The sequence below is a fragment of the Papio anubis genome, chromosome 12, assembly GCF_008728515.1.
Source record: "Papio anubis isolate 15944 chromosome 12, Panubis1.0, whole genome shotgun sequence".
In the NCBI taxonomy this organism is placed as follows: domain Eukaryota; kingdom Metazoa; phylum Chordata; class Mammalia; order Primates; family Cercopithecidae; genus Papio; species Papio anubis.
Window position 1 is genome coordinate 9,156,724 of NC_044987.1, and position 144,179 is coordinate 9,300,902.

The window sequence follows — 144,179 nt, forward strand, 5'->3', positions numbered from 1 at the left end:
AAGGGAGGCTTTCTCAGTGTGGAGGAGCCTGGAAGATGATTAAGATTAAAGAAAAGAAAAAGTGTTTGAGTGGGAGTCAGACTTCACTGGAGAATAAAGATGGATTAGATTATGCCAGATGTGATAAGAGACGCACCCCAGAGCTAAAGCAGTAGTTCCCTTACGATTTGTAACCTTTGTTAATTGAAACCATGGCACAAAAATTCAAGCTTGCTACTTCTTCCCAGGGCTATCTAGAATTAGAATTCTTGTCCTGCTCTCAGCCACTCTCAGATCTTCTGTGGGTCCTGGGGACTTGTCTTTATTCTGATCCTTTCTTATCTTCCCAGGAAAGTGAAGACTGAGTGAATGCCAGTGTGCACCAGGGTACAGATAAGAGACTTTACACATCATTGCTGCTCTAGTGTCCCCGGGACCACTGTTAGCTCCGTTTTCTTTATATACCTCTGTTACTGGCTCAGTCAAACCCTGAAGTCATTTATCTCCAATGCCATCTCTGATCACTCATCGGAGAGGAACTACATATGCTGAACAGATACCCATCACCTGAAGCCCTCAGAGCATTTCCTTTTGCAATCTTGATTAAACTCCCCTGGAAGATTAGCTCTCTCTTGAGCCCTAGATACTCTCTGTAGCTTCAGAGGTCAATGTTTATCTGAGTTCATGAAAGAAACAGGACTATGAGTAGGTAGGTTTCATATTATTGCTTCTGAGGGCAGCCAAACCCCAGCGTGGAAAAGAAATCTATCCATGAGGTGCCCATGGCCAAGTATACATCTGTTAGGGAACCTGGGATACAGCTCAGCCATTTGTCAAGACTTTCTTGCCTCGAAAGTAATGAAGTAAAAGACATTCAAGTATCCAAAGCATCTACTGTGTTCAATAGATGCTTTGGATGCTTGAATGTCTTTTACTTCATTACTTTTGCAGGCATTAAAACTTGCAATGACAAACTAGTCATGTGTGGAGCACATCAATTCACACAGCATGGAAGAGGCCAATGAATCTGATATTCAAAGTAATAAGGACCTAGGCTTCAATCCTTGCCTGTTTGTCATCGGAGAGTTCATCCAAAGCTCATCTTTGTTTTCAGACATTTTTAGTTGAAACTAACGTTCATTACACAAATAACTATATGTACATTTAAAAAATACAGAATACTAAGAATAGTCTAAAATACCACGATCTTACCACTCAGAGAATACTATTGCAACATTCTTCTTAAATAAATGGGGATATAGATATAAAGATATAAGTAAAGATTAAGTAAATGAGATCCTTTTAAGATGCCGTTGGATTCAGTTAGTCATGAAGTCTTCGTCCATGCCTGTGCCCTGAATGGTATTGCCTATATTTTCTTCTAGAGTTTTTATGGTTTTGGGGTTTTCATTTAAGTCTTTAATCCATCTTGAGTTAATTTTTGTATAAGATGCAAGGAAAGGGTCCAGTTTCTGTTTTCTGGATGTGGCTAGCCAATTTTCCCAGCACCATTTATTAAACACAGAATCCTTTCCCTACTGCTTGCTTTTGTCAGGTTTGCTGAAGATCAGATGGTTGTAGATGTGTGGTGTTATTTCTGAAGTCTCTGTTCTGTTCCATTGGTCTGTATATCTGTTTTGGTACCAGTACCATGCTGTTTTGTTTACTGTAGCCTTGTAGTATAGTTTGAAGTCAGGTAGTGTGATGCCTCTAGCTTTATTCTTTTCACTTAGGATTGTCTTGGCTATATGGGATCTTTTTTGGTTTCATATGAAATGTAAAGTAGTTTTTTCTAATTCTGCCAAGAAAGTCAATGGAAGCTTGATGGGAATAGCATTGAATCTATAAATTACTTAGGACAGTATGGCCATTTTCACAATATTGGTTCTTCCTATTCATGAGCATGGAATATTTTTCCATTTGTTTGTGTCCTCTCTTATTCTCTTGAGCATTGGTTTGTAGTTCTCCTTGAAGAGGTTCTTAAAGTCCCTTGTAAGTTGTATTCCTAGGTATTTTATTCTCTTTGTGGCATTTGTGAATGGGAGTTCACTCATTATTTGGCTCTCTGCTTGTCTATTTTTGATGTATAGGAATGTTTGTGACTTTCACACACTGATTTTGTATCCTGAGACTTTGCTGAGGTTGCTTATCAGCTTAAGGAGCTTTTGGGCTGAGATGATGGGGTTTTTAATATATACAATCATGTCGTCAACATGACAATTTGATCTCCTATCTTCCTATTTGAATATGCTTTATTTCTTTCTCTTGCCTGATTGCCATGGCCAGAACTTCCAATACTATGTTAAATAGGAGTGGTGAAAGAGGGCATCCTTGCTTGTCCTGGTTTTCACAGGGAATGCCTCCAGTTTTTGCCCATTCAGTATGATATTGGCTATGGGTTTGTCATAAATAGCTCTTACTATTTTGAGATATGTTCCATAAATACCTAGTTTATTGACAGTTTTTAGCATGAAGCAATGATGAATTTTATCAAAGGCCTTTTATGCAACTACTGAGATAATCATGTGGTTTCTGTCATTGGTTCTGCTTATGTGATGGATGACATTTATTTCTGTATGTTGAACCCAACCTTGCATCCTAGGGATGATGCCAACTTGATCATGGTGGATAAGCTTTCTGATGTGCTGCTGGATTTGTTTTCTCACTATTTTATTGAGGATTTTCACATCGATATTCATCAGAAATATTGGTCTCAAATTTTCTTTGTTTGTTGTGTCTCTGCCAGGTTTTGGTATCAGGAAGATGCTGGCCTCATAAAATGAGTTAGGGTGGAGTCCCTCCTTTTCGATTGTTTGGAATCGTTTCAGAAGGAATGGTATCAGCTCCTCTTTGTACCTCTGGTAGAATTCGACTGTGAATCCATCTGTTCCTGTGCTTTTTTTTTTTTTTTTTTTTTGGCAGGCTATTAATTACTGCCTCAATTTCAGAACTTATTATTCGTCTATTCAGGGATTTGACTTCTTCCTGTTTTGGTCTTGGGAGGGTTTATGTGTCCAGGAATTTATCCATTTCTTCTAGATTTTCTAGTTTATTTACATAGAGGTGTTTATAGTATTCTCTGGTGGTAGTTTGTATTTCTGTGGGATCAGTGGTGATATACCCTTTATCATTTTTTATTGTCTATTTGATTCTTCTCTCTATTCTTCTTTATCAGTCTAGCTAGCAGTCTATCTATTTTGTTAATCTTTTAAAAAACCCAGCTCCTGGTTTCATTGATGTTTTGAAGGGTTTTTCATGTCTTTACCTTTTTCAGTTCTGCTCTGATCTTAGTTATTTCTTATCTTCTGCTAGCTTTTGAATTTGTTTGCTCTTGCTTCTCTAGGTCTTTTAATTGTGATGTTAAGGCATCAATTTTAGATATTTCCCGCTTTCTGATGTGGCATTTAGTGCTACAAATTTTCCTCTTAACACTACTTTAGCTGTGTCTCAGGGATTCTGGTACATTGTCTCTTTGTTCTCATTGGTTTCAATAACTTCTTTATTTCTGCCTTAATTTTTTATTTACGCAGTAGTCATTCAGGAGCAAGTTGCTCAATTTGCATGTAGTTGTGCGGTTTTGAGTGAATTTCTTAATCCTGAGTTCTAATTTGATTGCCCTGTGGTCTGAGAGATTGTTATGATTTTCTTTCTTTTGCATTTGCTGAGGAGTGTTTTACTTCCAATTATGTGGGCAATTTTAGAATAAATGCTATGTGGTCCTGAGAACAATGTATATTCTGTTGATTTGGGGTGGAGAGTTCTGTAGATGTCTATTAGGTCCACTTGGTCCAGAGCTGAGTTCAAGTCCTGAATATCCTTGTTTATTTTCTGTCTTGTTGATCTGTCTAATATTGACAGTGGGGTGTTAACATCTCCCACAATTATTGTGTGGGAGTGTAAGTCTCTTTGTAGGTCTCTAGGAACTTGTTTTATGAATCTGGGTGCTCCTGTATTGGGTGCATATATATTTACATAGTTAGCTCTTGTTGCATGGATCCCTTTACCATTATATAATGCCCTTCTTTGTCTTTTTTGATTTTGTTGGTTTAAAATCTGTTTTATCAGAGACTAGGATTACAACCCCTGCTTTTTTTTTCTTTCCATTTGCTTGGTAGATCTTCGTCCATCCCTTTATTTTGAGCCTATGTATGTCTCTGCATGTGAGATGGGTCTCCTGAATACAGCACACCAATGGGTCTTGACTCTTTATCCAATTTGTCAGTCTGTGTCTTTTAATTGGGGCATTTAGTTCATTTACATGTAAGGTTAATATTGTTTTGTGTGAGTTTGATCCTGTCATCATGATGCTGGCTGGTTATTTTGCACATTAGTTGATGCAGTTTCTTCATAGTGTCATTGGTCTTTATATTTTGGTGTGTTTTTGCAGTGGCTGATACAGTTTTTCCTTTCTCTATTTAATGCTTCCTTCAGTAGCTCTTGTAAGGCAGGCCTGGTGGTGACAAAATCTCTCAGCATTTGCTTGTCTGTAAAAAATCTTGTTTCTTCTTCACTTATGAAGCTTAGTTTGGCTGGATATGAAATTCTGGGTTGAAAATTCTTTTAAGAATGTTGAATATTGGACCTCACTCTCTTCTGGCTTGTAGAGTTTCTGCAGAAAGATCCACTGTTAGTCTGATGGGCTTCCCTTTGTAGGTAATATGACCTTTCTCTGGCTGCTCTTAACATTTTTTCCTTCATTTCAACCTTGGTGAATCTGATAATTATGTGTTTGGGGGTTGCTCTTCTCCAGGAGTATCTTAATGGTGTTCTTTGCATTTCCTGAATTTGAATGTTGGCCTGTCTTGCTAGGTTGGGGATGTTCTCCTGGATAATATCCTGAAGTATGTTTTCCATCTTGGTTCCATTCTCCCCGTCACTTTCACGTACACCAATCAATCATAGGTTGGGTCTTTTCACGTAGTCCTGTATTTCTTAGAGGCTTTGTTTGTACTTTTCCTTTTTCTTTAAAAATGTTGAATATTAGCCCCTACTCTCTTCTGGCTTGTAGGGTTTCTGCAGAGAGATCTGCTGTTAGTCTGATGGGTTTCCCTTAGTAGGTAACCTGACCTTTCTCTCAGACTGCCCTTAATATTTTTCCTTTGTTTCAACTTTGGAGAATCTGATGATTGTGTATCTTGGGGTTGCTCTTCTCAAGGAGTACCTTAGGGGTGTTTTCTGTACTTCTTGAATTTGAATATTGACCCATCTTGCTATGTTAGGGAAGTTCTCCTGGATAATATCCTGAAGTGTGTTTTCCAACTTGGTTCCATTCTCCCTGTCACTTTCAGGTATACCAATTAATCATAGATTTGGTCTTTTTACATAGTCCCATATTTTTTGGAGGCTTTGTTCCTTTTTTTTTCTTTTTTTTCTAATCTTGTCTTCATGCCTTATTTCAGTAAATTGATCTTCAATCTCTGATATCCTTTTTTCTCCTTGATCAATTCAGCTATTGATATTTGTATATGCTTCACAAAATTCTTGTGCTGTGTTTTTCAGCTCCATCAGGTCATTTATGTTCCTCTATAAACTGTTTATTCTAGTTAGCAGTTCCTGTAACCTTTTATCAAGGTTCTTAACTTCCTTGCATTGGGTTAGAACATGCCCCTTTAGCTCAGTTCGTTATTACCCACTTTCTGAAGCGTACTTCTGTCAATTTCAATCTCATTTTCCATCCAGTTTTGTGCCCTTGCTGGAGAGGAGTTGCAATCATTTGGAGGAGAAGAGGCATTCTGGATTTTTGAATTTTCAGCGTTTTTTCAGTAGTTTTTCCTCATCTTTGTGGATTTATCTATGTTTGATCTTTGCACTGATGACCTTTGGATGGGGTTTTTGTGTGGGGGTCCTTTATGCTGATGTTGATGTTGTTTCCTTCTGTTTGTTAGTTTTTCTTCTAACAGTCAGGCCCCTCTTCTGCTGGTCTGCTGGAGTTTGCTGGAGGTCCACTCCAGACCCTGTTCACCTGAGTATCACCAGTGGAGGCTGTAGAACAGCAAAAATTGCTGCCTGCTCCTTCCTCTGGAAGCTTTGCTCCAGATGGGCACCAGGCTGATGCCAGCTGGAGCTCTCCTGTATGAGGTGTCTGTTGACCCCTGTTGGAAGGTCTCTCCCAGTCAGGAGGCATGGGGGTCAGGGACCCACCTGAGGAGGCAGTCTGTCCCTTAGCAGAGCTGGTGTGCTGTGCTGGAAGAATCCCCCTTGTCAGGATCAGCTGCTCTCTTCAGAGCCAGCAGGCAGGAATGACTAAACCTGCTTTAGCTGCACCCATAGCCACCCCTTCCCCTACGTGCTCTGTCCCAGGAAAATGGGGGTTTTGTCTGTACACCCCTGACTGGGGTTGTTACCTTTCCTTCAGAGATGCCCCACCCAGTGAGAAGGAATCTAGAGAAGCAGTCCAGCCACAGCCACTTTGCAGGGCTGTGGTAAATTCCTCCCAGTCCAAACTTCCCAGCCTCCTTAGCACTGTCAGGGGAAAACCACCTACTCAAGCCTCAGTAATGGTAGACTCTCCTCCCCTCCACCAAGCTCAATCATCTCAGGTTGACTTCAGACTGCTGAATGGCAGCCAGAATTTCAAACCAGTGGTTCTTAGCCTACTGGGCTCCATGGGAGTGGGACCCACTGAGTGAGACCACCTGGCCCCCTGGCTTCAGCCCTCTTTCCAGGGGAGTGAATGGTTCTATCTTAAGAGCTAGGGTTCCAGGCGTCACTGGGATATGAAAAAAAACTCCTGCAGATAGCGCGGTGTCTGCCTGAACAGACGCCAGGTTTTGTGCTTGAAACCCAGGACCTTGGTGGTGTAGGCACACGGAAGAATCCCCTGATCTGCAGATTGTAAAAACTGTGGGAAAAGCATAGTAACCCAGCTGGGTAGCACGTCCCTCATGGCTTCCCTTGGCTGGGGGAGGGAGGTCCCCCAGCTCCTTGCACTTCCTGGGTGAAGTGAAGCCCCACCCTGCTTCTGCTTGCGCTCCATGTGTTGGACCCACTGGCTAACCAATTCCAGTGAGATGAACCGGGCACCTCAGTTGGAAATGCAGAAATCATCTGCCTTCTGCGTTGGTCTCACTGGGAGCTGCAGATCAGAGCTGTTCCTATTTGGCCATCTTGGGCCCTCCTCCATAATATTTCTCTTTAATGATTGTTTTGAATATTTTTTTAAGCAACTTTTAATTTTACAGTAATTCTAAGTTTACAGAAAAATTTCAGACATAGCTCAGTTTCCTCATACTCCCCATTAGTGCCCCCTATTGTTAACAGCTTACATTAGAATGGTCTCTTTGTCCACAAAAAATGAACCAATTTTGATTTGTCTATTATTGGTAACTACACTCCACACCATATTCAAATTTCATTAGTGTCTTATTTAACATTGTCTGGAGGAGAACTTCCAGGGCAACACATTGTTTTTACTCATCATATCTCCTTACCCTCTTCTGGGCTGTGGCAGTTTCTCAGACTTTCTTGATGTGGTACTGTCCCCTTTCCCCTAGGGATGTAGCTTCCTGAGAGCCAAGTTGCAGTGTTTCTTATTTCCCTTCTGGATCTAGCCACCCAGCAGAGCTACCAGGCACCAGGCTGGTACTGGGGAGTGTCTGCAAAGAGTCATATGATGTGATCCATCTTCAGGTCTCTCAGCCATGGAGAAACCTCCTCCAGTGGAGGTAGCTGGGCAGTGAAGTGGACTCTGTGAGGGTCGTTGGTTGTATTTTTGATAAGTGCACTGGTTTTATGTTGGTTGGTCTCCAGCCAGAAGGTGGCACTTTCAAGAATGCATCAGCTGCATTTCATAGGGAGGATACCAGTTTGCCCTAGGGTTGCCTTTGGAAAAGTATTCAGGTTTCTCAGATGGTGGATAGGACCATAGAGCTCCCATAGAGCTATCTTTTGTCTTCAGCTACCAGGGTCGGTAGAGAAAGACCATCAGGTGGGGGCAGAGTTAGGCATGTCTGAGCTCAGACTCTTCTGGGATGGGGCTTGCTATGGCTGCTGTGGGGTTTGGGGGTGACCAATGGAGTTATGTTTCCAGGGCAATTATAGCTGCCTCTGCTGTGCCACACAGGTCACCAGGAAAGTGGGGGAAAGCCTCCAGCCACAGGCCTCACTCAGCTTCCCTGCAGGCTGCAGCCTGAAAGGCCAGTCTCACTTCCACGGTGCCCCACCAACAGCACTAAGTTTATTTCCAGGCAGCCTCTGGGCAGGTCTGAGAACTTGCCCCAGGCTACAAGCCTCTCAACTGAGAAAGCAAGCTGTCCCAGTTCCTCAGCTGTCCCACGGAGCCTGCAGCAGCAATCTACCTTTTTCAAAGGGCCTGTGGATTCTCTCAGCTTTCCTGGTGCGTTCCTATGGTGGTTCATGGAGCAAAAGTGCACAATGTGGGTCTCCACCTACTATTGTGTCCAACCAAGTGGTTAGTCCTGCCTCTTATCTGCCGTTTTCCCTGAGTATCTAAAATGTTTAATTGTAGTAAAAAACACATAAAATTTACCATTGTAACCATTTTTAAATAAACAGTTCAGTAGTGTTTATTCATATTGTTGTACAGCTAATCTCCAGAACTTTTTGATCATCCAAAATTGAAACTCTATACCTAGTAAACAACAACACTCCTTTTGCCCTTTCCTAGCCCCAGCAACCATCATTTTATTAACACTTTCTGTTTTTGTGAGTTTGACTACTTTAGATATCTCATATAAGTAGAATCACAAAGTATTTGTCTTTTTGTGGCTGGTTTATTCCACTAGCATAATGCTACAGCTTGTGATAGGATTTCATTCCTTTTTAAGGCTGAATAAAATTATACAGGATATATAAACCCCATTTTGTTTATCCATCCATCTGTCGGTGGACACTCGGGTTGCTGCCTTCTTTTGGCTATTGTGAATATGCAGCTATGAATATGCATGTGCAAATATCTCTTCAAGACCCTGCTTCCAATTCTTTGGGATATACACCTAGAAATGGAATTGTTGGATCATATGGTCATTCTATTTTTAATTTTTGAGGAAACGTTGCACTGATTTCCACAGCTGCTGCACCATTTCACATTTCCACCAACAGGGCACAAGAGTTCCCATCTCTCCACCTCCTCCCCCACGCTTGCTGTTTTCTGCCTTCTTGATAGTAACCATCCTAATGGCTGGGAGGTGATAAAAGGCAACTTAAAAAACAACAAAAAGCCCTCTCGGCCCTGCCTTCATCACCATGATCCATCTGTGGTTTCTTCTGGTGAGACCAGGCATAGGTAGACCCAGATAAATTGAGGCTGGCATATTTGCATTAGGATTATTATCATGGACACTGTCATGGTTATTACTGATATTTTAACATTTACTAACAAAGTTATGACTTAGGGCCTACCTCACAATGCCTCATCTAACCTGCTTTTCCTTTCATCTCCTATCTCATCTCAAATTTCCAGAAAAAAATCTATGGAAAATATTTAAATTTGACATTCTTAAAGAAAAGTACAGTTTTAGAACATTTTTCTAGTGAGTTAGGAAAAAATTTTAAACATAAGCCACAGAAAATGAATTAAATTCATTTTTGTTAGTTTTTTCAACAGAAATATAACATACTCCATTTACTTTGTTTTAAATATTAAATGGGAAACATAATAATTTTAAAATGCAAATAATAATTTCCATTTTTGCAAAATGAACTGCAGAACAAACAGAACAAAATGAACTGCAGAACTGACAGACAAAGAAAAAAAATGGCTAATGGCAGAGACATGAAAAGAAAAAGAAACAGAAAGAAAGAGATAGACGAGGGCCGGGCGCGGTGGCTCACGCCTGTAATCCTAGCACTTTGGGAGGCCGAGGCGGGTGGATCACAAGGTCAGGAGATCGAGACCACAGTGAAACCCCGTCTCTACTAAAAATACAAAAAATTAGCCAGGCATGGTGGTGGGCGCCTGTAGTCCCAGTTACTCGGGAGGCTGAGGCAGGAGAATGGCGTGAACCCGGGAGGCGGAGCTTGCAGTGAGCCGAGATCGCGCCACTGCACTCCAGCCTGGGCGGCAGAGCGAGACTCCGTCTCAAAAAAAAAAAAAAAAGAAAGAGATAGACAAAATTGCAGGATATATTAATTATAGAATGGGAGAAAAAGGTTATGCATTGAGAGAGATAACCAGATGACGACAAAGACTCCTATAGCCAAAACAAGAGAAATTTTACATTAAAGGAATGTGAAAAAATGAGAAGACACACCTTCTTTTGCTTAAAAACATATTAAACTCATTCTTTCTTAAAAACTTGACTCCACTCTCTCCATTCTTCCTACACTTCTTGGAAGAGCTGCGCTTACTCACCATTTCCTCCTGTCTCAGACTCTTCTTTCCTCATCCACTGAAATGCGGCTTCTGTCCCACTTCCCCAGTAAGGCTGCTCTACCCTGGACTCCACGTTGTCCGAGCAGAAAGTGATGCAGCTGAAGGCTGGCTCTCCTCCTACTTCTCTGACCACCACTCAACAATCTTTTGGAGAGAGATCTTCACTGCCTTTGTATTTGGGTGGTCGCTAGTGTTTATGATTCATCCACCCCTGTTCTCACTCAACTCATTGGAGACTTCTTTCCATCTCATAACAGGCTGTCGTAGGTTCTGGGTGTGTAGGTGGTATCTAAAGCTAATGATCCCACTGGTCTGCCCCAGGCCTTGATACCTTCCTGGACGTTAAGCTCTCTCTGTCCCTCTGCAAAGTGGACATGTTTTCCTGTGTTTTCCCCTGACCCTTCTGCCTCCTGGTGTATGAAATGGAGCCTATCACCTTTCCGTGCCCTCTATAGTCACTTCTAAGTTGTTGGTACTGGAAACTGGGTAGTTAGTCAGTCAGATTAATGCAGGAATGGTGAGGGCTGAGGAGATGCAAGCGACACAGGGCTGCTGGAGATGAGCAGACGTGAATGAAGACGAGAATGAAGCGAGGGTTAATCCGCTTTGCATTGTTATAAAGGAATACCTGAGACGGGGTAATTTATAAGGAAAAAAGGTTTATTTTGGCTCATGGCTATACTGGCTGCACTAACATGGCACCAGCATCTGCTTGGCTTCTGGTGAGGCCTCAGAAAGCTTTTATTCACGGCAGAAGGCAAAGGAGGAGCAGGAGGGGCCACATGGTAAGAAACAGAGTAAGAAAGGAGAGGAGGTGCCAGTTTCTTTTAAACCACAGCTCTCATGTCAACTAATACAGTGAGAACTCAGTCATTCCCATGAGGAGGATATCAAGCCATTCATGAGAAATCTGCTCCCATGACCCAAACATCAGGCCTCATCTCCAATATTGGGGATCACATTTCAACATGAGATTTGGAGGCGACAAACATTGAAACAACATCAGAGGGTGAACTGAGAGTGTTTAGCACAAGAAGGATGGAGCCAGTAGCCCAGAGAGAAGTGAGGAGGGATACTTGGAGGGCACTCCAGGATCCTGCAGGCTCAGCAGGAGCACGTGGGGAGGGGGAGCGCACCAGAGATACTGGCACAGAAAGAGGTGAAGGGCATACCACCACTGCCAAGGAAGTGTTGGTCAGTCAGTCCTCATGGTCGTTAATTGTCCTTTATTTCTATTACAGAAGTGTTGATCTTTACAGCAAAAGGTTGAAACCTTCAGGTCCGTAAGATACATACGTGAAGGCACACACGTGTTTAAGCAGTCCAATTCCGTGTGATTATAGAACCACCCGCCTGGAAGACAGGCATTCACATTTAGTGCCAGATTTAGTGCCAGAAACAATACTTGTACCTCAAAGTGGGGAGACCTTCCCCATCCATGCCACGTCTGGTCCCCGAACGCATTCACCACCCAGCAAGGCTCTCTCAGACTGGCTCACAGCATTACCTCTCTCAGCAAAAACGAAGAAATCCCTGGTTCTGCATCCAGAGCCACGGTTCACAGTGCAGTTGCCCTTGCCTATTAGACAATGGCCCCTCTTAAAAAGCTTGCACACCATGCACATTGTGGCATCACCTGTGGAAAATAAACGTGAAGGCTGTGCCCAGGGCTGAATGGGCTGAGACCAAGGTGGGGTAGGCCACTATTAGGGCCCAGGAGTTCAAGGGCATTAATAACCCTAAGAACATCTCCCAGCATAATCTTAGAAGGTGGAAATGTTCCCATCAGATTTAGTCCATTAGTTCCTTAAGGAGCTGGAGATTTGGTACAGTGACATAATTTTATTGAAAATAAAAGAAAAGGGCCGGGCGCGGTGGCTCAAGCCTGTAATCCCAGCACTTTGGGAGGCCGAGGCGGGTGGATCACGAGGTCAGGAGATCGAGACTATCCTGGCTAACATGGTGAAACCCCGTCTCTACTAAAAATACAAAAAACTAGCCGGGCGTGGTGGCGGGCACCTGTAGTTCCAGCTACTTGGGAGGCTGAGGCGGGAGAATGGCGTGAACCCGGGAGGCGGAGCTTGCAGTGAGCCGAGATCACGCCACTGCACTCCAGCCTGGGAGACACAGCGAGACTCCGTCTCAAAAAAAAAACAAAAAACAAAAAGAAAATAAAAGAAAAGGTATCCATTTTACAGTAGTGCCATTGTGCAGAGCACAATCAGAGCTTCTACATACAACTTCTCTGAGGTTGATGATCTCTTGGAAAATGAAAGAGGCATAAAGACTGTGCTGGCTTCAAGGAAGGGAGGCATTCTCCCAAAATTTCCCACCACACCCTGCTAAAGAGGTATCTGACATCCAAACATATCTAAGTGAAACTTGCCATGGAAAGATTGTACAGGATATCTGCTATGGAAACTTTGGTTTAGGATGAGCCCTCCAGTGACTTCTACCTACCAGACCACTGTCCCTAGGTTGCTTCTATATAGAAAGCCTTGAGCAATCATTGGCTCTGCCACATAATCCCAGCCAGACAGCCTCAAAGCCCCGTGTTCAGAAGCACAGGCCAGCCTTGACTTTCCCAAGTGAGTGAGACCTCGGGAAGAGGCCTGACCTCTTGCCCTGGTAGGAGTTGAGGTGGGGACAGCAGAGAGACGCCTCCAGTTCTTGTTGGTCAGCTCATCCCAGAATCTTGGTGTTGGCCTCCTCCCCTGCTGGCCAGACCATCATCTTCAGCCTGCTCCCCAGCTCTCCTCGCCCCTGTCCTCACCTCCTGCCCCCGCCAGCCCAGAGCTCACTCCCACCTTGGAAGAACACAACAGGAGAAACCCCCAGCAGCAGGAGCATGAGCAGGAACTTGTCCATCTCAGTCTAGGAGGCCAGAAAGACACAGCAGGTGGCTGGAACCAGGCAGCTAAGTGCTCAGGAAAGGCTAAGACAGGTTGCTTCAGTGCGCAGATGACAGCAGACTGGAGAGTCTGGACTGAGCTGCTCCCAGGCTGTGGGCAGAAGCTTCCTTTTACACACTTGCCAGTGGGTGTCTCACCACTGCCCAGGCTCGGGAAAGATTTCCACAGAGCCAGCCCCTTTGGAGCTGCCAAGAATAAAGGACATCCCTGAAGCCCCTCCTGTTCCTCATAGGTGAAGTCCAGGTCTGTCACTTTTCTTTCGACCCTCTCTGTGTTTGAGCTTATGGTCAGGACCACAGCCCTCCCATTACTGAACTGGTTTTGGCAATGCTGGGAGTAGTCACAATAGCAAATACTTATTCAGTATTATCTATATAGCAGGATCTGCATCTGCTATTACCATTCAATATCTCACTTAAGATATGTCTTGAGTCTATCATAAACACATCAAGTACACAGCAAATGCTATGTAAACAACAAAAGTAACAGAGGCCTTACAGGTGATAGATTATTTTGCAAAGTAAGAAACAATTCCTGCTACTTTTGATACCCTTATTTTTCAGTCGCTGAAACACAGAGGTATTGGAAGCAAGCTGGGTTTATGTAGATAGAGGCTCTCACTTACTGCTCTAGCACTAGGCTGGAAGGCTCAGAATTTCCACACACAATACCTGTAGGGCCTGGACTAGGGTGTGACAGGTAAGACACTTAGAGTACAAAATACTTTTCACTTTTTTTAATTACAACTTTCTACTGATATTCTCTAAAGTGTCTTTAGCTGATTCATCATGCCTGATAAAAACAGTCACGCCTCTAGATACTCAGCACTCCTGAGATCTAGCCAAGGAGAGGAAGAGCATGGAACAAGACCAGGGTTATTCAGCTTCGGTGCTGGAGAAAATAATCCAGGTGGGAGTGGCAGGCTCTCTGCTCCATTAGACAACCCTTCATGGGTTGACCTTAACAGTCAGATCTTCAGTGAGCCAGAGCGCTCTGCACAGCATGTGCTGAGTGGGCAGAGCAGGCACTCAGAGGATACGTACTGGTAGGTAAAGGATGATACCACCTGTGAATTAATGCAGGATGGTCTGCTGGAGCAGAAAGCAGTGCTGGAGAGGAAGGGCCAAGAACCCCCACGCACCTATAGACAGAGAGCCTGCCTGCTGTCTACACCTTGGGTGCACAGCTGGGATGCACGAGCGCTCCCCTTCCCCATCCATGGAAGACAGGCTTGCACTGCAGCACTGGAGGAGTGGGGTGCATGAACAAGTGGTTCCATGTTGTACCCAGACCCCAAATTGACTCACTTTGCTGTGTTCCCCTGTTACCAGGATGCTCAGCACGCCTCGCACACAGTGGCTGAGGAATGCCAGGGGCGCTCATGATTCCCAGTCGTACGTCACCCTGTCATAATTGTGCCAGAAAAGGAGCTGTGGATGGTGTAGAAAACAATGGAGATGGGATACAAACAAATTATTGCAGATTCCAAAGAATAAATTTCTTGGACGCATCAACTTACTAACACCTCTCTGTGATTTTTGCAGACTTAAAGAATGTGTTATTAACAAATATAACACAAAATGTGATTTTGGAAAAAAAAAATATTATCAGCTGGAGAATACAGGAAGAGAGGTTGAGAAAAAGAAAATAAGGATCTGGTCAAATTTTCCACTGGAAATTTATGCTTATTGAACATCCTAATGGTGTTTCTTCTGGAAAACATAGTGGTGGTTCCTTTCCAATGGAACAATTTAACCTGGTATATCTGCTCTGTCCTGGCTGTTCGTTGTAAAATAAAATCCTGGGTTTATGCATTTCTGGGAGTTGGTTCCACTAGGAAACGTTTATGACAGCTATTGCATAAGAACATACATGGAGATGTTCAAAGACCAAAATTAGTTCCACTTATATATTAAATTTACCCTGAGAATCATGTGGGGCTGCGTCCCAGATTCACAAAGTTGGCAGAGACTTAGCTGTTCATCCTAATTCTTGCCTCTGTCCATGCTTCATGATTAAGCCCCTTTACCACCCCAAAGTGTCCCAGTCCCCAGGGTTTATCACAGGACCAACCTACTCAGAGGTCGCCAGGCACAATCTCTCTCCCACTGCAGGAACCCCCTCCTCTGACCACACCAGACAGGGAATGTCCAGACCCACCACAAGCTTCCAGGCCCACGCCAACCCCCACCGTATCTTCCGGTGATGTGTCTACAGTGAGACTCACAAGAGGAGTGCCCTGGCCAGAACACAAACTCCAGAATCTGACACGTCTGGATTTGAAGACTGGTGCCAGCTTTTTAAAATTTTGAGGCCCTGCCAGGTTACCTTATCAAGGAAAGAAGATAATAACAGTTCTTAAGTCCTAGAATGGATGTAAGGAAAAAATATACAAATATCTACACTGAAAATTAGGTTCTTAGCACAATATCTAACACAGTATAGTAATATAAGTCTTGGCTCCATTATTTGCATATGTTTCTTCCATTTCATTGCTGACAATATGAATTCCACTTAAGGAAAGTTGGATTTAATGTTGGAACTGGGAGGCACCACAGCTGACATGCAGTGACACCTGTTCTCTCTGCCTGTCTAGTTAGGCCCAGTCCGCAGTCCTAACTTCACCCCAACACATACACACACACACACACACACACACGTGCGCGCGCGACAAATGCCTCCTTCCCCAGAGACATTTGTCCCCCACCCCAATGTTACACAAGGAGCATCGCTGGCTTTGCCCAAAGGCAAGTCAGGCCCCAGAGCTGCCATCTCCCACCACAGATTCCCTTCTCTCACTCCAGCCCAAGGACAAATCATAGCAGCCACAAAAAAGGGGTGGGGGATGCTACTTCGCAAGGGAATGAATGGGCTGCCCTCACCACTGGCCTTCCATCCACTTCCAAATTGCCGCCCTGGCTGTGCATCCCTTACGATATGTTCTCATGGGGACTTGGTGTCATCCTCCTCCTCAGTTATGCACACAGTATATTTGGATGGAAGAGCTGCTGATTCTGGAACCATCAGTATAAATCACCTGCATGCAGGTTATGACATCTGTCTGGCTTGTTCCACCCACTCCATGAGCACAATCCACCACTTTCACTCCCCCTACCGCTGCCTGGACCTCCACCATGCACACCACCACTAACCACTCTACCATGTTTCCCTGTGTCCTCTTGTCTGCACTGCTCAGAAGCCAGGATAGTGGGAGGTGGGTTCAGCGCATGGATGAGTGATGTAGACAGCAGGGAAGGATATGAATCTAGGGCAGAAAGCACTGGAAAAATCCAGACTCCAAGTCTTTGTGTCAGTTTCTCAGGTGACATCAGTGTACGGTTTCAAGGCCAAGCAGCCAGATCCCCCCACAGTGTCCCTCCCTCTATCCCTTTTGGCATCACCCCATGCTCCATGACCACCCCACACGTAGAGGCCCTGCACTGGGGAACACTCCCAGGAGCCCAGCTGATAGAGGGAGTTGCCAGGCAGCCCTGTTCACCCCCAGGAGCAGGGAGCAGTGCCGGAGCATTCCTGTCTATCACAGCACTGAGAATTGAGCTGCTCTGCCCATGCGTGGTCCCGTCACCTATCAGTGTTGGGTGAGGCTAAAGCTGGGCCATGGAGCTGGTCTCCTGCTGGGAAGACCTCATTTCCTGAGGGTGATAAACACGATGCTGGCGCTGGTGGCTCTGCTCTGGGTGGATAAGGAGATCTCTTACTGTCCAACCCACTCCATCCCAGAGCTCTTGTGATCTACAAGAGTTTGATGACAGTCAAGAAGATGGGCTGGTGTTATTGCTTTGACTCCTCAGGAATTTGGGACCAATCCAGGACCCACATTTCCACACAAATCCTAACTTTTGACTACCCAAGAAAGAGTTGTTATTTAAAATAAACCCACTGCATGTTATTATATTGTATAAAATACATGCTGAAAAATGCATAGATAGATAGACAGGGAGAGAAAGGGAGAGAGAGGACTAGGCCATGGTTGCCTAAAACGAAAGCAGAAGCATAAGCCATGCACCAAAGAAATAGATAAATTGGACATGATCAAAATTTAAGATGTTTTGCTTCAAAGGCATCATCAAGAAAGTAAAAAGACAATCTAAGAATGGAAGAAAATGTCTTCAAAATCATATATCTGATACAGGACTTGTATCTAGAATACATTATGAAAAATTTTCATTATTCAACAATTTAAAGCACAATTAAAATGGGCAAAGAGTTTGAACAGACATTTATCCAAAGAATATACAAGAATGGCCAAAAAGCACGTGAAATAATGCTCAATATCATTAGCCACCAGAGATTTGCATATATATATATACACACACATATATATGTGTGTGTGTGTGTGTGTGTGTGTGTATATATATATATATATTTTTTTTTTTTTCTGAGATGGAGTCTCGCTGTGTTGCCCAGGCTGGAATGCAGTGGCATGATCTTGACTCACTGCAACACCCGCCTCCAGGGTTCAAGCGATTCTCCTGCCTCAGCCTCCCAGAGAAATGCATATTAAAACCCCAATGAGATACCACTTCACACCCACTAGGATGGCTATTACAAAAAATACAGGTAATAACAATGGTTAGCCAGGATGCGGAAACATTGAAACCCTCAGGCACTGCTGGTGAGAATGTAAAATGTTGCAGCCAATTTGAAAAACAGTCTGGACATTCCTCAGGAAATGTTAAAGAGTTACCAAATGACTTCGCAATTACACTCCTAGGTATACATGCAAGATACAGGAAAACTTTTGTCCAAGATCTTGCTTTCTTCAACTGACCAAGAACCTTAATTCAGATTCTTTTCTATAGATTCTCTTACATGATTCTCTATAAATTCTCCTCTATGAGGCAGAGAGAGGCCCCAAAAGGCAATTCATTCATTCCTTCATTCAGGAAAAGCTTAGCAGGCATGCTGCTAGGTACTAGGACTACAACAATAATCAAGACAGGGTCTCTGCCTTTAAGCTTAGAGTCCAATGCGGGGTACAAACATGAAACAAATAATTATAACAGTGATAAAGTGTTAATCCAAACTGCATCACTTTGTAACTCCCCGCCCCACCACCATTTTGCAGACCTTGGCTAAAGTGAAGCATTCCACGGGGGTTTGGGCCCTTAGAAACAGCCTGTCCAACTGCCTGCCTGACTTTATCACCTTCTGCTGGGAAAAAGTCCAAGGAACATCAGCCTCATATTCTGTGGGAACAAGGGTCAAACTGCCTCATTATGGGAACATCTTACCAACATCTTCCCGGGCAGCAAGCCATATTGCCCAGACCCGTCCTGCTTATACCTACAAGTACCCCAGCCTGTAAGAAGCGGTGGGCACTGGCATTAAGCTAGTCCCCCACCTCTGTAGGTCTTATGCTAGACAGAAAGCCTGGATTTGATGTAGAGCTGCCACTCTCTCTTTCTTTAACTCTCACCTTCCTTTCAAAATGTAACAATAAGTACATCTATTCTAGATTTAGCATTCAGTGGTATATAAAACAAAGTTGTCCAAGAGAGCTGGGCAGAGAAGTGGCAAGAAATGGAAGCTACCAGATCTTTGAAACTCGATCCCCCATGAGTTCTAGTTTTACACCAAGTGGATGCCTCACTGCATCCATCTTCTCAGCTTGGTCACCCGTTTGGTAGAAGTTGCAGCTTGAAACACAGCTTTCTACTGTCTCTTGACTTCTTTACTCTGCCTGTATCTGTGTAAACTCTCCTCAGTTACCCATTTGAGATTGCTACCTGTTTCCTGCTAAAACCATGGCTGATAAAGGTCTGTATGAAAAGACTATTTACAGAAGTGGGCAAGGTTAAGGAAACAAAAAAAAAAAAGAGGGAAGTTTGGGCATCCAGGTCTTAGCAACAGCAGGAAACCATTATCATCCCTAGGCCTAAGAGGGCAGGGGGAGAAAAACATATTACTATAGCATGGATGAGAGCTGGAGCCATGGAAGAGAGGACACCCAACAGAAGCTGTCATGTAGTCTCAGCCAGTGTCAACTGTGGCAGGAAGGGAATAGGAAGAACAAATATTCCAATCTCTCTCTCTTTCTCCCCATTCCTCCCTTCCCTCTTCCTCTCCCTCTCTCTTCTCCCCTCCAGTCCTGTATAAACCCAATCTGAAGCCGAATTCAGCTAGCATTCAGGTGATAAAGTCAACAGAGGTCAGCCTTCCAGGGTACAGATCAGAGCCAAGAAAGGCTGATTTAGAAAGCCAAACAGAAAATAATCAACAATCACACTTCATCATCAAAATCACTTTTAAAGAGAGTAGATATCTTTTAAACTTTATTACAAAAAAAATATGCTTTTTGGTAATACTTTTTTTTTTTTTTTTTTTAAAGATAGGGCACATAGCCCCAACACACCACCCTGCACACAGAAAATACTCATTGGTCTTCACTAGTGAAATAACCAATGGATTGCTAAGGGCCAACTTGCCTGAACAGGCTACACAAGAATCTCAGAGCCCAACCCATTGTGAAGAAACATGGGCTACTTCTGAGGTTCTAGAATTCCCAGAAGCTCTGCTTCTGCACTGGGAGCTTTTGCTCGCAGTTTGCTTCATAGCTCTGTGAAGAAGCTGTGGCCCACACTAGGATCCCCTCTTTTCCTAAACCGAGATGAACATGTTTCTCTTACTAATGAGTCTTTATCTCCTTGGATCTGCCAGAGGTGAGTGTTCGATCTAGGCTTCAGGTAAATACAAAAGGGGTCTCCCTTAAGACATTTCAGGCCTTGAAGAAGGAAGACCAGTCTCTCAGTCATCCAAACCAATTTGAGTCAGAATCAAGAGCAGCTAAACAAGTCCAACTCTGAGAGCTCCTGAACCATTTGATTTCTCTAGTCACAGCTTTACAGTCAGAGGGTCCCACTGGCCTGGCACAGTCTTGTTTCTACTTATTTTAGCCACTCAACATTTATACCTGATGCTGCATGAGATGAAAGAATAGGCTTAGGGGTTCTGAAGAAGCCCAATGAAGGTCTGTCCCACCAATTAAATGTGAGGGATCCTTGTGTGGTTAATGTGCCAAGGAAAGACAGAGATGGGAAGATGTGATGTGTTCAGAAAACAATCTCAGAACACGACAGAGCTATAGGCCAGAGACTTCATAAGTCTCTTCTTCATGGCTGTGTTCCATCAATCCAGTTTTCTGTATCACCTCTTCTTTCGGGATCCCCCATTCATGGTGTGCTATGTTCCCTCCTGCCTCCTACAGAAGAAAGAGGCCATGAGCTCTGGGCTTTTAGTGAAATAACAATGTATTTTCTATAATGATGAGTGTCAGAGGTTTTGCTTTTTGCTTTGTTAGACCTTCAAAAATTGACTCAAAAACGTAGATACACAGCTACCAGGTGATAGTATGTGCCAGTCACATGGTGACACAAGACATAAACTATAAGATCAAGAAATTAGCATGATTTTTCATGCTCCTTCCTATATCAGAAACGCTTTATCAAAACTTTTGTTAATTATTGAAAAATCAGTCGAGTAGACAGCATTTATGTGATAAGTTTAAAAAATAAAAACCTCCTAAAAGCTTTACTAAATCTTACCTTTCCTTTATCAACATATTCTCACCCTAGTCATTTAGAATGTCATTGATTATAAGTACTGCACTGTGCCAAGAAAAATGTATCTATCACAAGATTCTTAGAGTTTGAGTACTCTGGGGTTTTAGACTACCTCAGCCTCAAAGATCCAGTAATTCCTCTCAGCTTTTGGCTAGAATTAAATAACTTGGTTGTTGTAGTCTACTTGTCTACTCTAGGTGGCTCAGTTTAATTAAAGAATGATAATCAAATTACCTGTTTGCTGCTTCTGTTCACTTAAAATACACTTAAGGAATATTTGTCTGACAGTCAATGATGAGAGACACGGTGGTTCATGCCTTGATCCCAGCACTTTGGGAGGCTGAGGCGGGTGGATCACTTGAGGTCAGAAGTTCCAGACCAGCCTGGCCAACATGGCGAGACCCTGTCTCTACTAAAAATACAAAAATTAGCCAGGCGTGGTGGCGTGCACCTGTAATCCCAGCTACTTGGGAGGCTGAGGCAGGAGAATCACTTGAACCTGGGAGGCAGAGGTTGCAGTGAGCTGAGATCGTGGCACTGTATTCCAGCCTGGGCAACAGAGCAAGACTCTTATCTTTGAAACGAAAACAAAAACAAAAACAAAAAAAAGACACGGATTAAAGGTAGAAGAAACTGGCCAGAAAAAAATAACCATCTAAGAGTTCTGTAATTCTCAGTGTGTGGTGGGAAGAAAAGAAAAATAAAATTCATCGAGTATTAGGCAATGGTGCACTTCACAATTAATTTATCTTATTAAGTACTCAGGACAACTCCATGAAGTGAATGTAAATGGTATGTCACAAGGATACAATTCATACATATGTGTGTCTATATATATATATATAAATAAAATATGCCTAGATTTTTTTTATCTTAATAGCTTATAGCAACTTTGCTCTCTGAATCCCCAACCTACATGGCTTGGGGAGTGAGTGTGAGAAAAAACTTGACATTACCAAATACAGGTGACTTAATCCCATCTGATAATTTTTGTGGGCTCATACTTGTCATCTTCTAAAGTTTACCCTGTCCAAAGGTTAACTCCTCCACCCTTAATTTAGGTTACAGATACTCAGGTATTGAAAACTACTTGCTTTCTCTCTCCCTCTTCTATCTCCACTCTTGTCTTTCACCCGTAGAGGAATGAGAGGGAGGGTTGGTGGTGAACTTCTGATTCCATCAGTGATGTTACCTTGACTTCCTGATGCTGACTTTGTCAGGGAGCCACATTCATTTTCCTTCAGGTGCTTTTGGTACAGGGATGAGTGGATTCTCCTACGTAGTTCTTAATATTGGGGAACTTAAGATTCTTCCCTTCAATCCCAGAGGTGGCCTCTTTGTGTTTCACTAAACACTTCTGTCCTCCATGGCCTTTTGGGGTACTTAGTTGATTTCTCTCAACATCTGCAGTCTTCAGGTGCCTGATCTAGGCCCATAGGAAACCTAGGAGTCTCATAACATTAGCCTAACTTCATAGGAAGATAGTCTTTATCCCAGTGTCTCTCTCAGCTTCACCATCTCTCTTCTGTTCCTTCTCCATCCCAGGAACATCAGGTCAGTCTGATGAGTCTTCTGGCTCCATAGATCATCAAACTTCAGTTCAGCAGCTTTCAGGTGAGTTCTTTTCACTTGAAAACCCTTCTGATGCTGAGGCTTTATATGAGACTGCTTCAGGCCTGAACACTTTAAGTGAGCATGGTTCCAGTGAGCATGGTTCAAGAGAGCACACTGTGGCTGAGCACACTCCTGGAGAACATGCCGAGAGCGAGCATGCTTCGGGTGAGCCTGCTGCGACTGGACATGCAGAAGGTGAGCACACTGTAGGTGAGCAGCCTTCAGGAGAACAGCCTTCCGGTGAACACCTCTCCGGTGAACAGTCTTTGGGTGAGCATGCATCAGGTGAACAGCCTTCAGATGAACAGCTTTCAGGTGAACATGCCTCCGGTGAACAGCCTTCTGGTGAGCACGCCTCAGGTGAACAGCCTTCGGGTGAACAGCCTTCAGGTGAGCACGCTTCAGGTGAACAGTCTTTGGGTGAGCATGCTTTGAGTGAAAAGCCTTCAGGGGAACAGCCTTCAGGTGCACCAATTTCAAGCATATCTACAGGTGAGCCACGTTGGGATGGGTGCCAGTCATTGACTTAAGGTGGGAAATGGGGAACACATCAAGAAAACCCAATTTTAGGGAAGGAGTGCAGAAGAAAGAATTGTTAACACTTCACAAATAGCTCTCTCGAAGACTCTCTAGGTTTCTTCACAATCATACCAAGAGGCAGGATCTAAGTTTTGTGGGAGCCTGAAAGCTAAACGATATGGAGGGCCCTCTATAAGAAAAATAAAACAAATACAAAATGCCAGTACCCCTCCAACTTCACTCTCCATAAGAAATTATGAATACACAGCCCTTCCAACTTCCCTGGAAGGGGCTCATGAAAGCGCAGAGTTCTGAAGACTAACCTTCATTAGCTTTATGCTAACCCTGCCTCTTAAACCATGTTAGAATGCTGTAACTTTACAAATTTGGTAAAGAGATGTGTGCAGCTGGTGGTTCTTTTTGTTTGAACTTGGAATGTAAAGCTATTTTCTGTTAGATCCCGAAATGAGTTCCTAGGACAACTGCTAGTCTGTTCCTCTTAATTAAAAGGGTTTGTTCTGGGAAAGAAAACAAGACCTAAAGTTTGATGCCTCAAGTTATTACCAGACATAGTTCACATTTCACTCTATTGTATACATATCATTATTCTAAATTTTCAGATGAAAGAGGCGAATGTAATATGTCCAATGTCACATGGCTAGAAAGTGGCACACCTTGGATTCAAACTTAAGACTGTGCAAAGCCCATCATCTTTCCCCTTCTTTATGCTTCCCAAACTGGGGGATTAGCAGTAGAGATAGTAAAAGAGACAACATGGGACGTATTTCAAAGAGTGTGCCGTTAGTGACCTTCAGTAAGGGCAATTTGAAAATGGAGAAGGACGCAGACTCTTCACGGGGTTTGCAATGTTAGAGCATTCTAACATAGCTTATTAATCGGTCAACTATGACTCCAAGTGTTTGTGCCTTGTGGGTGAGAGTATAGTGGGGAGTACAAAAGGGAGATGAAAATCACACATAGGTTTTACTCCTACGGTGTCACATGACAGAGGGCATCTAACGATAAATGCCCAGGAAGTCAATGTGGATATGGACTGAGGTAAAAATATTAGAGAGAGACATTTGGGATTCATCAGCAATGAGGGTCAGAGATGAAGAAGTAAGAATGACGGAATTTTCTCTGGCACAGGTCTATCAGACACAGGGCCCTCAGATCCCCAACAAGAACTAAGAAATAAATGTGTAGTATCCATGCCACCTATTGCCCATTACCCCTCCCAGATGTGAATCACGGCTACACATCTGGTCCACAAAGAAATGTCACCAGGCTTATCTTAAATTTTCAGGCACAATATTAAATTGCTACACATGTGCTTATATGAATGATCAAGGAAGATGTCTTCGTGGAGAGGGAACCTGCATCACTCAGAATTCCCAGCAATGCATGTTAAAGAAGATCTTCGAAGGTATATGGGGACTTCATGAGGCAATCTCTGCCTAAGAACACATCAACTTACTTCTGACAGGGGGCAGTTGGAGTGACAGGGGCCCAGGAAAGAATCAAGGAACCTGAAGATTCAGAACTTTATTTTTTCAAGGACTAAGAACAGAATCCCTTGCTGGGCGAGGTAGCTCATGCCTATAATCCCAGCACTTTGGGGGGTCAAGGTGGGAGGATCACTTGAGGTCAGAAGTTCCAGACCAGCCTGGCCAACATGGTAAAACCCCATCTCTACTAAAAATACAAAAACTAGCCAGGCATGGTGGTGGGCACCTGTAATCCCAGCTACTTGGGAGGCTGAGGCAGGAGAATTGCTTGAACCCAGGAGGCGGAGGTTGCAGTGAGCCGAGATCATGCCATTGCACTGCAGCCTGGGAGACAAGAGTGAAACTCCAACTAAAAAAAACTAAAGAAAGAAAATAAAGAATAGAATCCCAGGTTGAGAGGAAGAGATACATGCCCTTCCCATTAGGCCTAAGAGAAGGCAGGGAGACTAGCTGTCTCTTCCTATTAAAGCAATGTGTCGATTGCCCCATGAGCCATTGAGACACTGACTGTAAGCTACAGCTATATATTCCTGGGACCGAGCACAATGTAAAGTGTATGGTAGGGATTTAGTAAATACTGAATGGATAAACAAATAAACAACTGTCTACAAGTCTGTGTTCACAGGTTACCAGACCTGTCCGAGTATATTCCCACACCTCTCCACCCATATTCTCAGTTCCTCATCCCTAAAATAAGGGGTCCTGGTTATTTCCATCCCAGGAACCACACTGCCTGACTCCTCTTGTAGTTTTTCTTCTCCCTCACTAGAAATGTCATTTTCCCATTTCTACACGCATGCATTCATCCACCATCACTCGGAAAACATTAATGACACGTACCATGAGCCCCTACAGAAAGATGACTCAAATATAGACTGTGTACAAAGAGATTATTATGTTATAATGTAAGAAATAAGAAATAATATCACAAGGGAGAAAATGGTGTCTTAAGAAAGGCACGTATAAAGTGCAGAGAGTTCAGGGAAAGAGAAGATTAGAGGTGTAGAGAAGTATGGGGAGAAGGTGGTATTCAGAAAAGGCTTTGGGGGAACATTTACGATTTGGGCCAGTAGTCCTCAATCTTGTTTGCACATTACAATCACCTGAGCAGCTTTTAAAAAATCCTAATATTCAGGCTACACCAAAGCAATTAAACCGGAATCTCTGGGGATAGAATCCAGGCATCAGTATTTTTTAAAAGGCTCCTAGACAATTCCGATGTGCAGTCAAGATTAAAGAGATACTGATTTAGTCATACAGCAATGGTTGATGGGTATTCCAGAGACAGGGAATTATGAAAGCTAAAGTCAGAAAAGTGCAGGATGTAAATAGGAAAAAGAACAAAGAATTTTTCGAGGATGGTGAGCAGAGACATAGAAGATAAACTTGGAAAGGTTGACTGGAGCCAGTTGATACAAGAGCTTCAGTGTCAGTTAAAGAGTTTGAATTTAATAGTTCTCCTTTATTTATTGCTCCCAGACAGTATGATATACATTTTAAAATACACTTTCTCATTTAATCCTCACAAAGTAGGAATTTTTTATTTCTGTTAACAGAAAGGGAACAAATTTAGAAAAGAGAAACAGCTTGCCTAGACATGTTACTAGGACTAGGCAGAGCCAATAGCCCATCCAGGTTGGTCAAAGCGCTTCTTCAGGAAGATTACCTTAGAAGCAAGTTACAGTGGACACAAGAGAACCTGTTAAAGGGCTATTGTAATGTTTCAGTAAAAGGTAATAGGAGTGACTGATGGAAAGACGTATTAACATCTCTCCCATGTCTTTTCACTCATTCTGCATCCCTGTTTACACTCTACACTTACTCTAGCTACGCAAGTCACCATTTCCTTAACAGTTTCATGTTTTCATGTTTTTTCTCCAATTATGCTTCAGCCTGAAATTATCCTCTTTCCCTTCTATACTAATTAAAATGCTACCAGTTCTTCATAGCTTAGTTCAATATCACTTCCTTCCTAAGAATTTCCTTGATAATATGCCCCCCTTAATCAAAATACCAAAATTAATCACTTATTTGCCAGCATAGCATATAACATGGTTTTTCCATTTCATGTCATAATTGGCTATTTTTTTTTAAATCTCTCTCAGCTCTTGACATCAATGATGTTATTAATCTTTGCATTCTCCAGAGTCTAGCATAGTTCCTTACTAGGTCCCTTAATTTTTTTTTTTTTTTTTTTTGGGATGGAGTCTTGCTGTTTGCTCAGCCTGGAGTGCAGTGGCATGATCTCAGCTCGCTGCAACCTCTGCCCCCAAGGCTCAAGCGATTCTCCTGCCTCACCCTCCTGAGTAGCTGGGATCACAGGCGCCTGCCACTAAGGCCGGCGAATTTCTGCAGTTTTAGTAGAGACAGTGTTTCACCATGTTGGCCAGGCTGGTCTCGAACTCCTGGCCTCAAGTGATCCACCCACCATGGCCTCCCAAAGTGCTGAGATTACAGGTATAAGCCACCACTCCCGGCCAAATGTTTGATAAATGGAAACTGAGTGACAGAAACAACCTAGATTACAAGTAGAACTGACAGAACTTCACAACAAATTGGATGGAAAAAGCAAAGGGAAGAATCAGAGATGACAGAGGTTTTGAAGGAGTGGTATAGGAAGTATATAAAGGAAACTCACAAGAACAAGCAGGTTTGGGGAGGAAGGTAATGAGTTTCATTTTGCGCACAGTAAGTTTTAGATGCCCTTAACATATTGGCATGGAGGTGATCATCAGTTAGCTGGTAATGTGAGAATTCAACTTGGGAGAGCAGAAATAATTGGATCCAGAGGAGTAGATGAGCAGTGGGGAAGACCTCGTCAGGAGCAGAGAGTATCAAGAAGGGGTATAGTTTCAGGCCAGGTGCAGTGGCTCACGCCTGTAATCCCAGCAGTTTGGGAGGCCAAGGCAGGTGGATCACAAGGTCAGCAGTTCGAGATCAGCCTGACTAACATGGTGAAACCCTGTCTCTACTAAAAATACAAAAATTAGCCAGGTGTGGTGGTGCGCCTGTAGTCCCAGCTACTCAGGAGGCTGAGGCAGGAGAATCGCTTGAACCCTGGAGGCGGAGGTTGCAGTGAGCCGAGATTGCATGACTGCACTCCAGCCTGGGCGACAGAACGAGACTGTCTAAAAAAAAAAAAACGAAACACGGTGTAGTCTACACTATGATATGCAAGCAAAGAGGTTAAAAAAAGTCCTGAGAAAAGGCTGCAGAATTTGATGAATAGATCTCTATGACCTTTGAGAGAGAAGTTTCAGCATAGTAGGGTCATGATTCCGTGTGTGAGGGGCCAAGGTGAAGGGATAGGCAGACTCTGGGAAGGCTGTAGTGAAAGGAAGGATAGTGCTAGGAGAGTAGCACAATTAAGAGAAAGTATTTTAAATTTGTATCCTTGTAAACCAAAAGGAGTCCATTGAAAGAGACTGATAAGAAAGGAGTGGGCAACTGACGGGGGGCAAGGTCCCAGAGGAAGCAAAGAGAAGAGGAGAAGGGATAATGTACAAGTGGAGGTCTTGGCCATCCTGCATGGAGACACTGAGCATCACAGATAAAGGCTAAGGTTGGAAGACAAAGAGGACAGTTTTCTGCTCACTAGTCTGTCTCTGTTCCTTTCAGGTGGAAAACTCCAATTCATGGTTCAAGGGTGTGAGAACATGTGCCCATCTATGAACCTCTTCTCCCATGGAACCAGGATGCAAATTATATGCTGTCGGAATCAATCTTTCTGTAATAAGATCTAAAAGCCTGGGCCTTTGCTTGTTTTGACTCAGGCAGTAAAAAGTCTCTATCATTCTATTTGGCTCATTTTATATTTAGTTCCTTCCCCAGTCAACAACTGACCACGTCTGCCTCTGCCTGAGCATTAGGATGCTCAAACATCCTATCTTTCTTCTTCTATTCATGCTTTTATCCATTCTTCTCTGTCCTATCTTCCCTGCTCCAACTCTATCTCTCAATATTCCTGATTTTTTTTTCCAATAAACTTCACATCGTTAAAGCACACAGGCTCAAGACAGACTTTTTTTTCTCCATTAATCTAGTAGTAGGGTCAACATGCAGCTTCCTTCCACGCTGACACTAAAGTGGGTGCATTTTGTAAGCATTCTATATTTATGAAAGTAAAGGAGTCTCCAAGGACAGAGACAACAAAGAGGAATGCAAAGTAGGTATTAATCTTTTACAGGGTGTAAACAACGTTGCAGGTACTTCTGACACCCCTACTTTTCTATCCCTACACACTCTTCCATTTATTATGGCATACAAAAACTCAACACTTCTTTGGCTCTTGAGAGTTTCCAGTCTTCAGTAGTCCACTACTAACGTAGTAATAGTACAATGATTCCTTATTTGCTATATATTATAGCAGTTTATAATGCTTAAATAATTTTTTTCACACACAATGTTACTGAATCATCTATTCAGGACAGGAAGGCAAATGGAAATACTAAACCGTCCCTCACTCATATAAGTGTTATGTTCTTCAAGGTGTTTTCATATACATGGTCTCATCTGATCCTCAGGAAAGAGCCCAAAGGGGTAGACAGCAAAGATGGCATCATCCTTTTTTACAAATAAGGGAATGTGACACAGAGATGTTTCCTTTATTCATACTCCCTGTTGTTCCAAATTTACCAAGGTTACAGAGCTAGAGAGAGTTATAGGCAGATTCCACAACCAAATCTGCATGACCTAAATCTAAGCCGTCTCCACCACAATGAAAGTAGCCAGAATGGTTCTAAGAACCCTTAGAACAGTACAAGAAGTCAAGTCAATTTTACCATACATAAAATTTAAAATTTTAACATATATACACATCATGACCCCTTCCCAAAAATATACTGGTAACAAGCTCTTCACTGGCAATAATGGTAAACTGGAAGAAAATGGAACATCTTCAAACTTCCGAATGAAAATTATTTTGAACTTATACCCATATCCCTAGATAAAATAGTATAGAAAAATAAAATCCCCAAACCAGGAACTAAAATCCCAAATGAATTTTCAACTTGGCCAGAAGGGAAATGAAAGCTTGCCAACATCGTCAACACTAATTTCTCTTCCTTTGAAGGGAGAAGATAATAGTCTATTAGGTATAGGTGATGAGAGAAAAATGTAAGTTCAAACATGTTGTTAAAATTTAAGGAGCCAGGCATGATGGCTCACATCTGTAATCCCAGTGCTTTGGGAGGGTGAGGCAGAAAATCATTTGAGATCAGCTTGGGCAACACAGCAAGACCCCATCTCTATAAAAAGTTTAAAAATTAGCTGAGTATGATGGTTCATGTCTATAGGCCTACCTACTTGGGAGGCTGAGGTGGGATAATCACTTGAGCCCAGGAGTTCAAATACAGCCTGGGCAACACAGTGAGACTCATCTTAAAAAAAAATTTAAGGGGCCGGGCGCGGTGGCTCAAGCCTGTAATCCCAGCACTTTGGGAGGCCGAGGCGGGTGGATCACGAGGTCAGGAGATCGAGACCATCCTGGCTAACATGGTGAAACCCCGTCTCTACTCAAAATACAAAAAACTAGCCGGGCGTGGTGGTGGGCGCCTGTAGTCCCAGCTACTCGGAGGCTGAGGCAGGAGAATGGCGTGAACCTGGGAGGCGGAGCTTGCAGTGAGCCGAGATCGCGCCACTGCACTCCAGCCTGGGTGACACAGCGCGAGACTCCGTCTCAAAAAAAAAAAAAAAAAAAAAAATTTAAGGGTAGGAAAATTCTGGCTTCCATTTATAGTGGAATAATTTGAAGTAACCCTCTCACAGATAACAATTATATGTTCTGGACAAAACATAAAAAAATGATTTGAAAGCTCCTCCAAACCACTAAAAAGAGAAGATGTGTGAGCTTATGCTTGAGGTTACTTCTCAATCCATGCATCACAGGCTGGCAAAAAGCCACTGGTTTGAGGTTTCAGAGAACATAGGTTGGGGCTAGCAGAGCAGCTGCAAAATTAGGGGGTACTCCCGAAAAGAAGACAGCCACAGAGAAGCCTCTAAATGTGAGGATAACCTCTGACCAAATTCTTGTCTGGTCACTGACTCCAAGAGGCTCAAAAACAATAACATCACGGCCGGGCGCGGTGGCTCACGCCTGTAATCCCAGCACTTTGGGAGGCTGAGGCAGGCAGATCATGAAGTCAGGAGATCAAGACCATCCCGGCTAACATGGTGAAACCCTGTCTGTACTAAAAATACATTAAAAAAAAAAAAATTAGCTGGGCGAGGTGGCGGACACCTGTAGTCCCAGCTACTTGGGAGGTTGAGGCAGGAGAATGGCATGAACCCGGGAGGTGGAGCTTGCAGTGAGCCAAGATCATGCCACTGCACTGCAGCCTGGGTGACAGAGCGAGACTCCATCTCAAAAAAAAAAAAAAAAATCTGAAAGCTGAAAAAACAGGGCAGAGATTTTAGCTTCTGTCCACATTAAAGGAGACAGACCTAATGGAACAAAAGTCAGTACTCTTCAGAGGAACATAAAGAGCCCAGAATCTCTACAATTCCTCATTTACTATGTCTACTATGTAATAAAAAATTGTTATACATAGAAAAAGCAGGGAATTGTGACCCATAGCCAAGAAAAAAAGCAGTCTATAGACCTTAACCCCCAAATGAATCACAGGTATTGGAATAAAGTGAACAAAGGCAATAAACAGCTATTACATTCAAGAATGTAAAGGAAAATAGTGTCATATGAATAAACAGGCAATGAATCTTAACATAGGTACTGAAACTATAAAAATGAACCAATGGAAATTATTGTATTTATTGTACTAAGAAGTGCAGTAATTGAGAAAAATCCCCACATGGTTTAATAGCATATCGGAGACCATGTTTAGTCACCAGATTTGAAGACAGATCAATAGTAACTATCGAATCTGAAGAACACAGGAAAAGAATTAAAGAAAATAAAGCTTCAATGAATTGTGGAACATAAATAATAAGACATTGTAGTCAATAAGAAAGAGATGAGACAGAAAGAGGCATTTAAATAAATAATAACTAAATTTTGCCAAATTGGGTGAAAAACATAAACTTATAAAGCTAAGAAGCTCAATAAACCCAAGCCAGGATAAATACAAAGAAATATACCTACGCACCACTGGGCGCAGTGGCTCATGCCTGTAATCCCAGCACTTTGGGAGGCTGAGGCGGGTGGATCACGAGGTAAGCAGTTCGAGACTAGCCTGGTCAACATGGTGAAATTCCGTCTCTACCAAAAAAATACAAAAATTAGCCAGGCGTAGTGGTGGGCACCTGTAATCCCAGCTACTCGGGAGGCTGAGGCAGGAGAATCACTTAAACCCAGGAAGTGGAGGTTGCAGTGAGCCGAGACCGTGCCATTGCACTCCAGCCTGGGCGACAGAGCAAGACTCCATCTCAAAAAAAAAAAAAAAAAAAAGACATTATTAGAACTGATAAAATTCGAATATGGACCTTGAACTAGACAATAGTGTTATATCAATGTTAAATACCCTCATTTCTGTTAACTAAACTAGGTTGTCTATGAGGTCTTTTTATTCTAAGGAAATACATATTGAATTAATTAGATATTAGCAACTGAGACTTAATGATGAGACTTAACTGAGACTTAATGATGGGATACATTATTTGGACTAATCCTTACAATGAAAATAGTAACTTAAAAATCAGCCGGGTGTGGTGGCTCATGCCTGTAATCCCAGCACTTTTTGGGAGGCTGATGTGGGTGGATCACTTGAGGTCAGGAGATCGAGACCAGCCTGGCCGACACAGTAAAACCCTGTCTCATCCAAAAATACAAAAATTAGCGGGGCATGGTGGCACGCACCTGTAATTCCAGCTACTTGGGAGGCTGAGACACAAGAATTGCTTGAATCTGGGAGGCAGATGTTGCAGTGAACTGAGATCATGCCACTGCCCTCCAGTCTGTGTGACAGAGTGAGACTCTGTCTCAAAAACAAAAAACTTAGTACTGGAAGTCCTAGCCAGAGCAATGAGGCAAGAAAAAGAAATGAAAGTCACTCAACGCCGGGCGCGGTGGCTCAAGCCTGTAATCCCAGCACTTTGGGAGGCCGAGACGGGTGGATCACGAGGTCAGGAGATCGAGACCATCCTGGCTAACACGGTGAAACCCCGTCTCTACTAAAAAATACAAAAAACTAGCCGGGCGAAGTGGCGGGCGCCTGTGGTCCCAGCTACTCGGGAGGCTGAGGCAGGAGAATGGCGTAAACCCGGGAGGCGGAGCTTGCAGTGAGCTGAGATCCGGCCACTGCACTCTAGCCTGGGCGACAGAGCCAGACTCAGTCTCAAAAAAAAAAAAAAAAAAAAAAAAAAAGAAAGTCACTCAAATAGGGAAAGAAGTCAAACTATCTCTCTTTACTGACAATATGACTCCATACATAAAAAACCCTGAGAATCTGACACAAGGCTCCTGGAATTGACTAAATAAATGTACAACAATCACTAGCATTTTTATAAAACAATAGTGTTCCAGCTGAGAACCAAGTCAAGAGCACAATCTCATTTACAATAGTCATAAAAAATATGAAATACCTAAGAATTCATCTAACCAAGAAGGTAAACGATACAAGTTCTCCTACTGAAAGAAATCAGAAACAACACAAATAAATGGAAAAATATTCCATGCTCATGGATTGGAAAAATCAATACAGTTAAAATGGCCATAATACCAAAGTGATTTACGAAGACAACACTATCCCTACCAAAATACTCATATCATTTTCCACAGAATTAGAAAAATTTATTCTGAATTCATTTGGAACCAAAAAAGAGCCTGAATAACCAAAGCAATACTAAGCAAAAAGAACAAAGCCAGAGGCATCACACTGCCTGACTTCAAGCCATACTCTAAGGCTACAGTAATCAAAACAGCATGGTCAAAAACAACAGAGGTCGGCGAGGCTGCAGAGAAAAGGGAACACTGTAGCTGGGAATGCAAACTAGTTCAGCCACTATGGAAAGCAGTTTGGTGATTTTGCAAAAAACTTAAAATAGAATTATTCAACTCAGAAATCCCACTACTGGGTATATACCCAAAATAAAATATTCTGCCAAAAGGACACATGCACCCATATGCTCAATGCAGCACTATTCACAATAGCAAAGACATGGACTCAACTTAAGTGCCCATCAATGGTGGACTGGATAAAGAAAATATGGTATACATTCACAAAGGAATAATATGCAGTCATGAAAAAGAATGAAATAATGACCTTTTCAGCAACATGGATGGAGCAGGAGGCCTTTATCCTAAGTGACCTAATGCAAGAAGAGAAAACCAAATACAACATGCTCTCATCTGTAAGTGGAAGCTAAATATGGAGTATACATGAATGTAAAGATAAGAACAATAGACAGTGGGGATCAATAGCTAGGAGAGAGAGAGAGAGAGGGGAAAGGGCTGAAGATCTGTTGGGTACTATGCTTACTGGCTTGGTGAGAGGATCACTGGGACCCTAAGTCTCAGCATCGTGAAATTATCCCATGTAATAAACTGGCATGTGTACCCTTTAATCTATAACAAAGATAAATTTTTCTTAAAAAAAAAAAAAACAAAACAAAACCAAAACAACAACAAAGAAGTTGGCTGGATGGATTGAAAAAAGAAATCAAGATTCAACTACATCCTGCCCCCAAGAAACTCACTTTAACTACGAAGATACATATAAACTGAAAGCGAAGAGTTGCAGAAATATATGCCAAGTAAACAGAAAGCAAAAAACAGCAGGAGTACCTGTATTTATATCAAATAGACTTTAAGTGAAAACTGTAAAAGGAAATAAATAACATCGTTACAGATTGTTAAAGAGGTCAATATAGCAAGAGAAATAAAAATAGTAAATATACATGTACCCAGCACCATAGCACTTAAATATATAAAGCAAATATTACTAGATCTAAAGGAAGAGACCGACTGCAGTACAGTAATATTAGGGGCCGTCAAAGACCCACTTCGGCAGTGAACAGATCATCCAGATCATCAAAGAAACATCAGAGGTAAATTACACTTTAGACCAAACAGATCTAACAGACATTGATAGAACATTTCCTCCAACTACTGCAGAATACATATTCTTGTCATCACATATGGAACACATTTCAAGTCAGACCATATGAGAGGCCACAAAACAAGTCTCAACAAATTCAAAAAAGTCAAAATCATATCAAGTATACTGCCCAACCACACTGGAATAAAACTAGAAATCAATAATAAAAGGAACTTTGGAAGTTGTACAAATACATGAAAATTAAACAATGTGCTTCTGAAAGACCAATAAGTTAAAAAAAAAATTAGAAGTAAAACTAAAAATTTCTTAAAACAAATGAAAATGGAAACACTACATCAAAACCTATGGGATCCAGCAAAAGTCGCGCTAAAACGGAAATTTGTAGCAATAAATGCTTACATAAAATAGGAAAAAAACCCTAAAAATGCACCTCAAGGAACTAAAACAAAGAAACAAATTCTTTAAAAAAAAATCAAATCCAAAGTTAAGAGAAGCAAAGAAATAAAGATCAAGGTAGAAATAAATAAATAAATAAATTTAGACAAAAGTGCATAAGATAAAACAAAAAGTTGTTTTTTGGAAAAGATCAACAAGATGCAAGAAATAAAAAAAAGAAAAGAAAAGAAAAAAAAAACAGAAGTGAAGACCCAAATAAATAAAATCAGAGATGAAAAAGGAAAAATGACAACTAGTACCACAGAAACACAAAAGATCATTAGTCATCATGATAGTCATCATGAACAACTATATGCCAAAAAATTGGAAAAGCTAGAAGACATGGATAAATTCCTGGATACAAATAACCTATCAAGATTGAACCATGAAGAAATGGAAAACCTGAACATATCAATGATGAGTAGCAAGATCAAAGCAGTAATAAAAAGTCTTCCATCAAAGAAAAGCTCAGTTTTCTGTCCTTGCGATAGTTTGCTGAGAATGGTGGTTTCCAGCTTCATCCATGTCCCTGCAAAGGACATGAACTCATCTTTTTTTATGGCTGCATAGTATTCCATGGTATATATGTGCCACGTTTTCTTAATCCAGTCTGTCATTGATAGACATTTGGGTTGGCTCCAAGTCTTTGCTATTGTGAATAGTGCTGCAATAAACATACGTGTGCATGTGTCTTTATAGCAGCATGACTTATAATCCTTTGGGTATATTCCCAGTAATGGGATGGCTAGGTCAAATGGTAATTCTAGTTCTAGATCCTTGAGGAATCGCCACACCGTCTTCCACAATGGTTGAACTAGTTTACAGTCCCACCAACAGTGTAAAAGTGTTCCTATTTCTCTACATCCTCTCCAGCACCTGTTGTTTCCTGACTTTTTAATGATCGCCGTTCTAACTGGTGTGAGATGGTATCTCACTGTGGTTTTGATTTGCATTTCTCTGATGGCCAGTGATGATGAGCATTTTTTCATGTGTCTGTTGGCTGCATAAATGTCTTCTTTTGAGAAGTGTCTGTTCATATCCTTTGCCCACTTTTTGATGGGGTTGTTTGATTTTTTTCTTGTAAATTTGTTTAAGTTATTTGTAGATTCTGGATGTTAGCCCTTTGTCAGATGGGCAGATTGCAAAAATTTTCACCCATTCTGTAGGTTGCCTGTTCACTCTGATGGTAGTTTCTTTTGCTGTGCAGGAGCTCTTTAGTTTAATTAGATCCCATTTGTCAATTTTGGCTTTTGTTGCCATTGCTTTTGGTGTTTTAGACATAAAGTCCTTGCCCATGCCTATGTCCTGAATAGTATTGCCTAAGTTTTATTCTAGGGTTTTTATGGTTTTAGGTCTGACACTTAAGCATGTTCTCACTCATAGGTGGGAACTGAATAAGTGGAACACTTGGACACAGGGTGGGGAACATCACACACCAGGTCCTATTGTGGGGAGCAGGGGAGGGATAGCATTAGGAGATATACCTAATGTAAATGACGAGTTAGTGGGTGCAGCACACCAACATGGCACATGTATACATATGTAACAAACCTGCACGTTGTGCACATGACCCTAGAACTTAAAGTATAATAATAAAGAAACAAAACAACCAACCAACAACAACAACAAAAAAAAACAAAGAAAAGCTCAGGACCTGATGGATTCACTGCTGAATTCTATCAAACATTTGAAGAACAACTAATATCAATTCTACTCTAACTACTCAAAAAAGCCAAGAGGAGGGAATACTTTCAAACTGAATTTACCAGGCCAGCACTACCATAATACCAAAATCAGGCAAAGACGTAACATAAAAAGAAAATTACAGGCCAATATCCCTGATAAATATAGAAGCAAAAATCGTCAACAAAATACTGTAAAACAGAATAAAAAAAATGCATTAAAAAGATCTTCCCCATGATCAAGTAGAATTCATCCCAGGGATGTAAGGGTAGTTCAACATATGCAAATCAATAAACATGACATATCAACATCAAGGACAGAAATCAACACAACAACAACAAAGAACAAAGCTGGAGATATCATACCACCTGACTTCAAATTATACTACAAAGCTATAGTAACCAACAGACCGATACCAGAATACAGATACATGTGTAGACCAATGAAACAGAGAACCCAGAAATAAATCCACATTTTTACAGCTAACTCATTTTCAACAAAGATGCCAAGAACCTACGCTGGGGACAGTCTCTTCAATAAATGATTCTAGAAAAACTGGATATCCATAGGCAAAAGAACGAAACTAGATCCGTATCTTTCACCATACACACACACAAAAACAACTGAAAATGGATTAAAGGTCTAAATGTAGGACCTGCAGCTATAAAACTACTAGAAGAAAACATTTGGAAAACACTAAGAGGACACGGGTCTGGGTTTCAAAGGTTTTTCTGTGGAAGACATCACAAGTACAGGCAACAAAAGCAAAAATAAACAGAATTATATCAAGCTAAAACATTTCTGCACAGTAAAAAAAAAAAAAAAAAAAAAAATCAGAATGAAGAGACAACCAACAGAATGGGAGAAAATATTTGCAAAGTATCCATCTGACAAGGGACTAATAACCAGAATTCATATGGAACTCAGACAACTCAGTAGCAAATAAAACAAATCTGATTTTAAAATGGGCTAAAGAACTGAACAGACGTTTCTCAAAGGACATACAAATGGCCAATAGGTATATGAAAAAATGTTCGGCCAGGCGTGGTGGCTCACACCTGTAATCCCAGCACTTTAGGAGGCTGAGATGGGTGGATCACTTGAGGAGTTCCAGACCAGCCTGTCCAACATGGTAAAACCCCGTCTCTACTAAAAATACAAAAAATTAGCCAGGCATAGTGGCAGGCGCCTGTAATCCCAGCTACTTGGGAGGCTGAGGTAGGAGAATTGCTTGAACCCAGGTGGAGGTTGCAGTGAGCTGAGATCGCTCTACTGCACTCTAGTCTGGGCAGCAGAGTGAGACTCTGTCTCAAAAAAAAAAAAAAAAAAAAAGTTCCACATGACTAATCAGCAGGGAAATGCATGTCAATACCACACTGAGATATCTCTCCTGTTAAAATGGCTATTATTCTGGAGGCATCATACTACCTCACTTCAAACTATACTGCAAGGCTACAGTAACCAAAACAGCATAGCACTAAGTACAAAAGCAGACACACAGACTTGTGGAACAGAATAGAGAGCACAGAAGTAATGCTGCACACCTACAACCATCTGATCTTTGACCAAGTTGACAAAAACAAGCAAGGGTAAAAGGACTCAAACGGAAAGTGGATTCAAACAAGCAATGGAAAAAGGACTCAATAAATGATGCTGCGATAACTGACTACCCATATGCAGAAGACTGAAGCTGGACTCCTTTCTTGTACCACAAACAAAAATCAAGTCAAGATGAATTAAAGACTTAAATATAAAACTAAAACCATAAAAACCCTGGAAGATAACCCAGGAAATACCATTTTGACATAGGCCCTGGCAAAGATTTTATGATGAAGACATGAAAAGCAATTGCAACAAAAACAAAAATTGACAAATGAGACCTAATTAAACTAAAGAGCTTCTGCATGGCAAAAGAAACTATCAACAGAGTAAAGAGACAATCTATGGAAAGGAAGAAAATATTTGCAAACCATGCATTCAACAAAGGTCTAATACCCAGAATCTACAAGGAACTTAAATTAACAAGAAACATAAATATACAAAAATAAATACAAATTAAAACTGCTCTCTAATATTAAATTTTAAAAAAGCAATTCAGTGAAGGAAAGATAGCCTTTCAACAAGTGGTGGAGCAACTTAAGATTCAGAGGCAAAAAAATGGAATTCAATCTAAGGTTCATACCTATATGAAAATTAATTTGAAACGCTTTAGTCTTAAACTGTAAAAATTTAACAAAAAACGCTGGAAAAAATCTTCAGAATCTAGGCCTATTCTAGGATAGACACCAGAAACATGATCCATATAAGAAAAAGTTGGTAAATAGGATTTCATTGAAATTAAAAACTTCTGCCCCATAAAGCACCCTGCTAATAGGATAAAAAGATAAGCAACAGAATGGGAAACTGTATTTACAAACGACATATTTGACAAAGGACTAGTATCTAGACTACATAAGTAACTTTAAATACTCAGTGTAAACAAATCTAATCAGAACACTGAAGAGATAGTTCACCAAAGATACATAGATGGCAAACGAGTATATGAAAAGCTGTTCAACATCATTACCCACTAGGGAAATGCAAATTCAAATCACAATGAGATACTACTACATGCCTATCAGAATGGCTAAAATAAAAAATAGTGACAACACTGGTGAGGATGTGAAAAAACTGCATTACTCATATATTGGTGCTGAGAATATAAAATGGTACAGCCATTCTGGAAATGAGTGGCAGTTTTTTCAAAAACTAAACACATGACTACCATATAATTGAGTAGTGCCACTCCAGTACGTTTATCCCAGAGAAATAAAGACTATATTCACACAAAAGTCTGTAGGTATCTGTAGCAGCTTTAGTCACAATAGCAAAAAAGTAGATATAACAAAGATGTCCTTCAACAAGTGAATAGTTAAATAATACCATTGATACCACATAGCAATAAAAAGGAATGAATTTGATACAGGCTAACAACCTGGATGAATTTCCAGAGAATTATGTTGAGTGAAAAAAGCCAGTTCCAAAAGGTACAATACTGTGTGACTTTATTTATGTAACTGCTGTGGTCTGAATGCTCATATTCCCTTCCCCACAAATTAATATACTGAAACCTAATTCCCAATGTGATAGTATTGCGAGGTGGGGACTTTGGGAAGTGATTATGTTACGGGGCAGGACTTTCCTGAATGGAATTAGTGCCCTTAAAAAAAAAGGCCCTAGTTGCCGGGCAGGGTGGCTCAAGCCTGTAATCCCAGCATTTTGGGAGGCCAAGACGGGCGGATCACGAGGTCAGGAGAGCGAGACCATCCTGGCTAACCCGGTGAAACCCCGTCTCTACTAAAAAATACAAAAAAACTAGCCGGGTGAGGTGGCAGGCACCTGTAGTCCCAGCTACTCGGGAGGCTGAGGCAGGAGAATGGCGTAAACCCGGAAGGCGGAGCTTGCAGTGAGCTGAGATCCGGCCACTGCACTCCAGCCTGGGCGAGAGCGAGACTCCGTCTCAAAAAGAAAAAAAAAAAGGCCCTAAAAAGCTGCCTTGCCCCTTCCACTATGTGGGGACACGGTAAAAAGGTGACATCTATGAGGAAGAGGCCCTCACCAGACATGGAATCTGCTGGCACCTTGAACTTGGACTTCCCAGACTCCAGAATTGTTAGAAATAGATGTTCGTTGTTTATAAGCCACACAGTTTACAATGTTTTTGTTCTAGAAGCCTAAACAGGCTAAGATACCATTTTTATAATGACAAAATTATAGAAACAGAGAAAAGATTAGTAGTTGCCAGGAAGTGGGAGGAAAGTGACTGTGGCTATAAAAGGTATCATGAGGAATTCTGGTGGTTATGGAAATGTCCTATCTTGACCTTATCAATGCCAATATCCTGGTTATATTATTTTATTGGATATCAGTGGGGAAAACTGAGTAAAAGGTGCATAGGATGTCTCAGTATTAACTCTTATACTCTTATAACTATACACAAATCTACTATCTCTTCAAAGATATGTATGTACATATATTTACACAGAAACACATATATATTATCAAAATAGACAACAATCGTATATAAATTATAAAAGTGTAAAGATCTTTGTCAGAAAGGACAAGAGACTGACCTCAGACTATAATTAGTATGCGTATTGTAATATCTAGAGTAACCCTCCAAAATAAAAAAACAAAAGTATATAGATTCCAAGCTAGTAGAGGAGGATAAATAAAATGATTTTTAAAAAATACTAAGCAAGGTTGGGCACAGTGGCTCACGCCTGTAATCCCGGCACTTTAGGAGGTCAAGGTGGGCAGATAACTTGAGGCCAAGAGTTTGAGACCAGCCTGGACAACATGGTGAAACCCTGTCTCTACTAAAAATACAAAAATTAGCCAGACATAATGGCACACACCTATAATCCCACCTACTGGGGAGGCTGAGGCACAAGAATCACTTGCACCTGGGAGGCAGAGGTGGCAGTGAGCTGAGATGGCACCACTGCACTCTAGCCTGGGTGACAGAGTGAGGCCCTGTCTCAAAAATAAAATACTAAGCAAGACAAAAAATTTTTTAAGAAGGCAAGAAAATAGTAGAAAAGAATGCAAATCCAGTGGAACCAAAGTAAGATGATAGAAATAAATCCAAATATATCAGTAATTACAGTGAAAGCAAATGGAATAAATGGTCCATTGAAAACCAAATACTGTCAGATTGGATTTTAAAAATAATTAAGAGGGACATTTTACACATGACTTAGAAAGGTATAAGTAAAAAGACAAAAAGTTATGCCAGGCCAGGTGCGGTGGCTCATGGCTGTAATACCAGCACTTTGGAGGCCGAGGTGGGTGGATCACCTGAGGTCAGGAGTTTGGGACCAGCCTGACCAACATGGAGAAACCTCATCTCTACTAAAAATACAAAAAGTAGCCGGGCGTAGTGGCGCATGCCTGTAATCCCAGTTACTCGGGAGGCTGAAGCAGGAGAATCGCTTGAACCCAGGAGGCAGAGGTTGCAGTGAGTCAAGATCACGCCATTGCACTCCAGTCTGGTCAACAAGAGTGAAACTCCATCTCAAAAAAGTTATGCCACACAAACTTTTTCTTTTTTTGGTTAATAAATCCTTCATGGAAATCATATAAATATTAGCCAAAAGAAATCAAGTGGGGCTAGATTAATACCAGATAAAGAATAAGGCAAAAGTATTATTATATCTATAAAGAAGTTACTTCTAAATAAATAAATGGTTTAATTCACTAAGAAGATATGACAAGTATGCATCAGTATATAACCTAAGGAAATAGTCCCAAAATGTATAAAGCAAAATTAACAGAACCTAGCCAGGCATGGTAACGTATACCTGTAGTCCCAGCTAGTTGGGAGACTGAGGCAGGACAATCGCTTGAGCCTAGGAGTTTGAGTCTAGCCTAGGCAATATAGCGAGACCCTGTCTCTTAAAAAAAGAGGACCACAAGTAAAAATACACAAATCCGAATTATAGTAAATTTGAACATGCTTCTCTAGTAATTCATTGAATAAGCAGTAAGGATATATAAGATCTGAATATGATTAACTCAGTTGATTACATGGAGATATATAGAAGCCTGTACCGAACAATTGTAGAAACTATCACCATCAAGCAATTCTACTCCTAGGTACATACCCAAGAAAACTGAAAATGTGTGGACACACACCAAGTTGTAAAAGAATGTGCACAGCAGCCTTATTCATAATAACCAAGAAGTAAAAAGAACTCAAATGTCCAAATAATGAACAGAATGTACAGTACACACACACACGAAAATTATTCAGCCATAAGGAGTCCTGATACATGCTACAACATGGAGAATCTTGAAACCATCAAGTGAAAGAAGGCACACATGTATTATACAATTCTATTTATATGAAATGTCTGGAATAAGCAAATCCATAGAGACAAAAAGTAGGTTAGTATTTTCCAGAGACTGGAGGAAGAAAAAGTGGGGAGTGACTGCTAATGAGTAGCAGAGGTTCTTTCTGAAGTGATGAAATTGTTTTAGAATTTGAGAGTGGTGATGGCTGCATAACTTTGTGAACATACTAAAAACCAGAGAAGTGCACATTAAAGGGGGTACAACACTTTAAAAAGTGAATTTTAAGGTATGTGAATATCTCAATAAAAACAATTTTTAAATAAAAACAGGCCTGGAAAATCAGAAACATAATTCTAAATAATTTCTGGATCAAAAAATAAATCATATAAAGATCTGAGAACTACAATGTAAAAATACAGAAAAAAGTCATAAAAATATCAGAAAAAGATTGAGCTGGATAACAAAAATAGTACACATAAAAATTTGTGGCATGAAGAAAAATGGTACTTAGGAAATTTATAAAATGCCTATATACAAGATATAATTAACACAGGACTAGTATCTCGAATGTATTTATAGGATATGTAGAAGATAGAAGAAAGACCTGAAACTATCATAGCAATCAAACCCACAAATCTAGATTTAGGAAAATCAGAGTAAACCAGCTGGATTCTTCAACCAATAAACTGCAAGAGAAAAAAAAGAAGGGAATAAAGAAGGAACTTATAGACTAAAAGCAACTTAAAAGACATCAATCGATTATTATTATTAAACTTTATTTGGATCTGATTCAATACAAAGTATAAAAAATAATTAAAACATTTGAACACTTGATTGGATACCAATGAAGAACAGTGAAAAAATAATGATCTTTTCAATAACCAGTGCTAAACTGGATAGCCATATGAAGGAAAAAAAATGAAACCTCATCTCTACCTCACATTCTACACAAAAGCCAATTTCAGTTGAATTATAGACCTAAATGAGCCAAACAATAGGCCAAGCAGGCATGGTGGCTCACAACTGTAATCCCAGCACTCTGGGAGGCCAAGGCAGGAGGATCGCTTGAGCCCAGGCATTCGAAACTAGCCTGGGCAACAGTGGAATCTGGTCTCTTCAAAAAATAAAAAATCTGCTGGGCATGGTGGTGCATGGCTATAGTCCCAGCTCAGAAGGCTGAGGTGGAAGGATCACTTGGCCCAGGGAGGCCAAGACTGCAGTGAGCTGTGATTGTGCCACTGCACTCCAGCTTTGGAGACACAACAAGACTCTGTCTTAAAAATACAAACAAAAAAAGCAAAAGCCATAAAGCTTTTAAGAAGATTCATGACTACATGCAAGAAAATCTTCATGAGTTGGAGTAGTGAATGACTCCTTTAATACAAAATATAGAACACTAGACAGAGGAAAAGTCTAAATAGTACATTAAAATTACAAATGTCCATGAAGAATGGAACAATAAGCCACAGAATAGAAGAGTATATATATTCAACACATGTAAATTAACAAAGGACTAGTATGCTGAACATATGAAGAACTGAAATTAAGAAAAAGTAAAGGCAATTAGAACAATAAGCAAAAGACTAGAACAGGCATGTCATAAAATGCTCAACCTCATTTAAACTTAGGAATAAGCAAATTAACACCACACATATATCATTACACAGCAACAACTTGTTAAAACTAGACCAGACTGGGCAACATGGTGAGACCCTGTCTCTACAAAAAATACAAAAATTAGCCAGGTGTGGTGGCACGTGCCTGTAGTCCCAGGTACTTGGGAGGCTGAGGCAGGAGGACTGCTTGAGCCTGGGAGGCTAAGGCTGCAGTGAGTCATGTTTGTACCACTGCTCTCCAGCCTGGACAACAAAGTGAGGCCCTGTCCCAAAGGAAAAAAAAAAACACAATAAAAACAAAAACAAAAACTTATACTGACCACACCAACTGTAGGTGAACATCTGGAATACTAGAAACACATTCTGTTGCTATGAACATTCTTATACTTTAGATCATTCCAAACTGTTTTTCCAGTAACTGTACACTTTTCTCCTATGGAAACACTAATTGGTACAATCACTTTAGAAAAAGTTTGCCATTATTCTATCCTAATACCCAGCTATTCCTCTTCTGGATATATACCTTAGACTCTAGGACCTAGCGAAACAAAATGAACATGTACAAGAATGTTCTTAGAAGAATTTTATAATAGCATCAAACTGTACACAATCCAAATATCAATCAGCGGCAGAATAGTGGGATGTTCATAAATACCATCCCATATAAAAATTAAAATTAATGAATTCAATATGCACAAAAGCATGGCTATAAAGAAAAATCAACACATGAAAAATACAGCAAAAATCATATAAAGTTCATTAATAAAAACTATATCTGTTTAAAATACATAAACTAAATGATATTATTTGCATAAATAGCTGAGAAAACTTTTAAAAATACCAAGGAAAGGATTATCACCAAAGTCTATTTTGTGATTATTTCTGGGAGAAGGAAGTGAGTTGTGGCTGGGAGACTGCATACATAAGTTTTTAAGGGTCTATAAATGATCTTTCTACAATTGAGTTGTGGTTAAGTGAATGTTAACTTTACAACTGCACATTAAACTGTTCATATTTTATGTACTTTTATATAATTATGCTTAACAACCACACACACTGTACACACTATACACACACACACAAACAAGCATAGGTTGATTTTTCTATCAAAATTTGAACTGTTATCTTCAGGTAGTAAATTCTACCCATTTTTATTTTTAATAATAGGAGTAAATACCTTCCGACAACAATATAATGAACATTACAGGAAAATTAAGGCAACTTATATTTACAGAATGCCTTTCTGTGTAAAACAGGACACTATACTCTTCCTACACATTAAAGCATTAAAGATTAACTCTAAAAGGTACTTGTTATCAGTCTCTTTACTAAGGCAATTGCCAGTGTTCAGATAAATGTCAGAGCTAATCCAAATCCGAAACTTGAAATTTTCCCACCATTCTATACAAATTCCCAATGCAAACAGTTTACTATCCATCTATTCATCTTCCCTTTACAATATGCTGTGGCATCTTCCTCATGGGATGCTCAATTAATTTATTCATTTATTCAACATTCAGTCATTCAGTCAACAAATACTTCTTTAGTACCTATTATATTCCAGGTTCTGTTTTTGTATAAGTTATACAAGGATGAAAAGGAATGGCAAAATCTAAGCTTACATTTTGGTTGGGGAGGCAGGCAATTAATAATTTCAGACAGTGATCAATTCTATAAAGGAAATAGAATAAAGTGACAATGACTCAGTGGTAGAAACACTGGGGCTGAGATGTGAATACTCAGTCAGCCGTGCAAACTACTGAAATGGGTTCCACACACAGGGACCACTAAGCATCAAGGCCCTGGAGGGAAATGTGCCTTAGCAGACAGAAGGCAGGCAACTCTGCCTAGAATCCTACGTGCAAAAAGGACAGAGGGTGAATTATGGAGGGCCAGGTTAAGTCATAGCAGAAAGTTTAGATTCTAGCCTAGATGCAATAAGAAGCTATTTTAAGTTTTTAAGAAAAAGAGGGCCACAGGAAAATTTATATTAAAAAAAATTTTTAAGGGTTATAAAAAGAAAAGATTCCTTCAGAAGAAGGGAGTTGGCAATGGCAAAAGTGAAAGGGTAAAGACTAGTTTTTATCACAGAAATCCAGGGAGGAGATTAAGGAGATTAAACAGGAGTGGCCAACAATGAAAACAGACATAGACAGCTTCCAGATATATGCTGAGGATAGATCAGATCAACTGAGTGCTGATTTCTTTGTTGAACAGCTATTTATTCTATACTGTAATATTATCAGGCACATTTCTAGGTGCTGGGTATACGGAACTGAATAGGAAGGAAAGGGTCCCTGATCTCAAGGAGTTTATATATTAGGAGCTTATATATTACATATTCCAATGGGAGAAGCAGAAATTTAATAAACAAAAATATCCTATGTCAGGTAAGAAGTATTATGATGAAAAACTAAAGGAAAAGGAGAGACAGAGGCGGTTATTATTTTAGATAAGTCAGGGAAAGACTTTGCAGAGGAAGTGACATTTAAGCAGATACCTAAAGTGAAGCACAAGCCACGCAAATATTTGGAAGTAAAGTACTACAGGTACAGGGAACTGCAAGTGAAAAGACCCTAAGGAGGGAATGTGCTTATCTTCTTGTGAGAAGAGCAAAGCCAATGTGGCTAGAGCAGAATGAACAAGGAGTGGAGTGGCACATGAAGCCAAAATAGTGGCCAGGAGACAGATCACATAAAGCTGTATAGCTTATACACCGCAACAGATCACATAAAGCCATATAGCTTATACACTGAGACAGATCACACAAAGCCGTATAGCTTATACACCGAGTTTTGAATTTTATTTTAAGTGTGATAAAAAGCCATGTGAATTGAGAACAGGACAAGGGATATCTGATTGACATTTTAAAAGGATCATTCTGCTTTTCTGGAATATAAACTGCTGAGGGATAAGTAATATAAACAGAGAGATGACAGTGCCTTCAACTGGAGTGGTACTAGCAGAGGTGTGAAGTGGGACATATTTTGAATGTATTTGTTACATTGAATAGATTCTGCTGGACTGAATGTAGAAAATGGGGGGAAAAATGAAGGATGACCTAGGGTTTTGGTTTAAGGAACTGAGGAGCTGAAGTAACATTTCTGAGAAGGAGAAAACTAGGAGAGGAACAGGTTGGAGAACAGGAATCAAAAACTGTTTTTGGTCACGAGATGCCTACTAGACATTCAAGTGGAAATGTAAAGTAAGTAAAAGGCTAGAGCTCACAGAAGAGGTTCAAGTCAGTGACTTGAACTGTTTTTGAAAGATACTGACTCAGATAATTCTCAAGAACAAAATTTCTCCCATATTTGAGAATTTATACTGACTCAATTCTTAGGCATACCCTAAATAGTTCAAATAAATAAAACAGGTTCAAATTTATTCTTCCTAAGGGTATACTCCAGTAACACAATTTGCCAGTATAGATTAATATGTGATAAACTCTAATCATAACATTCTACATGTTCTTGGCTTCAGATTAAAATAACTGATTAAGTTTATAATGTTTTACAATTTTAAAAATGTTTACTCATCCAAGCTGGAGTGCAGTGGTGCAATCATAGCTCACTACAGCCTCAAATTTCTAGGCTCATGTGATCCTCCTTTCTCAGCCTCCTAAGTAGCTGGGACTGCAGGCAGGGTCCAAGGCTTCAACCTAATTATACCCCAAAGTTAATACAGATTTTATTAGAAAAACAAAGTTTTTATAACTCTAATAGGTAAAGGAACAAAGAATCAGATCTATTTTTCTTACAGCTTCCTTACTCTTCCCTTCCCTCTTTTATTCTTTATCACCTAAAAGCTTGGTCACTAGTAAGTTCAAAAGGTTAGCTAAAATATGGCTATGAAAGTAGAAAATACAGAAAAATATTTAAGATGTTCAACAGTAATTTTTAGAGTAAGGTTAGTTAAACACTAGAGTTTATGCTCAACTTCTCCTTGAAAGGCCGAGTATTTATTTTACTAACTACACTGGAAATAATGCCTACTTGCAACTTTAATTAATCATTATAATTCAAAAACAGGTTTATATAACTGGCCAGGCCCTTTTGAAAATATAAGTACAAATCTTGGGGATATGTTTTGAAGCTGGCTTCGCTTCACAGACTGATAAATCTGTCCAAAAGTCACAAGAATTATGTCTTTATTGGTTCATCTTACAATTAAATCAACATGGAAGAAATATGTACTTTTTGGATTAAACAAAATGTTTTGATAAAAATGGGATATGTGTGTACAAAAGCTGGAAAACTCATGTCCCCTGAAACTTGGTTTCCACAAGATGAGTTTCAAATTCAGATACTAAACACACATGAATAATCAAATGAATTCTACTCATCCTTTTCCCAAAGTTGCGCTTACAATTAAGATATAGGTATTATTTGTATACAGAACAAACAAAATAAATTGGAAGATGTTTGGCTAAAGAGGGAAGTGAACACTCAGGAACTACTGTTTGCAGTTTGCAGAATAGGATAATCTTCTCTAGGAAGAATAATGTCAACATAGCAGCACTATATTCACCAGGATTCCCCAGAGCCATTGGTCCCATCATGTGGCAGGAAGCCAAACCTTCTGGCTGCTCACAATATCAATCAGCTTCCCTTTAATCTTCAGGAAGTGTCTCTTGAACTCCAATCCATCACCCTATATTAGAAATAATATTAAAAAATAATGTCAAAACAAAAACAAAAACAAGATTATGCCCTAAAATCAATCTCTTTTTAGTGGTAACAAGAGACAAACATCCTTAGATATGTCTAGCTACAATTTTCTTTTAGGCCTGTTTAGGAAGAACAAATATCCTGGCAGAGAAAATTGTTACACAAATAATTCTGATGTGGTTTCATGCCCATCACTGTTCCTACTGCACTGAGCTCAGACAGCAGATAAAGGTGGCATCCTATCTGTTTCAGGTGTTGGTATATCTGGACCTAAGTCATTACAATCCATACGCAGTGAGGGTTTGGAAACTAACGATAAACTATACAACTAAACTGAAGTCTTGTTGTCATAACACTATTGAACAAAACCAGCAGCTTTAGTTATGAGAAGAATTTCATTATACTATGACCTTAATTTAATTCCATAGCAAGCATCTGAAAAACAGTATTGCAGCAAATCTCTAATACAAAGAGTACTGCAGCAAATGCTCCAACATAGCAGCTACTCCTCCAACCCTCTTTAGAGTCACACACAATCTCTCAGAAAATAGAGAAAAATGTTATTTTGGTTTTATATATCACGGGCTGTAAAACTATAATCTTAGAATCAATAATTTCTAAAGAAATAATCAGAAATATGAACAAAAATCTATGCATAAAATATCAATCACAGAATTATTGTAACAGGTAAAGGTTCATTAAATTATAATGAAATATTTGCAACAAATCATAATTTTTATTAAAAGACAAATTAAGAAAAATATTAAAATGCTTCAAAATATTAATGGTGATCACTGAAAATTTAGAATTATTTTTATTTTCTCATTTTTTGCTTGTCTACATTTTTCACAAAAGCAGAAACTTTTTTTGAAACAGAGTCTCACATTGTCACCCAGGCTGGAGTGCAATGGCACTATTTCAGCTCACTGCAACCTCCACCTCCTGGGTTCAAGTGATTCTCCTGCCTCAGCCTCCTGAGTAGCTGGGATTACAGGAGTCCGCCACCATGCCCAGCTAATTTTTTGGTTTTTATTGTAAAGATGGGGTTTCACTATGTTGGGCAGGCTGGTCTCAAACTCCTGACCTCGAGATCTGCCCGCCTTGGACTCCCAAAGTGCTGGGATTACAGGCGTGAGCCACCATGTCCAACAAAAACTTTTATAACAAGGAAAACGTCATTTGAAAAAAACAATGTTTGGGAAAAACAGATAACAAAAACACATGCTATAATACTAAATGAAAAAAGCAAGTAACCTTCTATTTACAAATGTCACATATATACAAACATGATGCCATTAAAAAAATTCACATAGAAATATTTCCATAGAAAAAATACAATAAAACATAAAAATACCTTAGAAAGCCGGAAGTCAACCAATATTTTATCATCCATTTCTAACAAATTCACTTTGAAAATGAGTTTATTATTTCTCCTATCAGTTGTTGATACAGTAACCTAAGGCAACAAAAATAAGGTTAAGCCACATGGGTGAGTAGATAATAAACTAGTAAACCCACCATGAAGAACAGAATGGAAGTTCCTCAAAAAAACTACAAATAAAACTACCTATATGTTCCAGCAATCCCACTAATGAGATGTCATCCAAAGGAAAGGAAATTATATGGAAGAGACATTTGCATCCCTACAGCATTATTCACAATAGCCAAGATATGGAATCAACCTAGATATCCAACAAGAGATGAGAGTAGGCCAGGCACTGTGGTTCATACCTATCATCCAGCACTTTGGGAGGTCAAAGCAGGAGGATCGCTTGAGCCCAGGAGTTCAAGACCAAGCTGGGCAACATATCAATACCTCATCTCTACTAAAATTTCCAAAAAATTAGCAGGCATGGTGGTGCATGCCTGTAGGACCAGCTACTCAGCGGGGCTGAGGCAGAAGGGTCACTTGAGCCCAGGAGGTTGAAGCTGCAGTGAGCTATGATTGTGCCAGTGTGCTCCAGCATGGTTGACAGAGTGACACCTGTCTCAAAAAAACAAAACAAAAAGCCAAGCAAACGAATGAGGATAATATGATAAATATATACACAATGAAATACTACTCAGCCATATAAAGGAATGAAATCCTGTCATTTGCAGCAACATGGGTGGAAATGGAGGACATTATGTTAAGTGAAATAAGCCAGGAACAGAAAATTAAACATCGCATGTTCTCACTCATATGTAGAAACAAAAAAACAGTTAATTTCATAGAAGTAGAAAGCAGAACAGAGGATACTAGAGTCTAGGAAGGGGAGAGGGGAGGGAAAGATAGAGATTCATGAAATAATACAAAATTACAGCTAGATAGGAGTAAGTTCTAGACCACTGTAGGATAACTATCCTTAACAATAATAGAGTTTCAAACAGCTAGAAGGATACTGAACATTCCCATCACAAAGAAATGGCTAATGTTTGAGATTATTAATACGCTAGTTATCCTGATCTGATCACTATACATTATATGAATCAAAACATCACTATATACCTCATGAATATGTACAATTGTATCAATTAAAAAAAACTTGCTGGCTACCTCCATAACAGGAGTAATATTAAGTATGCTGATAATCTCACTCATTCCAGAGCCTCTCTTCTCCCAGTGGGTATGTATGTCCCCAACCCAATCCATCAACAGGGGTGCAGCTCCTAGGGACTGAGTGTATATGAACTCATAGCAATAAACCTTACTGTATTGTACCAAAATACCACTGAAAGAAGAAACAATCAAAGATGAAAATAAAATGGGAGGAAAAACAAGATTATTAAAACGTAAGAAAGAAAAAGGCCTGACTTGTGGCTGAAAAGCTACAGCAGCAATTAGAAGACAGCAAAGGTCTTGAGAGGCCTTGCAACTTCCACTTTCAGTCTTTTAAAACGTTCCTGTGGAATGTAAAGACGCTCAGCCTAGCTGAATGATGCGGAAAGAAAGGCTCAGCTAACAGCCAGTGCCAAGACTCCAAACATGGGAGTAAGGATGTTTTAGACCACCAGCCACAGTAAAGACATCAAATGACTATAGCTGGATGAATAAGCCCGATGAAGATCAGCAGATCTGCCTGAAAAACACAGCCCAAATTTAAAAAGTATTTGTAATAATTCTTACTTCAAGAAACTATGAAAACACACAACTATACTATGACTGTGCAGCACTGAAATAACATACTATGTTCTGGGAAAATTAACACAAGATATTCAACTCAACACATCTGAATTAAGCTCTTAAACTTCAAAGACAAAAAAAAAAATACTTCAAAGAACTGAGAGTGACTGAATCAAGGAGTGATGTCAGTGAAAATGGCAGAGAAAAGAACTCCAGAAGTCCATTACTCCACAAAAGCAATTTTAAAAACCTGCCAAAACCTGTCAGAATCAACTTTTTCAGAACATTGTAAACTAACTAAAAGTTTGCAGTAACTTATTCAAAACAAGTGAAACTCAGTAAGAACAGTGAGCTTTCTGGTATTGTAACTTACCCTGTTCCCATCCCCTGCTCCTCACTCAGTAGCAGCCTTGAAAATAACGGTCCATATTTCAGGTATAGGTCCAGGTAGGAGCAGAATAAACCTCACTTACAAACTATCTTAAACCGATCTGACCCTCTAAAATGACCTGATCAAAAGGCTTGTCCTGGCCAGGTGCAGTGGCTCATGCCTGTAATCCCAACACGTGGGGAGGCCGAGGCAGGTGGATCACCTGAGGTCAGGAGTTCGAGAACAGCCTGACCAACATGGTGAAACCCTGTCTCTACTAAAAATACAAAAATTAACAGGGTGTGGTGGCAGGTGCCTTTAATCCCAGCTACTTGGGAGGCTGAGGCAGGAGAATCGCTTAAACCTGGGAGGCAGAGGTTGCAGTGAGCTGAGATCACACCATTGCACTCCAGACTGGGAAACAGAGCGAGACTCCATCTCAAGAAAAAAAGGCTTGTCTTTATTTCGCCTTTGTAACTGTAACTCACCTTGCGCTAAAGCTGCTCCTGGGTAGCGTTTGTGGAAAACACTTACAGGAAAATGCTTTAGTCTCTGTCGCCTGAAGCAATGATAGCAACTGGGGCAAACAGACTACCCAAGACGTTTGGAAGAAGAGGTTAGGGAGTGAGATGTTTCTGAGCAATAGGACTCTGAAAAGGTCCAACATATTCCTGGGAATGTAAAAAGACACACCCATGACCAGGGCAGTACACGTGCTTAGGAAAGAGCTGAGAAGACCCCGAAGCTCTACATGTGCCCTAACTTTGCATTTTGCACAGGCAAATAGTGAAGGCTGAAGCAACGTTGTAAACTTCTCGGTTGAGTATTGCAGGTGTGCCCCAACACAAATACAGAACCCCTCTGCAGAATTTTTTGTTTTTGGTACACAGAATTTAAGGAAATCTCTGTCCAATCATTAGCTGACCACTACAACTAATGGGACGGAAACTGCACAGTCATGCATGACAAACAATACCAACTTTAAAAAATTATATCAGAAAAATCACTAGGGCCGGGTGCGGTGGCTCCCACCTGTAATCCCAGCACTTTGGAGGCTGAGGCGGGTGGCACCTGAGGTCAGGAGTTCGAGACCAGCCTGGCCAACATGATGAAACCCCACCTCTAATAAAAACACAAACAATTAGCCGGGCATGGTGGTAGGCGCCTGTAATCCCAGCTACTTGGAAGGCTGAGGCAGGAGACTCGCTTGAACCCACGAGGTGGAGGTTGCAGTGAGCCAAGATCACACCATTGCACTCCAGCCTGGGCAACAAGAGTGAAGCTCCATCTCAAAAAAAAAGAAAAAGAAAAAGAAAAAAAATCACTGAAAAAAACAACTACATCAAGCAGTAACAAACACTGGCAAGAGGGGAAACTCTGACTTCTAGAGTTGCCACATATTGCCACAATATGTCCAGTTTTCAATAAAAAATTACAAAGCATGTAAGGAAACAAAGTATGGCCCATATAAAGGAAAAAGAGCAACCAAAACTGTCCCTGAGGAACATAAAGAATAAAGAAAAGTGAACAGAGTCTAAGAACTGTGGTACGACAAGTATCCCAACAATACACAATGAGTCCAAGAGGGAGAGGAGAGTTAGGTACAAAAAAATATCTGAAGAAATAATGGCCAAAAACTTCCCAAGTGTGATTAAAAACATTAATTTACATATCTGAGAAGCTCAATGAACTCCAAATAGAATGAACAAAGAAATTCACACCAAGATACATCATAGTCAAACTGTGGTCAACAGAGAAACATAAAAGCAGCAAGAGAGCAGCAATGTCTCACATAAAAGGGATCCTCAGTAAGATTAACAGCTGACTTCTCATCAGAAACCACAAAGGCTAGAAGGCAGTAGTGGCATAATCAAAGTGCTGAAAGACAAAAGTTATTAAGAATTCTATATCCAGCAAAACTACCTGTCCAAAAAGTGGAAGATAAATTAAGGCACTTTAAACTGATAGGAATAGATACTACATTTGATCTTAGCCAAAAGGCTGAGAAGCGATTTTTTTTTTGAGACAGTCTTGCTCTGTCACCCAGGCTGGATAGCAGTTGTGCAATCAGATCACGTTCACTGCAGCCTCAATCTCCCATGGCTCAGGCTATCCTTCCACCTAAAGCCTCCCCAGTAGCAGGGGTTACAGGCGCACACCACAACGCCCTACTAATTTTTTAAATATTTTCAGTAGACATGGGGTTTCACCATGTTGGTCAGGCTGGTCTCAAACTCCCGGCCTCGAGTGATCTGCCCACCTCAGCCTCCTAAAGTGCTGTAATTATAGGTGTGAGCCATCACACCTGGCTAAGGTACTTTAGATTGAAAGACACAAATAGGCTAAAAGGAAAAGGAAAAAAAATAAAATAGAGCATGGAAACAATAACCAAAAGAGAGCTGGTAGCTGGGTATGGTGGCATATGCCTGCAGTCCCACCTACTTGCGAGCCCAAGGCAGGAGGGTCACTTGAGCCCAGGAGTTTGAGGCTGCATTGCACTATGATCGTACTGCAAGTAGCCACTACACTCTAGCCTAGGCAACATAGTGAGACTCCATCTAAAAAAAGGAAAACACAAGATAGCTAGTGAGCTGATATGGATATACTAACATTAGACAAAATAAACAGACTGATGAAAACTGTCAATTTAGCTGGGCATGGTGGTGCACACCTATAGTATCCACTACTCAGGAGGATCACTTGAGCCCAGAAGGTCAAATCCAGCCTGGTCAACACAGAGAGACTGCATCTCTACAAAAACATTTTTAAAAAGTTAGCTGGTTATGGTAGTGCACACCTGTAGTCCCAGTTACTTAAGAGGCTGAGGTGAGAGGATCACTTGGGCACAAGAGGTCAAGGTATTAATATATAATATTAATAAAGGGGAAAAAATCCACATGATTATCTCAATAGATGGACAAAATCCAATACTCTTTATCATAAAAACAAAAACCCCACAGCTAACATCATACTTAATGCTGAAAGACTCAAAACTTACTCCTAAGATCAAGAACAAGACAAAGATGTCCACTCTATTTCTGTTCAATATAATGTTGAGAGTCCTAGCCAAGACAACTAAACAAAAAGAACTAAAACGCATCTGGGTTTAAAAAAAAAAAAAGGTAAAACAATTTCCTGTATCTCTATGGATAAACAATGTAATCTTTTTTTTTTTGAGATGGAGTCTCACATTATCGTCCGGGCTGGAGTGCAGTGGTACGATCTTGGCTCACTACAACCTCTGCCTCCCAGGTTCAAGCAATTCTCCTGCCTCAGCCTCCCGAGTAGCTGGGATTACCGGCACCTGCCACCACGCCCAGCTAATTTTTTGTATTTTTAGTAGAGATGGGCTTTCACTATGTTGGCCAGGCTGGTCTCGAATGCTTGACCTCGTAATCCACCTTCATTGGCCTCTCAAAGTGCTGGGAATACAGGCGTGAGCCATCACGCCCGGCCAAATAATGTAATCTTAATATATAAAAAAACCTAAAGAATTGGTCAAAAAAACTACTGGAGTTAATGAATTCAGCAAATTTTCAGGATACAAGATCAATACACAAAATTCATTTGCATATATACTATCAATGAACAATTTGAAAATAAAATTTAAAAATCCCATTTACATCAGCATCAGGATTTAAAAAAAAAAAAGAATAAACGGGATTACATTTAACCTAGGAAGTGCGAGACTTGAACATTGAAAACTACTAAATATTCTTGAAAGAAATTAAAGACCATAAAAAAATGGAAAAAAAGGCCCCATGTTATTGGATTGGAAGAGTTACTATTACAGGTTTAGCATCCTTAATCTAAAATCTGAAATTCAAAATGTTCCAAACTCCAAAACTTTTCGGGTGCTGGCATGATGCCACAAATTGAAAATTTCATACCTGATAAGTTTGCTTTCTGATAGTTCAATGTACAAACTTTGTTTCATGCACAAAATTATTTAAAACATTGTATAAAATTACCTTCAGGTTATCTGTATAAGGTATATATGAACCACAAATAAAATTATTCATGTTTCAACTTAAGTCTCATCTGTAAGTTATCTCAATATGTATATGCAAATATTCCAAAATCCAAACAAATGTAAATCCACAAAACTTTTGGACCCGAGCACCTCGAATAAGGAATACTCAATCTGTACTAAAATGGAAATATTCCCCGGGTTAATCTACAGATTCAATGTAATCTCTTTTAAAATTCCAAATTTTTTTCTTGCAGAAATAAGATAATCCTAAAAGACAGAAAAACAAGGGGCCACAAATAACCAAAATACCTTGAAAAAAAGAACAAACTGGCTGGGCGCGGTGGCTCAAGCCTGTAATCCCAGCACTTTGGGAGGCCAAGACGGGTGGATCACGAGGTCAGGAGATCGAGACCATCCTGGCTAACACGGTGAAACCCCGTCTCTATTAAGAAATACAAAAAAAAAAACTAGCCGGGCGAGGTGGCGGGCGGCTGTAGTCCCAGCTACTCGGGAGGCTGAGGCCGGAGAATGGCGTGAACCTGGGAGGCGGAGCTTGCAGTGAGCTGAGATCCGGCCACTGCACTCCAGCCTGGGTGACAGAGCGAGATTCCGTCTCAAAAAAAAAAAAAAAAGAAAAAGAAAAAAAGAACAAACTTGGACAACTCATACTTTCTAATGTCAAAACTCACTACAAAGCTACAGTAATCAAAATAGTGTGGTAGTGACATAGCATAGACATATAGATCCATGAAATAAAGAATTGAGTCCATGGGGGAAGAAAAAGAAAAGAAAAGAAAAAAAAAGAATTGAGAGTCCAGAAATAAACCCATACATCTATGACTGATTTGTTTTCAGCAAAGGTGCCAAGATCATCTCACAGGAAAAGATGTCTTCAACAAATGGTGCCGGAAAAACTGAATATTCACATACAAACATTTGCATTTGGACCCTACCTCATACTATATACAAATATTAACTCAAAATGGACAAAGACCTAAATGTAAGAGCTAAACTTTAAGACTGTAGTCCCAGCAACTCAGGAGGCTGGACTCCTAAAAGAAAGCATAAAGTATAAATCTTTACAATTTTATATTAGGCAACAGTTTCTTAAATTTGGCACTAAAAGCATAGGCAACAAAAGAGAAATTATAGATCCACTGGAATTCATCAAAATCTAAAACTTGTGTACATCAAACACTAACAAGAAAACGAAAAGAATGGGCGATTTCTCCCACAGAATGGGATATTTGCAAATCAGGTATCTGACAAGGTTCTAGTGTCCAGAATGTACGAAGAACTCTAACAACTCAACAATAAAAACAATCCAGTTAAAATATGGACAAAAGATCCAGATACTGTTATAAAGAAATGGCCAATAAGCATGTAAGAATATGCTCAAGATCATTAGTCTTTAGAGAAAGGAAAATCAAAAGCAAAATGAGATAATATTTCATACACACTAGGATAGCTATAGCAAAAAGGGGAGGCAATAAGTGTTGGCAAGGATGTAGAGAAATTGGAACTCTCTTACATTACTGATGGAAATGTAAAATGGTACAGATGCTTTGGAAAAATCATTTCGCAGTTTCTCAAAAAGTTAAATGAAGAGTTACCATATGCTCCAGCAATTCTACTCCTCCATATATATCTAAGAAATTAAAAACATATGGTCACACAAAAACTGGTACAAGATTGTTCATAGCAGTATTATTCATAAAGACCAAAAAGTAGAAACAACCCAAATGTCCATCAATGGATGAATGGATAAACAAAATGCAGTACATACACACAATGGAATATTATTCAGTCATAAAAAGGAATAAAGTACTGATAAACGCTATGAACCTTGAAAACATTATGCTAAATGAAAGCAGACAGACCCAAAGGACTACATGTTATATGATTCCATTTGTATAGAATGTCCAAAGAGGCATTCCCTGAAGACAGAAAGTAGATTCGAAGTTGCCCGGGAATGGAGGAAGAAAGGAATAAGGAGTGACTGCTAGGTGGTATAGAGGTTTTGGTTTTTTTTTTTCCCCTGTGGTGATGCAATGTTCTGGAATTAGGGGCGATGGTTGCACAACTTTGTGAATATGCTAAAAAGCACTGCATTTTACATTTTAAAATGGTGAAAGTCATGATTCTTATGTTAAGAAAATTTTATCTCTGAGTCGACCTGAGAAAAAGTGAATCACCTATGTGAGTAAGAAGACTATCAGACTGACCTCAGATTTTTACACAGTAACAGTTCCCCCTAACTTTTAATTTTGAAAACTCAAATCTACAGAAAAACTGAAAGAAGAATACAATAAATAGCCATATACTCTTCATTGGCCTTATCTACTAGATATGTGGGTGTTTATTTGCCTTTATGTAATTGTTTGCCCTTTATTTTTTTAAATTTTAAGTTGAAAGAAGATACCACTTCACTTCAACTTTGCTTCCACATGTTTCTCCTTGGAACAAGGGCATTCTCCTACAAACCACAGTATTATCACACCCGAGAAATCTGATGCTGATACAAAAACATTACCTAATATACAGTCCATATTCAAATTTCCCCAATTGTTCCAATAATGTCCGTTGTAGTTTTTTTTTTTTCCAAATACATGATCTAGTGAAAGACCCTGCACTGCACTTAGCTATCAGGCCTCTTTAGTCTCCTTCAATATAAAACAGCTCCCCTATTTGTTTTTCATTGACATTAACATTTTTTTTGAAAAGCCTTAAAGACAGTTTAGAATACCAATGTTATAACTATGCTCTAATAATATAAACAATAAAAATTGACGGGTGCAATCAAGGGAGATGCAAGAAAGTGTGGGATTGCTAATGTATTCGTCTTTCATGGTAGGCAGTCAACCATTATTGTCTACAGTTTAAGTATATACAGTTTTTAAGAAAATAATAATTCCAGCTCCCTAACATTTTTAATAACAATTAAAAGTCTTTTAAGAAATATTATTTTAGGCCAGGCACAGTGGCTAAAACTAAAAAAAATAATAATAATAAACAAAACTTAAAAAAATATATTATTTCTTAAGGTAGAGAACATTTAGTTTCTTTTTCAAATTAACTAATTACTTAGTATTTTTATGTTTGTTTGGTTTTTTTGAGACAGAGTCTCACTCTATCACCCTGGCGGGAGCACACTGGCAGGATCTCGACTCACTGCAACTTCCATCTTCCAGGTTCAAGCAATTCACCTGCCTCAGTCTCCCGAGAAGCTGGGATTACAGGCATGCACCACTATGCTGGCTAATTTTTGTATTTTTAGTAGAGACAGGGTTTCACCATGTTGGCCAGGCTGGTCTCGAACTCCTGACCTCAGGTGATCTGCCCACCCCGGCCTCCCAAAGAGCTAGGATTACAGGTGTGAGCCACCACTTGTATTTAAAAAATATACTGATGATAGCTTTTACTCAAATATTTCAATTTTTCTTCAGGAAAAGGTATAATGAAAATCAATGAAACACACCTGATTCATACAACTCTTCTTCCATTGATAGCCCAACTTCTCACAAGTCTCTTTCAAGCATTGATAAGATTTGTCTGCATCCAATTTGGTAAAGAATCGTGTCATTCTTTTGACCAACCGCTGCCAGGGGTTCTACATGTCAAACAGAAGACAACTGAATAAATCCATTATGACTAAAGACAGTAATATCATAGCTATTTAGTCTGACTTAAAAATTCTTGACAAAAAAATACATGTGATTTAAAAGTTATATATCTAAGATTTACACATTAAAAAAGGACTTTAAGACAATAAAAAATAAAGAGCTGCCATTATTTATTAAAAAAATGAAATTCCCTCACCTGTGAGGATCCTGGGGTTCCAAGTAACTGACTATTCAGAAGCATATGATCAGGACATGTGGGCTGGGAAAAGCTGATCCCTTGTACCAATTTATCAATATATGAGGGACTGGTATCCCATAAGGAAAGACCTGTGCGTGGTTCTGGCTGAGAACTGGAGTACTTCACATTTTCTTCACTAAGGCATTAAGACAGAAGGAAACATACATAAAATAAAATCTATCAGGCCTTTCTTATATCACACAAAAGTTCTCTTGCTTACAGTATTATGTCCATTAATGTTGAATATTATGAAAAAACACATACATGTATTATTCTTCATGGGGGATACTACAATAAAAAACTACTTAATCTTTATCAGTCTTACCTAGAAGCACTGTTTACTGGAGAGAAGTCCAAATTGGATTGAATGTGCTTAGAGAACCCACTGGGAGACTCTGACACACCACCTGAAGTGACTCGGGGCCTTTTTGCCCCTAAAAAAGAAAACGAATACAAATGCTTTCAAGTCTTGTACGCAAATAAGTTTTTAAATTAACTCAACTGGCAACCTGAAGAAGTAAAACTATGTCTAAATCTATTTATTTAACACAAAATTTTTATAAGATATAAAACAAAGCCTTCCTATATGATTTTATAAAAAATGTGGCCAAGTTATAAAATTACTAAGAATCATTTGTCCAATTACGTATTTACAATACCTAAGTATGACCTGTAGGCATGTTCAAAGTGTGGAGTATGCGCAGACCACAATCTTTTTTTTTTTGAGATGGAGTCTTGCTCTGTTGCCCAGGCTGGAGTGCAATGGAGTGATCTCAGCTCACTGCAAGCTCCATCTCCCAGGTTCATATTCTCCTGTCTCAGCCTCCTGAGTAGCTGGGACTACAGGCGCCCGCCACCACACCCAGCTTTTTTTTTTTTTTTTTTTGTATTTTTAGGAGAGATGGGGTTTCACTGTGTTAGCCAGGATGGTCTTGATCTCCTGACCTCGTGATCCACGCGCCTCAGCCTCCCAAAGTACTGGGATTACAGGTGTGAGCCACCGTGCCTGGCCCAGGTCACAATCTTAATGGCATCTTTTGTGGGGAACAGAACAATGTTCTATGAAGACGACAGACCTGGCTAAAGGACTAGAACTTTTTAAAATAAAAAATAATTTATGATAATAGCAATAAACATTATGAATCTGTTCTAGCCAAAACTCTTTGATTCCCTGGAAAAGCTTTACAAAGAAGAATATTATATGGAAAATGACACCACTGTAAATTTATGGTTACAATCCCTAGCCAAACCTCAATATTGCCAGATAATTCTGTTTCTCTAGTTTCTTTTCCTTTTCTCCACAAGGATCACTTCAAAACTACACTTTTCTGTAATTTCCAAGACTACCATCCAGTACCTACACTACCACCTTCCATTTCAGAGAGAAAGCCATTAGACAGAAACTACATCAACTTATCCCTATCAAATCGAAGTTACTTGTATTACTATACATCGTTTCATCCCTTCCATTCTCCTATCGAATGTTCATCTCTCTACTTGTGCTTTGGAGTCTATACCCTTCTACCTCCTCAGGGATCTTGATCCTGTTACTTATTCCCTTTCTCTTAGACTGTCAGCCTCTTCCTCTCTACAGTATCTATACCCAAACCACTTAAACAGGCTTAAGTTTCTTTTTTTTAAAAACATGCTTAAGGTTTTTTTTTTAAACCTGCTTTTTATTTATTAATCCATCCATTCAAATATTTTATTAGGTCTACTCTGTGCCAGGCATTATTGTAGGTATTAGGTATTCAGCAGTGAGCAAAATAGAAAAAAATCTTTGATCTCTTAAATCTTACATTCTACTGAGGAGAGACAAAATAACGTAAAATAAATTCAAATAAAGTTAAAGATAAGCTAAATGATGGTAAGTACAATGGAGGAAAATAAAATGAAGAAATGCGTTGGATTGCATATGTCCACAAGATAGTGAAAATTTTAAAAATTTAAGAAATGTGTTAGAGGGAAGGGGATATCATTTTAAATAGCATGGCCAGGAAAGGCTTATTGGAAAGATGACATTGAAGTCAATATCCAAAGAAAGAGAGAATAAGACATGCAAATAAGTCCTGTTGGAAAAAGCATTTTCAGGCATAGGGAACAGTCGTTACAAAAACAGTGAGGTAGAAGTATGCCTGGAGCACTTGGAGAACAATGAGAAGACTGATATAGGTATGACCAAGGGGGAGCAAAGCAGAATTGAGGTCAGAGAAGTAATGTAAGGGACAAAACTGTGTAAGAACTCACAGGTCATCAACTGACTTTAGCTTACACTCTGGGTAAGAACTAAAGCATTGGAGGTTTTGGGTAGAACGGTGACATATTCTAATTTATTTTTAAATCAGAACACTCTGGAAAGATATCATAGTAGTTTGGAATGATAGGGTTGTCGTGGAGGTGAAAAAGGTAATCAGATTCTAGAATTTTAGAGGTTAACAGAATTACCTGGTGGACTGGATGTGAAGTAAAAGAGAATGAGAAAAACGAAGGATGATTCCAAGGTTTCTGATCTGCATAACAAGAATAATGCAGTTGCCATTAACCAACAAGGGAAAGACTTTGAAGAGGAATGGATTTGAAAAGAAAAGAACAGTAACTCAGTTTGGAATTCATCAAGTTTGAGATGCCTCTTAACGTTCAAGTGGAAGTTCAGAAGGCAGTTAAGACATGTAAGTTTGGCCGGCACGGTGGCTCAAGCCTGTAATCCCAGCACTTTGGGAGGCCGAGACGAGTGGATCGTGAGGTCAGGAGATCGAGACCATCCTGGCTAACACGGTGAAACCCCATCTCTACCAAAAAAATACAAAAAACTAGCCGGGCGTGGTGGCAGGCGCCTGTAGTAGAGTGAGACTCCGTCTCAAAAAAAAAAAAAAAAAAGACATGTAAGTTTGGAATTTAGAGGAAAGGTCTAGGTTGATATAAATGTGACGACTATCAACATACAGTTTTATTTAGAGCCATGAAACCAAGTAATATTACTAATGGAGTGAGTGCGGAGAAGAAAACAAAGGAGATCCATAGATTCAGCCCTAGAAAACTCCAATAGTAGGAGGCTGAGTAGATGAAAGAAAACCATCAAAAGAGACTGAAAAGGAGTGACCAGTGAGAAGGACGAAAATCAGAAGAGTGTAATGCGTGGAAGCCAAACGAAGAAAGTGTTTAAAGGAGAAGGGCATGATCAACTGTATAAAATACTGATGAGATAAAACAAGAGGTCTGAGAACTGACTACAGTAGTCCCCACTTACCCACAGAGGGATATGTTCAACTGGATGCCTGAAAGTACAAATGGTACCAAACCCTATATATGTTCTTTCAATCTAATAACCAAAACAGCTACAAGCAGGTAGCACATGGAACGTAAATATACTGGAAAAAGTGAAGATTTTTGGGTATTTTTCTCCTGCTGCAAACCATTGTGCAGGTACAAGTGTGGAGTACGTAGAAAACTACTAGATTAAACCCAGAAACTACTTACTGGGTTTTACCCACTAAATATGATGAAGAGAGAAAGGGACAAGGAAATTGAAGATGATGAATGCAAAGCAGTCATTTATAATGACTAACCTAAAGATTTAAGATAAGTAAAGATGAAATCAAGGACCTAGAGAGGGAGCAGGTAAGAGACTGAAGAGATAGAATTAATTAAATGCAAGTCCAGATAGAGTCAAAGGACTGTTTAAGTCAGAATATTAAGGGAGGAAGTCAGAAAAATTATACTGGTGATCAGTGCAGAGCGTTCAAAGACAACATCACTACAGGAGAGAAGGTCAAGTAACAGTGAAGTCAGGATATTAGGAGGATCATCCAAATAAATATTTAAATCACCAAGAATCATGACGAAAATTACATCAAGGGTCATTATGGAGACTATGATAGTATGGCAGAAATTTTAATTGGGGGTTCAAAAGTTAGAGGGGAGAGACATACAGGAAGATGTGAGAAAGTAACAATGAAAAATAAGGAGGACACCTGTGCCATATCCAGATCAAAGGACATGAGGGTATGGGAAAGAAAATACCTACCACTTCAGAGGAAGCAGCGTCCTCAGGGTAGAATTGGGCTTTAGGTTAGAACAACGAGAAAGAAACAGGCAGAGAGGTATTAAAGAAGAGTGAATTTTTAAACATTAACTCTTTTCTGTCCATGAGGACAGAGTTAAACATTAATTCTTCTTTAATAACTCTCTGAATGTTTCTCATTCATAATCTCTAGTCATTGTCCTCTCTCCTCCCATTCACAGCCTAACAGTCCTATCAATACTAGTTCTTAAATTTCTTTGGGATCATCTCATTTCTCCAATACCACTGCCCTAACCTACTCCAAGCCATCTTACCACAACTAGACAACTAGCAGAAAAACCTACGGTACCCTGAATCTTTCCCTATTCATAAAAAACAATGGGGGCGGGGGGGAAGGTCGTCAGAGAGATATTTTTAAACCAAAGATATGACTATGTCACATTCTTGCTTAAAATCTCCCAAAGGTCTCCCCAGTGGTCTTAAGTTAAAAGCCCCAAATCCTTAACATGGCTTACAAGGTCTTCTTCCACAAACGGGCCACTAACAACCTCTCTATCCTCATCTTAAACCTCTCTTCCTCTCCCACTTCCCTGTTCACTCATTTATTCAACAAATATTTAATGAGTGCCTATGGTGCACCATATACTGTGCTAAGCACTGACGATGCAATGATGAACACAGCAGACATGGCTCGTGCCATACTGATCTTTCAAGTTTCTCAAATGCATCAGACTTTCAAAAACCTAAGAGTTTTCAAATACTGCTTCCCCTGTTCAGAATCAAATCTGCCACTTACTTTGCCTGGCTAGCTTCCCTTTAATCTTCAAATCTTAGATTTAATGTAATTTCTTCAGGAAGAAAAGTCTTCCCTGTCCCTTAGACTTGGTCAAACACTTAGCTATAGTACCCTGACTTTCCCTTTTATAATTATTAATAAACAAAATTATTTTTATATTTTTTTCCTACTAGACATTATAATCTCCATGAGGACAGAGATCATAGCCATGATGTGTTGTTGACTTGTGATAATGACTTTGCAATTACCTTTTCTTCCACAGAAAAACAAACATGTAGTTTAAGGATATTACCTTTCTTGAGGGGTTTGTTGTACCATCTATCTTTTTTGATGTCTGGAATGGTAATTCTTGCTGATGGATTCTCAACTAGGATTTTATGCAGCAGAGCTAAAAACAAACATTAAGACAACATTCATGAAAGCGTCATGGAGATTCGAGAAGCCTATGGCTTGCGGTAAGAAACATATTTTCTGTTGGCCTACTTGTGTCTAAATATTATTTCTGGGGAAGAGAAAGAATTAAAGCTACTAAATTATTGCTTTAATTTCATGCAGTTTTTCTCTGCTGCTGTCTATATCTTGGAATAGTCTTCCCTTGATCTGATTCTCAATTGTTTGCAACTGAGAACAAGAGCCAGGTGGAAATGTTTCTCCTCATGTGACAAGATTAACAAAAAGATACAGAAACCCCCTTATATCCATTTTCAATACTGAATTTCATTACTTCAATGTCATGTTCTCACGTGACCCCCTTATTCAGTTTTATAATCAACATTTACTTACCAATAACTTTTAAAGAGACAGTATTAACCATCCTAAGGTATCTTGATTTTCTTGAGAAAAAATTCATATATCTCCCTACACAAAAATTATTTCCTAATGGACCAAAGATTTAAATGTAAAAATGAAGCCATAAAACCATTAAATGAAAAAATAGGGAACTTTTAAATAGTAGAGGTAGAAGACCTTTCCAAAGACATTATAGTCAGGGAGCACAAAGGACAAGATAATAGATTTGAATGTCAATATAGCAAAACAAAATGAAAATAAATGATAAGTATTTGTGAAAAGTATTTGTAACAAGTGCAAAGGTCAATGTTACAAAAAAAAAAAAAACAAACTTCAAACTGGTAAGAAAAATATGCTTGACAAAAATGAGCAAAATAGACAAAAAACTAACATATAAATAAAGTGTATACAACTTCATTAGTATTAAATTTAAAATAAAAATAAAAGACTATCGGCCGGGCGCGGTGGCTCAAGCCTGTAATCCCAGCACTTTGGGAGGCCGAGATGGGCGGATCATGAGGTCAGGAGATCGAGACCATCCTGGCTAACACGGTGAAACCCCGTCTCTACTAAAAATTACAAAAAACTAGCCGGGCAAGGTGGCGGGCGCCTGTAGTCCCAGCTACTCGGGAGGCTGAGGCAGGAGAATGGCGGGAACCCGGGAGGCGGAGCTTGCAGTGAGCCGAGATCTGGCCACTGCACTCCAGCCTGGGTGACAGAGCGAGACTCCACCTCAAAAAAATAAAAAAATAAAATAAAATAAAAGACTATCATTTAAAGGCCTGTTAGTTTTGTTTTTTTTTTTAATGTAAATTGATGAGACTGTGATGAAATGGTTCGAACTTTCAGGAAGCAATTTGACAAAATAAGCCATAATAATAAAAACTACATCTTTGATGCTGCAATTTTGCTTCTGGGGATTTCAATGAACAATTTAAGGGTATGTGTCATGATTAAGTTACACAGATACTTATATCTCTTTTGTATCTGTGAAAATTTAGAAAAATCTCCAACAAAGTGATTAAAAGAGTATCATAAGGCATATCCACATGGCAGAATATCATCACAGCCTTTAAAACAACGATGTAGACCTACAATTATAGTCATGGAAGAATGTTCACTGCACATGAAAACCAAAAGCAGTTACAAAATATTAGTGTGATCTCATTTTGTATAAAAACACATATAAATAATATACATATATTCATTTTACATACTCATGGGCCACATTAATGTTTCAGTCAAGAATGGACCACATGTATAACAGACAGTCCCATTAGATTATAACACTGTATTTTTACTATACTTTTCCTATATTTAGATACACAAATACCATTATGTTACAATTCCTTACAGTACTCAATAGAGTAACATGCTATAGAGGTTTGCAGCCTGGGACCAATAGGCTATACCATATAGCTAGATTTATAGTAAGCTGTACTATCTAGATTTATGTAAGTATACTCTATGATGTTCACACAATGATGAACTCACCTAACGAAACAACTGTTAGAGTGCATCCCTATAGTTAAGCAACAAATGAGTGTATTTGTAACAAAGTATAGCACATGTGAAAACTTTTTTTTTTTTTAAGTAAAAAGCCACCTAAGAGCACAGATTCAAGTTGCTCTGAATATACACTCCCCAAAATATTTTTAAAAATCTATGGCAGAGTTCTGGGACGAAAGAGTTATTTTTTCCTTAATTTTTACTTATAGTTACCAATTTACCTACAAGATTCATGAATTATTTCTACGTTTAAAACAAAAAAATAAGAAAATATTCAAATAGCACAAGACTTCAAGAAATCAGTACTCTTTCACTCAAGATACCGTTACCTAGAGGAGCAGAATCGATTTTTTTCCAAGGGTTGAGGTATGTTTTTTTTTCTTTCCAGTCAGAATATTCCTGACAGCTGTCACTGGGTTGGTCCCATGGCAATTCTAAAAACAAAGCAAGTCCCAGTTTTTTTTAATGTTCAGATTTCAAGGAAAAATGGTAATATAAATCCATGAAAAGTTTCCTTTGAATTAATTCAATATGGTTTTCAAACTAAGAATCCCAACCTGGCCACTGCACTTCAGCCTGGGTGACAGAGCAAGACTCTGTCTCAAAAAAAAAAAAAAGAGAATCCCAACTTAGAAACTTTAGAGGCACTTCAAAGATAGATGAATCAGAGCAGGTATGGTAGCTCAGGCCTGTAATCACAGCACTTTGGGAGGCTGAGGCAGAAGGATTGCTTGAGCCCAGAAGTTTGAGACCAGCCTGGGAAACATAGTGAGACCCCATTTCTACAAAAAAATAAATAAAAGTAGCTGGACGTGGTGGTGTGCCTCTGTAGTCCTGGCTCCTGAGGAGGCTAAAGTGAGAGGATCACTTGAACCTGAGAGGTCAAGGCTGCAGTGAGCCAAGATCACACCACTGCACTGCAGCCTGAGCGACAGAGCAAGACTTTGTCTCAAAAAATAAAATAATAAAAAAAAACAGATGAATCACTTCTTGCCCTAGTCTTGTTTTCAAAAATGTTTACGTGATTCATAGGAGAGGTAAGTGTTGTGAAATTTCGTAACTATGCATGCCTCATCTTAAAAAATCTTTGGGATTATAAATAAGTTACTATTTGCAATGTAATAAATATTTGTGTCCCCCTCAAAAGTCATGCTGAAATCCTAACTCACAATGCAATGGCATTTGGAGGTGGGGCCTTTGAGAGGTAATTAGGTCCTGGGGATGGGATCCCTCAAAAAAATGGTATTAGTGCTCTTATTAAGACCTTATTAGTGTCTAATAAGGGCTCGTGTGCCTGGCCAATATTATGCCTTCATAGGGCACTAATTATGTAATCCCAGCACTTTGGAAGGCCAAGATAGGCAGATTACTTGAGCCCAGGAGTTTAAGACCAGCCTGGGTACCATGGCAAGACTGTCTCTAAAAAAAAAAAAAAAAAAAAACACACACACAAAAAATAAGCCAGGCATGGTGGTGCACGCCTGTAGTCCCAGATACTGAGGGGACTGAGATGGGAGGATCGCTTGAGCCTGGGAGGTCAAGGCTGCAGGGAGCCTTGAATTGTGCCACTGCACTCCAGCCTGGGCAATAGAGTAAGACCCTGTCTCAAAAAAAAAAACCACAAAAAACAAAACAAAACAAAAAACAGACACAATGTCTCACAACATCTGGTCATTTTAAAAAAACAAAAAAACCAAAAACAGCACTTTGGGAGGCTGAGGTGGGTGGATCACTTGAGATCAGGAGTTTGAGACCAGCCTGGCCAACATGGTGAAACCCTGTCTCTAGTCAAAATACAAAAATCAGCTGGGGTTGATGATGCGTGCTGGTAATCCCAGTTACTCAGGAGGCTGGGACAGAACTGCTAGAATCTAGGAGGTAGAGGCTGCAGTGAGCTGAGATCGTACCACTGCACTCCAGCCTGGGTGACAGAGCAAGACTCTGGTCTTAAAAAAAAAAAACAACACAATAGGACCTGCTTCTGCTCTCTTGGCTGTCCACCATGAGAGAGCACAGGAATACAGCCATCTGCAAATCAGGAAGAGGGCCCTCACTGAAACATGACCAGGTTGGCACTCCTAATATCATACTTTCAGCCTCCAGAACTGTGAGAAATAAATTTGTTGTTTATAAGCTATGCAGTCTATGATACTTTGTTACAGCAACCTAAACTGATCAAGAGACTATTAAAATACTACTCTAGAAGCTGGGTGCCATGGCTCATGCCTTTAATCCTAACAGTTTGGAGGCCAAGACAGAGGGTTTGCTTGAGACCGGGTGTTTAACACCAGCCTGGACAACACAGCAAGACCCCATCTCTACAATACATTTTTAAAACTTAGCCAGATGTCTTGTGGCAAGCACCACTGGTCCTAGCTACTTGGAAGAGTGAGGCCAGAGGATTGCTTGAGCCTAGAAGTCTGAGGCTGCAGTGAGCTATAATAGCTCACTATACTCCAGTTTGGACAGCAGAATGAGACCCTGTCTCTTAAAAAGAAAACAAAAACTATTATATAAATATGAATTCCTTGGTTTATTTCATTTATTTCAGTATAACTAATCTGACTTTTTATAGGAATTTTACCATGATTAAAGAGCTCTTACCTCCAGCGAGCATTGCAGTAAGTACTATTCCACAAGACCAAACATCAACCGGTTCTGCATGAAATTCTCTTCTCTTCAGAAGTTCTGGAGCAACATATGGTAAAGTACCACACATCTTGTTCAACAAACGCTCACGATTATTATACCGAAATACTGTTGCCAAGCCAAAGTCTGAGATTTTGAGGTTATCTAAACCAAAAGAAAAAAAGACGGCACTGAAAAATGTTTTGCAAATAGATAAACTTACAGGAATTAAGTTTTATTGAAAAAAAAAATCACTGGTGTTACTTAAGGTTTGTAGAACTTCTCTTAAAATAAGCAAAATAGACCAAATTTAAAAAAATATACATCATCATCTATGCTAAAAGTAGAAAAAGGCCTCATCTCTTCTATTAACTTAAAAGAAGTATAACCAACATGCAAAGCAGTCTGGACCAGATTAAAGCAAGAGGTTGGAGTCAGAAGGTGCTGCCCTTCTGGAAAGGAGCACTCTAAACCTGAGCTGAAAGCAAAGCAAGGCCCTTCATCAGGTAGGGTGGAAGGCAGGAAGGAAACATCAGTAATACTTAGGCACAACTTTCTCAGCAGCAAGCAAACCCAGTTGGCAGAAGAAAATATGTGAAGACAAACCAAAATTTAACAAACCACAATAATTTTTTTCTTTTTCAAAGTACGGAGTCTGAGAAAAAGAGGAAAAATTCTGTACAAAAAAAAATTCAGAAGATCAAACATACACCCTAACTTCCCATCTTCAACACACAAAAACTGCAGGCAGGACTTAACTTATATTTAGTGAAGATCTACTATAACTTAGTGACAGACACTATGCCAGCCAATGCAGGTAGCAGATAAATCAGTGAAGACAATAGAAAACTGTTATGAAGGTTATAAAAATACAGAGCACTACAAGATCTTAGAGCAAAGGAATCTAACCCGGTCTTAAGAGTTAGAAAAGGCCTTCTATTATCCGAGGGCAATCTGGCAAAACATACTAAAATGTGAAACATTCACTCTTTGAACTAGCAATTCCCACTTCTATATCCATAGAAATAATCCCGTAAATTCACAAACATAAGAATATCCATAGCAATATTATTTGTAAATAAATGTCCATCAATAAATGATTAAATCTTACAATACGTTTGCACAATGGAAAATGTGGAGGTAGGTTTTGAAAAAAATCAACAAGGTATATCTATACATACTGACATGAAATCGTGCATAAGTGGGACAAAAAGGCTAACGGCATAAAAAATATTATAGCATGACCCAATTTTTATATTGGCCCTTTACACAAATTGATAAAAGTCATCACTGTCCTATTTTATTTTTTAAGTTAGAAGCAACTTAAATGTCTCAAAATAGGGGACTGATTCTTTAAAAATCAAGTACATTCACACAATATGTAAACCAATGAAATGTTTACCTCTATCTGACTGAGGAGGTAGCTACTGTGACTATCCTTTTTTTTTTTTTTTGGTTGAGAATGGGTCTCACTCTGCTGTTCAGACTAGAGTGTAGCAGCGTGATCACAGCTTACTGCAGCCTTGCCCTCCTAGGTTGAAGCGATCAATCCTCCTGCTACAGCCTCCCCAGTAGCTAGGACTCCAGGTGTACACCACCATGCCTAATTTTTTAAAAAATTTTTCATAAAGACAGGGTCTACGTTGTCCAGGCTGGTCTCAAACTCCTAGGATCAAGTAATCTTCCCACGCCAGCCTCCCAAAGTGTTGGGATTACCGGCATGAGCAACTGCATCCAGTTATCTTTTTAATAGCTAAATATGACACTATCTGGACAAACCACCAAGATTGAGTTCCAAATTACTTATAAGTAGTAATCACTTAAAATACTAATGGATAACTAAAATATTCTTTTGACTTCGTTTTGTTATGTCTGCAACATAACACTGAGCTATGTTACAGAATTGCACATAATAAAATTTAAATTTAGGAATATGTTTAGCTCTTAGAAAAAGAAAGGAAGAATATATTTGTGATGAAATAAACAGGAGGGTGTTAAATACTGGTAACATTTTATTTCTTTTTTAAAAAGACTCCTAAATATTAAATAGAAACAAAGAATTATATCTTGTATACTAATACAAGATATAAGGAATAACAATGTAATAAACACCCACTCACTTTAGAAAACAATGTTCTATTTCCTTTGAAATCTGTAAATACTTCCTTACATACATTCCCTCCCTTACCTTCTTAGAGGTAACCACTATTCTGAATTTGGTTTTATTACAACACCCTTGCTTTTCTGCGTGTTTTTTTCCTCCATGGTTACATCCTCAAACAATAGGCCGGGCGCGGTGGCTCACGCCTGTAATCCCAGCACTTTGGGAGGCCGAGGCGGGCGGATCACGAGGTCAGGAGATTGAGACCATCCTGGCTAACATGGTGAAACCCTGTCTCTACTAAAAATACAAAAAATTAGCCGGGTGTGGTGGCGGGCACCTGTAGTCCCAGCTACTCGGGAGGCTGAGGCGGGAGAAGGGCGTGAATCCGGGAGGCGGAGCTTGCAGTGAGCCGAGACTGCGCCACTGCACTCCAGCCTGGGCGACAGAGCGAGACTCCATCTCCAAAAAAACAAAACAAAACATCCTCAAACAATATACTAGGTTTTACATATTTTTGAACTGTGTATAAATAGAATCAGACCATATGAATTCTTTTGCAACTGTCTCTTTTTGCTCTACATCATTATATACCTGAAATTCATCCATGTCACTGCTTGTAGATATAAGGCATCCATTTCATAATTTATTGTTGATAGGCATTTGGGTTATTTAGTTTTCTGCTATATTAAAAACATTGCCACTGTGAGCATCCTTATATACAAATAATGTTGTCTTTTTAAACCAGGTGGATTGATACATATCTATTTACATTTCATTATAATATTATACATAAGAATTTTTGTGTATCTGAATTTTTTAAGTTTTAAATAAAGATTTTTATGTTATAGAAACTCAAAGTAAAGGGGTAAAAAGTAAAATCCATATGCAGGTAAGAAAATAGCATGTATAGGTTGGGTGCGGTGGCTCACACCTATAATCCCAGAACTCTGGGAGGCCAAGGGAGGCGGATCACTTGAGGCCAGGATCTCCAGACCAGCCTGGCCAACATGACAAAACCCCGTCTCTACTAAAAATACAAAAATTAGCAGGTGTGGTGGCTCAGGCTTGTAATCCCAGCTACTCAGGGGCCTAAGTCATGAGAATCACCTGAACCGGGGAGGCAGTGGTTACAGTGAGCCGAGATCATGTCTCTGCACTCCAGCCTGGGCAACAGAGCAAGACTCTGTTTCAAAAAAAGAAAGCCAACCATTTGTTAAGCACTATTCTAATACTAAGAATAAAACATCAAACCAGACAACAACTGCCTCATACAGCTGATATTTCTTTTCGATTCTGACCCTATAAGCTAAAGCTTTCACTATCCATCCTTCTCAATTTGATGACATCCAGAAAATATAACTAAATTTCTTATCTATTTATCCAAGTCATACATAAAAAAAGAGTGAACAGGACAAGACTAAGGTCCAGGGTATTCTACAGGAACTTCCCTTTATTAATGCATTAAAGAATTATTTTAAACTATTCTTGGCCAGGCATGGTGGCTCATGTCTATAATCCCAACACTTTGGGAGGCTAAGGCCGGTAAACTGCTTGAGTCCAGGAGTTCAAGACCAGCCTGAGCAACACAAGGAAACTCCATCTCTACAAAAAATTAAACATTAGTCAGGCATGGTGACACCTGCCTGTAGCTGGTCCTAGCTACTCGGGAAGCTGAGGTGGTAGGATCGCTTGAGCCTAGGAGGTCAAGGCTGCAGTAAGCCCTGATAATACAGTATACTCCAGACTGGGCGACAGAGTGAGATCCTGTATCAAAAAAAAAAAAGATTATTCTTATACATATAGTGAGCTAGGCTTGCACCTAGGTCAGGTTTCTCTACCTGATCCGCAATTGTATTGCATAATGAGACTTGTGATTTCCAAATATACTAAGTCTCCAAAATTTCCTTGATTTTTCAGATTTTGTCTGGAAATTCCAGTAATGCAAAAGACTTGATTTTGCCTTGTATGGCTATGTTAAAATAACTTAGGTACCAGTGATAAAATGCTAAACTTACCCCTTTCATCCAACAGAAGATTTTCTGGTTTAATATCCCTGTGAGTTATTCCAATACCATGCAGATAAACCTAAGAGGGATGCAGAGGGAAACACACTAGAATTTGGTAATGTAATGTATTCATACTAATTTTAAATAAAAGGGACATGGACAACTATACCTACCACTCCTGCCATGAGTTGATGGAAGAACCTCTGAGCATCTTGTTCAGGCATGCCTATGTCTGGCTCTAAAACAAGTATGAAAGTAAGTTTATTGACTAAATATAATCAGGTAGCAACCACATAGCTTCTTAATTTGAAGCTTAGACATTTACAAATGTACTTAGGCAAACAGAAGCAAATGCCAACAAAAGATTCAGGAGTCCACTAACACATAGAGGGCTTAACTCACATTTACCTCTGTTAGATGGCAAAAGTAGTATTACAGAAAAATTATAGAGAGAAAAATCCATATCCAAATCAAGAATGTAAGCCATGCCTTGAAAGCCCCTGCTTCCTCTTATACTAACCCTGATTCAGTAACCTTCAAATTCTCCCCTATTTCTTCTAAATGCTATGCTAATTATTTTTCTCATTCCTGAAATATAATGCCAAAGGGGAAGTCTGGGCAAATCTAAGCCAATTTCACTAAATATTTTAGAGATTATACTTCTTTCATTATTTAACTTTTTTTAGAGATAGGGTCTTGCTCTTTCACCCAGGCTGGAGTACCCTGGCGTGAGATCATAACTCACTGTAACCTGGAACTCTTGAGCTCAAGCAATTCTCCTGCCTCCTGAGTAGCTAGGATTACAGGCATGTACCACCACGCCTGGCTCAGATTTAAACTTCATATAGTCTCACAGTACAAAACCACGAATGCCTGTGAGGTCCTTCATGAAACACAGTTTCATTATGAAAATTCTTTTATCAGTTATCTTTTTATATTTTGATCTCTCTCATTAACTCCATTTCTTTTACCCTCAACTCTCTCCCGAGTCACACTGGAGATCCTAGTACCTCTTTATCAGTTTTTAACTTTTAATACAATAGCTTTAAATTATAAATTTACATCCAGATTTATTTTATGTACTTCTCAGTGTTCTGAAATATCGGTCCTTTGATTCTACATAGAATGTTTAAGTATTAATAGCAAACACAGAATTTACTTAATATACAAAAAGCAATCCTAGAAAATTCTCAATTATTTCATGTGAACCAAGAGGAAATAGCATGCTATTTTAGATCTGTAAATGTATACAATGATTTCATATAACTAGAATGTCTACAAAGAAAAAATTGTGTAGGCAATACATTGCATTTAGGATACACTGCATTTATGATGTACCATAAAACTACATTTTGTCACTCTTAAATTCTGTAAGACACCAATCTTAAACCAAAATCACTTATATAACTTGGGAAAGAAGTTTTCTTTCATTGACTCTATATATGCTTTTATGTATTAATACCAGTAGGAAAAATTTTTTAAAGATAATTTATTCCAATTTCACTGTTGCATGAGCAATTTTGAAAGGACAATGACCAAATAGCATGCCCAAGATTTAAAAAACAAATTTAAAAATTTGTTTAAAATAATTATCTTAAATTTCTTCCATACCTATTCTGTCAAAAAGCTCTCCTCCACTACAGTACTCCAGAAATAAATATTGGATATTGCCTTCTCTCCTGTGACCATAGAATTTTACTACATTTTCATGATTTAGCATTTTATTGATACAGATCTCTTTCTTAATATTTTCTGGACAGTCTACGGCACGCTTCATATCTACAATCTTCACTGCGACTGCTTCTTCAGTTACTCTATTCACAGCAAGTTGAACTCTAAAAAGGAAAAAAGTTTTAACATTACAGAATTCCATTTCTTCTAAAACTTCCAAAGATTAAACATGACGCATCCAAAACTATTTTACCTTTATTACTTTTTCCACAAAGGAGAAACCAAGGAAGTGGTTTCTGCTATGTTCTCAACAGACACTACTCCTTTCTAAAATGTGAAATACAATAGCTAACCCTCCAAACGTCATTATGCTGTCACACAAGTCATTTAATAAACGCTTCATAAAATAGACTGAGGTAATTCTAAGCCACATCACATATATACATGTTCTACTCACATACTTTTAAGAGCATTAATCCCATATTATATGTGCTTGTGTAACTGTCCTAAGCTCCTATGGGGTAGATACTATTATTGCCACCCTAAAGGTGGTGAAGGAGAGGTACACAATGACATTAGGAAGCTTGCCTAAGATCACAAAACAATGACCAGTATGTGACAGAGCAAGGATCTGAAACCAGGCAATCTCCAGAGTCTGCTCATTAATCACGATGCTTAAACTCTGAGAAGCAATGTGTGGGCACGAAAACAGTAACTTCGTGTCCCTTCCATCTCTTTACAAAGAAAACTTTTTTTTTTTTAAGGGAAGGAAAAAAATATTAATCCTAGCAAAAAGACTGTGTAACTTCAGCTGCCAAAAATCTTGGATCTCAAACATCTACTCTCTAAATCACCAGAGTATGAGACTCCAAAACAATGAATATGCACTCAGAAGACGAAGGCGAGGTTAAAAGAACTTACTCTCCATAGGCACCTTCTCCCAGGGTTTGCACCAAGTCCCAGTCTTCCACAAAGGGCACTGCCATGACTCCACCGGAGCTCGGCTGTAAAAGGCAGGAATCCAGAAAAGATGGAAAGTGAGTGTAAGATCACCTGTGAAGCCACTGCGCCTCGCCTCTCCCCAGGATTCTCCACGAAAAATAACAGCTCTTGCCTTCCCCTTATATCTCATCCACATTTATCCAAGTCTTTCAACCACGAACTACTATTCTAAACTTGGCCATTTTGTCGTGTAAATCACAATCGCCATTTCCACGCACACCGAAGGTTGAAATTCTGCCCTCCTCAGGCCTCAGAGGAAATTAATCGTTGTGGTGAAGAGGTGAGAGACAAATGCTTTCCGGTGAACGACTGGGGAAGGAGGAGGGACAGGTGGGGGTCTGGGGAAGAAAGAAAGGAGATAGAGGGAGCGGAACCGGGCAGAAGACGCCTGCGGCAGCGCCTCCTCCCAATTGCTCAGTTCCAATTCCCATCCCCATCCACACCCCCACCCGTCCCAGAGGCCGGGGCGGGGCCAAACTGCCCCGAGAGGCGGAAGGAAGGGCTGGGACCCTTCCTTGGGGTTCTTAGCTAGCAGTGTGTTAGTCCCTCCTGCCCCCTCTCTACAACGGGAATCTCCTGGTACCATTCCTCCACTCTCCGAAACCGCCCCTCCGCAGGAGTCTCTCCAATCCCCTGCGCTAGTCAATGCTAACTTTCTCCCACCGTGCCCTCCCTCGCTAATCTAGACCCCCGAACTCCTTCTTTAGAAGCCTTTCCTACTCTACCGGCCGCCCCTGCTCACCGGACTGTCCTTTGCCCACCACTGCAGGAATCCAAATGCAGCGCTTTTCCCGCCAAAACTTGCTGGCGTCACGCTGCCGCAAACTCGCGCACCCGTGCCGTAAAGCAAGACAGCGCGCGTTCCCGGGTCTTGCCTCTGACTGTCGGCGGCTCCAAAAGACTGACGCCGAGAGGTTGCCGCTCCCGCCCAGAGTTGCTTTACAGTTGGGGAGAGATTCTGGCTGAATAGCTTTAAGGACGGCGGACCGCATCGGTGCGAATTGAGCTCTGGGCCCAAATATGAAGTGGCATCCGGCGTGAGGCTCGGCTGGGCGGTGCTCGAGCGTCTCTGGGTGAAGCCCAGGCCTCCATGCCGCGGGGTCGCGCGACCGTCCGCGCTGCGCTTCCAGGCGGGTCTGCGGGCTTAGCTCCTGGCCGCTCTGGGCCTGAAAAGCTGCACTACCACCTGCGGGAGGCCACCGGACAGGACTGTGAGGATCACAGTCAGTGCTGCAGAGTGCTTTGTGAACTTCAGAGTGCTGTACCCGTGGTGCTGGAGCCGAGAAACTAGCAGCATGAGAGCTGACTGTGAAGAAATGAGAGGAACTCCGTGTTGGGAGCGAGAGGCATCGAAAGGACTGGCCACGCAGTCAAGTGTGTGTGGCGGGGGAAACTCCCCGGAGAAAGAAAGCAGTTTATTTTGGAGCTTGAAGTCGGGATAACCAGTTTTGCCTTTTTTCTGTGAACCAGCTCCAAAGCAATGCTTTAGTTCAGCCCAATCTTTTTGCAGCAAGACCATCTGCTTAGCTTAGTTCTACAAAAGTTTTCATTTTTAATGTGCAAAAAACAGGCGGGGAGAGCCAAAATAAATTTTACAATGCAAATTTAAAAGCCGCGAACGTCATTTAAATAGAAAAGTAAATCTGAGGAAAGAGACTCGAGAACAAAATAGGAAAAATTGAAATAAGTATTCTCTGACAGTAAACTAGACTGGAACTCAAGGATATGCAGGATCATCTCCATTACATTCTCCAGCACTGGCCGGGCGCAGTGGCTCCTGCCTAGAATTCCAGCACTTTGGGAAGGCGAGGCAGGAGACGGCTTGAGGCCAGGAGTTCAGGACCAGCCTGGGGAACATAGGGAGACCCCATCTCTACAAATAAATTTTAGGAATTAGTTGGGCTTGGTGGTGTGTCCCTGTAGCCCTAGCTACTTGGGAGGCCTAGGCAGAGCAATCGTTGGAGTCCAGGAGTTAGAGGTTAGTGAGCTATGATAGCACTACTGCACTCCAGCCTGGGCAACAGCATGATTCCGTATATATGTATTTTTTTATGTTTATATATTTTATATATATTTTTTTCTTAGTCCTTAAGACTGGGCCGCATACAAACACTAAGTATAACTAGCTATTATGATAATAGTAACAAAGTAAAACAAATATAAGATGTTACTCAAGGCTGGGCCCGGTGGCTCACCCCTGTAATCCCAACACTTTGGGAAGCTGAGGCGGGTGGATCACCTGAGGTCAGTAGTTCAAAACCAGTCTGACCATGGTGAAACCCCCGTCTCTACTTAAAATATAAAAATTAGCCGAGCATGATGGCGAGTGCCTGTAATCCCAGCTACCCAGGAGGCTGAGGCTGCAGTGAGCCGACACTGCGTCACTGCACCCCAGCCTGGGCGACAGAGCAAGACTCCCTCTAAACAAACAGCCAACAACAAAAACACACATTTCTTTTAAAGAAGCAAAATCAGGAACAAAAATCAAGGAAAAAGCTCTCAAAATGCTTATGTGTATAGTTTTGAATCATGACATCACAGATTAGGCTTTATGTAATCTTTTTACAGTTTGTTGTTTTTGGAGACAGGGTGTTTTGCTCTGTCACCCAGGCTGGAATGCAACTGGGCAGTCTTAGCTCACTGCAGCCTGGAACTCCTGGGCTCAAGTGATCCTCCTACCTCAGCATCCCAAGTCGCTGGGATTACAGAAGTGAGCCACAGGGCCTGGTATAAAAATAAAAGCAAGTTTTTAGATCATTTATCCCATTTTCTCTTGTTTCTTCACTGTGTGCTGAAAACAAAGAGTATGAAGAAGAGGAAGACCTGCAAATTTCCTGTGTGTCTGATGGAGTCTTTTTAGCCTGAAAAAAATAAGATATACAGACTCCAGGAGAATACCAGTGAAAGACAGAATACATGGAAATAGCCTCTATTCTCTTCTGAAAGCTTACTAAAATATTTTAATAGTAAAGGAAACCAATATTTAAAAGAACCCGTAAGAACAGAGTATGAGTCACATTTTGGAAAGTAGAAAGCCTTTAGATGAAAGATAATGAAGATGAATCCCAAAGCTAGCAATGGAAAGCAGAATTAACATCACAGAACTCTCAGAAAGCTCAAGTTGAACTGGTGATACCAGGTAACTGAAGATGGAGGTAAAAATGGGACTAAAAGGGGTAGGTTTAAAGGCTACATAAAAAGCAAATAGATCCCTGTACCCTTCCCTTTCTGTGTAACCAAGGAATTGTCCCTCCCCAAAGCTCGTATAAGATTTAAGCGGGTAAATGCATAATATGTGAACTGAAGACCATTAGGCACAGTTAAAAGCTTGGGCACCTTACTGAAAACAGAGGGTTTAAGTTTAAGTTTTATCCACTGAAGGTTGAGCCTGTTAAAACTTCTTTCCCTACTCTACTCCCAGAAAGCTGACTGCCTGGCTTACATCCTTGAGTAAGAGAATGTGCAAGCCTTCTCAAGGGAATCTTACCTATGTAAAAGATAAACATCTAAAATATCAGTATCATGGATTTCCCAATGTAACAGCCCAGCCAGATCACAGTAGACTGAAACCCACATTATTAATCCCCATCAACCCCTACAAACAGACTTTTCAATCAGCTTTTTTGAGTCCCACTTTTTTTTTTTTTTTTTTTTGAGACAGAGTCTTGCTGTCTCCCAGGTTGGAGTGCAGTGGCATGATGTCTGCTCACTGCAACCTCCGCCTCCTGGGTTCAAGCAATTCTCATGCCCAGTAGCTGGGATTACAGGTGTGTACCCCATACCCAGTTAATTTTTGTATTTTTAGTATAGACAGGGTTTTGCCACGTTGCCGGGCTAGTCCCGAACTCCTGGCCTTAAGTGATCTGCCTGCCTCGGCCTCCCAAAATGCTGGGATTACAGGCGTGATCCACTGTACCCAGCCTAGGGTCCCACTCTTAAAGAGGAGCAGACTAGCAAGAATTTGAGAAAGTCTTTAATATGAAAGACATCAAAACAAAGGAATAGTCAAACAATGACAAAAAACCCAACCCCTCTGGGCATTAAAAATATAGAAGGAAAAAAGGAAGCTATTTTAAATAGATTAGAAAATAAAGTTGAGGAAATCTCTGAGAAGAAGAGTAAATAGAAGAGTAAAATATAAGACTATTAGGAGATAAATTCAGGAAGTCCACCATCCAAATAACCATTTTCCAGAAAGAAAAAGAGGGTTGGGATTTCCATCCTCTTTCCTCTCTTAATATCTTGCATATATAATGCAAGAATATTTTCCAGAACTGAGGAACTTGACTTTCCATACATAAAATTCCAAACTGCTCAGCACAATAGGTGACCCACTCAAGACACAACATTGGGAAAATTTCAAAATATTATAAAGAGAAGATCCTAAGAGGTCTGGGTTGAAGGTGAGAAGGAATGGATGCATTAAAAAAAAAAAAAAAAAGGAACAGCATTACATTTCTCAACATATGAAAGATAGGTCAATGCCTTCCTAGTCCTAAGGAAAAATCATTCCCAGTCTGGAATTCTGTACCCAGCCAACCTATCAATGGAGTATGACAAGAGACACGAAAAGTTCTCAAGAAATTTATCTCTCACACACATTTTCTCAGGAAGGCACTTAAAGGTGATAAATCAAGAAAGAAGTCAGGAGATTAACACACAATGTGACAATGAAAAGACAGATCAACCCAAGAGGTGTGCAGCAAACCTTGAGAGTAAACCAATCCAAACGGAACATAAAGAAGAATTTCAGCCGGGTGCGGTGGCTCACGCAGCACTTTGGGAGGCTGAGGCGGGCGGATCATAGGGTCAGGAGTCCAAGACCAGCCTGACCAACATCATGAAACCCCGTCTCTACTAAAAATACAAAAATTAGCCGGGCGTGGTGACGCACGCCTGTAATCCCAGCTGCTCGGGAGGCTGAGGCAGGAGAATCGCTTGAACCAGGGAGGCGGAGGCTGCAGTGAGCCAAGATCACGCCACTGCATCCAGTCTGGGTGATAGGAAGCAAGACTCTATCTCAAAAAAAAAAAAAAGAACTGTAATAGATAGCATAAATATGTCTGTTCATAGAAGTGAAAAATAGGATGGTGAAAAAGCTAATTCTACAGTTTCCTTACCACAGATTCTACACATGATGCCTAAAATTGAAATACCAAACACAGAAAAATAAAGCAATTATTTATGGTATTGAAAGTAAGTAATGTGAGAATCAGAGTTTAAAGTGGTTGCCACTAGGGAGTAGAAAACAGCATTACTGCCTTTTAGAATTGAGTTTTTGTTTTATTTTTTTACGACAGGGTCTCACTCTCTCTCCCAGGCTGCAGTGCATGTGATCTTGGCTCACTGCAACCTCCACCTCCCAGGCTCAAGGAATCTTCCCACTTCAGCCTTCCATGCAGCAGGGACTACAGGCACGTGCCACCATACCCAGCTAGTTTTTGTATTTTTTGTAGAGATGGGATTGTGCCATGTTGCCCAAGCTGGTCTTGAATTCCTAGGCTCAAGTGATCTGCATACTTCAGCCTCCCAAAGTATTGGGATTATAGGCATGAGCCATTGCACCTGGCCTAGATTTGAGTTTTTTATACTAAGTGCACAATAACAGTGAAAATGAAAAGTACACTTTTAAAAAAGATAGCTTCATGTAGCCTAGAAAGTAAAATTAAGATCCTCAGAGCAACAACTATAGAGACAAGTTAAAAGGTTATCCTATTTATAGTATAAAGGAAGATCATTAATAATTTCTAACTGGTATTAATCATATTGATAAATAATTCAGAATAACCTCCTCCACTAAAGATGAATTCTTTATATAAATCAAGTAATGTATTTACATATAGTAAATCAAATCTTAAGTCTAAAACCTCACCTAATTCATGGTATATGAATTAGTTTGGAAGGCTAAGTGCCCTGGCTATACAAATATACAACAGTGTATCCTTTAGGAGCACCACTATGACTAATCTAAAAGTTATACAATTCCTCCTGTTTCCTTAAATGGGTAACACTAAACAGTTAGCTTTTATTTTATTAATGACTTAGGGTTTATATACATCAGTGATATATGTCATAGGCTCTTTGTCCTGACATTAAATGTCCTCAAGGACCACTGTGCTTTCCAGTTAAGTTTTTTTGTTTTTTAGACAGGATTTCACTAGTGCCCAGACTGGAGTACAGTGGCACAATCACAGTTTACTGTAGCCTCAACCTCCCAGGCCCAAGTGATCCTCCAGTCTCATCTTCCCAAGTAGCTGGGACTACAGGTGTATACCACCATACCTGACTAATTTTTATTTTTCATAGAAACAATCTCCTTGTGTTGCCCAGGCTTAAAACTTTTTAAGAAGTTTCTCCTCTCTTTTCTTGCAGGCAGGCTGGCACTGCTCTCTAGGGACCTGTTACTAGCAATGCTTCCCTTTTTAATTTGTATCTTATTTGGAAAGAGCTTCAAAATTAGGTAATTAAACTTGTTAGCAATATACAATAGCAACAAATAGGCTAAGACTAAGGGAAAAAGAAGCTCACCTTTGAATAACCACAAGAGTTTTGAGTAAAGGGTCATTCCTGTGTCATGAATAAGTGAGAGTGCTGAAAAGTTCAATTTCAAATTGATACGTATGATTATATTTAAGCTGATTCAAAAACACCTACTGACCATCAAGCTCTATATGTAATGCTGGAAGAGTTTTTCCTCTCCATTGATAAACCAATAATTTCACTGTTTGTCTTGAGTCTTCAAAACTGCTGATTTATAAAGTCAGAGAGCATCTAAGGATAAGAGACATGGAGAACAGAGACATGGTAGCAACACACCTGCCTTTCTAGCCCAGAAAGGCACTCTTCTGGTCCCACATTTATTCATTCAATAGAAATTTATTGAGCCACGCTATTTGCAAGGAATTGTACTAGGTGCTGCAATGCAAAGAGTATGACAAAACTGTCTGTAGATGTAGGATCTGAATTGGTCTTTGATAGTTTTCCTGATTTGAGAAAGACGTCTCTATTTGGTAATTTAGGGAGCTAAGAGAATGGACAAGGTCTGCTTATGTCCTTGTGGCAACCTAGGATAGTTTTGCCTTCCTCAAATCAGTTGTCAGTCAAAACAAATAAGGCACATTTTTAAAAAAAATTCCCCCCTTTAATTGACCAAAGTAAAGCCATGACATTTCATTTGGTAACCTGTTTAGAATTATAAAAATCATTTCATTTGGCCCAGCCCATACTGCCCAGGACAAAACTTTCAGACAATTCTAATGCCATCCAGCTTTGTTCTTACAAACTGCATATTAAAAAAAAAAAAAAAATCTTCAACGTCCTAAATGTGATGTGCCCAGTGCAAAGCATATCAGAGCTGGACGTGACATTTATGTCCTTGACAAGCCTCGATTATCCAGGTCCTTTACCTGCAACATAAAGATGTCAGTTTAATATTTACAATCAGATCAACTTTGGAGAAATTGTCTACTAAAATGGATTCACCTAAAGTGGGTAGGATTATGTTGGGTTCTACAGCCTGGTTTAGGGCTGTGAATAAACAAGCACTGATTAGAGACTAGATTCTCTCTGCTTAGCCTTTTGGGATACCTCTGGGAGGAGCAATATTACTGATCTACCCTCCACATAGATCAAGGGTTCTCAATCTTTTCTTATATGAGAGATATACTCCTATGTGGTTCTATGTGACTCTATATACCTTAAGTTCTTCAGAGAGAGAAGAAAATGTAGTTAAATACAAACATGTGAATTTTTTCTCTATTTCCTGCACTCTCCCCACCCGTGAGCCTGATAATCACAGAAACTGGTTGAGTCAAGCCCCAGGTGGAAAAATATTACTGCAACAACTGCCAAAATGACGGCAGACTGGGATCATCTACTCTCTAAGAACAATCTAACATAAAAAGTAAAATTTTCAGTGAGTTTGCAAGCTACTTTTCAAACACAGGTGTCATGAGAAATTTCCCTACTTGAGAAATATGTGGCCCATTTTATAAGCACTGAAACCAATCTGCAAAATAAAAGTTGCTTTTTGAGACATATAGCATCTGCTTACCTTGTATATCCTGACCAGCCAATGTTCTGTGGTATACGCTTCCTCCAGGACATCAAGCTCAAAGTCTTTATTCCCAATCTCAGCATTTCGGACACGGTCAAAGCCTGGAGGACGCTCTAGAGAGGGATGAAAAAGAACACACTTCTTTCTACCGTGCTAATTTCCTATAGAGACAGTATATGGATTCAGTACACCATCTGCTAATTGAATGATTATTCCTCAGCCTGCAATTTGGTGAGAGTAGAGCCCGCAAAAAGGAGCACCAGGTAGTAAGGGCAAATCAAGTGTTACTCTAACTTAAGTACCAGGCAAGATGATGCTTGCCAATGTCTTATCTCTAATCAGACAGACATAGGGAGCCGACTTCCAAGGCCCTCTATTCCTGAGGATTGTCATCCACAGCCTCTAACACATTAGCAACCCTTGCATGGATCAGAGAAAGAAGCCTACCAGAAGTCAAAGACCTGCATTCATGTCAGAAATTCTCCCTAGTGCAGAACCAAGAAATTGAAGTCAGAAGGAGAGACTTAACCTAATCAAATAACTCTCAATATAATCATCTGAAGATATGAAAAGTCACTTTCTCACCCTTTTGTTCCTGTCTTCACTATAATACCCTTAAGGACAATAAAAAGTAATGGTCAAAAGCACAGAATTTGGAGCCAGTCTTTGTCAGTTTGAATCCTGACTTTGCCATTAGTTGTGTGACACTGGACAGTTAAATAACCTATTTGTACCTCAGTTTCCTCATACTTAAAATAACAGGCTGGGTGCGGTGGCTCACGCCTGTAATCCCAGCACTTTGGGAGGCTGAGGTGGGTGGATGACTTGAGGTCAGGAGTTCGAGACCAGCCTGGTCAACATGGTGAAACCCCGTCTCTACTAAAAATGCAAAAAAAAAAAAAAAATTAGCTGGGGGTGGTGGAGCACACCTGTAATTTGTAATTCTAGCTACTTGGGAGGCTGAGGCAGGAGAATCGCTTGAACCTGGGAGGTGGAGGCTGCAGTGAGCCAAGATCGTGCCACTGCACTCCAGCCTGGGTGACAGAACAAGACTTAATATCAAAAAAAAAAAAAAAAAAAAGAAAACAAAAATAACAATAGCTAGGTGCAATAGCTCATGTCTGTAATCCCAGTATTTCGGGAGGCCATGATAAGAGGATTGCTTGAGCTCAGGAGTTCCAGACCAGCCCAGGCAACATAGTGGGACCGCATCTCTACAAAAAGTTTAAAAACAGCCAGGCATTGTGGTGTGCACCTTAGTCCCAGCTACTCAGAGGCTGAAGCAGGAGGACTCCTTGAGCCTAGGAAATCAAGGCTGCAGTGAGCCATGATTGCACCACTGCATTCCAGCCTGAGTGTCAGAGCAAAAACCCTATCTCAAAAAAATATACAAACAATAAAGATAATACAACAATAATATCAGTATATGCCTTTTGGGCTGCTGTGAGGATTAAATGAGTTAACAGACACAAAGCACTTACCAGTGCTTGGCATATGGAAAATACTGTGTATTAGTAATCACTATTATGACTATTGTTAGTATTATTATGAATCACTCACTGGCTTCTGTGTAAACCTGTCCAAAGCGGTAGTAACACATCTTGTACATGAGGCAGTTGAGCAGCACTGGAGAACCTTCACGGTCCACACGGAACTCCCCAGTTGGAGTATAATAGTCATTCTCCTTAATATGTTTGCCTGTATCTGTGCTCCCTCCAATCCGGACCATCCAAAGAAACTTGTTGATATCTAGGAGAAAAAAAAAAAAAAAAAAAGAACTGCTGCATTACAAAGGTTGCTGGAGTTAAAGCAGATTAGTATTTCTAAGAAAATTCCTCAACATTTTTTAAATGGGGATTGGTATCATTTACCTCTAATTTATAAAAATAGTGAGGACAACATATGAGCAACACATTTTTCATCAAAATATACAACTTTTCTGAGAAATGATTATACTCCTGAAATCCTATGCTACTAGTCCAGACTTAAGCCACAATTGAAATTGGTCCTATAGATTAGCTAGGGCTAGGCTATCAAATGTAGTAGCAATTAGCTACATATAGCTGCTGAGCAGCTGATATGTGGCTAGTCCAAATTAAGATGTACTGTAAGTATAAAATACACACTAGGTAAGTATGAAAAACACACTAGATTTTGAAAAGTTAGTAAAAAAAAAAAACCCTAAAAGGGGGTATACTGGTTATATATTAAATAATAATGTTTTGATATGAATATTCAGTTAAATAAAATTATTAAAATTACTTTCACCTGCTTATTTATACTTATTTTGATATGACTAACATAAAGCTTAAAATGATAACGTGGTTCTCATTATTTCTATCAGACAGTGGGCAGGGCTGATCTAAAGAGTAGTAGCTTTACCAAAAAGGTAGACAAGACATGAATGTTCTCCTTCTTGACCAACAGTTGCCAAGTTATGGACCTCCAAAGCATGTATATGAGAAGTCAACATTTCTGTGTCAAACACACTCCCATGCTTGATAAATACTGATACTACCATCAACTCGTGATATCTCTTTTAAGGTTCATCATTCACTGTATTGCTTGCATAGGCTTTAGGGAAATCAGTTGCTACATGTTTCACTGGATGGTTAGTATTAAAAATATTTCTAACCCACACACACACACAAAATAAGATTCCTATTGCACTACTGCAAAGAGTTCTAGGGGATATCACAGTGGTTAAGAACAGACTCTGGATCCAAACTGCCTGAGTTTGAATTCCAGCACTGCCAATTCTAGCTAGGTGACCTTGAGCAAGTTACTTAACCTCTCTGTGCTTCAGTTTTCTCATCTGTCAAATTAGAAAAATAAGAGCATCTACAACAATAGGGCTGTTATTATGAGTAACAACACGTAAAGCATTTAATAAGTTGTTTGTCACATGGTAAACATCCAATGAATATTACTGTCTTCGTTCAGTGAATGTATTCTTACCTTCATCTTACAAATGGAAAAACAGGCACAGAGACTTGCCTAGATCATAGCGTCAGAAATAGGAACAAAAATAAACCCCCAGAACCTCAGCTCAACTATCACAGAGCAATAGGATTGTAGCCGCCTGGCAGGTATGTCTGAAACAAAAACCTCACAAGCTCTATGAATGGAAGAGTGAAAATAATAGGAATGGCTGGGTGTGATGGCTCACACCTGTAATCCTAGCACTGTGGGAGGCTGGAGTGGGTGGATCGTTTACGCACAGGAGTTCAAGACCAGCCTGGGCAAAGTGGCAAAACCCAATCTCTACAAAAAGTACAAAAATTGGCCGGGCATGGTGGTGTATGCCTGTAGTCCCATCCACTCAGGAGGCTGAGGTGGGAAGATCACTTGAGCATGGGAAGCAGAGGCTGCAGTGAGCAGAGACTGTGCCACTGAATTCCAGCCTGGGTGACAAAGTGAAACCCTGTCTCAAAAATAATGATGATGATGACAGGAACTGCATCAAGGAAGCCCATTGCTCAAAAGATATGGTTGTTTTCAAAAAATAAGTTAGGTCAGGCCCAACTTTTTATTTTTATTATACCTCTCAAATGTTACAGAACTCCTATTAGTAAAGCCCAATTAATAATTTGACCTTGAAAAATAAATTCAGTGGAACAAATCAATCAAAACAGTTGGCCTACCATATCTGTGGGTTTGACATCCATAAATTCAACTAACCTCTAATCAAAAATATTCACAAAACAAAAAAACAGATGACGGCATCTGTAATGAAGATGGATACTTTTTTCTTGTTACTGTTCCCTAAACAACACAGTATTAACAACCATCTACCTAGTATTAGGGATTATATTACAATCTAGAGAGGATTTAAAGTATGTAAGAGAATGTATGTATATTATATACAAACACTAAACCATTTTATATAAGGGACCTGAGCATCCACAAATTCTGGTATCCTGGTGAGGGGTGGGGGTGTCCTGGAAACAATCCTCCATGGATACAGAGGGACAACTACACTATCTTCTTTTATAACTTCACATACATGTTTTCATGGATCTAGACAGTAACAGTGTTTTGCATTTTTTGTTTTTTGGTTTTTTTTTGAGATGGAGTCTCGCTCTGTCACTCAAGCTGGAGTGTAGTGGTGCAATCTCTACTCACTGCAACCTCTGCCACCCGGGGTCAAGTGATTATCTGGCCTCAGCCTCCCAAGTAGCTGAGATTACAGGCATGTGCCACCACACGTGGCTAATTTTTGTATTTTTTTAGTAGAGACGGGATTTCATTATGTTGGGCAGGCCGGTCTTGAACTCCTGACCTCAAGAGTCTTCCCAAAGTGCTGGGATTACAGGCGTGAACCATCGCACCTGGTCTCTGCATTATTTTTCAATGGTTATCTTATTATCTTCTTTAAAAAATAAGAAGTCTAACTTACATATCCCCTCCCACCAGAATATAAAAATTCACAAATGCTCAAGTCCCTTTTATAAAATGGTGTAGTATTTGTATATAACCTATGCACATCTGTCCATATACTTTAAATCATGTCTAGATTACCTATAATACCTAAATACAGTGTAGATGCTATGTAAATAGTTGTTATACTGTATTTTTTATTTGTACTATTTTTATTGTTGTATTATTTTTTTTTTCCACAAATATTTTCCATTTGTGGTTGGTTGAACCCACAGATGCAGAACCCACAGATATGGAGGGGAAACTGTATACACAGTATTTAGAAATATGCACATAAAGTACTAGAAGAAACAGCTGCAGGAATAATTGCTTCTGGGGACTGATGTTAAGGGTGCTTAGATTTTGGGGCAGTGAACTATCACTTTTTATTATAAACCCTCAGAACTGTTTAACTATTTTTTTTGAGACAGTCTCGCTCTGCTGCCCAGACTGGAGTGCAATGGCGCAGTCTCAGCCCATTGTAACCTCTCCTTCCCAAGTTCAAGTGACTCTCCTGCCTCAGCCTCTTGAGTAGCTAGGACCACAGGTATGTGCCACCACGCCTGGCTAATTTTTGTAGAGACAAGGTTTCACTAGGTTGCCCAGCTGGTCATGAACTCCTGACCTCATGTGATCCACCTGCCTCTGCCTCCCAAAGTGCTGGGATTACAGGCGTGAGCCACCACACCCAGCTGTGAACTGTTTAACTTTTTAAAGTATAAACAGGCATTACATTAACTTTTAAGGCAGCTAACTATATTTGGATGTTTCTTCTAAAAATCTTTGTGCCAATAATCATAGGGCACATGGTAACTCCATTTTACACATACTTTATATATATTTTATATATATATATATATATAATGTTCTTTTTTTTATGTCAGGCCATATAAAACATTGCTAAGCTGGTCGATGACTATATGGCTTAAAACCACTAAAAAAATGCTAATACCTAAGTTTATTGTCATAAGCCTGATGTTCAGCTTGCTTTTATTACTGGTTGTGGAACTACTTCTACGCCTTAGACAATCATATAGCACGCTGTACCTACACAAGAATTGTTTACCTTTATGTCCTCTTGTTGTAAAAAGAAAAAAATCAAAATACCCAAACCTCAAGTTGCAAATACTTAGGAACTTCCCTTGAAAGAAAAATATCTTCGTAAAATATTAGTAAAAGTACAGAAAACTAGGAGATTCATCTAGTTTTCTTAGAATCTATGTCCTGCAGCTAGAAATAGAATCAAGTATATTACCATCAGAGGAATACCCAGTGAGGCCTCCAAAAATGACCAGCACATAACTGACATCAAGCTCCCTCATGATCTCATAGGCTTTTTCCTCTGTGGACGCCATTGCCTGGAAAAACAAATGTACAATTCTCAGAGCAAAATCCCAAGTCATATTATCCCCTCATGCAGACACATTTCCCACTAGACCTTGCACACCAAATACTCAAAGATCCCTTTATCTTACCTGCCCTACTCGAGAAATATGGGTATTATTCCATGTGTTATTGTCCACTAAAATTGTTCGGTTTGCCATAGCTGTAATCTGATAGCCATAATCCCACCAGGACATGACCTTCGCATCCTGAAAGTAGAATGGGAAATGGAAATAACAAGCTTCTGTCTCTAAAAGTCAAATGCAATAGAGAAGGCAGCTTTGGTCTGACAGAAGTGACACCTGGCTAACTAATCAATTTCTTCACAAAGTAATGCATGTCAAACCAGAAAATAAATCCTGGCACCTGGTCTTCCATTTATATAAGATCATAAAATCTCAGCACAAATAACAAACCAGCATTGCCTACACTTTCATCCCAGGTCACTTTACACAAACATAATGAGGTGGGAGGTGTGGGAGACTGTGCAATATAGCCACATCAATAGCCTAGTGTCATTAGATAATTTTCTTAAATAGCCTTTTAACAGAATCACAAAAATCACTTATTATAAAGATGGGGTGGAAACTCAAATCACAGGATATGATGGACAAGAATTAAGACTCTTAAAAGTTTTTATTCCTAACAAATTGTCTCAGAAACGATATTCTTAATAGTTATTGTAAAGGAAATCACTTCAGATTCTCAAAAGGTATAAATTAAAATGTTAAAAGCAGTTATCATAAGCTGATCACTTTACACAAGATTTACATCTTTCTTCTTGCTTCAATTTTCTGATTTTTCTAAAGTGAACATGTATTATTTATCTATAACTTTTTTCTTCTTTTATAACTGGGATGTTCTACCTCATGTTAAAAATCATCATATCAATAAAAGTGTCCATGCAAAGTCTAGATAATTACTAGTAAGCATTAACTATAAAAGATCCCTGAATTGAATGGAGGTTCACCTTTAAGGCTCATTCAAGACTAGAGTTGCAAAGTTCCAATTTCACCAAGTTTCCACCCATCTAAAAGCTATATGATTCACTACAACATCAAATGTCTCCTCCCCCTTTGCCCCTAACCCACAATTCCCACTCCTCCCAAATCTTCACCTCTGGAGTATTGTGACGAAGCCAATAATATGCTTCTCGGAAGTCATCAAATATGATCCTACTGCCATCCCCACCACGGGCAGACAGTACAATGGATGGAGAAGAGTAGGCCTCACTGGTCACCCACGTTGAATGAAAGGTATAGGTGATAAGAAAGAAAGCCATGACCAGTATCATTCCACTTGCCACCTAAACAAGGAAAAAGAATTAATTGTGTAGTTAACCAAACTAAATTCGTACAACACAGGACAACTTGTTAGACACATTCATTAATAGAGATGAGATTGATCAAAATAAGTCAGAGGCTCTATGAGTTAATTCTGACCACCTATGATAGTGCTCCACTTTACTCCTCCCACCCCCCACCACCCACGTACACACATACACACACACACACAGAGTTTCCCAACTCTACTCTTAACATTGCTTCTCACTTCATTCTTAATAGGGTAGGTAGAATCCTGTTGCTTCTTGCTCTTCTTGTCTGGACGACTTATGTCCAGATTCTTCATGTATGTGGATAGCACCTGGGAGACTCCAATGCCGGAGAGAATGCACATAACAGGTGCCAACACTAGCATTAGACGCACCTAACAGAGACAGGACACATGATCAGTCTAATCAGTGTTACACAGTTTACAGATTTCAGCCTATTAGTAGATCAAGACATCAATTTAGGGGTTTTCATCAAACATGACTTCCATAAAAAGTGAAAGAGAAAATACTTGAAATAGTTACAGTACAAGCATATATTTCTTAAACTGTATTTCAATTATATGCATGCACATATGTATATGTGTCTTGAATAATAATGATATAAAGCATATTTCATAACTGTGGTTTGAGACCAAAAAAGTATGAGAAGCACTATTTTACTACAATATATAAAATCCTTCCTCTCTGGCTGGGCACGGTGGCTCACGCCTGTAATCCCAGCACTTTGGGACGCCAAGGAGGGCAGATCACCTGAGGTCGGGAGTTCAAGACCAGCCTGACCAACATGGAGAAACCCCATCTCTACTAAAAATACAAAACTAGCCGGGTGTGGTGGCTCATGCCAGTAGTCCCAGCTACTCGGGAGGCTGAGGCAGGAGAACTGCTTGAACCCAGGAGGCGGAGGTTGCAGTGAGCTGAGACCATGCCATTGCACTCCAGCCTGGGCAACAAGAGTGAAACTCTGTCTCAAAAAAAAAAAAAAAAAAAAAAAAATCCCTCCTCTCTTTTAACAATCTAGCACTGGGGAATACTCCCACGCCTTCAAGAAAAAACTATCATCTCCCATTTTAAGACACCCAGGGTCATATTATCCAACAAAGTGCAAAAGTGCTTCTATAATACCAAGTTATGAATCCAAGAAAGTTGGACCCCACAACCAGAATGTATGAGTGTCCCATACATTCCTAGGAAGGATCAACAACAGCAAGCAGCTTTACAACTCATTCCCTCAAATGCTCAGAGGGAAGCATGTGCACAATCATCAGTACTTTCTGAATTCTGCCAGGCAGATAAAAAAGCACCTCAGAGTTAGAGTGAAAAAGTCTACCAGACTGAGGGCAGTCCTCACCATTACAGCTGAAAAGTACATGCTGGTCACACCATACATGATGATAAAAATCCGGGCATCAGACAGGTTGCTAAAGCAGTAATAGAGGCCAACTACAAAAGAGGGAAGGAGAAATAAGCAGCTGAGTCCTGTAGGTTGAAACCTACAAGGGAAAGTGTCTTCATTATATGACTGGATGATTCCACACATTTAACCCAGCAATTCCACTTCCAGGAATTTATCCTAAAAAAACAATCATAGAAACATGCAAAGAAGTTCACTACAGCACACTTTAAAGTAGCAAAAAAATCAGAAACAACCTAAATGTCCAACAACAAGGAGCTAATTATAGTATATTTATAAAATGGAATATATTAAAATATTGCTGTGTGAGATTATGGACTACTTGCCTTCTTACACATCTTGACACATCTCTGTACTTAAAAAAACTACTAAATGATATATTTTAAGTATTTCTATAAAATAATACTAAGTAACAGCGAAATGTGATTCTTTATGAAGTGAAAAAAAATCAGGGAAAAAACTATGATCTCATTCTTATTTGATAAATATACATCAAAATGTTAACAGTGGCTAGAGATGGGTGATAAGAACTCCTGAATATTTACCTTTTTTGAGATGGGGGTCTTGCTGTATAACCGAGGCTGGTCTCAAACTCCTGGGCTCAAGTAATCCTTCTACCTCAGCCTTCCAAGTAGCTGGGACTACAGGTGCACACTACCCTGCCCAGCTAATTTTATTTATTTTATATGTGTGTATGTGTGTGGGTATGGGTGTGTGCGTGCATTATTTTATTTTATTTTATTTTTTAAGTAGAGACAGGGGTCTCGCTATATTGCCCAGGCTGGTATTGAACTCCTCGCCTCAAGCAATCCTCCCACCTCATCTTCCCAAAGTGCTGGGATTACTGATGTGAACTACAACTCCAGGCCTGTTTTTGTTTTTTCAGATGTGGGTCTCACTATGTTGCCCAGGTTGATCTCAAATTCCTGACCTTAAGTGATCTCACCTCAGGCTCCTAACAGGCTAGGATTATAGGCATGAGCCATTGTGCCCAGCAACTTTTTCTATTTATTTATATATATTTTTTACAATACACAAATTACTTTCACAATAAGAAAAAAGTACAAGTTGGCCAGGCACAGTGGCTCACACCTGTAATCCCAGCACTATGGGAGGCCAAGGTGAGCAGACTGCTTGAGCCCATGAATTCAAGACCAGCCTGGGCAACACGGTGAAACCCCATTTCTTCAAAAAAAAATAAAAAATTAGCCAGGCATGGCGGCATGCACCTGTAGTCCCAGCTACTCAGGAGGGTGAGGTGGAAGGATGGCTTGAGCCCAGGAGGCAGAGGCTGCAGTAAGCTGAGATCGTACCACTGCCCTCCAGCCTGGGCAACAGAGCAAGACTCTATCTCAAAAAAAAAAAAAAAAAAAAAGTAAAAGTTATTTGAAAAAGACCACTAACACTGGTAAATTCTAAAACACATCTGGATTGGCCAGAAGTTAAGAGATTGATGAGGCTTTACAATCAGCAGTACTCATTATAGGACTTCAATACTGCCAAGAGGAAAAACAAGGGTAAAGGGGAAGGAGTATGATAGAAGTACTCAAACAAAACCAACCCTGAGTAGAAATTACGGTTAAATTTTAACTTATAACACAAATGACAAATGAACAGAAAACTGTGAGGCTGAACTTGCCGATATCTACAACTGTTGAACTTCTGACTTCTGCTCAGCTTCATACATGAGAAAATTTGCTTAGCTGTCCTCTGTATTACACAACATAAACAGGCAAAGAAAAACAAAACACGAATGAGGGTAGCTTGCAAATGTGGAATCAAATCGTGATTCTTACGAACAAGGCCATTTCAGAACACAAGGCCACATACCTGGAAACATGAAGACGAGGAGCTGTAGGTCAAAATAGTATGAGGACCAGGTTGTGGGCTGATGCTCAGACACAGAAGCAATGATGGGGATGTTGTTCTTAGCGTAAGAAGGATCCAGCAGTGAGTAGAAACGCCCCGTCCAGGGAGATATTTTTCCTGGCAGCAAAGAAGCAATACATATTCCACACATACTCTTCAAACAAATATCTAATCCAAATTAATCACAACTTCCCATTTCAATAAGATTCTCAGTGACAGAGAAGGATTAGGTTTTTGCTTAATTGCCACCAATACTTAGAGAGTTCTGCCGGGCGCGGTGGCTCAAGCCTGTAATCCCAGCACTTTGGGAGGCCGAGACGGGCAGATCACGAGGTCAGGAGATCGAGACCAGCCTGGCTAACATGGTGAAACCCTGTCTCTACTAAAAAAAAATACAAAAAACTAGCCGGGTGAGGTGGCGGGCGACTGTAGTCCCAGCTACTCGGGAGGCTGAGGCAGGAGAATGGCGTAGACCCGGGAAGCGGAGCTTGCAGTGAGCTGAGATCTGGCCACTGCACTCTAGCCTGGATGACAGAGCGAGACTCCGTCTCAAAAAAAAAATAAAATAAAAAAAAATAAAATAAAATACTTAGAGAGTTTCACTCCTTCCTTTCTTTCAAATCTGGGAGTACTTTTGTCAGCACTGCCAGCAGAATAAAGCCAGGCTGTATATAAACTTGGAGAGAATAGAGGCAGAAATGCTGCCTGAAAGGGTTTTAGGCCAAATTTGGTCAAAGCAAGGCCAACTGTAGAGATTAAATCAACTATATCCTCGAGTCCTGCTCTGAATTAGTCAATAGATAGACTTGAGCAAAATCAAATTAATCTCTGAGAAATCAAAGTAGGGAAAAAGAAGGAAAATTTGGCTTTCTAACCAACTAAACAGCCATGATTTAGTTTCCATGGTATTAGATGAGTGCCACCTTGGAGGGTATGATAAGCAATATAATGACTTCTCCCACCCAACCAATAGGAAAGAAAAAAAAAGAAAGAAAACGGAGAAAGATTTGCAAGGTAAGATCTAGTCCTTTCGCCAGGTGTGATTAAGAGCAGCTCCAACAAGACATTCTCTGCTATGCTGAATCCAAACACTGGGTTGAAAAGTGGATTGAATGTAAAATTGTGGGATTGTACATGCTTCAGATAAAAAAAGAAATAAGAAAAAAAGAATCTTTTGTAGTCAGAAAATACCCTGTCTTTTGGAGTTTACTCTATGTCTGTACCCATCTGCATTTAATAGTAAAAGTTCTGAGCCTTACCGGGCGCGGTGGCTCACGCTTGTAATCCCAGCAATTTGGGAGGCCAAGGCGGGCGGATCACCTGAGGTCAGGAGTTTGAGACCAGCCTGACAAACATGGAGAAACCCCATCTCTACTAAAAATGCAAAATTGGCTGGGCGTGGTGGTGGGCACCTGTAATCCCAGCTACTCAGGAGGCTGAGGCAGGAGAATCGCTTGAACCTGGGAGGCGGAGGTTGCAGTGAGCCGAGATTGTGCCACTGCACTCCAGCCTGGGCAACAAGAGCGAAACTCCATCTTAAAAAAAAAAAAAAGAGAAAAAAAAAAAAGCTGTGAGCCTTCCCTACCTGTCAGCATGAGGAGAGCTCCCACGGTGAGAAGGACAAAGCCTACCAGAGAGATGACACTCCGGAAAAGAACTTCAAATTGTTGTGGATTCAACTTGCTGCGCAGGTAATCCACAAAGGCATGGATCTGGCAGAGACCAAAGACCCCAAAGGCTGCCATGTGCTCTGATGAAAGGACAGGCTGTAGGTAAAAGGACATGTATGTTAATATTAAGGAAAAAAATGAGTAAGTCCAGTGCAGGCCTGCATTATTCTTATCTAGTTCAAACTAAACGATCAAATGAGTTCTGAGGCCCCAAAGGACTCAGGGCCAATCTAGGGAAGGGTTTAATTCACCAGCCATATTTTCTACAGAATATTTGGAGCCCCCTAAAGCATAAGATACACTATCATTGTCACATATCTGGCTTTTGCTCAGGTTATTTCCTTAGCCTAGACTGTAATTTTCTCCAAATTCCCATCCACTAAAATTCTCACCATTCAAGGTCCAACTCAAATATCATCTCTTCCTAACCTGCCAAACTGAAATCAATCACTCCTCTCTATGTTCCATGTCACATTAGTTCTCTTCTAGCACTTAATCATTCTTTGCCTTAAATGGGTGGTTCTCAAACGCTAGTGGGCATCATAATCACCAAGGGGGTAGGAGTGTTAAAACACAGATTGCTGAGCCCCACCTCCAGAGTTTCTGATTCAGTAGGTCTGTGTTGGGGCTCTAGAATTTGCATTTCTTTCTAACAAGTTCCTAGCTGCTGCTGATGATGATTCAAGAACCACACTTCTAGAACAGTAGCCTATCGGATATAGACAGCTGCATGTATTTCTTTCCCTGCAAGAAGACCAAAACTTCCTTAAGGACCATAACTGTATTTTTATTCTTTTTACATTTTCAAGTGATTAGCAAACTGCATATACAAATGCTTTTCAACTTATGATTGGGTTACATCCCAATAAACCAATTTTAGGTTGAAAATATCATAAGTAGAAAATGCATTTAATACACCTAACCTACAGAACACCACAGCTTAGCATAGACTACCTTAAACATGCTCAGAACATTTAACATTAGCCTACAGTTGGGCAAAATCATCTAACACAAAGCCTATTTTATAATAAAGTGTTGAGTATCTCATGTAACTTATTGACTACTGTACTGAAAGTGAAAAACAGAACGCTTATATGGGTACTGGAAGTACGGTTTCTACTGAATGCAGATCACTGTCACACCATTCTAAAGCCAAAAAATCCTAGGTCACACTTCGTAAGTTGGGGACAATCTGCAGTAGGTGATCAGTAAAGAAATACTTGTTGACCTCTAAATAAGGTTTGCACTTTCACGATAATTTCACAAAAGAAATCAAACATGTCGGCCGGGCGCGGTGGCTCAAGCCTGTAATCCCAGTACTTTGGGAGGCCGAGACGGGCGGATCACGAGGTCAGGAGATCGAGACCATCCTGGCTAACACGGTGAAACCCCGTCTCTACTACAAAATACAAAAAAAACTAGCCGGGCGAGGTGGCGGGCGCCTGTAGTCCCAGCTACTCGGGAGGCTGAGGCAGGAGAATGGCGTGAACCCGGGAGGCGGAGCTTGCAGTGAGCTGAGATCCGGCCACTGCACTCCAGCCTGGGCGACAGAGCGAGACTCCGTCTCAAAAAAAAAAAAAAAAAAAAAAAAAAAAAAAAAAAAAAAAAAAAAAAGAAATCAAACATGTCACGTTATTCTCTGATTTAGCAGTTGTCTGTTAACTCTATGGAGCACTGTGGTTAAAGGTTTGTGCTTTCGTTCCTGAAACACTTACAATTAGATACCATTAAGATCAGGATTCTCTGCTACTACATGGGGCCATTTGCATTAAAAGAACTGGAAATTTTAACTTTGATCATCATCTAAACTCTACTCAACTAAATATCCCTCCCCTTCCCACAAACTTAAAGCCAAAGTAAGAGCCATGAAATTCAAACTCCATGGAGCAAATATGAGCACACTCCTGGATGTAAACTTTAATGACCAATAATTCTGTTGCAAGTAGTTCAATATAAAAGCTGTAAGTCATACTCTTCTTAACAGAATCTAAGATAAATCAGTCTAGTTGGGGCTGCATAGAAAAAGTAGAAGCTGAAAACCCTACTTAGTCAAGGGCTCACCTGGAAACCCACAAAGGAGATCTGCATAGAAAGTATAGTGCCCAGGCAGTAAACAGTACAGTAGGCCACGTAGATCCGGTGGGAGAAACGGCCTGTGAGCATCAGCACCAGGACATGGAGAGGAATCAAGTTGATCAGGAACACATAACCTCCCCATGACGAGACCTATGATGGAATAGAGAAAAACAGTTCCTCTGAGTACGCCTCCTCAGACCACCACCACTATATTGTAGGATATCACCTATGACTTTTTAAAAAACACTTATAGTAACTATAACTTTATTTATGCCAAATGGCTTAAAGAGTTCAAATAACTGATATTTTTAAAGAGGAAAATCAAGTCCTTACATGTACAGGTTATATAAAATAAAATAAATTTTAAAAAAAGAAAATATAAAGGCCGGGCGCGGTGGCTCACGCCTGTAATCCCAGCACTTTGGGAGGCCGAGGCGGGTGGATCACAAGGTCAGGAGATCGAGACCATGGTGAAACCCCGTCTCTACTAAAAATAGAAAAAATTAGCCGGGCGCAGTGGCGGGCACCTGTAGTTCCAGCTACTCGGGAGGCTGAGACAGGAGAATGGCGTGAACCCGGGAGGCGGAGCTTGCAGTGAGCCGAGATTGCGCCACTGCACTCCAGCCTGGGCGACAGAGCAAGACTCCGTCTCAAAAAAAAAAAAAAAAAAAAAAAAAAAAAAAAAAAGAAAATATAAAATCAAGTTCAAATCCATCACTATAACTCAATCTCCTGCTCCCTCGTGGTTGCTGATGTCATGATCACATAACGAGAGGGAACCAAGCCTCAGAATGAATCTAAATGCAATCTACTGTAAGGTCATACAGAGGATTTAGGGATATGCGAGCAAGTAGAAGCAATTAAGGAAGTCTACACATATACGTAAGTATGAACAGAAAAAATATATTGGAAAAGAAAAAGTTTAGGGGAACCTACCAGAAAAGAAAGTTGGTCAAACAATAAGTACCAATAGGAAATACAGTATTTAGAGAACTTTAAAAATTAAAAACATGTAGAAAAAGTTACCATGTAGAAATAAGCAAGGGCACACTTAGCTGCCCAACAGATGGAACCAGTCTTTACTGCCTTGATCCACATGTAGTAGGTGAGTAGCATGCAAAAGATGGCAATCCCTGCAGAAAGCACACATCAAAATTCAACAAGAGGCCAGGCTAGTATAGTGATTAAGAATACTGTTCTGGAACAGACTGCCTGCATCTACTACCAAGTCATAGTGTAATTTTAGGCAAATTATTTACCTCCTTTTGTTTCAGTTTCATGTAAAAAGAAGTAATAGTATCTACTTCATAAAAGTGTTCTGAAAACAAATATAATTAATGCCTGTAAAGCACTTAGAAGAGTACCTGGCATATAATAAACATTAAGTAAATATTGGCCATTATTATCATTCTTTCCAAGCACTAAACATACTGCTTCAAGTATAGTTCTAAAGACATCCTATATTATCATTCATCATCCTGCCTCTACGTCTTAACATAAGCTAATACTCATGCCCCAACTGCCCCTTTCCTTGATATCTGCCTAATGAAGTCCCAACTTCAGGACCCAGTTGAACCTCAACCACTTCCAAAAAGCCTCCCTTGATTCCCGAATCTGCTTTTGTTTTTTTTTTCATTAAAAAAAAAAAAAAAAAAAAAAAATGGGGTCTTGCTCTATTACCAGGCTGCAATCACAGCTCACTGCAGCCTCAACCTCCCAGGCTCAAGCGATCCTCCCACTTCAGTCTCCAGAGTAGCTGGGACTACAGGCGCATACTACCATGCCCAGCTAATTTCTTATAGTGACAGGGTTACCCAAGCTAGTCTCAAACTCCTGAGCTCAAATGATCCACCCACCTCAGCCTCCGAAAGTACTGGATAACAGGGCGTGAGCCACCAAGTTCAGCCCCAAATCTGAATTAATCTGTCACTACATTCCTGAAATACTCTGTTCAAATTTCTATTGTGGCACATAGTATCATCTCCTGTCCCTGGAGTTATATTTACATGTCCGTTTTAATCTTCCTTAATAGATTATGGGCCAATATAACCTTATTCATTATCTATCTCTTTAATTTCTTATAATTATGTACAAAATAATCTTATTCATTATCTATCTAACACTTAATACTATGTTTTCCCAGTAACATTCAACAAACGTATGTTGAATTGAAAATAGGTCAATAAGTCATTAAAATTTTAAGGACATCTATTCCCTTTATGTAGGAAAATAAAGCAAATTATTATAATGTTAAAACAACAGTTAACTATCTTATGAGTGCAGAGATGAACCAAAGACTTGTAAGAAAAGTTACCAACTACCTTTCTGGAAAGGATGATGGGAAGAGAACATGAACTTGTCCAAGATCCGTTCCTGCCCATTTCTAATCTTCTCACCCAGTTACCACTTTTATTATTGCTAAACCATAGATTGCACGTTGTGAAGCTCTGTTGGATAATCAGGTGAGAAGATCTTCTTCAGCATTTTAAAAGTCTCACCTTCATTATCATAGGAGCCAGCAACAGATCGGGAGATATATCCAGGAACTACAGCAATCATGGCAGCAGCAAGAAGCCCAGCCCCTGCATCCTGTAAGAAAAAAAGGGTAATGAGACATTAACACCAATACAATGCTGAGAAATAGAGGATCCACTAGTCCGTTCTGTTTATAATGGACCCAGAAAACGGTCCAACAATTTTGAAGGTAGATGTGAGATGTCAGAAATGCTAGAAATGCTCACAGCACAAGAAAACTAAAAACTTCATGACCAATTCCCCATGGTGACACCAAACCTGACACTGAGAACACATATGCTGAGGACAGACAAATCAAGAGAGATGTCAAACATCAATACTGTCCCAGAATGGGCTGTTTGGCTACCAATCTCCGCAAGCTTGTAAGTCTCTAACCCTAACAATATCTGTACATCATTGGAACACCAGTCACACCTCTAAAAGCCATGCAAGGACAATCAAAGGAAGAAAATTATTATTTCGGTTAAAAAGCCAACAAAGGTAAGTGATAATCTACCTAAACTGAAAACGCCAGGAGCTTAGGCAATAAAGCTTAAAGATCACCAGGCACCCTTTGAGCTTGGGAGAAAGGAACAACAGATATAAGCCACATTGCAAAAAATAAAGACTTGTCTGTTTAAAGAGTCAAATTTGGGAAAGGGCAGCAAGGAGAAGGATGGAAAAGTTTTCCAAACTAAATTCAGGCTTCCCAAACCCCCTAGTAGTTTATCACCTCTCAGGTGTCTCTCTAATACCACAGCACAAACTAAGAATAGCACCCAGGGAGCCAAGGTCAGCAATGCTGAAACCTGGAAAAAGAGAGTCAGCATTATGGAGTCTACTAAGGAAGCCAAGTGGCTTAAGAATTTTAAAATAATTTTTTGTTAAATCAACAAATAATTGCCGAGTACATTCCTGGTAGGAAAAACTAACCATTTTGGAATGTTTCATGTTGGTGTTTTTTTCCTCTCCCTTACATTGTGAGGACTTCAAAATCTAAACCTCACATTTTGCATTTTAAATGTTTTCTTCTTTATGTAGCAATTTACGTTTCACTTTCAACTGTACTCTCATGAGGACAGTTGCTAATGATTAAAAAAAACACATATTCCAGAAAGGGGTTGCGGTGAACCCAATTAATTTGGCCCAGTAAAAGCTGTCTTTACCCTCTGGCTCCCTGCCTTTCTAAGGCTCTGTCCCCCACCCTCCAGCATCTATTAGAGAGGCTCAATAACATTCATTCCCAAGCCTCCTGTCACCCCAAATCCTTCACCTTGAGCTCTTTGGTAAGGTGGTACGTGACGATGGTGGTGAAGGAGGAGAAGAGAGGGGCCAGGAACACACAGACATTCCGAATGTCGATGGTGATGTGGAAAAAATGGAGTACATGGTAGATTGCAGCAGAGGTGATCATTAAACCTGTAACAGGAAGAAGAAACTCCATTAGGTTGTCTTACCAGAACTTAAGGGAAAAAGAAAGGGAAAATCCCAGATACAATAAAGTGACTACGTAAATCTTGACAAATCACCAGAAATACTAACATAGCAACTGCAGTAAGCCTATAAATTTCTCTCATAAGGATTCAAATCCGAAGTCTAGAACGTATAAAAACCACCCATCTCCACTCTACTACAAACGTACTCCTGTCTATATAAGATGCACTTTTAGGAACCTGTAATCAGGATGAAATTACAAGTGTCACAAGACAAAGCTATTAGAAATAAAAGAAACTGGTTCTCTACCATACAAATATTTCTGGTTTTGTTTTTTGGTTTTTTTTTAAAAAACATATCTGATCTCCTCACCTGGGTAAATTGTTCCTCCAATGATTCGTCCCAAAGGGTACCAGGCCCGGTCATCAAACCAGTTATGGAATTTATAAAACCCCTCCTCAGCCAGGAACCTGGTAGTCCGATAATTAAAGTACCTATAGCAAGAAATAAACTTTATTGTGAATTTGTGGTGAATTTTGCTCCTCAGGATACACCATTGAGAAATTCAGCATTACTCAATGAAAAACCAGTTTAGCATCAAAAATTGTGCCATGAAAATCATTTTATACTACCATAAGTCTGTTCATTTCTATTTCCATGCTTGTCTCAACTAAAGCACTGCTTCTCTCATAAGGAAATGAGCCGGGTGCAGTGGCTCACACCTGTAATCCCAGCACTTTGGGAGGCCGAGGCAGGTGGATCACAAGGTCAGAAGTTCGAGACCAGCCTGACAAACATGGTGAAACTCTGTCTCTACTAAAAATAGAAAAATTAGCTGGGCGTGGTGGCATGTGCCTATAATCCCAGCTACTCAGGAGGCTGAGGCAGGAGAATCACTAGAACCTGGGGGGTGGAGGCTGCAGTGAGCTGAGATCGCCACTGCACTCTAGCCTGGGCAACAGAGCAAGACTCCGTCTCAGAAAAAAAAAAAAAAGGGAAATGAAACTGGAACCTAACATTATAACAAAGCAATCAAATAGGACACTTCATCAAGTTGACATGTGGTAGGCATTAGGACCAGTCAGAGAATTCAAGCACCATGAAGACAAAGCCACTGAGATGTAGGCACTAATAGATTTTGGCTTTCTTATTCTTTTTTTTGAGACAGAGTTTCGCTCTTGTTGCCCAGGCTGGAGCACAATGGCGCAATCTCGGCTCACTGCAACCTCGGCCTCCGGAGTTCAAGCCATTCTCCTGCCTCAGCCTCCTGAAAGTAACTGGAATTGCAGGCGCTCGCCATAATGCCCAGCTAATTTTTGTATTTTTAGTAGAGACAGAGTTTCACCATATTGGCCAGGCTGGTCTTAAACTCCTGACCTCAGGTGATCCACCTGCCCCGGCCTCCCAAAATGCTGGGATTACAGGCGTGAGCCACCACGCCTGGCCAGATTCTGGCTTTCAAGTGACAGGAACATATTTTTAAAAATCTATACTGCACACAAAGATACATGGATAATTTTGAGTGATGAGAATCTTTAAAGATGTTGGTATACCACCATATGCAGGATGAAAAAACTTTAACCTACTTCATAACACAATTTTCTTAATCAGTGTTTAAGCTTTTAACAAGGTCTACTCATGCAGTTATCTAAAATGCTTCTTATGTCACCTATAGAGTAGCATAAAAACAGATTACAGCTGGGCATGGCAGCTCATGCCTGTAAGCCCAGCACTTTGGAAGACTGAGGCAAGAGGACCCCTTAAGCCCAGGAGTTCAAGACCAGCCTGGGCAACACAGTGAGACCCCATCTCTACAAAAAAATTTTTTAAAAATTAGCCAGGCATGGTAGCACACACCTATAGTCCCAGCTACTCAGGAGGTTGAAGTGGGATGACTGCTTGAGCCCAGGAGGTCAAGGCTGCAGTGAGCCATGATGGCAATACTGTGCTCCAGACAGGGCAACACAGCAAGACCCTTTCTCAAAAAAATATAGAAAGATACAGATACATAGACAACATGAAAAATATTTGATATAAAATGCTTAAGAGCTATAAATGGAAAGATAGTTCTTTAGGCCCCAAATATATAAGTCCTTCTCTTAAGTTTCTCATTTAAAAAGAAATAAGGCTGGGTGAGGTAGCTAACACTTGTAATACCAGTACTTTGGTAGGCCAAGGCAGGTGGATCACTTGAGCTCAGGAGTTTAAGATCAGCCTGGGCAACACAGCAAGACCCTGTTTCTAAAAAAACACAAAAATCAGCAGGACTTACTGGCGTATGCCTGTAGTCCCAGCTACTCGGGAGGCTGAAATAAGAGGATCACCTGAGCCCAGGCAGGTTGAAGCTTCAGTAAGCCCTGATCATGCCACTGCACTCCAGCCTGGTGACAGAGCAAGACTCTGTCTCAAAAAATAAAATTAGGGCCGGGCGCGGTGGCTCAAGCCTGTAATCCCAGCACTTTGGGAGGCCGAGACGGGCGGATCACGAGGTCAGGAGATCGAGACCATCCTGGCTAACACAGTGAAACCCCGTCTCTACTAAAAATACAAAAAATTTAGCCGGGCGAGGTGGCAGGCGCCTGTAGTCCCAGCTAATCGGGAGGCTGAGGCAGGAGAATGGTGTTGAACCCGGGAGGCGGAGCTTGCAGTGAGCTGAGATCCGGCCACTGCACTCCAGCCTGGGTGACAGAGCGAGACTCCGTCTCAAAAAGGACTACAGGCAACTGAAGAAAAAAAAAAAAAAAATAAAAAATAAAAATAAAATAAAATTAATAATAATAATAATAAGGCCAGGCGCGGTGGCTCACTCCTGTAATCCCAGCACTTTGGGAGGCCGACGTGGGTGGATCACCTGAGGTCGGGAGTTCGAGACCAGCCTGACCAACATGGAGAAACCCTGTCTCTACTAAAAATACAAAATTAGCCAGATGTGGTGGCGCATGCTTGTAATCCCAGCTATTTGGGAGGCTGAGGCAGGAGAATTGCTTGAACTGGGGAGGCAGAGGTTGCGGTGAGCTGAGATCATGCCATTGCACTCCAGCCTGGGCAACAAGAGCAAAACTCCACCTCAAAAAAAATTAATAATAATAAATAAAAATAAATTAGAGGCCGACGTAGTAGTTCATGCCTGTTATCCCAGCACTTTGGGAGGCAGAGGTGGGTGGATCGCTTGAGCAATAAGTTTGAGACCAGCCTGTATAACATGACAAGACCCAATCTACAAAAAATACAAAAATTAGCCAGTTGTGGTGGTGCATGCCTGTAGTCCCAGTTACTCGGGAGGCTGAGGCAGGAGGATCACTTGAGCCCAGGAAGTTGAGGCTGCATGAGCCATAACTGAGCCACTGAACTTCAGCCTGGGTTACACAGCAAGACCCTGTTTCCAAAAAAAAAAGGAAGACAGACAAAAATAAACAAAAAGAGTCTCAAACTAGAGATAGTTTAATTACTTTGGATAATCATGATTAACCGTTCTCTCTGCCCACCTCTCTAACCCTATTTCCTCCTTGGTCAGTCAAGTTTTGAAAGCTGAAGTAAACAGAAGCAAGAGATGGCAGAAATCTCTATCCTTCTGTTTGTCACTGATGTTGTTTTGGTGACTGTCAGAAACAGAAGAGATGAGGGTTGCAGACATCAATGTGTCAGAATTGTGTCCTTTACCTACCAGTAGGAGAGGCAGAGTGAGAGAGGAAGTGTAAGTTAGTAGGAATAGATCTGGACTGCATTCACCACTCTGGGAATCAGTTTCCTCCTCTGCAAAAGGAAGCGTCAAGTCCCTTATAGTTCCTAACAGCTCTTGACAACAAAGCAGATGCTCTTGCTTATCTAACATCAATATTTGCTCATTCAGAGGGTCTGAGAAAGAAGCCTAACAGATTGGGATCAAGAAACAAAAGGAGGCTGGGCATGGAGGCCCATGTCGGTAATCCCAGTACTTTGGGAGGCCGCGGAGGGAGGATTGCTTGAGTCCAGGAGTTTGAGACCAGACTGGGCAACATAGTGAGACTCTATCTCTACAAAAATTTTTTTTTAAATTAGCTAGGCATGGTGGCACATGCCTGTGGTCCCAACTACTTGGGAAGTTGAGGTGGGAGACTCACTTGGGCCCCAGAAGTCAAGGCTGCAGTAAGCCGTGATCACACCACTGCACTTCAGCTTGGGTGACAGTGTCAGACCCAATCTCAAACAAAAAAAAAAACAACAAAAGGACATGTTTCCTCATTCATGAGAAAAAATATAAACTCAATTTGGGAGGCCCCAAACAGAATACTGTAATGCCTCCAAAATGCTTTCAAGTATCTACACAAAACAAAATCATAAATTTGCAAACAGATGCAGGCATTTTCAATCAAAATACTCCACAAGATTAAATATACTATTTTTAAGATATCAATAATATTTCAAGAACATAAAATTTTGGCCCTCCAAATTTGTTATAAGCCTTAACTTTACGCAATAGAACACAGTGATTCCAGTCTCGAGTCAGACACACCAACATTCAAATCAACATTCAGTTCCTCCACGTACTGAATATGCAACCTTAGATGACCTTAGATGACCACTCCGGCCTGAGTCTCCTCATTTCTTTTTTCTTTTCTCTTTTTTTTTTTGAGATGGAGCCTTGCTCTGTCGCCCAGGCTGGAGTACAGTGGCATGATCTCGGCTCACTGCAGCCTCCACCTCCTGGGTTCAAGCGATTCTCCGGCCTCAGTCTCCACAGTAGCTGGGATTACAGGCACATGCCACCACGCCCAGCTAATTTTTCTATTTTTAGTAGAGATGGGGTTTTACTATGTTGGCCAGGCTGGTCTCGAACTCCTGACCTCGTGATCCACCCGCCTCGGCCTCCCACAGTGCTGGGATTACAGGCGTGAGCCACCGTGCCCAGTGGAGTCTCCTCATTTCTAAGAAGGGAATAATAGTACCTACATCTCAAAGGGTTGCTGAAAGGATTTACAGATAATCTGTAAATTAGTGCTTGGAACAAAATGAATGCTTAGTAAATGCTAGTTATTAATACCACTAAGAACTTCCACCATATCTTTTTCATCTAATGAACAAAATTCCTAATCAAACTGATAACTTGAGTTTTTTCATTGCCCTAGAATTTAACTAAGAAGCCTAATTTCTATTACATAAATTGCTAAACAAACAAGCAAACAGCAAAATGTCATGAATCTCAAGTCCATCATTTGTGATTCTCTTCTGAGCCTGGAATACACACCAGGACCCTTTCCTTCAGTCTGCATCACAAACTTTTACCAAACTGAGCAGCCAGAATTCTTAGCCTAGCCAGATCTTAAGTGATAGGCAGACATACTAGCAATGCCTCTCACATTTTTTGAGTTTCAGAGACTTACTTGGTCAATTCCAACACTTTTTTTTTTTTTTTTTTTTTGTAGAGATGGGGTTTCACCCTGTTGCCCAGGCTGGTCTCGAACTCCTAAGCTCAAGTGATCCCTCCACCTCCGCCTCCCAAAGTGCTGGGATTACAGGTGTGAGCCACTGTGCCTGGACTCCAACATATATGCTTTAAAAGGAGAGAATTATATCCTTTGGAAGAGTTTAAGCTTTTTTTTTTTCCCTTAAATGTACTGAAAACACATCTGTATCACTGAGGCCTGACTGAAATTTGAATCTAAAACCCATGAACCTGAATGGCTCCCAAAGTAAATAATACCAGATCAAGCAAAGGTACTCACGGATCAAACTCATGGATAACACTTTCAAATCTCAGGACAGCAAAGAGACGAGTGGAGAAAGCTGCAAAAACCAGAGAGTTAATATTTTACTGGTAATATGCCATGAAAGAACAGCAGATATAGTATTATAATGAAGACAGTATTATCCAGTAGAGAGGTCACAGAAAATACAAAATAATCCCTGAATAAAGTCTTTATTCCATCTCTCCCCACATAAAGGAAACAAGAGAAGTTAACTTTCCCCTGACAATGGCATCTACATTTTCCACTTTCATAGGTCACAGTTAACTAATCATAAAAGCCTGTAACATTACATTCACCTACTAATACCAAACTCAACTTACATGGTCATCTTTTATACACGTTGACTCCCCCACCACACACACATAACTAACCTTAACCTTGGAGCCAAGTAATAGGTATGGCAAGCAAAATTATACCTAGGACTCATGAAGAGCCAGAAAATCTAAAATACAGAGTAAACACTCAAGAAACTTTCAAAAATATGACAGAAGGCACCTAAATTAAAGATAATTGTCTTTTACAAAAATCAGTTATCCACGGGTCCCCAATATCACTTTCTGCCCTGTGAGAAAATAGAATTGGCACAGCATGCTTCCCATTCTTTCACAGATGATCATAGCCCTGACTCTTTTTTTTTTTTTTTTTTTTTTTTGAGACAGTCTCGCTCTGTTTCCCAGGCTAGAGTGCAGTGGTGCAGTCTCGGCTTACTGCAACCTCTGCCTCCCAGGTTCAAGTGATCCTCGTGCCTCAGCCCCCCAAGTAGCTGGGATTACAGGTATCCACCACCACACTCAACTAGTTTTTGTATTTTTAGTAGAGACAAGGTTTCATCATGTTGGCCAGGCTGGTCTCAAACTCTCAGCCTCAAGTGACCCACCCACCCCAGCCTCCCAAAATGCTGGGATCACAAGCGTGTGCTACCATGCGTGGCCCATAGCCCTGACTTTTATATTCCTTCTATTTTGCCTTCATTAAATTATACTGATGAGGAATGGAAAAACATAACAATCTGCTAAAAAGAACAAGGCATTTAAAGATAGCGATTTTCAATTTTTTTCTAGACTTTCCTCTTTCTATCCCCAAAGAAAGGGAGGTTCACATGCACACTCACATAATACAGCAGCCATTGACAGAATGAGAAGCTTCAGAAGTGTGTCCTGCTTCTCATAGGACAATCGCAAAAATCCGAATTTAGTCATCTTAACATGAATGGGTGGCCACACACGACGATCAGCTAAAATGAAAAAGTCAAGACCACAAGATATTGAACACCTTCAATTTACTAGATTTTCATATTTTATGATGAGAGGGAATCATAAAGGACATAGAAGCTAGCAAAAACACCACCAGAGAGGGTCAAAGCTAATACTAATATCCAAGCCTGGCCTAAAGTATGATCAACTTGCAAGGAAGTAGGCACAAGTCAGGTCTATGTGTCAAGACTAAAATAGAGTGGTCAGAATAAACCATCCATAATTCTATTTCCCACTCCTTCACAGCTAACTCCTTCACAGCTAACAAGTACATAAGCACAATTAGCAATAGTTCAGTACAAGGAAGAGATGAAAAAATAAATAGGAAGATTGGAAATACTGAAAAATAATAAAATGGCAAAAGAGAGCACTCAGGAAAAGGCAGGACTGTATGGGGGGGAAAAGCAGGAAATAAATATCGAGACCAGAAGTGCAAGCCCCAGCAATTTCCGAGGCTAAGGAGGGAGGATCACTTGAAGCCAGGAGTTCAAGACCAATCTGAGCAATACAGTGAAACTCCATCTCCACAAAAATTGTTTAAAATTATGCAGGCTTGGTGGTCTGCACCTGTAGTCCCAGCTACTCAGGAGACGGCGGCAGGAGTTGGAGGTTGCAGTGAGCTAGGATCACACCACTGCACTCCAGCCTGGACAACAGAGCCAGACCTCGTCTCTTTAAAAAGGGAGAAAAAAAAAAAAAAGAAAGAAAAAGTGAAAGCAGTAAGAGGAAAAATAGAGGTCACGACTGAATCAACACAATTTCGAGCCCTAAATTTAAACTTCAACTGAATGGCTATAAACTTTTTTCTTTTCCAAATCCCAGTGGGGCTGTCGGGTCAACTAAGAGCATAACTGATAACTAAGGCAGGTACAATCATGCACTCAAGAAGAGGAGGAGGTACACAAACACAGACCCACTGCGCTCTCAATCCCATATATCAGACTGTAACAGCTGCTCAGATCGATAACCGTTTCCAATCATCTGTCTCAAGGCATCTCTGTAACTGACAATGCTGATTTAAGAGATTGATTAAATTACACACAGACATTTGATGGCATCAGATGATAAGCTAGAGGGAAAGAAAACGAATTTTTCCTACTGAAGCAGAAGAGTCGGGGGCTAAACAAAGTAGATTAAAATGTTTGAACTGCAAACAAAGTAGATTAAAATGTTTGAACTGTGGACAGTTCAAAATGGAAATCACATGACAGATAAGAATTACTTATATAGCAATATAGCATTAATCTACCATAGGTTAGTTATTCTTGTATAAGACAGTACTAGACAGTACTACCTTTTTTTTTTTTTCTTTTTTGAGATAGAGTCTCGCTCTGTCGCCAGGCTAGAGTGCAGTGGTGCCATCTTGGCTCACTGCAACCTCTGCCTCCCGCGTTCAAGCGATTCTCCTGCCTCAGCCTCCTGAGTAGCTGGGACTACAGGTGCGCGCCACCATGCCCAGCTAATTTTTGTATTTTTAGTAGAGAAGGAGTTTCACCATGTTGGCCAGGGTGGTCTGGATCTCTTGACCTTGTGATCCGCCCACCTCAGCCTCCCAAAGTGCTGGGATTACAGTCAGCGTGAGCTACCACACCCAGCCCTACCTTCTTAAATTACAATGTGATCAAGGGCTAAGTTATAACGATTATAACAAAGGATATCGTTCAAGACTTTTTGCTTTTATTGTTTTTGATTGACACGTAATTGTACCTATTTATGGAGTACAGTGTGACATTTCTGTACATGTATATAATGTGTAATATCAAGTCAGGATAATTAGTAGATTCATCACCTCAAACATTTATTTTTTTTTTTTGTCTTAGGAATATTCAAAATCCACTCTTCTAGCTATCTGAAAATATACAATAAATTGTGTATTTTTGTTAATTATACTCCTAATCATAGTTATCCTATAGAACACTAGAATTTATTCCTCCTATCTAGTTGTACTTATGTATCTGTTAACAAACCTTTGTCTATCCTCCCCCATGAATCTTTTTTCCCACTATTATTAGAATAAAGGAGATAAAAAAAACCCACATACTGGACTAGGTGGAAGGCGTATAGAATGCTGGCACCAACACTGAGAAGTCAAGCATGTTTTCCATAATTAACTGTCCCAGAAGAGCAGTTTTAGAAATGTGTTTAAGTATAGTCCCAAAGGGAAATCTTATTTTGAAACTAAAAATAAAGGCCTAACTACTCCAGGAGGTCAGCAAACCAGCCATATCTCTCAGGGTTTGCAGCTGTTTTCTGGAATGCCTGAAATAGGAACAAACTTAACACCACTGCGTTGATATGAGCCGCACACCAAAATGAGACTGCTAGGACCTCTACTTGAAAACTGAGTAAAGGAGCTAGTCATTTAGGGCAGGGCCGTAAGGGAGATTTCATCTCGTGCTCTTTGGTCACTTTCGCACACGGCCAAGCAAATAAGAGCAAAGACACCTTTCTTAAAACACTTACCAATCTGCTCTCCTCAACTGTGCTCTGCAAAGTGTGGCATCTCCTGCACCCTAGCTGTAGTTTCCCAGACTGCAATTTCCCCAGCCCCGTTTCCCTACACACGTTTCCACACCCTCTCACAATCGTTTACTCTCTTCTCCCTCCTGGTCTCTCCAGCGGGTCCCACCTCCCTCTTCTTCCCGCCCTCAAAGAACTGACCACCTCTGACAACCCCCAGCGCGACCCTCATCACCCCAGCATCCTACGCGCCCTCCCCTCCATAACCAGTCCCAGGACCCAGTCTTTCCCACGCTCTGTCCCCAAGATCCACCTTACCTTCCCTCCCCAGACCTTCACATCCCTCCATCCAGGAAGCCCCCACACCACGCCCCACGCCCCCTCCTCTGCAAGGCCCTAAACTCTGCTCTCCATCCCCACTTAGAGTTTTGCCCCGTGCACACTTCGTTCAGCCCCACCAACGCCATGGACTGCACCTGCAGCTGATTTTCAAGTTACGTTCTATGGCCTTCTCACCTGGCCGGCTTTCCTAGGCGATCCGCTGGGCTCCCTTGGCCATCCGTTCAGCGGCGCACCCAACCCTGGCAGCAGCCGGGTCCGCCTCCCCGACCGCTCCCCCGTTGGCTGGCTCCAGGCCAATTCGACGCTTCGGGAGAGCGATAGGATCTGGGAACTGTCTGTCAAACTCGGAGGCGTAAACCGAACCGCGATTCCAGTTTTTAATTGGTCATTACAGCTATCGCTTAGCAGTCTAGAGGCGTGTCTGCGTGCTCCCGCCGAGCTGTCATAGGCCGGCGCGTAGGAGTCAAGAGCGCGGAAAGAACGTGCCCCAAGCAGTTTGGTTGAGGGCCGAGGAGTGACGTGTCGGTCGGCGGACCCACGGGGAGTCGCGGTGGAAAGCAGTGGCCCGCTGACTCCCGTCATGTGACAAGAAGCGGAAACTACGCTGAAATAGACCCTTGCTCCAAGTCCCAGTAACTCGGAATGCGGAGCCGCTGGTGTCCCTCTTTTTTAAGGTAGAAATTGTTACGTAATACAAGGTGAATGGAGAGGAGGGAAGCATTTCAAACGCTTCCTGGTCCAGACTGCGTCTTTTGCAGGATGTGCCTGATAGTTGGCTCAAGAGCTTTTACAGTGCTCTGGTAACTGCGATGGACCTGGGAACCTTGGCAGAGTTCACAGCCCCTAGCTTTGTGAAAGAGCGTGCCTAGACGTAAAGGGGTTGTTGGGGCTAAGCTGGAGGCGTCTCCACTGCCGGCTGAGACAGCCACCGCCACGGAGGCACAGCCCTCTCCAGCAGCAGACGGGCTTCCTCGGGGGACCGAGAGGCAGCCCGGCCATGCTTAGTCCAGCCCTTTGTACGATACCCGCCAGAGAGCCGCTCTCCCTATTCTAACTTGTCTGTCTTCTCCCGCACCCAACGCGCTCCCCGACCCCCAATAACGTTGCTGAGGGCAGAGAAGGGGACGAAGTTTCAGCGGCAATTCCATCATCTCAGACTCGCACGTATACACCTTTATCCTCAGGCACTTCTACTCCCTGCGCGCCTTGGTGAGCCAAGACTACACCAGAGAGAGTGGGAACGTCCCGCAGCTCTTCCAACTTGTTGCCCCTGCCACTCACGCAGCTTCCTATTTACTCTCCCCTGAACGGAACCTACCGCTTATTGAAAGGTCATTATTTAAATCAGTGCTTTATAATCACATGCATTTTTTAAAAAATTCACATGATCAGGCTCGCCCCAGGACGTTATGATTCAATAGATCTGCTTTTTTTGTTTTGTTTTTAATAGTAAGTGTTTGATGTAATTTTACTTTAAAAAAAGGAAACTGAAGCTGAGCCTGAAGGAATTACAGAACTTGAAGTAAATGCTTCTTCAAAATAAGAGTTTTGGTCGGGGGCGGTGGCTCACCCCTGTAATCCCAGCACTTTGGGAGACCGAGGTGGGCGGATCACGAGGTCAGGAGATGGAGACCATCCTGGCCAACATGGCGAAACCCCGTCTCTGCTAAAAATACAAAAATTAGCCGGGCGTGGTGGCGCGTGCCTGTAATCCCAGCTACTCGGGAGGCTGACGGAGAATCGCTGGAACCAGGGAGTCGGAGGTTGCAGTGAGCCGAGATCGCGCCACTGCGTTCCAGCCTGGCGACAGAGCTAGACTCCATCTCAAAAAAAAAAAAAAAAAGTTTTTTCTCTTAAAAAAAAAAAAAAAAAAAGCAGGACTTGGGGGGCGGGGAATTAAAATTAGAAAGATTGTGTTCAAGTTTTTTTTGTAAGTAGTATCCTAAGAATATTAAGGCCGGTCGCGGTGGCTCACGCCTGTAATCCCAGCACTTTGGGAGGCCGAGGCGGGTGGATCACCTGAGTCAGGAGTTCCAGAACAGCCTAACCAACATGGTGAAACCCCATCTCTACTAAAAATACAAAAATTAGCTAGCTGGGCGTGTTGGCGGGCTTCGTATTCCTAGAAGCTACGGGGACGCTGAGGCAGGAGAATCGGGCTTTGAACCCAGGGAGGCAGAGGTTGCAGGTGAGCCGAGATCAAGGCCGCATTGGCGCCTCCAGCCTGGGCAGCAAGAGCGAAACTCCGTCTCAAAAAAAGAAAAAGAATATTAAGATGTTAGAGTTTTTATTAATTTTTTCAAAGTAGGCTGGGCGCGATGGTGGACTCCTGTAATCTCAGCTACTCAGGAGGCTGAGGCAGGAGAATTGCTTCAACCCGGGAGGCAGAGGTTGCAGTGAGCTGAGATCGCGCTGCACTCAGCCTGAACAACAGAGCAAGACTCCATCACCAAAAAAAAGAGAAAGTATTAAACATGTTTCTTAAAGAGAATAAGCTTCCAAGTGATGAAATTAAGTCAGCCTTTTTGAAAGTCACAATGTACTGTTAAAGAACAAAGTTTGAAAATCTAAGCCTATTTTTAGGATGAGTCTTTGATACCAGCCCATGAGGAAAGGCTTACTTGTGAATAAAATCAAAGGAAAACAAACTAATAGGAAAATCTTGCGAGTAATTTTTTTTTTGACGAGTCTTGTTTGTCGTACTAGGCTGGAGTGCAGTGGCTGACTGCTCACTGCAAGCTCCACCTCCCGGTTCATTTCATTCTTCCGGCCTCAGCCTCCTGTGCAGCTGGGGACTACAGGCTCGCCACCTACTGGCTAGCTTTGTATTTTTAGTAGAGATGGGGTTTCACCATGTTAGCCAGGATGGTCTCGATCTCCTGACCTCGTGATCCACCCGCCTCGGCCTCCCAAAGTGCTGGGATTACAGGCTTGAGCCACCGCGCCCGGCCGGAAAATCTTTATAATTATTATAAACAAACCTTGAGGTCCAGGCGTGGTGGCTCAAGATTGTAATCCGAGCACTCTGGGAGGTTGAGGTGAGAAGATGGCTTGAGGCCGGGGGTTGGAGACCAGCCTGGTGAGATGCAGTGTCTACAAAAAATAATTTTTAAAAATTAGCTGGGCATGGTCGTGCTGGCCTGTAATCCTAACTTCTGAGGAGGTTGAGGCAGGAGGATTGCTTGAGCCCAGAAGTTAGGCAGCAATGAGCTATGATCACACCACTTCACTCCAGCCTGGTCAACAGAGTAAGACAGACCCTGTCTCTAAAATAAAATAATAAATAGACCAGGCGTGGTTGCTCATACCTATAATCCTAGCATTTTGGGGGGCCGAGGCTGGCAGATCACCTGAGGTCGGGAGTTCAGGACCAGCTTGACCACCATGGAGAAACCCTGTCCCTACTCAAAATACAAAAAGCCAGGTGTGGTGGTGCAAGCCTGTGATCTTAGCTACTAGGGAGGCTGAGGCAGGAGAATCTCTTGAACCTGTGAGGCAGAGGTTGGGGTGAGCCAAGATCGCACCATTGCACTCTGGCCTGGGCAACAAGAGTGAAACTTTGTCTCTAAATAAATAAATAAATAAAATAAACCTACAGTTTATACATGAACTATAGTGTATCAGTTAATCCTCCTCCCTCCTGATTTATAAGCCCAAAAGTTTTGAACTGGTTGTTTCAGAAAGCAATGCTTTTACTATTTCATCAGTTGCTTAAAAGGAATGTTTTGATGTAGAAGTTAGAACTTTTTTGTAGAGCTTTTGGTCATTCTTAAAGTATTGGTTTATCTTTCTTGTATATCATTGATAAACAAAACTGATGCCTTCGTCTCATTTGTAGCACAGCAGAGTAATAGTATCTGTGTTCTTGAAGCTGTTCTCTCCAGAACCCATGTTTCTAAGTGTGTGCGAAGTTGTATTACTGGGATTTCCCCTGAGTGCACTTCTGGATCCCACTGTTTTATGTTATTTGGTTGGGTGTTTTGTCTTAATAAGACATCGTTCTTTTTTTTTTTTTTTTCATAGATTATCATCTGATAAGACATCTTTCTATTTCTTAGATTTATTTTTCACTTTTGATGAGTTTTTTTTTTAAGTAAGTGTTTTAGAAAAGCTGAATGGAAGCAAACATTGCCGTTTCGTGTTAGAAAATATCTGTATTTTGTCCTTAATAGCATGGCTAGGTTTAGAATTTTAGGAACAAAATTGGGACCCACCCACCCCAATTGCACACAGACACAGAAAAGCACACTTTCAAGGCATTGTGACTATATTGTCCGTGATCCACTGTGCCTTGAGAAACCTGATGCCAGTCCGAGTCACATTCCTTTATGGGTAATCTATTTCCCTCTCTGATAAATTGTCTTTCCTTAGAGATTTCATCTATGTGTTTCGTCTTCTTTCATTTTTTTCTGCTTTACATTTGGCAGGCCCTTTCAGTCTGAAAGCTAAAATTTGTATAATCAGTTCAGGAAATGTTCTTTGATTTTATTTATCTCCATTTTTCTATTCTCATTTTCTGAAGTTGCTGTTGGACAAATGTTTTATCTCCTGGTTCTTGGAAGGCTCTCCTGTTCTTAACTTTTTCTTGATCTTTTTGCTGTATGTTCTGGAAGATTTCCTCAATATTATCTTGCAGTTCACTAATTTAGCCTCCTCGGTGTCACTTTTTTTTTTTTTTTTCCTTGAGACAAGGTCTCATTCTGTCACCTAGGCTGGAGTGCAGTGGCACAATTTCAGCCCACTGCAGCCTCAACCTCCTGGGCTCAAAGGATCCTCCTGCCTCAGACCTTGAGTAGCTGGGACTACAGGCGCCCGCCACCACGCCCAGCTGATTTTTTTGTATTTTTAGTAGAGACGGGGTTTTACCGTGTTAGCCGGGATGGTCTCTATCTCCTGACTTTGTGATCCGCCCACCTCAGCCTCCCAAAGTGCTGGGACTACAGGCTTGAGCCACCGGGCCTGGCCAGTGTCACTTTTATAAGCCATCTCATTTTTAAAAATTTCCGTAACTGTTTTAATTTCCAAGAGCTTTCCTATTCTGTTCTTTTCACAATAATCTGTTCTTATTTTGTGGATGCAGTAGCTTCTGAAATCTCTGTGAAAATAGTTATTAGAATTTCTTAAATTACCTTTTGTTTCCACAATTACTTAAATTTCCTCCAGAGCCAGGTGTTGTTATTTGTGTTTTGGAAAAGCTGCTGAGCTGATTGCGATGTTGATTCCTCGTGAAGAGGAATGATTAGAGGAACTTACCTAAATGATTAAATGGTCATTGTTTTTTTTTTTCTCTAGGTCTCAAAGCACTACAGAACATTTAAATTTGAAATCAGAATGAGTACAAGGAGAGGCTGAACACATGGCCTAATTGCTCATCTTACTCAAAGATTCCCTGAATTCCAGTGTTTTATCCAGCTTTGAGACCTATGGAAAAATAGCTAATCATGTAATTCTTGAAATTTTTGCATATTCATTTGCTTGTCAGTTTCTCTTACTGGACTGTCAGGTCCTAGAAGGCAGTAATCATATCTTTCTGGTTCACCCTTGAGTCCCCAGTCCCTTGCTCAGTACCTGACACAGAAGGTGCTCAAATACTTGTTACATGATTAAGTCATAATTCCCTCACTTGATCCTTCAGTGGTTTTGCAAACTCATTTTAGGTCCATCCAAAATTTGTACTGGTGTATGGCTCTCATTGTTACAAATGTATAAATTACACTGACCTGAAGTCAGCCTCCTTTTAACTCCTATAGGTTATACAACTTAGGCAGAATATCATTTTTTTTTTATTTTGAGATGGAGTCTCACTCTGTTGCCCAGGCTGGAGTGCAGTGGCGCAATCTCAGCTCACTGCAACCTCTGCCTGGCAGGTTCAAGCGATCCTCCTGCCTCAGACCCCTGAGTGGCTGGGACCACAGGCGCGTGCCACCTCGCCCAGCTAATTTTTTGTATTTTAAGTAGAGACGGGGTTTCACCATGTTAGCCAGGATGGCCTTCATCTCCTGACCCCGTGATCTGCCCGCCTCGGCCTCCCAAAGTGCTGAAATTACAGGCATGAGCCACCGTACCCAGCCCAGAATATGTTAATAAAAGGTGGGATGACTGCTAAACTATCCACCCCACTACTGATGAACAGATAACCTTCACCAAAGCAATCTCAATAATGGAGGTAAACACACATAAAGGAGCATAATGAACGTACTACTGCTATAATCAGAAAATAAAGTAATATTTGTGGGTGGAAAATGAGACAGTGAATAGACAACTGTAGTTGCTTTTTCTCTCATAGATGCTATCCTTTTATTAAGTGCAGAGCAGTTAACACATCTGTACATGAATGTGTCGTTTAAGTTTCTAGCAGACTTAATGTACTCAGATCTAAAGCATCTACTTTCTAATTTTGAGAGTTGCTATAACAGACAACTCAGCTCTATAGATAGAATAAAAAGGGTTGTGTTTTCTATTACATATACCTGTCCAAGCTGTGATGTCTATCCCTTAAAAAGTGCTTCTGGGAACAATTCCTCAGATCCTACTGGTTTTGTGATTCAAACTCAACCAAATATTCATTTTTAGTTTTGTGAGCTCCCTTGTTTTTGGTTACTAATTATTAGTCTGCTTCAAACAGGTATTCTGAACTTGGCAAAAATAGTCTAGTCTCTTTTTGACCCATTTCCTAATCACTGCTCTCAGTGACAATACCCTCATGAAAGGCAAGAAAAATTTACATTGCTTTGTGTTTATAACTCATTTTAGATTGTCACATTTCTCTTATTGCAGATAAGCCTAATATAGCCTTTGTACAAAAGGCTGGACTGCTCAACTATGCTAATAAAACTCTGGAGGTTCCTCACTTCCAGTCATTTAAACTTTTACACATTTTCGATAGCCAGGCACGGTCCTGGGGATAAAAATCATACACCTTCATCCACTCAACTTCCCTGACCCTTTTTTCACCTCCCAAGACAGAGTCTCACTCTGTCACCCAGGCTGGCGTGCAGTGGTGTGATCTTGGCTTACTGCAACCTCCACCTCCCAGGTTCAAGTGATTCTCCTGCCTCAGCCTCCCGAGTAGCTGGGACTAGAGGCGTGCGCCACCATGCCTGGCTAATTTTTGTATTTGTAGGAGAGATGGGGTTTCACCATGTTGGCCAGGCTGGTCTTGGACTCCTGACCTCATGATCCACCTACTTCGAGCCTCCCAAAGTGCTGGGATTACAGGTGTGAGTCACCATGCCCAGCTGCCTTCACCCTTTTAAACTAAACTGAGATGTTTCTATTTTTTTTTTTTTCCTGATAGTTTATGAGATGCTTCTAAATGGTACAGGTACAAATTTCAGGAAGCAAATATGTGATTGCTTAAATAACTAAGCCTACTTTTTTAAAACTTAGTTTTAAGAAACTAAGCTTAAATAAGGCAATCACTCATCACAAGTTGATGAAATACTGAAGTCTTCTACAAACCACACCCATTAGCAATCTGGAAGTAGTTCTCTGCAATACTATTGTTAAATGACCAGAGATGTCATAGGAGAATGTTGGGAGTATACCTTACTTTAAACCATGTCTTTTACAATTTTTTCTGCCGAAGCTGGAAAGTGTTCACGTCCAAGATGCCCACCATTTAAAAACCCTCCTTCCATCAACTGCATAAACCTTCAAACTTGGTTTACAACTCCCAGCAATTTTTTTTAACTTTTTTTTTTTTTGAGATGGAGTTTTGCTCTTGTTGCCCAGGCTGGAGTGCGGTAGTATGATCCCGACTCACTGCAACCTCTGTCTCCTGGGTTCAAGTGATTCTCCTGCCTTGGCCACTGCCAAAGTGCTAGAATCCCAGCCATCAGTTACCATGCCTGGCCCCAGCAACAATTTTTAATTCCATATTTTGTCTTGCACATAGTAAAGGTCTCTGTTAACCAGATGTTTACTGGCTTCCCTCAATTAATATCCAATACACCAATATCTAGGAGGGTCTTTCCCACTGCATGAATACACAGTAGCAATGCACATATAGACTTTAGAACAAATAACAATCTGAGTCTTCCACCAAATATAAATGTGATTATAATCATATAATCCAGCCTTTCTCAGGGAACATTTTTCAGGGCTAATTCCTCAAAACTACTAAATTATCCAAGACAAAGTCTTATATTCCATGAATACATTTCTTAAGATCATGATTTGCAAATTCAACCATTACACACTTTGTGGGAAACCAGCTCACGTTTAATTGTGACATTTTAAAATTGTACAAGTATTTTGACATCTGCCCCCCACATTTAGTCTCTTAAAATGACAGGAAAACAACCAATCACAGGTTTAATACATTTACCCCTTCAGTTCCTATTTGCAGCACCCAATATTCCTTTGAAATATGAAACAGACCTGGCAGTAGCCAATAGTAAATTTCTGCCCACCGCCTCCCACCCCCAACGGAGTTGAAAAGTTCAGGTTTAGTGTTGTTGCAGTGGCACTTGTCCAGAATTGGTACCTCCCCATAGTTGGGGGACTTTAAATGTACCAGTGAAAATAGCTTTTTCCCCTTCAAGGGGAAGAAAGAAAATCACTCCTCAAAACCCAGCAGAACTGGCTGTGAGGTCTTTCCTCCTATCTCATCTCTTCAGGGTTTTTTTTTTTTTTTTTGCAGTGGAGCAAGAGAGACCAAAACCTAACCTGAGTTACAAGAAACAAGACAGTAATGGCTATAAAGGGAGTGACCAGGAGCAACTAGGACACTCCTTTACCTCCCATATCCAATGTATGTGCTTCACAGAAAAACAACAAAAATAACAAATCCACAAAATACAACAGCTAGAATTACAAAATCCATTCATCCAAGGGTGGTAGAAGGCAGGATGGAAAGGTGGAAGGGTAAATGGCACAGGGAGAAAAACAAAGTATTCAAATCAGTCCAGGCACAGGGACTGGCAAATGCTAGAAAATAGCTGCAGAAAAACTTGTGGTCCTTTCAGACTCACGGTGATGTTAAAAATCCACACACTGGTGTCAGGGAACATTCTGCCTTACGTGCACCAGAGACAAAAATTTCAATTCCTCAGAGAGAAGGGAATACGCAGCGGGCCCTTGGCAGAGTGGGTCCTGCCTTCCCTGGCAGGGGGAGGTGAACAGGGAAAAGAGCTGCCACAGCTTTCTTCCAATCCCGCCCATCCCCTTTGGATGGCAGGCAACTCAGTGGCCTGCAGCAGCCTTCAGTTTGGCAGGTGATGGATGCGGTGAAGGGAACTTCTCTGCAGAAGTGGAGCTGCTCAGGGCCGACTGCAGATAGACTGTCTTGTGGAAGAGTCTGTTGCTTAAGAAGACCACCAAGGAGAAGAGGCGCAACTGGAAGAGACTAAAAGGCAAGAAACCCAACCTGTTAGCTCCCCAGTTACTCAGAATTATTTCTGTTATTTGACAACTTGACATTAAATTTAAAACTACAAAGGGAAAGACAAGACAAATGAAACTTGATCAAGGAAATACAGATATTAGATACACGGATGGAACAAGCAACTAAAGAATGCATTGGAGCTGGGCGTGGTGTCTCATACCTGTAATCCCAGCACTTTGGGAGGCTGAAGCAGGTGGATCACTTGAGAAAAAAATTAGCAGGGCATGGTAGCATGCACCTGCAATCCCAGTTACCCAGGAGGCTGAGGCAGGAGAATCGCTTGAACCTGGTAGGCGGAGGTTGCAGTGAGCCAAGATCGCGCCACTGCACTCCAGCTTGGGCGACAGAGCGAGACTCCGTCTCAAAAAAAAGAATGCACTGGGCCCTGCTGCTGCCATGAATGTAATGCAGTCACCAGCGTTGAAGTATTATGGCTTTTACAGGAAATAGTTATACTTTAGATTAATTCTGATTTGAGAAGTACTTTTCTATGGCTCACTTCGGGGTACAGGCTTCAAGCTATGTCTGAAGGTGTCATATGCTATCTGTGGTTGCAGGAAGAAGAGTTTCAAAACAAAGTCAAATATTCCTCTTAAGATAAACAGTGAGCTCTGCTGTATAGCAAGAGCATACAAAAACCCAAAGCAGACCTAAGTCTCTAATACAAGTATCCACACTGACTTAACCAAAATTGATCAAAGATTGATTGAGCTTTTCTTTGAAGTGATAAAACTTTTAGAATGCTATTGTTATTACTGCTAAAAACTTATTTTAAGGTATATTTTACTAGTGTTATCAATAAACTCATGTGGCCAGGTCATACGGCCCTCTACTTGAATATGTATAATGAGGTCAATTTTGGAAGTGTGTATATATATACACACACACACTCATGTGCATATATGCATGGAGAAAAGTGTGGGTTATATACCAGAAGTGTTTCTGTCTCATTAAACCTTACATTAAGATTTTCCTACAATGTGAGAATTTTTTTTTTAAAGCCTCACTGACATAACTGTGGTGTTACAGCCCCAATCCTTTACACCGCAAAAACTTCATCACTGGCTAATACTTACTACGCTTTGCCAGGGGTCTTTGCTTCATTGGCGCTGATAATGAATAAAGGAAAGAGGATAGAGAAAAGGCAGCCACTGTTTAAAAAAAAAAAAAGAAATAATTAGTCACCTTCATAACAGCCATGACTTTGAAGAAGACAGAAGCTCCAAGTTCTTTTACTTCCAGTGTAAATATTATGGCTTGATGAAACCTCAATATTTCAAACTTTTTTTTCTTTTTTTGAGATGGAGTCTCATTCTTGTCACCCAGGCTGGAGTGCAGTGGCAAGATCTCAACTCACCGCAACCTCCGCCTCCTCTGTTCAAGCGATTCTCCTGCCTCAGTCTCCCAAGTAGCTGGGATTACAAGTGTGCGCCACCATGCCCGGCTAACTTTTGTATTTTCAGCAGAGACAGGGTTTCACCATGTTGGCCAGGCTGGTCTCGAACTCCTGACCTCAGGTGATCTGCCCACCTCAGCCTCCCAAAGTGCTGGAATTACAGGCGTGAGCCGTGGCGCCCAGCCCATCAAACACATCTTTCAAAAAGAACAAGAAGATTTTTTTAAGCACTGGGCATGTTTAATATTGCTGCAGGGCCGGGTGTGGTAACTCATGCCTATAATCTGAACACTTTGGGAGGTCAAAGTGGGTGGATCACTTGAGGTCAGGAGTTCGAGACCAGCCTGGCCAAAATAGTGAAACCCCATCTCTACTAAAAACACAAAAATTAGCCAGGCGTGATGGTGGGTGCCTGTAATCCCAGCTACTTGGGAGGCTAAGGCAGGAGAACCAGTTGAATCCGGGAGGCGGAGGTTGCAGTGAGCTGAGATTGCGCCACTGCACTCCAGCCTGGGTGACAGAGTGAGACTTTGTCTCAAAAAAAAGAAAAAAGAAAAATTGCTCCAGGAGGCAACATAGAAAAAGAATACGGGATAATGGGATATAGGGACATTCAGACTAGATCTTCATGCTAACAAATGCAGAAACACCCTGCAGGTTTCCTGACGGACAAATGACAGTGTGGAATGCGAAACAGAACCAAGCAAGCAAAAGGTACTGACTTCATGAATTTTTATTTTTACTAGTCTCCTTCAAATCCCTCTAGCCAAATTACCTGATAATATATGAGGACTGCATTGCTGTGAGAAAAGCCAAGGGCAAACCAAACCCAAAGTAGTAAGGCCAATTCCTTTCTATGTTAGACAACCGCTGGTGCATTTCAATTCCTAAAACAAGAAAGCCAATACAATTAGATATTCTATTTCCTTTTAGTCAAGTGACTAAATAACTATGGTAGACAAACCATGAGCTTTAGGTACAGATTTATTATTATTATTATTATTTGAGATGGAGTCTTGCTTTGATGCCCAGGTGGGAGTGCAGTGGTGCAATCTCAGCTCACTGCAATCTCCACCTCCAGATTTCAAACGATTCTCCCACCTCAGCCTCCCGAGTAGCTGGGACTACAGGTGCCCGCCACCTCGCCTGGCTAATTTTTGTGTTTTTAGTAGAGACAGGGTTTCACCATATTGGCCACGCTGGTCTTGAACTCCTGACCTCAGGCAATCCGCCTGCCTCGGCCTCCCAGTGTTGGGATTACAGGTGTGAGCCACCACACCCAGCCTAGGTACAGATTTAGAACAGAGTTACAGCATATAAATTAGAAGTGTACAAATCCGATATAAAGCATGCAAAGTTTTTTAGAATTCCATAATCATAACTTCAAAGCTGACAGGCTAAGTGAATTAAGAATTTCAGCACCAGCATCCTTTGTCAGGATTAGTCTGGAACTAAACAAGATAGCAAATCAAAAGGATGCCATTCTGTAAGTATCAGTTAACCTCTTTCAACCACGCACACCCTGGTAAATACTTGAAGGTCTTTCTAAAACAACCCCAAAAGGATCCAGATGCTGACATCAATTTGATTTCTCTAATTTAGAGCAACTCGTGCTCATTTATGCCATCTTACAACCCAGTCAGAGATATACCATGTTAAGCATCAAAAAGATAATGCTATACTACCACATCCCCCAGCCTCAAAGTTGAGAGTTAAACCCACTAAGCCAAAGGTAAGCTCCCTCTTGCCAATGAGGCTGCTTCCCTCAAAGGAAGGTTTGCTAAGAGCCTGACTATTGAGTAGTTTAAGAAGTCTGCTTAGCAGTAGCATTTTCAAACTGGGCCTCCATTTTCTGGACTTCTTTAGATGAACTTACCTTTATTGAACCAACGATATTCAAAGCAGTACAGTGAGTAGAGAAGGGACATATGCAGGAGACTAACCAGCTGACCGACGAGATGGATGGGAAAGAGACTCACAAACATTCCCTGAAGAACAAATATGGAAAATCTTAATCCCAAGCCTCGGAAACCTAGCACCATTCACCTGCCACTCTCCAATCATCACTGTCTGAGACAGCTTCCTAGCTGCCTCTCAAGTTTGTAAAAGGCCGGGTGCAGGGTGGGCACAGTGACTCATTCCTGTAATCCCAACAGTTTGGGAGGATGAGGCGGGAGGATCTCTTGAGGCCAGGAGTTCAAGACCAGACTGGGCAACATACTGAGACCCTGACTCTACAACAAAATTTTTAAAATAAGCTGGGCATGATGGCATGTGCCTGTAGTCCCAGCTACTCAGGAGGCTAAGGCAGAAGGATTGCTTGAGCCCAGAGTTTGAGGCTGCAGTGAGGTATGATTGTGCCACTGTATTCCAGCCTAGGTGATAAAATAAGACCTTGTCTTTTCTTTTTTTTTTGAGACAGCTTTGCTCCTGTTGCCCAGGCTGGAGTGCAATGACACGATCTTGGCTCACTACAATCTCTGCCTCCTGGGTTCAAGTGATTCTCCTGCCTCAGTCTCCGGAGTAGCTGGGATTACAGGCATGTGCCACTACACGCAGTCAATTTTTGTATTTTTAGTAGAGACAGGGTTACACCATGTTGGCCAGGCTGGTCTCAAACACGTGACCCTAGGTGATCCGCCTGCCTTGGCCTCCCAAAGTGCTGGGATTACAGGCATGAACCACCGTGCCCAGCCGACCATGTCTCTTTAAAAAAAAGTTAGGCATAACTATAAAAAGAAAAAAATAGTTTCCACCTGGCAGGACTGGAGAATAACCAGAGTAGCAGAAAAGGGCAGGTAAATTCATGTTTCTTATAATTTTATAATGTAATTTTAAAATTCTCATTTCTGTGGAAAAAAAAAAAAAAGATTTAAAAATCATTACCTCCCACCAGCATATATATAATACTCTGCATAAATATAATACTCTGTCTTTGTGAAGCTCCCACTAGTGAAACAGCTTTTCTTTTTAATAAAGCTGCCCATATGCCCAGAAGGTCAGTCTCACCTGAATGAGGAAAAGAGCCTGCAGCAAAAGGTTGAAGAGCATGTCAGCAATTATTTTGCTGACACTAGGGAATGGGTGAGGCTTCCTCCCTGATACCTCAAATGCCAGGTCAGCTATATCCTGTAACAGAGAAAGTGTACCAAAACATGAATTAAGTGGCCTTGATATACATCCCCAAAGCTAAGGCCACTGGTCTGCCACTAGAGATGCCAGTTAAGAAAAGGCTTATTTAAAAATAAGTTGGGTGTGATGGCATGTGCCTATAGTCCCAGCTACTCAGGAGGCTAAGGTAGGAGGATTGCTGCCTTATGCGGTGGCTCACGCCTATAATCCCAGCACTTTGGGAGGCCAAGGTGGGCAGATTGGGAGGTCAGGAGTTTGAGACCAGCCTGGCCAACATGGTGAAACTCTGTCACTAACAAAAATACAAAAAAAAATTAGCCAGGCATGGTGGCGCGTGCCTGTAGTCCCAGCTACTCGGGAGGCTGCAACAGGAGAACTGCTTGAACCTGGGAGGCAGAGGTTGCAGTGAACCAAGATCCCACCACTGCACTCCAGCCTGGGCGACAGAGACTCTGTCTCAAAAAAAAAAAAAAGAGGCACCAGACATCTGCCAATGAGATGCTGAGACAATAATTCCATTCTATAAGAACACAAAGATCACCTACTGGCTGCTTGACTAAGAAACATTAAGGCTGAAAAACAGGTCCCCCTACATGCCCACTAACTTCACAGGCTGAAACTTGTCACATGTCAACCAATCATGCTGTGGGACCCAGACTCCATTCTGCCTTGGACCTACCTGAAACCAAATGGCATTCACCACTTTGCTGAGCACAAACAAGGGGAGCACCCAAAGAGCACTGAAAATTGACGTGAGGAAGAATTCCAGCCACGACCAAACATCTCCATGTAGTGATGGGTCACCTAAGAAAGAGAAAACGAGTTATTAGAAATGGAGAAATGGAAACACAGAAGACCAAATGCGGAACCCCCATCTCGTGACTATTCTCTGTCTCCTCCTGGATCTTTCTAGTTCTTGCCAGCACATCACTATACCTATCTCAATGAGTCTAACTCATAAAAGACACACCACATTCTAGCCACAATTCCAATTCAAAGAAACCATAGATATGTGCTGCTTATGTTGACACAAATCTGCTTACATGATGGTAACGAGATGCCACAGTGATTACCAGTACACTATTTGCAGGATACCATCTGGGTTTCAATTTCAGCTCTGCCACTTACTAATGGTTTAACCTAGGTAACTTCCATTTCCTCATTCATAATGGATAGAATAACAGTATCCATCATAAAGGGCTGCTGAAAGGCCTGAGTTAAAAAACAGCGAACACTCTCATCTGAAGGCTCTAGGAGAATAACTAAATATACATTTTTAAAAAGAATAAAACAACAAAAAAGAAAATAAACAGTGAAAGCTCCTGGTACACAGGAAATGTTCAGTAAACTGAGGGAGACTGAAACATCATCTCCTACTCTGTCCCCAACAGTAAAGGAGCGGGGTATATACTTACCGATAATTCGGGCTGTTACTGACTGAAGCACAGGAATAAATACTCGATAAAACAAGAGGAGACTGAACTAAAGAAAAGAAGCAACAAGGCAAACATCAAAATCCAGTCTTTAAAACAGGAGCTTCAAGTTTTAGTGTAATGATTTCATAGATGGGAGTGCCTTTTATAAATCAGGAGGCCTAGGCCAGGTGCGGTGGCTCACTTTGGGAGGCCGAGGCAGGCGGATCACTTGAGGTCAGTTTGAGACCAGCCTGGCCAACATGGTGAAACCCCGTCTCTACTAAAATTACAACAATTGGTCGGGTGTGGTGGTGCACACCTGTAATCCCAGCTACTGGGGAGGCTGAGGCAGGAGAATCGCTTGAACCCGGAAGGCAGAGGTTGCAGTGAGCCAAGATTATGACACTGCACTCCAGCCTGAGCCACAGAGTGAGACTCCATCTCAAAACAATAAAAAAATAAATCAGGAGGCCTGAAAAAGCATCAAAACTGGATCTATTTCTGTTTCGCAACACTCCAATTGAGATACAAACTTGACACTACCTATAAAACAATGAAACTTTTGGGGGCATAGAGGAACATTTCAAGTAGTATTCAGGCCAAAATACAGGCATGTACTAAGTACACAGGAATACATATTAATTAAATTTAAAGCTAACATCTGAAAACATCTGTGAATTGTTTAGATTAAGATGTGATGAATCACTCTAAATTCTAAGTCAAAAGAAATATTTATCCATTCTTCAAAGTACTCAAATTTCAGTTAAGCCTGCACTGGGGTTCTCAGTTAATAGTAGGCAATCTTTTCTGCGATAGGTTTCAATGCAAATTAGTTCTTGTTGATCACCATAAGCAGAAGCAGGGAGAACCTTGTTCTTGTCTAGCCGTATCTGCCCTTCCCCTGATTCCCCATAGTTGCTGTTAGCATTTTAAAATGTCTAGACAGCATCAAGAGAAACTGCTACCTATAACACTTGTGAATGAGTCATTTTAGAAACAAAAATACAAGTGTATATTCAGGGGTAACTGTGACGTTTGCTTACATACAAGTGTGCTTTCTCGAGTGGGAATAAAATCACTGCAGATGCACAGACTCCTGAGTTATATTCCTAAGTGTACATCAGCAGATGAAAGCTATTTGTCTTAGTGTTTCAAGAAAACAGTTCATAGCTATCAACCCAGCAACAATCTGAAGATGCTTGTAAGGCCCCTGGAATTTAAAGAAGAACTTACCCAGAACACTCCACCATTCCAAGCACAACACTGGAAAATTCTACTAACAATACGTGGCTCACTGGAAAAGATCACATGTATTTAGTTTATAAGGCATCAGTTATTTCCTAATGGTCATTCAGTAGTTCGTTTTATATCTTTTGTGGGTACTGTATTATTTTTCAGTACCTCATGTTCTCCCAATGTTCTAATGTCAGTCAATGAGAAAAGAATTAAAAAATGGTCAAGTGCAGTGGCTCATGGCTGTAATCCTAACACTTTGGGAGGCCGAGGTAGGCGGATCAGCTGAGGTCAGGAGTTCGAGACCAGCCTGGCCAACATGGTGAAACCCTGTCTCCACTAAAAAATACAAAAAATTAGCCAGGTGAGGCCGGGCGCGGTGGCTCAAGCCTGTAATCCCAGCACTTTGGGAGGCCGAGACGGGCGGATCACGAGGTCAGGAGATCGAGACCATCCTGGCTAAGACGGTGAAACCCCGTCTCTACTAAAAATACAAAAAATTAGCCGGGCGTGGTGGCGGGCGCCTGTAGTCCCAGCTACTCGGAGGCTGAGGCGGGAGAATGGCGTGAACCCAGGAGGCGGAGCTTGCAGTGAGCCGAGATCGCGCCACCGCACTCCAGCCTGGGAGACACAGCGAGACTCCGTCTCAAAAAAAAAAAAAAAAAAAAAAAAAAAAAATTAGCCAGGTGTGGTGGTGTGCACCTGTATTTCCAGCTAGCTGGGAGACTGAGGCAGGAGAATTGCTTGGACCTGGGAGGCAGAGGCTGCAGTAAGCTGAGATTGCACCACGGCACTCCAGCTTGGGTGACAGGGCAAGACTCTGTCTCCAAAGAAAGATACATATGTACATATACATATATATACACACACACATATTTTATATATATATATATTTCTGGGAAACCAGCTTTTAAAAGAAAAATAATTTAAAGTCTGATGTTGGAAAAGATTAAAAGAGAAAGTGTGGGGCTGGGGTTCTTCTATTAATACATAAATCCACACAGGCTTCCCTAGAAGTATCTATCAAACCAAATAATATTTTTTGGTTCTCTATTCAGCATTCTGATTTAACACCATGACATTTTTAGCAAGGATGATTGTTAGACCCTAGTTTAAGTCAATGTTGGCGGGGGGGGGGGGGGGAATCACTTGCAACATTTTTCTGGGAAAAAGCACAAAAGAAATGAAGTGGTACGGAAACATTGAGTCACTATGTAGCGTCTTCCCTCCCTTGGACATTTTGGTATCAGGCATGCACTCCTTACCTCTCTTGCTTCCGCTCTATACTCTGGGCTCTTCTCTGTGCCAAGACACTACTTGCCCTTCTTCGACGCTGCTCCTCTCTCTTTTGCTGGATTCGAGCATCTAGCTTTGAGATGGTACAAATACCCCAGATGGAGTCTTTGATTCCCTATACAAAAGGATATCATTATCATTATCATTATTATTATTATTATTTGAGACAGGGTCTTGCTCTGTCACCCAGGCTACAGTGCAGTGACTCAATCATAGCTCACTGCAGCCTCCAACTCCCGGGTTCAAATGATCCTCCTGCCTCAGCCTCCCAAGGAGCTATGAATACAGATGTGCACCACCACACGTGGCTTTTAAATTTTTCTTCTGTAGCGATGGTGGTCTCATCATGTTGATCAGGCTGGTTTCATACTCCTGGCCTCAAGCAATCCTCCTGCCTCAGCCTCCCAAAGGCTAAGAATTCACTCATGCATCCATCTCCCACCCATGTACTGAGTATCTTCAATAAGCTGTATATTGTCATATAGAAGTGTTCGAGAAGCTTATAACTTAGTAGGAGAAGCACACAAGTAAACCAAAAAATTACATTGAAGGTTTTTTTAAAAAATGTTTTTAAATATGAAACATTTCATGAAGTTGTGTGTCGTGCACAGGAGCCACGCTAATCTCTGTATTGTTCCAATTTTAGTACATGTGCTGCAGAAGCAAGCACACATAGTTTAATAAGTGCCACAACAGATGTATGGCCCAAGTAGAGTGTCAGCACTGGGCATTCAACTTCATGAGAAGGCAGAAAAAGTTATTCTGGAAGCAATGGCCAAGCTGGATTTAAGAATGGATAGCATTCTCGCCTACTGTTATCAGACAAAACGAATTTTAGAAATAATAGCTGGAATACAGAGAAATGGGCAAGTTGATGTATTATCTGTTGACAGGAGCATAAATTGGCACAGTGTGCCTTTGATCTTTTTTGTCTGAGTAATTTTTACTCCTGATTTTGCTTTTAACTCAGGAAACTCCAACTATCTAAGATAATTAAGTTCAAATGGCTGAGGGCCTAGGACATCCTAGGATGATAGGATCCCCACCTCTAAGACATCTACAGTCCAGTGGGGCAGAGAAACATGTAAATAGCACACTGTAGAACCAACATAGGGTTGAATTTTTTTTTAAACAGAGTCTTGCTCTGTCGCCCAGGCTGGAGTGCAGTGGCATGATCTCGGCTCATTGCAACCTCCACCTCCTAGGTTCAAGCGATTCTCCTGCCTCAGCCTCCTGAGTAGCTGGGATTACAGGCATGTGCCACCATGCCTGGCTAAATTTTTTTTGTATTTTTAGTAGAGAGGGGGTTTTGCTATGTTGTCCAGGCTGGGAGGGTTGAAATTTTATAGCCCATAAATGGCAAGACAACAAGGTAAAGATGTTAAAAGTAGATCATATGCTGCTGGGCATGGTGGCTCACACCTGTAATCCTAGCACTTTGGGAGGCTGAGGCAGGCAGATCACCTGAGGTCCGGAGTTCAAGACCAGCCTGGCCAACATGGTGAAACCCCATCTCTACTAAAAATACAAAAATTAGCCAGATGTGGTGATGTGTGCCTGTAATCCCAGCCACCTGGGAGGCTGAGGCAGGAGAATTGCTAGAACCCAAGAAGTGGAGGTTGCAGTGAGCTGAGACTGCACCACTGCACTCCAGCCTGGGTGACACAGTGAGACTCTGTCTTAAAAAAAAAATAGTACATCATATGCATAAAGTCTTTTTAGACCTTGTAGGATACTCTTTCAATCTCTTTTTTACTCAAAAGTAATAACCTTTTTACTTTCTTGCCCTGCTAGAGTGCACTGGTACCATCATAGCTCACTGCTGCCTCATACTCCTGGATTCAAGCAGTCCTCCCTCCTTGGTCTCCCAAAGTGCTGAGATTACAGGTGTCAGCCACTTCCCTGGGCCATAAAGGTAACCTTTTAAACTCTCTCACTAAAGAATGAACCTTCCCACTCCAAGAATTGGCCTCTCTCATGCTAGTGGATATATAAGAGGGGGTTACAACTGGGACATTATTAGGCTTCAGACATACATTAAAAGTAGCAGACTTTTGTGCTATTGGTAATTTGGATGACTGGGTCCTAACCAGATCTTTACAGGGCATTTTCCTAGAGTATCCCCCTCACCTGCGCAGTTTGTAGAATGGGGAGAAAAAAGGTTCCAGCTGGGTGAGTGGCTCACGCCTTTAATCCCAGCACTTTGGGAGGCGGATCACTTGAGCCCAGGAGTTTGGGACCAGCCTGGGCAACATGCCAAAACCCCATCTCTACTTTAAAAATGTTTTAAATATACGAAAAATTTGGGGAAAAAAGAAAAAGTTCTCTAATTTAAATTTGAATTAATTAGTTTAGGTGATAGTACTGTATCAATGTTCATTTCTTAGTTTCGGCAAATGTACCACGGTTATATGTTAACATTAAGGGAAGCTGATGAAGGATATACAGGAACTCTCTGTACTACCTTATAACGTTTCTGTGAATCTAAACACATTCCAAAATAAAAAGTTTAAAAAAAAAAAAAAAGCTCTGAAGCCAAGGTAACCAGGGTTCCAACCCAATACTGGAGACATCCACTGAGGAGGTCTTCTAAGCACCTGCAAGAGTGTCTACAAGATGTAGAACAATACCTGTCTCTTAAGTAGTGTGGTCTAGAATAATAACCTGTATGTAAAGAGCCCAAGAAATATGATAAATATTCCAAAAACCCTACAGGATTTCCTAGATGGTTCCTTCAGCAAAATAAAAACGCCAAGAGATGAATTCCTATAAACAAGATGTACTCACTCTGGCAAGGTCCTGGAGAAAGGTTTTGACACTGTCAGCCATTCTTCACCACCAAACTATCAACTACACAGAGGAGAGAGAAGTGTCCCCAAATCTCTCATCATGAAGGATCTGGAAACGGATGGAACATAATGGGGGCAAAATATTTATTTTAAAGATAAGTTACTTCCTGCACATTTCCACATGATGACCTCACATACTTGTAGCTCTATAGAGTGAATCAAGTGAAGCTATTCGTGTACAGCTGAAACCTAAAATCCCTAATTTTTTTCTAAACCACTCACCACCCTTTCATTTTTACAAGCGGTTTTACAGTTTACACCATTTCATTTTTACATTTTACATTTTTACAATGTGCTCTTGACCAGTAACCTCTGAACCTCAATGCCCCTAACTATCCCTCCTACACATTCTAAGCACTTTTGAGGGTTTGGAGATGGATGATAATTACATTTCAGTATCTTAAGCAATTTTTATGTTTGCTGGATACCTTCAAATACTTGAATGAAAATACAAGAGTAAGATAAAAGTTCTTACAAACATTACTACATACGTGCTTCAGTCATACAGAGCCCTCGGGCACACAGTAAGGTTTAAGGTATGACATGAAATTGGCTACCAAAACCTCCAAATAGGTCTTTTTAATGGTCTTTTTGTTTTGTTTTAGTTTGGTTTTGAGACAGTCTCGCTCTTGTTGCCCAGGCTGAAGTGCAACACTCGGCTCGGTTCACTGCGACTTCCACCTCTTGGGTTCAAGAGATTCTCTTGCCTCAGCCTTCCGAGTAGCTGAGATTACAGGCACCTGCCACTACGTCTGGTTAATTTTTTGTATTTTTAGTAGAGATGGGGTTTCACCATGTTGGCCAGGCTGATCTCGAACTCCTGATCTCAGGTGATCCACCCATCTCAGCCTCCCAAAGTGCTAGGATTACAGGCATGAGTCACCACGCCCAGCTGGTCTTTTCTATGTTTTCTAATTTGAAATATATACAGATATAATTTTAATAAACATGCAATAAATAGTGGAATTTAAACTAGGCCTCAAAAAAGTTCATATGTATAAACAGTCTTTAAAACAGTAAGGCTTTCCCATTTTATTTCTCAGGTGAATGGGGTATCTAGTTTCAAAAATTAAGAACTTGAGAGTTCATGTGTATAAATTTAATATACTATTCTCTCATTTAATCTATGGTGACTTCTAAGATGAATAGAAAACCCACTTTCATGCTTTTTTTAAGAACTTGATATTCTAAAGTTCTCAACACTGGTATGACCATAATTCAAAGACAGAATTTCACAAGCAGCTTGTACAAACCTTAAATTTCAAAATAGAAGCACACTTTCCCCGACCTTTAACCACTTCACCAAACTGCTCCTCATTGACCCAACTGGACTAATGCCATTCAGAACTGGAAGAGCAGGGAATATGGCTGTAGGAAGGCAATTTGCCCAACACTGTATATACCCTCTGCTCCTTAGGTCAAATCCTATACAGATGGGCTCACTTCGGAAAGAAGTCTCTAGGGTGAGAAACTTCTGTTAATACTCCCACTATTCCCTCCTGAAAACAAAGACCTCAGAGTTCCAATCGCCGAGGTACAGCCATACAGACGTGTTCTCAGGGTTGAGGTGAGGGCGGCTGAGCTAGACGACTAGCAAATGCTCAGTGATATGCACGACACTAGTTTGTAAAGACTCACAGATCCACTCCCTTAACCTGCCACTTGCTCATCTGGAAATTAAGGGTACTAAACTTCTTCATAGGTTTCTTGCATCTAATAGGGCACAACAGCATAAAACCACTTAAAGTTCTATATAAACACAACCCCACTAAAGTTAGCCAGCTGGGAGGTTTAGGGAAGCCCATTACTTGGCTTGGATTTCTCACAGGGTACTGACAGGGAACCTGAAACATTCTGCCTCAGTCCACAACAGCTGTGTCATTTGATCCCTGACCAGCTAACACCTGGTTTCTGCATGTACCAAGTGGCAGGACACCTCCTGACTAAGAGTGGCCTATGAAGGGTAAATCACTTCACTTTTATACTTAGATCCTAACATTCTTCCTACAGGAATATTTGGTGAATTACCCAGTCTAACAAAAAGTGAGACATGGGGAAAAATAACTTGCCACAATTTGAGATCACACACAGAGACTGAATGACACAGGGGGAATCCTACAGCTGAGCTAGACAGATGAAGATGAATCTGGTTCATTTAACAGGTGAGAGAACCGAGTCTCAGGAGTTAAATGACTTGCCCAGACTGACAGCAAATGAATGGTAGCTACAGTGAACCTCAGAACCCGGTGTCCTAATGTTACCTCGGTCGACTTGTTTTTAAGCTTTGCAATTTTTTTTTTTTTTTTAACACGAGCATCCCATGGACAAATAACCTCTCAAACCTGGAAATACAAATGACATTAAATTCCTAACACTCATTAAAAGCTAATAAGCATCTGTTGAGGCACAGTCCTGCACTTTTATTTGTAAGTCACTAAACCCAAGTCTCGGCAAGCAGGAAGCTGTCGCAGCCCACTCCAGGTACAGGGAAGGTAAACATCCTCACTTCCCACGGGGCTCCACGGGCTGCCTCTGAGTCCACGGGTCCATTCGGGCCCATCTCCCCACAGCTCCTAGGCAATTCGGCTGAAAACTGGTCTCCCTCCTTAGGCACAACTGTGCACGAGGTGCGGACCACGCACACCTCCGGTCACACAAGGAGCTAAAGATAGCCGCGCCCCACCTGGAGCAGCCTCGCCCGGGGATGTGCCTGGTCCCATCCCGCTCCCTCCGGCCCCTTCCCGCAAGGGGTCCTCGCGGGTAGTCCCACCAACCCACGCTGGGGCCCTGCCTGCCCTCCCGGCCCCTGCCACTCAGAATGGGCGGCGCGGCGGTCCCGAGGCCTGGCTTGGCTGATGCCGCACCTACCCGCAGCTCCGCCGCCGCGGCTCCGGCCCGGCCCCTCGCCCACCGCGGGCCCGCTCCGCCGGGGCGCTTCCAGGGCCGGGGCCGCTGCGCCCGCACTGGGCATGCCCGGGCCGCACGGGGCCGCTGGGAAGTCGGGCGGGCGCGAAGAACCAGCCGGCGCGACGAGGCGGGGCCCAGAGCTGAGGGGCGGGCCGCGCGGAGCGACGGAGACTGGGAAATGTAGTCGGTTCGGGGTCGCGCCTCGCGCTGCGTGAGGGGTCGCCCGGCTCCCAGCTCCGCCTGGCGGCAGAGAGGACCCCTCACCCCTCCCGGTCGCCTCCTCCCCGATCCCGTTCTCACAGATCTCTCCTGTTCTTTGCCCTCCCCCATTGACTCCACAGCGCTGCTTGCGTTTCTAAAATCCTGTGAAATACTAGTAACAGGAGCGCAATAAAATACAGAGGGCACCTTGGTTTATTTGATTGCAGATTTTCTGTAAAGTTTACTAAGAAATGACGGGTTTAAATCAAGCTTCACTCACAATGATCCGGGACAGGACAAGCTCCCATCCAATTCGGCTGCATTATGTGTGTGTAATCTGATGGCAAAGGAGTGGTTGAGATGAAACGAGGTAGAGAATCACTGTTCTCATCTCCATCCCACAAGTCCAGTTCTACCACAGGAAGGGCAGTTTCTTGGCGTGGAACTGGAAAGGAGGCAAAGTTCTACCTCTCCCCTTTTAGGGGGTTCTCCTCTGGGCCTGAGCATTAAACTGACAAGATAGATTAACAAGAGAAAAACTGTGAGGAAAAACTCAAACCGTTTTTCCTCTGCTCTCACACCAACATGATCAACACAGAAGAGTTCTGTGATCAAATGTGTGGGGTTTTCCCCCACACCCCAAGCAGGAGACACCAGCTGGGTGTGCCCTAATTCAAGTCCATTGTGATGTATTTTCTGGAGATAGCCTCAGATCCCGCAGGTTGAAGGCTCAGTCCCAAGACTACTCTCCCCTTCAGACACCAGTCATAAGTTTAGGTACCCTGAGCTTCTGACCAACAGGTTTCAAGCTGGGGCTCCAACCATCCACCCTTTGGGTTTCATTAATTTGCTCGAGTGGCTCACAGTACTCAGGGAAATACTTACGTTTCCTGGCTTATTAGAAAGGATCTTAAAAAGGGTATAGATGAAAAGATGCATAGGATCAGTTGTATGAGAAAAGGCAGGAGTCTTCTTCGATGCTCTCCTCCCACACTCCACGCTCCAGGAATGTCTTTGTGTTAAGTTATCCCTCCAAATCCTGTCCTTTTGGATTTTTGTGGAGGATTCATTAAATAAGTACGATTGACTAAACAATTGGCCATTGGTGATCCATTTGACATTCAGCCCCTTTCCCCTCCCAGCGACGGGGGATAAGGATGAAAGTCCCACCCTGTCCAGAAGTTATCAATCTTTTTTTTTTTTTTTTTTTGTAGAAGGAGCCTTGCCCGGTTGCCCAGGCTAGAGTGCTGGAATGCCATGGCATGATCTCGGCTCACTGCAACCTCTGCCTCTGCCTCCATGCCTGGCTAAGTTTTTGTATTTTTAGTAGAGACAGGGTTTCACCATGTTGCCCGGGATGGTCTCAAACCCTTGACCTCAGGTGATCCACCTGCCTCGGCCTCCCAAAGTGCTAGGATTACAGCCATGAGCCACCATGCCCCGCCTAGTTTTTGTTTTTTAAATTGTTTTAGTTAAAAATAATCTTTGTGGGCCGGGAGGATGGCTCATGCCTGTAATCACAGCACTTCGGGAGGCCAAAGCAGGCGGATCACCTGAGTTCAGGAGTTTGAGACCAGCCTGGGCAACTTGGTGAAACCCTATCTCTACTAAAACTACAAAAAATTAACTGGGCATAGCTGAGCCTGGTGACAGGCACCTGTAATCCCAGCTACTCTCGGGAGGCTGAAGTAGGAGAATCATGTGAACCCAGGTGGCAGAGGTTGCAGTGAGCCCAGATCAGGCCACTGGACTCCAGCCTGGCTGACAGAGTGAGACTCCGTCTCCAAACAAAACAAAAAATAATAATAATCCTTGCCCCAAAGTGGTATAATTTGGGGTGGCATATTCTCCCATCCTTCAGAACACCAAGCCTCACCTATAACCTTTTCTCCCCTATTCCCAACCTGTTATATCCATCTCCATTTCCTTTTTCCACCACTCTGGCTGTGCTTAGAGCTACTAGTGTTAGGATCACCTATTAGAATAGGATTTTTTTTTGAGATGGAGTCGTGCTTTGTCACCCAGGCTGGAGTGCAGTGGCGCAATCTTGGCTCACTGCACCCTCCATCTCCTGGGTTCATGCAGTTCTCCTGCCTCAGCCTCCCGAGTAGCTGGGATTACAGGCATGCACCACCACGACCAGCTAATTTTGAACTCCTGACCTCAATCCACCCACCTCAGCCTCCCTAAGTGCTGAGATTACAAGCATGAGCCACCGCACCTGGCCTAGAAATCAGATTTTTTACAACTAAAAGCTGTTTACTGCAACCTCCACTAGGGGTGAACCAGAAGCCCAGATGTTAAGTGACTTAACCTGAAGCGAACAAGTACCCAGGGTTCCTGATTCTCCTCCAGTTCCGTGCACTGGAGAGGCGTTGACTTTTACACCCTAGCCCAGCATCCAGCCACATTCCAGAAACTACTCCCCACTCCTAGCCTGCTGAAACCTATGTTCTCTTTAAGGAAGAGAATACTCAAAATTAAAACCAACAAGATTAGAGAAGGGAATGAAGGATTCAGAAGAGTCACAAAAGGTAAGTAGAAGCCCGGAAGTAAAGGATCAATCTAAGATTTATGTATGGAAACTCCAATAGGGAGGAGACCTTTTATCTTGTTTGTTTCAGTCATGGGCAGGCATCTCATTTTCACTAAAAACAGAGCTAGGAATAGCCTTGCAAATGTCCCATTCTCATAAATCTATCCCTTCATTTACTCCTCCACTAAAGACATTATAAAGAGGAGACATTATTAAAATTTCCTTTTGCCCAAATGAGTAAATCTCTTCAACTATTTATTACAAAGAACTATAATTAAATGATTTTTTTTCTTCTTTTGAGTTTTTAATCTTATTTTATTTTATTTTATTTTTGAGACAGGGTCTCACTCTGTCACCCAGGTTGGAGAGCAGTGGCATGATCTCGGCTCACTATAGCCTCAACCTCCAGGGCTCAATTGATCCTCCCATCTCACCCTCCCAAGTAACTGGGCTACAGGCACATGCCAGGGCACCAGGCTAATTTTTGTATTTTTAGTAGAGGCGGGGTTTCGCCATGTTGCCTGGGCTGGTCTTGAACTCTGAGCTCAAGCAGTCCTCCCACCTCTGCTTCCCAAAGTGCTGGGATTACAGACATGAGGCACCATGCCCAGCTGCTTATTTTAATCAAAATGAAAATTCAGGCTGGGCACGGTGGCTCATGCCTGTAATCCCAGCAGGCATGAGCTACCTGGGAGGGTCGTTTGAGCCAGGGAGGTGAAGGGCGTAATGAGCTGTAATTGCATCACTGCACTCCGGCCTGGGTGACAGAGCAAGACCCTGTCTAAAATAAAACTATATTAAAAAATAAAATAAGGCCGGGCACGGTGGCTCATGCCTTTAATCCCAGGACTTTGGGAGGCCAAGGCAGGCAGATCACAAGGTCAGGAGTTCAAGACCAGCCTGGCCAACATGGCAAAACCCCATCTCTCTTAAAGATACAAAAATTAGCCAGGTGTGGTGGCATATGCCTGGGGTCCCAGCTACTCAGGAGGCTGAGGCAGGAGAATTACTTGAACTCAGGAGACAAAGGTTGCAGTGAGCCGAGATCACACCACTGTACTTCAGCCTGGGTGATCGAGCAAGACTCAGTCTCAAAAAATAATCATAATAAATTTTAAAAATAAAATGAAATAAAATAAGTGGCTGGGCATGGTGGCTCATGCGTGTAATCTCAGCACTTTGGGAAGCTGAGGCAGGCAGATCACTTGAAGCCAGGAGTTCGAGACCAGCCTGGCCAAGATGGTGAAATCCTGTCTCTGCTAAAAATACAAAAAATTAGCTGGGCATGGTGGCACATGCCTGTGGTCCCAGCTACTTGGGAGGCTAAGGAATGAGAATCACTTCAACCCAGGAGGCAGAGGTTGCCATGAACTGAGATTGCACTACTGCACTCCAGCCTGGGTGACAGAGTAAGACTGTCTCAAAAAATAAAATAAAATAAAATAAAATAAAATAAAATAAAATAAAATAATAAAATAAAATAAAATAAAACAAAACAAAACAAAATAGAACAGAATAAGGAATCCATCTACTAAAGCTTGGAAATCTTGTTACAAAGAGACCTAAGTGGTTTAATGATAAACTGACTATTGTGCTACTAATTATAATACTAGCTCTTCCTCCAAGCTCTATTCTTTCTCAAGAGTGCCAATTTAGAAAAGATTTTAGACAGAATTTAGTTGGTATGAGTTTATTCTGGCTTACTTCGTGGGAGGAAATCTTTTAAATCTCAACATATATAACCACATTTAAAATAAAAACCAATAATACTTAATACCTTGCATTTTTAAAGAGCTCTCACATACTTACGTATGATTAGATGCTATTTGTGGACAAGTATAGGATGGTATTATTTTCCAAATTTCACAAATGAGGAAGTTTGTGGCAGAGCACTTAACTGAGAAGACGTGATCTCCAGTTAAGCTATGAAACTTAGTTTCATTTATTTATTTATTTATTTATTTATTTTTTAGACAGAGTCTCACGATCTCAGCTCACTGCGAGCTCCACCTCCTGGGTTCACGCCATTCTCCCATCTCAGCCTCCCAAGCAGCTGGGACTACAGGTGCCTGCCCCCTACGCCCGGCTAATTTTTTGTATTTTTGGTAGAGACAGGTTTTCACCATGTTAGCCAGGATGGTCTTGATTTCCTGACCTTGTGATCCGCCTGCCTCGGACCCCCAAAGTGGTGGGACTACAGGTGTGATCCACCGCGCACGGCTCGAACCTTAGTTTCTTTAACACAGGCTGCTGAAATAAATGGTATATATATGAAGGTGTTTTCTAACTCTATGGATATATGATTTAGTGAAATGGTAACAATACTAGATCTAGTGATAGTGACAGGAGACAGCCAAATGCCTAGGCAGTTAGGGGTGGGTCCCCAGTGAAACCCTACCTCCAAGCCAAAAACAGTTTAAAGCTTGAAAACCAAGCTACAAATTAAGTCCTCGGACCAGATTGAGAACTTGTCTTCCCATTTGGCATCCTTTCTTCTGATTGATCCCCACCCTTCACCTATTTTACATATACCTACCCTTTCCTGATTGATTTTCTACACTGTCATGCCCACCTTTGAGTGACGTCTTTGCTTCAACCTTTTTTGTGTAGTCACAAACCAATCTGCACATATTGCCCATCCTGTGCCTATAAAGACGCCAGACTCAGTCAGTAGAGCAGGAGACAGCCTGACTTTGGGGAAGATGACCTGTCCTTCCTGTCCCTTCTCCAGCTCCCCTCTCTGCTGAGAGTCATTTTCATCACTCAAAAAAAATTCTCTGCCCTCAACATCCTTCTTTTTTTTTGTTGTTGAGACGGAGTCTTGCTCTGCTGCCCAGGCTGGAGTGCAATAGTGCAATCTCAGCTCACTGCAACCTCCACCTCCTGGGTTCAAGCGATTCTCCTGCCTCAGCCTCCTAAGTAGCTGGGATTATAGGCACCCACCACCATGCCCAGCTATTTTTTTGTATTTTTAGTAGAGATGGATTTTCTCCATGTTGGCCAGGCTGATCTCAAACTCCTGACCTCAGGTAATCCACCCACCTCAGCCTCCCAAAGTGCTGGGATTACTGGCATCAGCCACTGCACCTGGCCCGCCATCCTTCAGTCCTCCATGTGACCTCATTCTTCTTGGACACCGGACAAGAGCTTGGGACCCACCAAGTACAGGTACTCAGAAAGACTGTCACACTGGTCCTTTGCGCTAGCCAGCAGAAGGCAGCTGCCCCACATGACAAGGCAAGGGGCCAACTGAGCTACTAACATACTGCTGTTTGTGAATGATGAAACTAAAGGAGCACTGTAACACCCACTCTGAGGCTTCAGGGTCATGGGCACCTTCACCTGGGCACTGCAATGTTCCTCTTGAGGTGACATGCCTGGTCTGGCCACAGGCCCCACACAGAGCTTGCTCCTGTGCCAGTGCCCAGAGTGGCTGGCTGGATCTTGAACTTGCTCGCTCATGTGCTCCCTCCCACAAGTGGTTGAGTGTGGTGGGCCTAGTAGACAAGGTGCCTCCTTCCATGAGTTTGTTTAAGGGTCCAAGAAAAATCCTGCATCATTAGGAGCCAGATCTCCTAGCTTCCAGCCTTGGAATCTTCTAGGGGAGACAGATACTATGATTTATTAAGCATCTACTATACCAAGCCTTTTATATTTATTATTTCAACAACCATTTAAGTGTTGTAACTAAAAATTATCACTATTATTATTGCTTTATTTTTTTGAGACAGGGTCTCACTCTGACACTGAGGCTGGAGTGCAGTGGCATGATCATGGCTCACTGAAGCCTTGACCTCCTGGGCCTAAGCAATCCTCTTGCCTCAGCCTCCCGAGTAGCTGTTGTAGCTGATTTTTTAAAAAAAATTCCATGCCTTCCTATTAAAAAAAACTCCAACCAGGTTTGTCTAATGCCCAGTTCCATACCCTTTCCTTTACCATATTTGTGTTCCATTATGGATCACAAAAGTCTTCTCATTTAAATTTAGGTTGTATATTGTCATTATTAAAGTAGTGCTTCTCTTTGTTTTGCCTGTGGTTGCTAAAAGAAAAAAAGAGAGAGAAAGAAAAAAACCAAAGTGTTGGCCAGTATGGTGGCTCATGCCTGTAATCCCAGCACTTTGGGAGGCAGAGGTGGGTGGATCATCTGAGGTCAGAAGTTTGAGACCAGCCTGAACAACATGGTGAAACCCTGTCTCTTCTAAAAATACAAAAATTAACCTGGTGTGGCTGTGCACACCTGTAGTCCCAGCTACTCGGGAAGCTGACACAGGAGAATCACTTGGACCTGGGAGGCGGAGGTTGCGGTGAGCAAAGATTGTGCCACTGCACTCCAGCCAGGGCACTAGAATGAGACTCTGTCTCAAACAAACAAACAAACAAAACACAACAACAACAGCAACAAAAGATTGCCGTTCCTTATGGGTCTTACAGATGCAACTCCCTGCTGGGAACCCAAGCCCTTTTTTTTTTTTTTTGCCAGGAAAGGTAAAATCATCTGCGGATAGAACATAAAAATGTACAGGTTAATAGAATTATGAAATTTAAGATGTTTAGGCCGGGCGCGGGTAACGTAGTTGTAATCCCTTTACCTAAATGTCTTATGAAAATGGGTATCGTATCTAGCTGGGGGATGTTTCCCCTACCTAGTACTATAAAACCGAAGGCATGTATATCTCCTCTTTTGAAAAATGTTAGTTGGACATGTTAATGGGAAATAGTAAATTCACCTGAGCCCACAAAGTATAAGAGTAGAAGGTAGAGTGCTAGTTGGGACAAATCATCCCCTTCATAGCCCTTTGTGGAGTGTTTATTGGGGATAATGGCAAGAAACAAAACAAAACAAAAATCCCTTATGAGTACTTCCCAATGACAACTACTGGACTAGAGAATTTCCACTTAACGTGCATATACTGCCTTGCTGTGAAACGTTAACTGAAGCTACCCCTATGCTAATTGAAATAATGGTGCCCAAAAGAGTTCCATGATAAAATAAAATCTTGCCACCTGGGGATACAAGGAGGAGATACTCATAAGCAGGGAGCCTCTTTCTCCCTAGGACTAATTCTAACTATGTGTGTGAGGAGCTGCTAAATTCCGCAGTGCCTGATAGACAGCTCTCATGAGCTGTTTGGCTTATGAAGGGCATTTCCAAGGTAAACAAACATCTTGTTGGAAACTCCTGACCTCAAGTGATCTGACCGCCTTGTCCTCCTAAAGTGCTGGGATGACAGGCATGAGCCACCACACCCGGCCAGGAACAGCAAATTTGATAAGGTTTCTCAAACAGTCCTATGATTCTGCAGGAGGGAAATTCATGTAAAAGGGGACCTCTTAATCCCCAAATTTCCCATGA

General features: G+C 41.1%; 4 protein-coding genes and 2 pseudogenes across 10 annotated transcripts; 1 reads left to right on the top strand and 5 right to left on the bottom strand.

The window, feature by feature from the left end:
- The first annotated feature begins 19,514 nt into the window (after positions 1-19,514).
- On the top strand, positions 19,515-28,451 carry ACRV1 (acrosomal vesicle protein 1). 2 transcript variants are annotated; one of them, XM_009187605.2, is made up of 4 exons: positions 19,515-19,907; positions 22,353-22,913; positions 24,247-24,366; positions 28,067-28,451. In XM_009187605.2, the coding sequence occupies exons 1-4, from the start codon at positions 19,856-19,858 to the stop codon at positions 28,189-28,191; spliced, it is 858 nt and encodes a 285-aa protein (XP_009185869.1). In that variant the 5' UTR covers positions 19,515-19,855; the 3' UTR covers positions 28,192-28,451. The 2 variants fall into 2 exon arrangements, with proteins under 2 accessions (XP_009185869.1, XP_009185870.1); XM_009187606.2 differs by having other exon boundaries at positions 22,353-22,811.
- Positions 28,452-48,010: 19,559 nt separating this feature from the next.
- On the bottom strand, positions 48,011-78,417 carry CHEK1 (checkpoint kinase 1). The gene is given in 14 exon segments (XM_031652821.1): positions 48,011-48,677; positions 50,049-50,150; positions 59,619-59,750; positions 59,960-60,137; positions 60,327-60,435; positions 65,111-65,206; positions 67,446-67,550; positions 69,721-69,909; positions 73,864-73,933; positions 74,028-74,092; positions 75,466-75,689; positions 76,447-76,529; positions 77,270-77,402; positions 77,404-78,417. Coding segments are annotated over 14 exon segments (1,698 nt in total). The 5' UTR covers positions 77,520-78,417; the 3' UTR covers positions 48,011-48,581.
- Positions 54,038-54,180, bottom strand: LOC116269950 (annotated as a pseudogene).
- A 5,229-nt stretch (positions 78,418-83,646) lies between the features above and the next one.
- On the bottom strand, positions 83,647-112,766 carry STT3A (STT3 oligosaccharyltransferase complex catalytic subunit A). Of its 2 annotated transcripts, XM_003910910.3 has the most exons (18): positions 112,648-112,766; positions 109,530-109,652; positions 108,395-108,455; positions 103,065-103,186; positions 102,532-102,677; positions 101,243-101,333; positions 99,771-99,877; positions 98,730-98,894; positions 96,584-96,764; positions 94,960-95,115; positions 93,067-93,158; positions 91,937-92,092; positions 91,503-91,691; positions 90,478-90,594; positions 90,258-90,360; positions 86,144-86,332; positions 84,581-84,696; positions 83,653-83,933 (listed from the first exon to the last, which is right to left on the bottom strand). In XM_003910910.3, exons 2-18 carry the CDS (start codon positions 109,615-109,617, stop codon positions 83,895-83,897), a joined length of 2,118 nt encoding a protein of 705 aa, XP_003910959.1. In that variant the 5' UTR covers positions 109,618-109,652; positions 112,648-112,766; the 3' UTR covers positions 83,653-83,894. The 2 variants fall into 2 exon arrangements, with proteins under 2 accessions (XP_003910960.1, XP_003910959.1); XM_003910911.3 differs by lacking the exon at positions 109,530-109,652 and having other exon boundaries at positions 83,647-83,933; positions 112,648-112,714.
- A 5,979-nt stretch (positions 112,767-118,745) lies between these two features.
- EI24 (EI24 autophagy associated transmembrane protein) lies at positions 118,746-136,589 on the bottom strand. Of its 5 annotated transcripts, none has more exons than XM_009187596.4 (11): positions 136,571-136,589; positions 133,121-133,231; positions 130,303-130,448; positions 129,038-129,098; positions 127,805-127,871; positions 127,069-127,193; positions 126,267-126,386; positions 125,134-125,245; positions 124,033-124,144; positions 122,938-123,012; positions 118,746-121,822 (listed from the first exon to the last, which is right to left on the bottom strand). In XM_009187596.4, the coding sequence occupies exons 2-11, from the start codon at positions 133,160-133,162 to the stop codon at positions 121,660-121,662; spliced, it is 1,023 nt and encodes a 340-aa protein (XP_009185860.1). In that variant the 5' UTR covers positions 133,163-133,231; positions 136,571-136,589; the 3' UTR covers positions 118,746-121,659. The 5 variants fall into 5 exon arrangements, with proteins under 5 accessions (XP_009185860.1, XP_003910961.1, XP_009185861.1 ...); XM_003910912.4 differs by lacking the exon at positions 136,571-136,589 and adding an exon at positions 136,051-136,388; XM_009187597.3 differs by lacking the exon at positions 136,571-136,589 and adding an exon at positions 135,689-135,817.
- On the bottom strand, positions 130,904-131,003 carry LOC116269858 (annotated as a pseudogene).
- Positions 136,590-144,179: the final 7,590 nt, after the last annotated feature.

Bases quoted from the DNA above. Each gene is read 5' to 3' on its own strand.
- ACRV1 (XM_009187605.2), top strand. From the start codon at position 19,856: ATGAACATGTTTCTCTTACTAATGAGTCTTTATCTCCTTGGATCTGCC. The intron at 19,908-22,352 runs GTGAGTGTTCGA...TCTCCATCCCAG, and splicing joins TCTCCTTGGATCTGCCAGAG to GAACATCAGGTCAGTCTGAT. The intron at 24,367-28,066 runs GTATATGGGGAC...TGTTCCTTTCAG, and splicing joins GTTAAAGAAGATCTTCGAAG to GTGGAAAACTCCAATTCATG.
- STT3A (XM_003910910.3), bottom strand. From the start codon at position 109,617: ATGACTAAATTCGGATTTTTGCGATTGTCCTATGAGAAGCAGGACACA. The intron at 108,456-109,529 runs GTGAGTGTGCAT...TGGTTTTTGCAG, and splicing joins GTCAATGGCTGCTGTATTAT to CTTTCTCCACTCGTCTCTTT. The intron at 96,765-98,729 runs GTGAGCCCTTGA...TTTTACCTACAG, and splicing joins TCTCCTTTGTGGGTTTCCAG to CCTGTCCTTTCATCAGAGCA.
- EI24 (XM_009187596.4), bottom strand. From the start codon at position 133,162: ATGGCTGACAGTGTCAAAACCTTTCTCCAGGACCTTGCCAGA. The intron at 130,449-133,120 runs GTGAGTACATCT...CCTTTTGTATAG, and splicing joins TTCTCCAGGACCTTGCCAGA to GGAATCAAAGACTCCATCTG. The intron at 127,194-127,804 runs GTAAGTATATAC...TCTCTTTCTTAG, and splicing joins AGTAACAGCCCGAATTATCG to GTGACCCATCACTACATGGA.